The sequence below is a fragment of the Erinaceus europaeus genome, chromosome 14 (assembly GCF_950295315.1).
Source record: "Erinaceus europaeus chromosome 14, mEriEur2.1, whole genome shotgun sequence".
NCBI classification, from domain to species: domain Eukaryota; kingdom Metazoa; phylum Chordata; class Mammalia; order Eulipotyphla; family Erinaceidae; genus Erinaceus; species Erinaceus europaeus.
The window spans coordinates 5,174,888-5,316,156 of record NC_080175.1 but is presented as its reverse complement, the minus strand read 5'-3'; the positions used below and the strand labels follow the sequence as shown (position 1 = coordinate 5,316,156).

Sequence of the window (141,269 nt, the reverse complement as noted above, 5' to 3'; positions counted from 1 at the left end):
GAGGTGAGTGTGGGTGTCAGTGGGTGTGAGGTGAGTGTGGGGCGTCAGTGGGTGTGAGGTGAGTGGGGGGCGTCAGTGGGTGTGAGGTGAGTGTGGGATGTCAGTGGGTGTGAGGTGAGTGTGGGGTGTCAGTGGGTGTGAGGTGAGTGTGGGGTGTCAGTGGGGTGTGAGGTGAGTGTGGGGATGTCAGTGGGCTGTGAGGTGAGTGTGGGGTGTCAGTGGGTGTGAGGTGAGTGTGGGGTGTCAGTGGGTGTGAGGTGAGTGTGGGTGTCAGTGGGTGTGAGGTGAGTGTGGGGCGTCAGTGGGTGTGAGGTGAGTGTGGGATGTCAGTGGGTGTGAGGTGAGTGTGGGGCGTCAGTGGGTGTGAGGTGAGTGTGGGATGTCAGTGGGGTGTGAGGTGAGTGTGGGGCGTCAGTGGGTGTGAGGTGAGTGTGGGATGTCAGTGGGTGTGAGGTGAGTGTGGGGCGTCAGTGGGTGTGAGGTGAGTGGGGGCGTCAGTGGGGTGTGAGGTGAGTGTGGGATGTCAGTGGGCTGTGAGGTGAGTGTGGGGCGTCAGTGGGGTGTGAGGTGAGTGTGGGGTGTCAGTGGGTGTGAGGTGAGTGTGGGGCGTCAGTGGGGTGTGAGGTGAGTGTGGATGTCAGTGGGGTGTGAGGTGAGTGTGGGGCGTCAGTGGGTGTGAGGTGAGTGTGGGGCGTCAGTGGGTGTGAGGTGAGTGTGGGGCGTCAGTGGGGTGTGAGGTGAGTGTGGGGCGTCAGTGGGTGTGAGGTGAGTGTGGGATGTCAGTGGGGTGTGAGGTGAGTGTGGGGCGTCAGTGGGTGTGAGGTGAGTGTTGGGCGTCAGTGGGTGTGAGGTGAGTGGGGGGTGTCAGTGGGTGTGAGGTGAGTGTGGGATGTCAGTGGGTGTGAGGTGAGTGTGGGGCGTCAGTGGGTGTGAGGTGAGTGTGGGATGTCAGTGGGGTGTGAGGTGAGTGTGGGGCGTCAGTGGGTGTGAGGTGAGTGTGGGATGTCAGTGGGGTGTGAGGTGAGTGTGGGGCGTCAGTGGGTGTGAGGTGAGTGGGGGCGTCAGTGGGGTGTGAGGTGAGTGTGGGATGTCAGTGGGCTGTGAGGTGAGTGTGGGGCGTCAGTGGGGTGTGAGGTGAGTGTGGGGTGTCAGTGGGTGTGAGGTGAGTGTGGGATGTCAGTGGGGTGTGAGGTGAATGTGGGGTGTCAGTGGGTGTGAGGTGAGTGTGGGGCGTCAGTGGGGTGTGAGGTGAGTGTGGGTGTCAGTGGGTGTGAGGTGAGTGTGGGATGTCAGTGGGGTGTGAGGTGAGTGTGGGGCGTCAGTGGGTGTGAGGTGAGTGTGGGGCGTCAGTGGGTGTGAGGTGAGTGTGGGGCGTCAGTGGGTGTGAGGTGAGTGTGGGGCGTCAGTGGGTGTGAGGTGAGTGTGGGATGTCAGTGGGGTGTGAGGTGAGTGGGGGGCGTCAGTGGGTGTGAGGTGAGTGTGGGGCGTCAGTGGGTGTGAGGTGAGTGGGGGGTGTCAGTGGGTGTGAGGTGAGTGTGGGATGTCAGTGGGGTGTGAGGTGAGTGGGGGGCGTCAGTGGGTGTGAGGTGAGTGTGGGATGTCAGTGGGGTGTGAGGTGAGTGTGGGGCGTCAGTGGGTGTGAGGTGAGTGTGGGATGTCAGTGGGGTGTGAGGTGAGTGTGGGGCGTCAGTGGGTGTGAGGTGAGTGTGGGATGTCAGTGGGGTGTGAGGTGAGTGTGGGGCGTCAGTGGGTGTGAGGTGAGTGTGGGATGTCAGTGGGTGTGAGGTGAGTGTGGGGCGTCAGTGGGTGTGAGGTGAGTGTGGGATGTCAGTGGGTGTGAGGTGAGTGTGGGATGTCAGTGGATGTGAGGTGAGTGTGGGGCGTCAGTGGGTGTGAGGTGAGTGTGGGGTGTCAGTGGGTGTGAGGTGAGTGTGGGGCGTCAGTGGGTGTGAGGTGAGTGTGGGGCGTCAGTGGGGTGTGAGGTGAGTGTGGGGTGTCAGTGGGTGTGAGGTGAGTGTGGGGCGTCAGTGGGTGTGAGGTGAGTGTGGGGCATCAGTGGGGTGTGAGGTGAGTGTGGGGTGTCAGTGGGTGTGAGGTGAGTGTGGGGTGTCAGTGGGTGTGAGGTGAGTGTGGGGCGTCAGTGGGGTGTGAGGTGAGTGTGGGGTGTCAGTGGGTGTGAGGTGAGTGTGGGGCGTCAGTGGGGTGTGAGGTGAGTGTGGGGCGTCAGTGGGTGTGAGGTGAGTGTGGGGCGTCAGTGGGTGTGAGATGAGTGTGGGGCGTCAGTGGGGTGTGAGGTGAGTGTGGGGTGTCAGTGGGGTGTGAGGTGAGTGTGGGGTGTCAGAGGGGTGTGAGGTGAGTGTGGGGCGTCAGTGGGTGTGAGGTGAGTGTGGGGCGTCAGTGGGTGTGAGGTGAGTGTGGGGTGTCAGTGGGTGTGAGGTGAGTGTGGGGCGTCAGTGGGTGTGAGGTGAGTGGGGGGCGTCAGTGGGTGTGAGGTGAGTGTGGGATGTCAGTGGGGTGTGAGGTGAGTGTGGGGTGTCAGTGGGGTGTGAGGTGAGTGTGGGGTGTCAGTGGGGTGTGAGGTGAGTGTGGGGATGTCAGTGGGCTGTGAGGTGAGTGTGGGGTGTCAGTGGGTGTGAGGTGAGTGTGGGGCGTCAGTGGGTGTGAGGTGAGTGTGGGGCGTCAGTGGGTGTGAGGTGAGTGTGGGGTGTCAGTGGGGTGTGAGGTGAGTGTGGGGTGTCAGTGGGGTGTGAGGTGAGTGTGGGGTGTCCGAGGGGTGTGAGGTGAGTGTGGGGCGTCAGTGGGTGTGAGGTGAGTGTGGGGCGTCAGTGGGTGTGAGGTGAGTGTGGGGTGTCAGTGGGTGTGAGGTGAGTGTGGGGCGTCAGTGGGTGTGAGGTGAGTGGGGGGCGTCAGTGGGTGTGAGGTGAGTGTGGGATGTCAGTGGGTGTGAGGTGAGTGTGGGGTGTCAGTGGGTGTGAGGTGAGTGTGGGGTGTCAGTGGGGTGTGAGGTGAGTGTGGGGATGTCAGTGGGGTGTGAGGTGAGTGTGGGGATGTCAGTGGGGTGTGAGGTGAGTGTGGGGTGTCAGTGGGTGTGAGGTGAGTGTGGGATGTCAGTGGGTGTGAGGTGAGTGTGGGGTGTCAGTGGGTGTGAGGTGAGTGTGGGATGTCAGTGGGGTGTGAGGTGAGTGTGGGGCGTCAGTGGGTGTGAGGTGAGTGTGGGATGTCAGTGGGGTGTGAGGTGAGTGTGGGGCGTCAGTGGGTGTGAGGTGAGTGGGGGCGTCAGTGGGGTGTGAGGTGAGTGTGGGATGTCAGTGGGCTGTGAGGTGAGTGTGGGGCGTCAGTGGGGTGTGAGGTGAGTGTGGGGTGTCAGTGGGTGTGAGGTGAGTGTGGGATGTCAGTGGGGTGTGAGGTGAGTGTGGGGCGTCAGTGGGTGTGAGGTGAGTGTGGGGCGTCAGTGGGGTGTGAGGTGAGTGTGGGTGTCAGTGGGTGTGAGGTGAGTGTGGGATGTCAGTGGGGTGTGAGGTGAGTGTGGGGCGTCAGTGGGTGTGAGGTGAGTGTGGGGCGTCAGTGGGTGTGAGGTGAGTGTGGGGCGTCAGTGGGGTGTGAGGTGAGTGTGGGGCGTCAGTGGGTGTGAGGTGAGTGTGGGATGTCAGTGGGTGTGAGGTGAGTGTGGGGCGTCAGTGGGTGTGAGGTGAGTGTTGGGCGTCAGTGGGTGTGAGGTGAGTGGGGGGTGTCAGTGGGTGTGAGGTGAGTGTGGGATGTCAGTGGGGTGTGAGGTGAGTGTGGGGCGTCAGTGGGTGTGAGGTGAGTGTGGGATGTCAGTGGGGTGTGAGGTGAGTGTGGGGCGTCAGTGGGTGTGAGGTGAGTGTGGGATGTCAGTGGGGTGTGAGGTGAGTGTGGGGCGTCAGTGGGTGTGAGGTGAGTGGGGGCGTCAGTGGGGTGTGAGGTGAGTGTGGGATGTCAGTGGGCTGTGAGGTGAGTGTGGGGCGTCAGTGGGGTGTGAGGTGAGTGTGGGGTGTCAGTGGGTGTGAGGTGAGTGTGGGATGTCAGTGGGGTGTGAGGTGAATGTGGGGTGTCAGTGGGTGTGAGGTGAGTGTGGGGCGTCAGTGGGGTGTGAGGTGAGTGTGGGGTGTCAGTGGGTGTGAGGTGAGTGTGGGGCGTCAGTGGGGTGTGAGGTGAGTGTGGGGTGTCAGTGGGTGTGAGGTGAGTGTGGGATGTCAGTGGGGTGTGAGGTGAGTGTGGGGCGTCAGTGGGTGTGAGGTGAGTGTGGGGCGTCAGTGGGGTGTGAGGTGAGTGTGGGGTGTCAGTGGGTGTGAGGTGAGTGTGGGATGTCAGTGGGGTGTGAGGTGAGTGTGGGGCGTCAGTGGGTGTGAGGTGAGTGTGGGGCGTCAGTGGGTGTGAGGTGAGTGTGGGGCGTCAGTGGGGTGTGAGGTGAGTGTGGGGCGTCAGTGGGTGTGAGGTGAGTGTGGGATGTCAGTGGGGTGTGAGGTGAGTGTGGGGCGTCAGTGGGTGTGAGGTGAGTGTTGGGCGTCAGTGGGTGTGAGGTGAGTGGGGGGTGTCAGTGGGTGTGAGGTGAGTGTGGGATGTCAGTGGGGTGTGAGGTGAGTGTGGGGCGTCAGTGGGTGTGAGGTGAGTGTGGGATGTCAGTGGGGTGTGAGGTGAGTGTGGGGCGTCAGTGGGTGTGAGGTGAGTGTGGGATGTCAGTGGGGTGTGAGGTGAGTGTGGGGCGTCAGTGGGTGTGAGGTGAGTGGGGGCGTCAGTGGGGTGTGAGGTGAGTGTGGGATGTCAGTGGGCTGTGAGGTGAGTGTGGGGCGTCAGTGGGGTGTGAGGTGAGTGTGGGGTGTCAGTGGGTGTGAGGTGAGTGTGGGATGTCAGTGGGGTGTGAGGTGAATGTGGGGTGTCAGTGGGTGTGAGGTGAGTGTGGGGCGTCAGTGGGGTGTGAGGTGAGTGTGGGGTGTCAGTGGGTGTGAGGTGAGTGTGGGATGTCAGTGGGGTGTGAGGTGAGTGTGGGGCGTCAGTGGGTGTGAGGTGAGTGTGGGGCGTCAGTGGGTGTGAGGTGAGTGTGGGGCGTCAGTGGGGTGTGAGGTGAGTGTGGGGCGTCAGTGGGTGTGAGGTGAGTGTGGGATGTCAGTGGGGTGTGAGGTGAGTGGGGGGCGTCAGTGGGTGTGAGGTGAGTGTGGGGCGTCAGTGGGTGTGAGGTGAGTGGGGGGTGTCAGTGGGTGTGAGGTGAGTGTGGGATGTCAGTGGGGTGTGAGGTGAGTGGGGGGCGTCAGTGGGTGTGAGGTGAGTGTGGGATGTCAGTGGGGTGTGAGGTGAGTGTGGGGCGTCACTGGGTGTGAGGTGAGTGTGGGATGTCAGTGGGGTGTGAGGTGAGTGTGGGGCGTCAGTGGGTGTGAGGTGAGTGTGGGATGTCAGTGGGGTGTGAGGTGAGTGTGGGGCGTCAGTGGGTGTGAGGTGAGTGTGGGATGTCAGTGGGTGTGAGGTGAGTGTGGGGCGTCAGTGGGTGTGAGGTGAGTGTGGGATGTCAGTGGGTGTGAGGTGAGTGTGGGATGTCAGTGGATGTGAGGTGAGTGTGGGGCGTCAGTGGGTGTGAGGTGAGTGTGGGGTGTCAGTGGGGTGTGAGGTGAGTGTGGGGCGTCAGTGGGTGTGAGGTGAGTGTGGGGCGTCAGTGGGGTGTGAGGTGAGTGTGGGGTGTCAGTGGGTGTGAGGTGAGTGTGGGGCGTCAGTGGGTGTGAGGTGAGTGTGGGGCATCAGTGGGGTGTGAGGTGAGTGTGGGGTGTCAGTGGGTGTGAGGTGAGTGTGGGGTGTCAGTGGGTGTGAGGTGAGTGTGGGGCGTCAGTGGGGTGTGAGGTGAGTGTGGGGTGTCAGTGGGTGTGAGGTGAGTGTGGGGCGTCAGTGGGGTGTGAGGTGAGTGTGGGGCGTCAGTGGGTGTGAGGTGAGTGTGGGGCGTCAGTGGGTGTGAGATGAGTGTGGGGCGTCAGTGGGGTGTGAGGTGAGTGTGGGGCGTCAGTGGGTGTGAGGTGAGTGTGGGGCGTCAGTGGGTGTGAGGTGAGTGTGGGGTGTCAGTGGGGTGTGAGGTGAGTGTGGGGTGTCAGTGGGGTGTGAGGTGAGTGTGGGGTGTCCGAGGGGTGTGAGGTGAGTGTGGGGCGTCAGTGGGTGTGAGGTGAGTGTGGGGCGTCAGTGGGTGTGAGGTGAGTGTGGGGTGTCAGTGGGTGTGAGGTGAGTGTGGGGCGTCAGTGGGTGTGAGGTGAGTGGGGGGCGTCAGTGGGTGTGAGGTGAGTGTGGGATGTCAGTGGGTGTGAGGTGAGTGTGGGGTGTCAGTGGGTGTGAGGTGAGTGTGGGGTGTCAGTGGGGTGTGAGGTGAGTGTGGGGATGTCAGTGGGGTGTGAGGTGAGTGTGGGGATGTCAGTGGGGTGTGAGGTGAGTGTGGGATGTCAGTGGGTGTGAGGTGAGTGTGGGATGTCAGTGGGCTGATAGGTGAGTGTGGGGCGTCAGTGGGTGTGAGGTGAGTGTGGGGTGTCAGTGGGTGTGAGGTGAGTGTGGGGTGTCAGTGGGTGTGAGGTGAGTGTGGGATGTCAGTGGGGTGTGAGGTGAGTGTGGGGATGTCAGTGGGGTGTGAGGTGAGTGTGGGGCGTCAGTGGGGTGTGAGGTGAGTGTGGGGTGTCAGTGGGTGTGAGGTGAGTGTGGGATGTCAGTGGGGTGTGAGGTGAGTGTGGGGCGTCAGTGGGTGTGAGGTGAGTGTGGGGCGTCAGTGGGTGTGAGGTGAGTGTGGGGCGTCAGTGGGGTGTGAGGTGAGTGTGGGGCGTCAGTGGGTGTGAGGTGAGTGTGGGATGTCAGTGGGGTGTGAGGTGAGTGTGGGGCGTCAGTGGGTGTGAGGTGAGTGTGGGGCGTCAGTGGGTGTGAGGTGAGTGGGGGGTGTCAGTGGGTGTGAGGTGAGTGTGGGATGTCAGTGGGGTGTGAGGTGAGTGGGGGGCGTCAGTGGGTGTGAGGTGAGTGTGGGATGTCAGTGGGGTGTGAGGTGAGTGTGGGGCGTCAGTGGGTGTGAGGTGAGTGTGGGATGTCAGTGGGGTGTGAGGTGAGTGGGGGGCGTCAGTGGGTGTGAGGTGAGTGTGGGATGTCAGTGGGTGTGAGGTGAGTGTGGGGTGTCAGTGGGTGTGAGGTGAGTGGGGCGTCAGTGGGTGTGAGGTGAGTGTGGGGTGTCAGTGGGTGTGAGGTGAGTGTGGGGCGTCAGTGGGTGTGAGGTGAGTGTGGGGTGTCAGTGGGTGTGAGGTGAGTGTGGGGTGTCAGTGGGTGTGAGGTGAGTGTGGGGTGTCAGTGGGTGTGAGGTGAGTGTGGGATGTCAGTGGGGTGTGAGGTGAGTGTGGGGCGTCAGTGGGTGTGAAGTGAGTGTGGGGCGTCAGTGGGTGTGAGGTGAGTGTGGGGCGTCAGTGGGTGTGAGGTGAGTGTGGGGTGTCAGTGGGTGTGAGGTGAGTGTGGGGCGTCAGTGGGTGTGAGGTGAGTGGGGGGCGTCAGTGGGTGTGAGGTGAGTGTGGGATGTCAGTGGGGTGTGAGGTGAGTGTGGGGTGTCAGTGGGTGTGAGGTGAGTGTGGGATGTCAGTGGGGTGTGAGGTGAGTGTGGGGCGTCAGTGGGTGTGAGGTGAGTGTGGGATGTCAGTGGGTGTGAGGTGAGTGTGGGGCGTCAGTGGGTGTGAGGTGAGTGTGGGGCGTCAGTGGGTGTGAGGTGAGTGTGGGGCGTCAGTGGGGTGTGAGGTGAGTGTGGGGTGTCAGTGGGTGTGAGGTGAGTGTGGGGCGTCAGTGGGTGTGAGGTGAGTGTGGGGCGTCAGTGGGGTGTGAGGTGAGTGTGGGGTGTCAGTGGGTGTGAGGTGAGTGTGGGGCGTCAGTGGGTGTGAGGTGAGTGTGGGGCGTCAGTGGGGTGTGAGGTGAGTGTGGGGCGTCAGTGGGTGTGAGGTGAGTGTGGGGCGTCAGTGGGTGTGAGGTGAGTGTGGGGCGTCAGTGGGGTGTGAGGTGAGTGTGGGGCGTCAGTGGGGTGTGAGGTGAGTGTGGGGTGTCAGAGGGGTGTGAGGTGAGTGTGGGGCGTCAGTGGGTGTGAGGTGAGTGTGGGGCGTCAGTGGGTGTGAGGTGAGTGTGGGGCGTCAGTGGGTGTGAGGTGAGTGTGGGGCGTCAGTGGGTGTGAGGTGAGTGGGGGGCGTCAGTGGGTGTGAGGTGAGTGTGGGATGTCAGTGGGGTGTGATGTGAGTGTGGGGTGTCAGTGGGGTGTGAGGTGAGTGTGGGATGTCAGTGGGTGTGAGGTGAGTGTGGGGCGTCAGTGGGTGTGAGGTGAGTGTGGGGCGTCAGTGGGTGTGAGGTGAGTGTGGGGCGTCAGTGGGGTGTGAGGTGAGTGTGGGGTGTCAGTGGGTGTGAGGTGAGTGTGGGGCGTCAGTGGGTGTGAGGTGAGTGTGGGGCGTCAGTGGGGTGTGAGGTGAGTGTGGGGTGTCAGTGGGTGTGAGGTGAGTGTGGGGCGTCAGTGGGTGTGAGGTGAGTGTGGGGCGTCAGTGGGGTGTGAGGTGAGTGTGGGGTGTCAGTGGGTGTGAGGTGAGTGTGGGGCGTCAGTGGGGTGTGAGGTGAGTGTGGGGTGTCAGTGGGTGTGAGGTGAGTGTGGGGCGTCAGTGGGGTGTGAGGTGAGTGTGGGGCGTCAGTGGGTGTGAGGTGAGTGTGGGGCGTCAGTGGGTGTGAGGTGAGTGTGGGGCGTCAGTGTGGTGTGAGGTGAGTGTGGGGTGTCGGTGGGGTGTGAGGTGAGTGTGGGGTGTCAGAGGGGTGTGAGGTGAGTGTGGGGCGTCAGTGGGTGTGAGGTGAGTGTGGGGCGTCAGTGGGTGTGAGGTGAGTGTGGGGTGTCAGTGGGTGTGAGGTGAGTGTGGGGCGTCAGTGGGTGTGAGGTGAGTGGGGGGCGTCAGTGGGTGTGAGGTGAGTGTGGGATGTCAGTGGGGTGTGAGGTGAGTGTCGGGTGTCAGTGGGGTGTGAGGTGAGTGTGGGGTGTCAGTGGGGTGTGAGGTGAGTGTGGGGATGTCAGTGGGCTGTGAGGTGAGTGTGGGGTGTCAGTGGGTGTGAGGTGAGTGTGGGGTGTCAGTGGGTGTGAGGTGAGTTTGGGGTGTCAGTGGGTGTGAGGTGAGTGTGGGATGTCAGTGGGGTGTGAGGTGAGTGTGGGGATGTCAGTGGGGTGTGAGGTGAGTGTGGGGTGTCAGTGGGGTGTGAGGTGAGTGTGGGGCGTCAGTGGGGTGTGAGGTGAGTGTGGGGCATCAGTGGGTGTGAGGTGAGTGTGGGGCATCAGTGGGGTGTGAGGTGAGTGTGGGGTGTCAGTGGGTGTGAGGTGAGTGTGGGGTGTCAGTTGGTGTGAGGTGAGTGTGGGGCGTCAGTGGGGTGTGAGGTGAGTGTGGGGCGTCAGTGGGTGTGAGGTGAGTGTGGGGCGTCAGTGGGGTGTGAGGTGAGTGTGGGGCGTCAGTGGGTGTGAGGTGAGTGTGGGGCGTCAGTGGGTGTGAGGTGAGTGTGGGGTGTCAGTGGGGTGTGAGGTGAGTGTGGGGTGTCAGTGGGGTGTGAGGTGAGTGTGGGGTGTCCGAGGGGTGTGAGGTGAGTGTGGGGCGTCAGTGGGTGTGAGGTGAGTGTGGGGCGTCAGTGGGTGTGAGGTGAGTGTGGGGTGTCAGTGGGTGTGAGGTGAGTGTGGGGCGTCAGTGGGTGTGAGGTGAGTGGGGGGCGTCAGTGGGTGTGAGGTGAGTGTGGGATGTCAGTGGGTGTGAGGTGAGTGTGGGGTGTCAGTGGGTGTGAGGTGAGTGTGGGGTGTCAGTGGGGTGTGAGGTGAGTGTGGGGATGTCAGTGGGGTGTGAGGTGAGTGTGGGGATGTCAGTGGGGTGTGAGGTGAGTGTGGGATGTCAGTGGGTGTGAGGTGAGTGTGGGATGTCAGTGGGCTGATAGGTGAGTGTGGGGCGTCAGTGGGTGTGAGGTGAGTGTGGGGTGTCAGTGGGTGTGAGGTGAGTGTGGGGTGTCAGTGGGTGTGAGGTGAGTGTGGGATGTCAGTGGGGTGTGAGGTGAGTGTGGGGATGTCAGTGGGGTGTGAGGTGAGTGTGGGGCGTCAGTGGGGTGTGAGGTGAGTGTGGGGTGTCAGTGGGTGTGAGGTGAGTGTGGGATGTCAGTGGGGTGTGAGGTGAGTGTGGGGCGTCAGTGGGTGTGAGGTGAGTGTGGGGCGTCAGTGGGTGTGAGGTGAGTGTGGGGCGTCAGTGGGGTGTGAGGTGAGTGTGGGGCGTCAGTGGGTGTGAGGTGAGTGTGGGATGTCAGTGGGGTGTGAGGTGAGTGTGGGGCGTCAGTGGGTGTGAGGTGAGTGTGGGGCGTCAGTGGGTGTGAGGTGAGTGGGGGGTGTCAGTGGGTGTGAGGTGAGTGTGGGATGTCAGTGGGGTGTGAGGTGAGTGGGGGGCGTCAGTGGGTGTGAGGTGAGTGTGGGATGTCAGTGGGGTGTGAGGTGAGTGTGGGGCGTCAGTGGGTGTGAGGTGAGTGTGGGATGTCAGTGGGGTGTGAGGTGAGTGGGGGGCGTCAGTGGGTGTGAGGTGAGTGTGGGATGTCAGTGGGTGTGAGGTGAGTGTGGGGTGTCAGTGGGTGTGAGGTGAGTGGGGCGTCAGTGGGTGTGAGGTGAGTGTGGGGTGTCAGTGGGTGTGAGGTGAGTGTGGGGCGTCAGTGGGTGTGAGGTGAGTGTGGGGTGTCAGTGGGTGTGAGGTGAGTGTGGGGTGTCAGTGGGTGTGAGGTGAGTGTGGGGTGTCAGTGGGTGTGAGGTGAGTGTGGGATGTCAGTGGGGTGTGAGGTGAGTGTGGGGCGTCAGTGGGTGTGAAGTGAGTGTGGGGCGTCAGTGGGTGTGAGGTGAGTGTGGGGCGTCAGTGGGTGTGAGGTGAGTGTGGGGTGTCAGTGGGTGTGAGGTGAGTGTGGGGCGTCAGTGGGTGTGAGGTGAGTGGGGGGCGTCAGTGGGTGTGAGGTGAGTGTGGGATGTCAGTGGGGTGTGAGGTGAGTGTGGGGTGTCAGTGGGTGTGAGGTGAGTGTGGGATGTCAGTGGGGTGTGAGGTGAGTGTGGGGCGTCAGTGGGTGTGAGGTGAGTGTGGGATGTCAGTGGGTGTGAGGTGAGTGTGGGGCGTCAGTGGGTGTGAGGTGAGTGTGGGGCGTCAGTGGGTGTGAGGTGAGTGTGGGGCGTCAGTGGGGTGTGAGGTGAGTGTGGGGTGTCAGTGGGTGTGAGGTGAGTGTGGGGCGTCAGTGGGTGTGAGGTGAGTGTGGGGCGTCAGTGGGGTGTGAGGTGAGTGTGGGGTGTCAGTGGGTGTGAGGTGAGTGTGGGGCGTCAGTGGGTGTGAGGTGAGTGTGGGGCGTCAGTGGGGTGTGAGGTGAGTGTGGGGCGTCAGTGGGTGTGAGGTGAGTGTGGGGCGTCAGTGGGTGTGAGGTGAGTGTGGGGCGTCAGTGGGGTGTGAGGTGAGTGTGGGGCGTCAGTGGGGTGTGAGGTGAGTGTGGGGTGTCAGAGGGGTGTGAGGTGAGTGTGGGGCGTCAGTGGGTGTGAGGTGAGTGTGGGGCGTCAGTGGGTGTGAGGTGAGTGTGGGGCGTCAGTGGGTGTGAGGTGAGTGTGGGGCGTCAGTGGGTGTGAGGTGAGTGGGGGGCGTCAGTGGGTGTGAGGTGAGTGTGGGATGTCAGTGGGGTGTGATGTGAGTGTGGGGTGTCAGTGGGGTGTGAGGTGAGTGTGGGATGTCAGTGGGTGTGAGGTGAGTGTGGGGCGTCAGTGGGTGTGAGGTGAGTGTGGGGCGTCAGTGGGTGTGAGGTGAGTGTGGGGCGTCAGTGGGGTGTGAGGTGAGTGTGGGGTGTCAGTGGGTGTGAGGTGAGTGTGGGGCGTCAGTGGGTGTGAGGTGAGTGTGGGGCGTCAGTGGGGTGTGAGGTGAGTGTGGGGTGTCAGTGGGTGTGAGGTGAGTGTGGGGCGTCAGTGGGTGTGAGGTGAGTGTGGGGCGTCAGTGGGGTGTGAGGTGAGTGTGGGGCGTCAGTGGATGTGAGGTGAGTGTGGGGTGTAAGTGGGGTGTGAGGTGAGTGTGGGGTGTCAGAGGGGTGTGAGGTGAGTGTGGGGCGTCAGTGGGTGTGAGGTGAGTGTGGGGTGTCAGTGGGTGTGAGGTGAGTGTGGGGCGTCAGTGGGTGTGAGGTGAGTGTGGGGTGTCAGTGGGTGTGAGGTGAGTGTGGGATGTCAGTGGGGTGTGAGGTGAGTGTGGGGCGTCAGTGGGTGTGAGGTGAGTGTGGGGTGTCAGTGGGTGTGAGGTGAGTGTGGGGCGTCAGTGGGTGTGAGGTGAGTGTGGGGCGTCAGTGGGTGTAGGTGAGTGTGGGGCGTCAGTGGGTGTGAGGTGAGTGTGGGGCGTCAGTGGGGTGTGAGGTGAGTGTGGGGCGTCAGTGGGTGTGAGGTGAGTGTGGGATGTCAGTGGGTGTGAGGTGAGTGTGGGGTGTCAGTGGGTGTGAGGTGAGTGTGGGGCGTCAGTGGGTGTGAGGTGAGTGTGGGGTGTCAGTGGGTGTGAGGTGAGTGTGGGGCGTCAGTGGGTGTGAGGTGAGTGTGGGGTGTCAGTGGGTGTGAGGTGAGTGTGGGGTGTCAGTGGGTGTGAGGTGAGTGTGGGGTGTCAGTGGGTGTGAGGTGAGTGTGGGATGTCAGTGGGGTGTGAGGTGAGTGTGGGGCGTCAGTGGGTGTGAGGTGAGTGTGGGGCGTCAGTGGGTGTGAGGTGAGTGTGGGGCGTCAGTGGGTGTGAGGTGAGTGTGGGGCGTCAGTGGGTGTGAGGTGAGTGTGGGGCGTCAGTGGGTGTGAGGTGAGTGTGGTGCGTCAGTGGGTGTGAGGTGAGTGTGGGGTGTCAGTGGGTGTGAGGTGAGTGTGGGGTGTCAGTGGGTGTGAGGTGAGTGTGGGGTGTCAGTGGGTGTGAGGTGAGTGTGGGATGTCAGTGGGTGTGAGGTGAGTGTGGGGCGTCAGTGGGTGTGAGGTGAGTGTGGGGCGTCAGTGGGTGTGAGGTGAGTGTGGGGCGTCAGTGGGTGTGAGGTGAGTGTGGGGCGTCAGTGGGTGTGAGGTGAGTGTGGGGCGTCAGTGGGTGTGAGGTGAGTGTGGGGCGTCAGTGGTTGTGAGGTGGGTGTGGGGCGTCAGTGGGTGTGAGGTGAGTGTGGGGTGTCAGTGGGTGTGAGGTGAGTGTGGGGTGTCAGTGGGTGTGAGGTGAGTGTGGGGCGTCAGTGGGTGTGAGGTGAGTGTGGGGTGTCAGTGGGGTGTGAGGTGAGTGTGGGGATGTCAGTGGGGTGTGAGGTGAGTGTGGGGATGTCAGTGGGGTGTGAGGTGAGTGTGGGGTGTCAGTGGGTGTGAGGTGAGTGTGGGATGTCAGTGGGCTGTGAGGTGAGTGTGGGGCGTCAGTGGGTGTGAGGTGAGTGTGGGATGTCAGTGGGGTGTGAGGTGAGTGTGGGGTGTCAGTGGGTGTGAGGTGAGTGTGGGATGTCAGTGGGGTGTGAGGTGAGTGTGGGGCGTCAGTGGGTGTGAGGTGAGTGTGGGATGTCAGTGGGGTGTGAGGTGAGTGTGGGGTGTCAGTGGGTGTGAGGTGAGTGTGGGGTGTCAGTGGGGTGTGAGGTGAGTGTGGGATGTCAGTGGGTGTGGGGTGAGTGTGGGGTGTCAGTGGGTGTGAGGTGAGTGTGGGGTGTCAGTGGGGTGTGAGGTGAGTGTGGGGATGTCAGTGGGGTGTGAGGTGAGTGTGGAGTGTCAGTGGGTGTGAGGTGAGTGTGGGGTGTCAGTGGGTGTGAGGTGAGTGTGGGATGTCAGTGGGGTGTGAGGTGAGTGTGGGGCGTCAGTGGGTGTGAGGTGAGTGTGGGATGTCAGTGGGGTGTGAGGTGAGTGTGGGGCATCAGTGGGTGTGAGGTGAATGTGGGATGTCAGTGGGGTGTGAGGTGAGTGTGGGGTGTCAGTGGGGTATGAGGTGAGTGTGGGATGTCAGTGGGTGTGAGGTGAGTGTGGGATGTCAGTGGGTGTGAGGTGAGTGTGGGGCGTCAGTGGGGTGTGAGGTGAGTGTGGGGCGTCAGTGGGTGTGAGGTGAGTGTGGGATGTCAGTGGGCTGTGAGGTGAGTGGGGGCGTCAGTGGGGTGTGGTGAGTGGAGGTGTCATTGGGGTGTGAGGTGAGTGGGGGCATCAGTGGGGTGAGTTGGAGTGTGGGTGGGCATTATCGGGATGGGTCTGATATTTTTTCTTGGTTTACTCAGTGTGAGTGAACACACCCTGTTTGGTCATCTAGCCTAATGTGACTTTAGGCAGAGTGGCCCAGTCACATGATTTGTCTATGAGAGTTGGGGTCCTCAAAGAACAGGTCCATCCAAACATGGGGACTCTAACCTGGCCACAGCAGACGACTGTCCCTGAGCTCCCTGAGCTCCAGCTGCTCTTCTTTACTCACCTGAGCCGGGGGTGGACACAGAGGAGGCCAAGGGGGCCAGGAGCGAGCAGCTGCCGCCTGAGCCCCGTGCCAGCCTTGTCTACACCATTGATTTGCACTCCAAGCACCTTGGGGATACAGTACCTCATTGGCACAGCATTTCTCCCTCCTCCTACCTGAAGTCCACCCACCCCCGAGGTGCCATGGGAAAGTGTCTCAGTCCCACCTCTCACTGCTCGATTCTAACAGCAAAGACACGGCAGGACCCTTGCTCTGCTCTTGAGGACTTGAGCATTTTCTCTTAGATTCTGGGAGTCTTCCTGGCCTCTGACCTGGTGGGCAGTCCTTTTTTTCTTTTCCAGAGAGCAGCATATTACAGTCATCTTCATTTCAAAAGTTGACATGAGCTGAGGCTTTACCCTACTTACAAGTTAGCAAACTATGTGCTGTTACTTATGCTTATTAGAAGACACAAGACTACTGGGTCAGATAAAAAGATTTTCTTACCCCTAACAAAAGCAATCATCTTAGCTTGACATTGGGTTGTATCAGTTTCCCATGCCTTTTCCAAGACCCACCAGAATGGCAAGGTTTCCATGGTGGATGGCAGATAAAGCACTCCAACAAGTCAGTAAGGAAGCATAACAGCCCAAAAGAAAAATGGCAGAATCAGCATGGATTTCACAGAATAGTAATTACTCATAGACAACTAACCTGAACAAATCAAGATATATGCTAAGGGACCAGGAAAATGCAAATCAAGATAATGGGCTATCACTTCATGTTGCTTGATGAAAATTGGTATGAAATGCTAGAGCAGATGTATATTCACATGGGTTGCTTATAAAATGTTAATAGGAAGATACTTGATAACTGTAATTTTGGGAAAAATACGTTAGCGTACTCTGCTGCTGAAGCATGCTGAATGTATTCAAGCAATGATGTACAGAAAGATGTTTAACAGCAGCAGTAAGAGCATCATTCACATATAAAACAATCATAATACCCACCAACAAAATAATAAAAGACTATATTTACATAATATCCAGTCTCAATGGACTACCTCAAAGTACAACACCATAGATGACTCTTAGCAATAGAATATTTAAAACATCTGTGTCTCATAGATTACAAAAAACATTTTTTAGGGGGGCCGGGCAGTAGCGCACTGGGTTTAAGTGCACACAGTGCCAAGCACACAGACTGCAGAAGGATCCTGGTTCGAGCCCCCGGCTCCCCACCTGCAGGCAGTGAAACAGGTCTGCAGGTGTCTATCTTTCTCTCCCCCTCTCTGTCTTCCCCTCCTCTCTCCATTTCTCTCTGTCCTGTCCAGCAACAATGACAGCAGTAACAACAACAACCATAAACAACAAGGGCAACAAAAGGGAAAAAATAGCCTCCAGGAGCAGTGGATTCATAGTGCAGGCAAAGAGCCCCAGCAATAACCCTGGAGGCAAAAAAAAAAAACAAAACTTATTTTAAATATTTATTTTACTTATTTATTCCCTTTTGTTGCCCTTGTTGTTTTATTGTTGTAGTTATTATTGTTGTTGTCGTTGTTGGATAGGACAGAGAGAAATGGAGAGAGGAGGGGAAGACAGAGGAGGAGAGAAAGATAGACACCTGCAGACCTGCTTCACCGCCTGTGAAGCGACTCCCCTGCAGGTGGGGAGCTGGGGTTCAAACCGGGATCCTTATGCCGGTCCTTGTGCTTTGCGCATGTGCGCTTAACCCGCTGCGCTACAGCCCTACTCCCAAAAAAATTTTTTTTAGGTAGAAACAAAGTAAGTAACCACAGACCCAAAGTTTCTTCAGTGCAGTGAGAACTGGTCTCAAACACATAAGTGAGCTATTTCACTGGCCCAATATAATACACATTTTAAAAATTAAAAAAAAATCCAGGTAGCTTGGGAGGTGGTATAGTAGGTATGTTTTTGGACTCTCAGGCACAAGTTTCCAAATTCTGTCACTGGCACTGTATGTGCTGGAATATTTTCTCCCATTAATAAAATCTCTTTAAAGTGTCAGGATATCAATGCAAATGGGGTGAAATGGGATTCCAAATGATGGTTAACTTGGGTTGAAAAATATCTATAAATTTTACTGTATAACTATTAGTGTAGTCCTTTTCAACAAGATACTGGAAGCTCAAACTAATGCAAAAATATCAAAGGGGAGGCATACAAACTGAAGGAATAATTAAAACTATCCTTGCCTACAGATGGCACGATTGCTTATTAAAAACTCCAAAAGAATCAATCCAAAACATCTCATACAGTCACTGCATGACTCATAACAAGTCACTCACTTCCATGCCTGAGGAACCAAAGGTCCCAGGTTCAGTCCCCAGCATTACCATGAACCAGAGCTGAGCAGTGCTCTGCTAAGGGGGGGTGGGGTGGGAAAAAAACTACAAAACTGGGAAAAAAACACCTGCAAAATTAAAGAAAAAATAGCTTTATATAGAAGGCCTTAGTACTTGTCCACACTGCAGTTCTTCCTAACTTGACATGTATGTCAATTTAGTTCAACTCCAATCAAAATCCCATCAAGTTGTTTGTGAATAGTGACAAATGGATTCCTAAACTTGATGTAGAAAGGCAAAAGCACTAGAAAAGCCAAAAACTGCTGGGAAATTGTACAGATGCAGTTACATCTGCCATGTTGTCCCCTCAGGCTATTGCTAGTTCCCACAAGAGTTGGGACATTCTCGGAGCCTGTAACGCCATGTTGTGCCCTCAGGGCATTGTCTATTCCTCTGGGACATTTGGAGTGCTTTGGTTACTCCTTCCCCTTCCCATTCCCGAGAGTTATTATCCTACCCTGGAGTGCTATGGTTACTCCTCCCCCTTTTCCATTCTCGCTAGAGCTACTCCCATAAAAGCCCTTCTTCCGAACCTCTCTTGCCGGCCCTTCACTTCGGTGTTTAGACGCAGGAAAGGTTGCTGCACGAGGTGGCCATTTTTGCTACCTCCACGTGGTCCAAGCTGCTTCTCTCTCACCCAACTCTGAGGTGCCTGCACAAATAAAGATTTGTGTTCCCTCTTCCCTCAGATCTCCTCTCTCTCTCCTCCATGGTGCAGCTCAATAAAAAAACACTACAGAAAGAGAAGATTTAAATACTGCCTGTACTACACTGAACCAGTGACAAACCGAATGTCATGAGTTGCAGCATATTTACTCAATGCTACCTTCCATTCCAGAGAAAGAATAGGAAGTAATGTGCTCAGTGAAAACAAAGTACATAGAGATTGGAACTCAAAGTACAAAAGATTACATCACTGGCTACATTTTGCCCCAGTAAACACTTGTCTCTATCCTCACTTGTCCTTCACATTTTGAACCCAGGAGGAAGGAGAAAGTCATCTCCTAAAGCAAAAACCAGGAGCTGTATTTCGTTCTTTCCAGGCTCCTGCTCTCCCCAGATTACACTGAAATAAATGCCTGTGATCCTCAGCATGAGGGCACCAGAACTGAGATCCCCAGAGTCCCTTTCCTGCCCTTCCCTCCTTGCATGTGCTGCCTGTTAGAAATAAAAATGTGGGGGAGTTGGGCGGTAGCACAGCGGGTTAAGCGCCCGTGACACAAAGCACAAGGACTGGCATAAGGTTCCCTTTGGAGCCCCCAGCTCCCCACCTGCAGGGGAGTCGCTTCACAGGTGGTAAAGCAGGTCTGCAGGTGTCTTTCTCTCCCCCCTCTCCGTCTTTCCCTCCACTCTCCATTTCCTATCCAACAATGACGACACCAATAACAAAAACAATAATAGCCATAACAATGATTAAGCAACAAGGGCAAAAAAAATAGCCTCCAGGAGCAGTGGATTTGTGGTGCAGGCACTGAGCCCCAGCAATAACCCTGAAGGCAAGAAAAAAAGAAAGAAAAATGTTTGTCTCTGTTGTTTTCAGTGTCTTAATCTCTCTTAGCTCTTATTTCTTAGTTTTCTCTAATGCATCCTCAATCTGGCTAATTATATTTTGTTACTGTTATTCTGCTCTCCCTCCCCTCAGTTTCATTCTTCAGTTCAGCTATTTACGACCTCATCAGTGTTTCCTGGGACATCATCTCTCCAGAGTCCTACCGCACTGTGGATAGGAACAGGCTGGGGGTATGGATTGACGTGTCAACACCCATGTCCAGCAGAGAAGCAACTACAGAAGTAAAGCCTTCCACCTTCTGCACCCCATAAGCAATGTTGGCCCATACTCCCAGTAGGATAAATAGGGAAGCTTTTTTTTAAAAAAATATTTATTCCCTTTTGTTGCCCTTGCTGTTTTATTGTATTTATTATTGTTGTTGCTATTGATGTCGTCGTGTTTGGATAGGACAGAGAAATGGAGAGGAGGGGAAGACAAAGAAAGGGAAAGACAGACCTATAGACCTGCTTCACCACCTGTGAAGCGACTCCCCTGCAGGTGGTGAGCCGGGGGCTTGAACCAGGATCCTTACGCGCCACCTCTGCTTAACCTGCTGCGCTACTGCCCGACTCCCAGGGAAGCTTTTAGTGGAGGGGATGGGACACTGAATTCTGGTGGTGAAAATTGTATGGAATTCTACCTGTCATCTTATAATCCTGTTATCTATTATTAAATCACTAACAGAAAATTAAAAATAAAATTTTACCCACTTGCCCCAAGAATGGACTTCGGACACTTGAGCAAGGCAAGAAGTGAAACAGTTTATTGGATTCTGCAGAACCAGGGGCCATCCCAACCTGGCTCCACCATCTTGGCTCGCATGTGCCAATGACAACAACCAAGCATTTATCCCCTAAGTGCAGGTTTGAAACTGCCCTGCTGTCCATGGGCTGGACACGCAGGCTTATCACGACTGACTTTTAAGAGAAGAGGGCGAAGGCGGCGCATAGCTATGGGGAGGAAAGTTCTTTCAGGGGCCTGCTGCGGCCTATGTGGCCCCAGTAGTTCTGTGAGATTAGCAGATGGGCGTCTTGGATAAGGACTCCAGCTGTTGACAGTGACTGTCAGCGGGTCCCCCCCCCACCCTCCCCCCCGCAGGAGCCCTTCCCTGGAAGACACCTGGGAGGGTGAAACACTAAGATAACACGTGTCCTATTCTTTTTGTTTTATTTTTCTTTTTTATTTAAGAAAGGATGAATTAACAAATCCATAGGGGTAGGAGGGGTACAACTTCACACAATTCCCACCACCCAATCTCTATATCCCACCCCCTCCCCAATAGCTTTCCCATTCTCTATCCCTCTGGGAGCATGGACCCAGGGTCATTGTGGGATGCAGAAGGTGGGAGGTCTGGCTTCTGTAATTGCCTCCCCGCTGAACATGGGCGTTGACTGGTCGGTCCATACTCCCAGTCTGCCTCTCTCTTTCCCTAGTAGGGTGGGTCTCTGGGGAAGCGGAGCTCCAGGACACATTGGTGGGGTCTTCAGTCCAGGGAAGCCTGGCCGGCATCCTGATGGCATCTGGAACCTGGTGACTGAAAAGGTTTTTTTTCCCCTTTTTTTTTTAAAAAATTTCTTTATTGGGGTATTAAATGTTTTACATTCGACAGTAAATACAACAGTTCGCACATGCACAACATGCCCCAGTTTTCCACATGGCAATACAACCCCCACTAGGTCCTCTGCCATCCTTTTTGACACACGTCCTGTTCTGATCATCTCTTGTTTCTCGGAAGATGGGACAAATCTGCTTCCTCCAGCGCCCACCACCGGAGCTCTTCCGAGCGCAGGTATTTACCAGATCCTCCCATCACTCTCCGAAAGGGCAGCGGGGCTGCGGACACGCTGTCAGCCCCCGCCCCGCCTTGCCCGCCCGCACGGCCGCGGGGTCCCCGGCCCCAAACTCGCCGCAGCGACTCGCACAGCGCGCGTGGCCCCGCCCCCTGCCCCCCCCCCCCCGCGGAGGGGACTGCGCGTGCGCGGCGGCGCTTCCGGTCTCCCCGGGCACCATGAAGAGCGACGAGGACGGCGGCGAGGCGCGCGGCGCGGGGGCGCGGGGTCTCTGCGTCCTCTGCGGCCTGCCCGCCGCGGGCAAGTCCACCCTGGCGCGGGCCCTGGGCCAGCGGTTGCGGCGGGAGCGCGGCTGGGCCGTCGGCGTCGTCGCGTACGATGACGTCTTGCCAGACGCCTTCCCGGGGGACGCGGACGGCCGCCCATTGGTCAGTGAGAGGGGCGGGGCCTGTGAGGGGGCGGGGTCTCCAGGGGGCGGGGCCTCGCTGCAGCCGGGTCGGGGAGGTCCTCTCGGGGCTGTCCCCTGCAGCCAGCTGAGCCTAAGAAGCCACACTGGAAAATACGTTATTGTTATCATTTACGTTCTTTAAAAATATTTTATGGAGGGAGTGGCTGAGAAAGGGGTGGTCGGTATATGTGGTCTGTAGACGCAATGGAAGATCCTCAGTATTGCAAACGATGAATTCACCTTCTTTGCCTCATCTTGCATGAAGCTTGTGCATATTATTTCTTCTTATTAAAATATTTTGTTGGTGGCGCAAAGCGCAGGGACCGGCGTAAGGATCCCGGTTCGAGTCCCCGGCTCCCCACCTGCAGGGGAGTCACTTCACGGACGGTGAAGCGGGTCTGCAGGTGTCTGTCTTTCTCTCCCCCTCTCTGTCTTCCCCTCCTCTCTCCATTTCTCTCTGTCCTGTCCAACAACAAAGCAACGTCAACAATGGCAATAATAACCGCAACGAGGCTGCAACAACTAGGGCAACAAAAAGGGGGGGAAATGGCCTCCAGGAGCGGTGGATTCATGGTGCAGGCACCGAGCCCAGCAGTAACTCTGGAGGAAAAAAAAAATTTTGTTGGTCTAGGGGGCCGGGTGGTGGCGCACCTGGTTGAGCGCACATGTTACAATGCAGAAGGGCCGGGGTTCGAGCCCCCAGTCCCCACCTGGCAGGGGGAAAGCTTCGCAAGTGGGAAAGCAGGGCTGCAGGTGTCTCTCTGTCTCTCTCCCTCTCTCTCCCCTCCTCAATTTCCGGCTGTCTATCCAGTAAATACAGAAGATTTTAAAAAGAACTGAAATATTTTATCTAAATGAGAGGAAGACAAGAGAACTTCTGAGCCCCAGTTTATGGTGGTGCAAGGGATTGAACCTGGGAACCTGGGCCTGGGACTATAGAGCCTCAGGCATGAAAGTCCCCTGCATAACCATTATGCTGTCTCCCCAGCCCCCTAGGAATGCATAATAAAGTGGATACAGGACAGCCATCATAGGATAATTCATTGCTATTATCTGTGTGGGAGACACATGATTTAAGCACTTAAGTGTTGTATCTTCTACTCGGTAGAAGTTTTTAAAAGTTTTTTTGTTGTTTGTTTTTTGTTTGCTTGCTTGCTTTAGAGAGAGAGGCAGAGAGTAAGAGAGAACACAGCACCGAAGCATTTCTTCAGTGTGGTGGGGCCCAGGATTCTGCCTGGGTCGTGCACATGGCAAAGCAGCACAAATGAGCTATTTAGCTGGTCTAAGACTTTATTTTTTTCAATTTTTATTTATTTATTTATTTTCCCTTTTGTTGCCCTTGTTGTTTTTTATTGTTGTTGTAATTATTATTGTTGTTGTTATTGATGTCTTCGTTGTTAGACAGGACAGAGAGAAATGGAGAGAGGAGGAGAAGACAGAGAGGGGGAGAGAAAGACAGACACCTGCAGACCTGCTTCACCGCCTGTGAAGCGACTCCCTTGCAGGTGGGGAGCCGGGGACTCGAACCGGGATCCTTATGCCGGTCCTTGAGCTTTGCGCCATCTGCACTTAACCCGCTGCACTACCGCCCAACTCCTGGTAGCCAGATTTTTATTTTGATATAATGATTTTATTGTTGTTGTTTCTCATCATCCGTGGATGTTAGCAGTTTTCATTCTTTCATCCATTCACACATTCAGTCGTTCGATGTGTGTTTCTGAAATATTAGAAACCTGGGAGTTCCGCAGTAGCGCAGCCCGTTAAGCGCACGTGGCGCAAAGCACAAGGACCGGCATAAGGATCCTGGTTCGAGCCCCCGGCTCCCCACCTGCAGGGGAGTCGCCTCACAGGCGGTGAAGCAGGTCTGCAGGTGTCTGTCTTTCTCTCCCCCTCTGTCTTCCCCTCCTCTCTCGATTTCTCTCTGTCCTATCCAACAACGAAGATATCAATGACAACAATAGTAACTACAACAAAAAAAATAATAAAAAACAAAGGCAACTGAAGTATGAGAAACCTGACCCTCTGCTAGAGGCTGTTATTGAAAGGACTATTGATCAAGCAGAGAGACAGAAATATGCAGACAAGTGTCTGAACAGCCTAACCCTGTAGAGACCCAGAATTGACAAGAGGGTGTCATGAAAGGGAAGTGGGGGTCATAGACTGCCTTCTGCATGGGTGAGTCTGATAAGACTTCACAGAGGGAGCCAGGCAATGGTGCACCCAGTTAAGCACACTGGTTACAGTGCACAAGGACAGTTCAAGCCCCTGGTCCCAACCTGCTTGGGAAATGCTTCATGAGTGGTAAAGAAGGGATAAAGGATTGTCTTCTCTCTCTCTCTCTCTCTCCTTGCCCCTATCCCTCTCCCTCTCTCCCTCCCTCCTTCTCTCCCTTTCTCTTTCTCACCTCTCAATTTCTCTCTGTCTCTATCCAATAAATAAAATAAATAAAATGTTTATTACAAAAAAGACTTCTTACAGGACTAATGCTATTAAGAGTTTTCTCAGGGAGAGGAAATGGTATGTAGGAAGATACAGAGGCAGAAGTAAAGCAGGTCATGTTTCGAAAACACCAAATGCTTCATATCATGGACTAAATTCTCAAGGAGGGCCTAGTCACAACAAGGAATGCCCTCACTGTTGGCCAGACCTAATATGGATTGCACTGCTCTGATTTTTTTTTTTTTTGTAGCCATCTCCATGGAAACTGCTTCGACAGGAGCTGTTGAGCTATGTAGAACTCTTCCTGCAAGCAGCTGTTAGTGGCTGTCAGATGTCTGTCCCACCTGAGAGGACTGAAGCTATGTGGGGAGATTTTATAACCTGCTTACGGGATCAAGATCTGATATCTTCTGCAGAGCTGGAGACCCAGACTGGCTACCTCTTAACAAAGGCTGCTGCTTCTCGACCTTTGTTTTTGCTTTTAGATGACAACTTTTATTACCAAAGCATGCGATATGAAGTCTACCAACTCGCTCGGAAATGTAATTAAAAACATTTCTTTTTTTTTTTATTGCCACCAGGGTTATCGCTGGGGCTTGGTGCTTCACTATGAACCCGCCGCTCCTGGCAGACATTTTTCCTTTTATTTTTATTCCATGAGATAGAGAGAAATTGAGAGCGGTGGGGGAGACAGGGAGAGAGAGAGAGAGAGATGTGCAGGCCTGCATTATCACTCATGAAAGTATCCCTCTGCAAGTGGGGAGCAGAAGCTCAAACCCAGGTCCTTGTACAAGGTGACGTTTCCATTCCACCAGCTGTGCCCCTCTGCCCAGTCCCAAAACGCTTTTTGTTTACACACACTGACACATGTATTTGCATATTAAAATGACTACTGTCTTTAATGAGAATTGAACTGCATTAGACGGTTTATAAGGATTTACTTTTCAAAGCTAGATATTGAGTATTGCAAAAAAAAAAAAATCATGGTGGTGCACCTGGTTGAGTGCTTGTGTCACAATGTGCACGGACCCGGGTTCGAGCCCCCAGTCCCCACCTGCAGGGGCAAGTTTTGTAAGTGGTGAAGCAGGGCTTCATGTGTCACTCTGTCTTTCTTCCTCTCTATCACCCCCTTCCCTCTCTCTACCCAATAAATAAAGATAATTAAAAAAAAGATACTTGGGAGTCGGGCGGTAGCGCAGTGGGTTAGCGCACATGGTGTGAAGTGCGAGGACCGGCTTAAGTATCCGGGTTCGAGCCCCTGGTTCCCCACCAGCAAGGGAGTCGCTTCACAATTGGTGAAGCAGGTCTGCAGGTATCTGTCTTTCTCTCCCCCTCTCTCTCTGTCTTCCCCTCCTCTCTCCATTTCTCTCTGTCCTATCCAACAACAATGACGACAGTAACAGCAATAATAACTACAACAATAAAAAAAAAAAACAAGAGCAACAAAAGGGAAAGTAAATAATAAATAAATATTAAAAACTTTTTTTAAATACTTAAAATAATTTCCCCTGCAGCTGCTGTGACTTGTATAAGATGTTTATTACATTTTGGAAAAATTACTAATTGTGCACTTCCAAATCATTTTCAGATTCATTAGGCTTTTGCCAGCTCTTTTTAGATTGTCCTCTGGAGACCTGCTTAGAGAGGAATGAGCAGAGAGCCCAGACACTGCCTCCAGAAACCATCCAGCTGATGGGCAGAAAGATAGAAAGACCCAATCCTGAGAGGAATGCTTGGGAACGCAACAGCCTCGCCGTGATGAGTACTGCACCTTCTGCGGCCAGGTATCTCAGCCAGCGCCACCCTTTCCTGTCTCCTGAGTCAGGCACTGTGCTAACGGCTTTCGTAGGAACCCTGGAGAGAGATGATTTCTCCCTTCGCATAGAAGAGGAAGCCCAGTGAGAAAGTTATATCTGCTGGAGGTTGCAAGACTTGTGACCACTGAGATTTGAAGCGGAGTTTGTTTGCAAACCTGTACTCTCTTTCAGAGTTGCATCTTGACACTGGGTGATCTCACTCACGTGGAGGGTTGAAGAAACAAAGCAGGGAAAGAAGGGGCAAGGTGGTGGTACATGTGGTAGACTAGCGCATATGTTACCACGTACAAGGACCCCATCGAGTCCCACCTGTGGAAGCGGGAAGATTTCTCTCTTTCTCGCTCTCTCTCTCTCACTCTCTATCAAAGACAAAGGGAAATTAATAATCACGAGAAACATTAGAGTCACGCAGGCTCTGAGAGCCCTAGTGATGAAAGTGAGGGGATAAGCAAATAGACTCAGTGTGTGTCTGCTTTGGGGAGGAGGGAACCCAGGGTCATGCAGTGGAGGGAGAGGCCGCTTTGGTAGTGGGTGCGGTGTGCTGACACTTAGGGAAGATGTGAAAATGTACCCCCCTGAGATAACTATGGTGTTGTTGTTTCTTTCCAATTTTTTTTTTTTCTCATCAGAGCACGACTCAGCTCTGGTTTGTGGTGATGCTGGACACTGAACCTGGACTATATCTGGGGCATGAAAGTCCATCTGCACTACTATCATGCTACCTCCCCAGCCAATAACTATGGTCTTGTAAAACATTTCCTCAGTTTAAACAAGTGTGCATATGTGGTGGTGGTGGTGGTGGGTAGGCGGGAATTAGGGAATTCTGTATCCCAGAAGTCAGATCAAGGAATTCAGAATAGGAGACATTTTTTGTGTGCTTGCTAAACTAGCATGACCTGGGGTCAGGCAGTGGCACACCCAGTTGAGTGCATGTGCTAGAGTGTGAAAGGACATGGGTTCAAGTCCCCAGCCCCCATCTGTAGGGAGAAAGCTTTGTGAGTGGTGATGCAATGCTGCAGGTTGGTATCTGTCCCTGTCTCTGTCTCTCTCTCCCTCTCCATGTCTATCTCCCCTTTCTCTCTTGATTTCTCTGTCTCTATCCAATAAACGATGAATAAAACATTTAAAAAAGACCCCTCCAAAGTTAAAAAATAATAAATTAAGTAGAATGACCTAAACAGCTTAGCCAGTAACTTCCTTCTAGAAGCTGAAAGAGTGCAACTACTCCAGAATTTTATCTTCAGCCTTGTTCTAATTATACTGTGGTGTGTGTGTGTGTGTGTGTGTGTGTGTGTGTGTGTGTGAGTGAGAGAGAGAGAGAGAGAGAGAGAGAGAGAGAGAATCTGTTTTGTTGGCTGTGAGGCTGATGCTCTTCTTTGATGATAAATGCCTTGAGAGTTTGCTCAGGCAACACATTTCTTTTTTTTAATCTTTATTTATTGTATAGAGACAGCCAGAAATTGAGAGGGAAGGGGATGATAGAGAGGGAGAGAGACAGACACCTACAGCCCTGCTTAACCAATCTTGAAGCTAACCCCCTGCAGGTGGGAACCAGAGGCAGGAACCTGGGTCCTTGTGCACTGTGACATGTGCGCTCAACCAGGTGTGCCACCACCAGGCCCCCAAGCAACACATTTTCTAACAGAAGCTTCGCTATGGCGAAATGTTCTCTTGTCTGCGCCATGCAGCATGGCAGCTGCTAGCCATGGATGACTGCTGGACACTTGAAATATCGTCAGTGCAACTGACGACCTGAGTTTAAAGTTTGATTCTCATTTAGTCTAAAGTGCAGTTGCCTCCGGTGGCTGTGGCATTAGGGGGGTGGGTGGCTGTATTTGCTCCACTCCCACCCAACTGCTGTCCACAGGGAGCCCGCAGTGTTTAGAAGGTTAATATTTATAACTCATTCTGCAAAATGTTTTGTTCCCATGGTAGAGTTTTCCATGCATTTTAGAGCATGTACTTTAACATACTAAAAAGAAAAAGAAAATTGGATTTAACTGACTACTATTTATAAGACTTGTGAAATAAGCCCCGCTGGGTTCTCTCGTTTTAACTCCTCATAACATTCTGAAATTTTTGAGTAGGCAGTCGATTCTATCGTTTCTGGAATACTTGATTTGTTTTTTTTCCCCCTTTGGAAGTAAATGGCTGGGTGAGGCACTGACAACCCCTGAAAACTGCAGCAAGTGATTATGAGTTCTTGCAGACCAGAGAGCCCCAGCTCTTGCTAGCAGTGAGAACTGTGAGCTGTGCCTACACACTTTGCATACTCTAGAGTTTTGTTTTGGGTCTTAAGAACTTGGTCACGAGGCAGGGTGGTGGCATTCCCAATACATCACACATGTTATAGTGCACAAGGACAGGTTCAGGCCCACAGTCCACACCTACAGGGGGAAGCTTATGAGTGGTGAAGTAGTGCTGTCTCTCCTTCTGTCTCCCCCTTCCTTCTCTATTTCTCTGTGTCTCTAGCATAAATAATTTTTTTTAAACGTATATGCTAAAAAAATTAAAAACGGTGGTCTGAGAGGTGGCACAGTGGATAAAGCACTGGACTCTCAAGCATGAGGTCCTGAGTTTAATTCCTGGCAGCATATGGACCAGAGTGATGTCTGGTTCTTTCTTTCTCCTCCTATCTTTCTCATGAATAAATAAATAAAATTTTTTTTAAAAAGGAGGAGGAGGAGAAGAAAAAGAACCTGGCCATTTGTTCTCATATTGTTTAGTCTGATGGCTCTGACAAATGCGCCTTTTCCAGGTTGCTATGAACTGCTATTATTAGCATAGTACTATCACTAGCACTACTAATTTAGATCCCACAACTCCCAGCTATTGTTAGTCTAGTACTAGCACTGGCGCTACTAACTTAGATCCCACAACTCCCAGCTATTGTTAGTCTAGTACTAGCACTGGCGCTACTAACTTAGGTCCCACAACTCCCAGCTATTGTTAGTCTAGTACTAGCACTGGCGCTACTAACTTAGGTCCCACAACTCCCAGCTATTGTTAGTCTAGTACTAGCACTGGCGCTACTAACTTAGGTCCCACAACTCCCAGCTATTGTTAGTCTAGTACTAGCACTGGCGCTACTAACTTAGGTCCCACAACTCCCAGATATTGTTAGTCTAGTACTAGCACCGGCGCTACTAACTTAGGTCCCACAACTCCCAGCTATTGTTAGTCTAGTACTAGCACCGGCGCTACTAACTTAGGTCCCACAACTCCCAGCTATTGTTAGTCTAGTACTAGCACCGGCGCTACTAACTTAGGTCCCACAACTCCCAGCTATTGTTAGTCTAGTACTAGCACCGGCGCTACTAACTTAGGTCCCACAACTCCCAGCTATTGTTAGTCTAGTACTAGCACCGGCGCTACTAACTTAGGTCCCACAACTCCCAGCTATTGTTAGTCTAGTACTAGCACCGGCGCTACTAACTTAGGTCCCACAACTCCCAGCTATTGTTAGTCTAGTACTAGCACCGGCGCTACTAACTTAGGTCCCACAACTCCCAGCTATTGTTAGTCTAGTACTAGCACCGGCGCTACTAACTTAGGTCCCACAACTCCCAGCTATTGTTAGTCTAGTACTAGCACCGGCGCTACTAACTTAGGTCCCACAACTCCCAGCTATTGTTAGTCTAGTACTAGCACCGGCGCTACTAACTTAGGTCCCACAACTCCCAGCTATTGTTAGTCTAGTACTAGCACCGGCGCTACTAACTTAGGTCCCACAACTCCCAGCTATTGTTAGTCTAGTACTAGCACCAGCGCTACTAACTTAGGTCCCACAACTCCCAGCTATTGTTAGTCTAGTACTAGCACCAGCGCTACTAACTTAGGTCCCACAACTCCCAGCTATTGTTAGTCTAGTACTAGCACCAGCGCTACTAACTTAGGTCCCACAACTCCCAGCTGACAAATACACAGAAGGACAATTAGAGCAAGGTTTGAGACACAACTAGGATTTAGTTCCACTCTTTTCCTTCCTTCCTCCATCCTTCTTTCTTCCTTTTTGCCTGCCTTTCTTCCTTTCTTCCCTTCTTTCTTTTACCAGAGCATTGCTCAGGTCTGGCTGATGGCGGTGTGGGAGATTGAACCTGGGACTTCGGAGCCTCAGGCATGAGAGCCTCTTTGCAGAACCATTATGACATTGACCCACCGCCCCTACTCTTATTCTTTCTAGAAGAAATTTACTGGCCAGCCCATTTTGATTACAGCAACTCCTGGTGCCAGGAGTTATTGAATAGATACTAGATTCTGAACACGTTTGTGTATATTCTCATCCAGTTCCTACAACCCATTGAAAGGTGATAGTTATCCAAGCTTGAATAACCAAGGTTCAAGGAAGTAAATAAGGCATCTGGTTAAGGGCCAGCAGATGCAAGATCTGGACCCTGTCCTGTCTGACTCGCGCCAGAAGCTGGACTCTTCCCTGTGAGAAGACTCATCTTCAGGTTGAGATTAGCTCAGTGACTGACTTCATTAGCTTATGTCTGTACTCTGAGTCACATTCAAAGTCCTTTTCCAACTGTGCATGTTCGAGTCCTGATCACCTCCTCCACCTCCACCTCACTCTCCCCTCTGGCTTGTACTCAGGTGGGAGAACCTCAGCCAGATGTCAGGACCCTGAGATCCAACAGCTCCCAGGGTTGAAATAAAATAACTTTGGGTAAAATCTGTAGTTTCTGCCAACAACACATACCAAGAGATCTAGAATTAGAAAACTTCAACACTCCCCTGGATACTTTTCTTTTTCCTTTTTCCCCCCCTTTGTGATTAATAGTGGCTTACAATATTATTATGATGGGTTTTAGTGTCATACCACACCCATCACCAGAGTTCTGTGCCCACACACTCTCTCCTCCCAGAGAACCACCAGAGTTCTTACAAAGTCTTAGAACAGTTTGCTTTTTCTCTTTTTTAAAAAAATATTTCCTTGTTGTTGCCCTTGATGTTTTTTTACTGTTGTAGTTATATTTTTATTTTTTAATATTTATTTATTTATTCCCTTTTGTTGCCCTTGTTGTTTTATTGTTGTAGTTATTATTGATGTCGTTATTGTTGGATAGGACAGAGAGAAATGGAGAGAGGAGGGGAAGACAGAGGGGGAGAAAAAGATAGACACCTGCAGACCTGCTTCACCGCCTGTGAAGCGACTCCCCTGCAAGTGGGGAGCCGGGGGCTCGAACCGGAATCCTTCCACCGGTCCTTGCGCTTTGCGCCACCTGCGCTTAACCCACTGCGCTCCTGCCAGACTCCGAGTTATTTTTTTATTTATTCCCTTTTGTTGCCCTTGTTTTGTTGTTGTTGTTGTTATTGATGTCATCATTGTTAGATAGGACAGAGAGAAATGGAGAGAGGAGGGGAAGACAGAGAGGGGGAGAGAAAGACAGACACCTGCAGGCCTGCTTCACCACCTGTGAAGCGACTGCCCTGCCGATGGGGAGCTGGGGGCTCGAACCGGGATCTTCATACCGGTCCTTGCGCTTTGCGCCGCCTGTGCTACCGCCCGACTCCCCAGTTTGCTTTTTTGCAAGTTCACATGAATCCAATCTCTAGATTCCACATCTGAGTGAAGCCATCTGGTAGTTGTCTATCATCCCTTTATGTATTTTGCTAAGCATCAGCAACTCTAATCCCATCCATTGTGTCCCAGAGGCCACCATATCGTCTTTTTGATTGCAGAGTATTATTCCATGGAGTATATACCCCATAACTTCTCTTGTGCCCTGGCTGTCTTTCACCATACTGTCTGTTGCATGATCCAGGAAGCTTGTTCTTGCCTCAGGACCCCGCACATGGTGTCCTATCTTCCCTGCCCACGTGTTTGTGCTTGGCTCACCCCCCTGGGCATCTTGACTAATATGAGGATCACGGCAATGTCCTGTCACTCTCTTGCCAGCATCATTGTTCATAGTCTTCAGTTACCCCCTTGCACTGTCCAAAGTTATCTTCTTTTAAAATATTTGTTTTTATGAGAAGTTAAGAATAAGAGAAACCAGGGTACTCCATTCTAGCCTTTTCTTCTTTTCTCTCTCTCTCTCTCTCTTTCTTTCTTTCTTTTTTTCTGGTAGCACAATAGAGAAATTGAGAAGGGAGGGGAAGATAGGGCAAGAGAGAGAAAAAGATAGACATGTGCAAACCTGTTTCACCACTTGAGAAGCACCCCCCCTGCAGGTGAGCGGGGGAGCCGGGATTCAGACCCAGGTCCTTGTTCATGGTATTATTTTGAATTTCTACAGTTGGATGCTGAAAGGAGAAGATAGGCTCTACCTCATGTTTGTGTTGTTGTTTTTCCTCACTACCTTAGGATCTCTAGGACTTTTTTTTTCTCTTGGGAGGTTAATGGTTTATAGTATAGCTGCTGACACCTGGGTAAAATTCTCATCTCTTCATCATAGATGCCAGCAAAACTCTCTCGCCTTCAACGTAGGTCCTTTTCCATCATGTGTCAGGTCCTGAAAAACAAACAACCCTTCCCCTAACCCTCTCCCTACCCTCCTTGTCCAGAGCACTTTCATTCTCTGATACCCCTGCGCACAGGAATAAACACGGACTCTTTAAAACACCCATTTCAGGGAGTTGGGTGCTAGTGCAATGGATTAAGTGCAGGTGGTGCAAAGTGCAACGATTGGCGTAAAGATCCCGGTTCAAGCTCCCGGCTCCCCACCTGCAGGGGAGTTGTTTCACAAGCTGTGAAGCAGGTCTGCAGGTGTCTGTCTTTCTCTCCCCCTCTATCTTGCCCTCCCCTCTCCATTTCTCTCTGTCTTATCCAGCAACGACGACAACAATAAAACAACAAGGGCAACAACAGAAAATAAATAAATAAATAAATAAATAAATAAATAAATAAATAAATAAATAAATAAATAAAACACCCATTTCAGAGGTCCGGGAAGTGGCACAGTGATAAAGCTTTGGACTCTCAAGCACGAGGTCCCGAGTTCGATCCCCACCAGCACATGTGTCAGAGTGATGTCTGGTTCTTTCTTTCTCCTCCTGTCTTTCTCATAAATAAATACAATCTTAAAAAAATAAAAAATAAATAAAACACCCATTTCATGTAATGATTTCCACTTTCACCTTCTCTTTCAGCCAGCAGCTGATTGATTTATTCCTAACGGCTTTGGAAAATCCTGTCAAATGTGTTGAGGACGATGTGGAACAAAAGGTAAGTTTTCCAGTATAGATGTAGTCCCAACTAGAAAGACCTTTCGTGGGAAGCTCTTTTGCGGCTAAATGAAAAATGTTAGCCCAGAGTGGCGAAGCCCCAGCAATGACCAAACAAAGTGAAAGATTCCTGAGCATCTCACCACCGTTCGTTCAGTTTCTGACCGCTGGATGCCATGGGGCCGGCCTGCACTGGCGGGTCAGAGCCGACGGCTCCATCTTCAGGGATGTTAGGGTCTGTTGGCATCGTGTGGGCACAGATGGGAATAGTTGCAGCACAGAAAGTGACAAGCGCTAGAGATTGGTTTGCTTTGCTTTTCTGCAGACAGACTCCTGGACTCTTAGCAGCAGGTCACTGCCAAGACGGAACCCGCTTATCCTCCCTTTGTTTTTTGTGTTGCCCTTGTTGTTTATCATTGTTGTTACTGTTGCAATCGTTGTTCGATAGGACAGAGAGAAATGGAGAGAGGAGGGGAATACAGGGGGAGAGAAAGACAGACACCTGCAGACCTGCTTCACCGCCTTTGAAGAGACTCCCCTGCAGGTGGGGAGCCGGGGGCTCGAACTGGGATCCTGATGCCAGTCCATATGCTTTCTGAGCTTTTGCTTTTAGTCACTTCCAATACACATCTCCTAACTTCAGCCATTTATTTTTCTTATTCGTTAATTTATTGGATAGCGACAGAGAAATTGAGGTTGGGAGATAGCGAGAGAAAAGGAGAGACACCTCTCACACTGCTTCATCGTTTGTAAAGCTCCCCACACCCGCCTGCCGGTGGAGACTTAGAAATATGAAACACGGGTGAGGCAGGCAGAGTCAGGTGTGTAGACAAAGGGACGTTTGAATGGAGCAGCCGGCGAAAGCTTGAGAAGCGCAGCCACAGAAGCGGAGGAGCTGAGGAGCCCGTCCTGGGACAGGCTGCTGGGCCTTACCTAGGGTCTTGGCTCAGGGCTATGTCTGGCGCGGGAAGGCTCAGTGGTCTTCCAGGATTCATGACCTGTTCAGATATTTCTGTCAGATGTGTCTGGCGTAGGCAGGAATAAGATCCGTTTTTCTTGTGTGGTGAGGGGGTCTGCTTGTTCCCAGCACGTCATGCCCCCTTCAGCCTGTTTCAGTGAGATAAGTTCTTTCTGTGAGGGTAGGGGTCCAGGTCTCAGCATAGCCCCTTCAGGGGACCAGATACTTGAAGCCGGGTCTTTGTGCATGGTAACATGCATTCAACCAGGTACACCACCACCTGGGCATGACTTCAGCCATTTTTGAAAAGAAAAGAAAGCCACGTAACTCTTCCAATAGTAATATCTGTATCACACAGGAAATGGACAGAATTATTTGTTCAACTAACATTCTGCATCAGGCTGATCAAACACTCCGGAGAATCGTCTCTGCAACAATGAAGGAAGCAAAAGGTATGTTGGGAGGCTAGTGTCTGTTCAGTTTAGCTGCTGTGACTCTCTGGCTAATCGAGGTCATTTGTTTCCTTCCAGTCCTAAAGCTTACAGGGTGTTCTCAGGTTGCTTATTGAGTTCTAAAGAGTTATTTATTTATTTATTTATTTATTTATGAGAGAGAACACCAGAGTCCCACTCTGGTATATGCAGTGTGGGGGAAGGGAAAAATGGCCACTGGGAGTGGTGGATTCGTAGTGCAGGCAGTGAGGCCCAGCGATAACCATGATGGCAATACAAAATAGATACATACATAAGAAATATATAGTTATTTACTCATTAATGGGGTAGGGGAGAGATCCAGAGTAGTATTCTGGCATATGTGATGGCAGGGATTGAACTCAGGACCTCATGTTTTGAGAGTTACCAGTGTTTTATCCACTGCCCCATCTAGCTCCTCAGCCTCAGGGATGGTTTTCAAAAGGGTAACCAGGAGGGCTTCTAGCAGATGACATTTAAGCAGAGATGGAATTTAAGGGAAAGAGTGAGCCAAGGAGATACCTGGAGAAAAAAAAAAAACAACATTCCAGGTAGTGGGCGCATCAGGTGCTAAGGCCCAGAGGTGAGGTTGTTTGGAGATATTGTAGAACAGAAAAAAGAAAATGCTCTTGAGTCTGAGGTGAATTAAGGAGCATGGTGGGTGTTGCTGGGGCCAGAAGCAAGCTCAGTGCAGCATTTGGGGGTATTGTCAGTCTGAATTGAGAGCCCGTGTGGAGGAGTTACATTATTATAGTCATTCTGCTAGGTTTCAAAACTTGAACTCTGGCACCAAGAAAATAAGCTCAGCAGTTGCACACATCCCTCAAATACACAAGGCCAGAGGTTGAGTGCCTGATAACACTAAATACAGCACAGACTGACAAAAGGCAAAGCAGCGTGCTGAACACTCTTTAACAGCAGCTGATAAGTTAAAAAGTAGGGCAGAGGAGAGAGCATAATAGTTAGGCAAAAAGATTTTCATGCCTGAGACTCCCAGGACCCAGGTTCAACCCCACATGTCACCCTAAACCAAAGCTGAGCAATGCTCTGGTGAAAAAAATAATTTAGTTGAAGACTTTGATGTATTGAAATTTTTTAATTCTTTATTTTCTCCTTTGTTGCTCTTGTTGTTTTTCATTGTTGTAGTTATTATTGTTGTCGCCATTGTTGGATAGAACAGAGAGAAATGGAGAGAGGAGGGGAAGACACAGAGGGGGAGAGACAGACAGACACCTGCAGACCTGCTTCACCGCCTGTGTAACGACTTCCCTGCAGGTGGGGAGCCGGGGCTTGAACTGGGACCCTTATGACGGTCCTTGCGCTTCACGCCACCTGCGCTTAACCCGCTGCGCCACCGCCCGACTCCTGATGTATTGAAATTTTGATGTAAAAAGTCTGCATTTCTTGAATGAGCTCCTCTCTGTGCTTAATACCTTAACAAGGCGGCTGTCTAAAAAAGTGACCGTGAATATTCTAAAGCCATTCAGTTAAAAACAGGCAAACAGTTAAAATGGGCAAGCAAAGTATAACAGAAACAGTCAGTCAGTCGTACTAACCCCATGGCAATAGGGTAGCGAGTGGGGCAGCTATTAAACATCATTTGTATTTTGGAGTTAGTTCTAGATATGATTAAAGTCATTGTTTTGTCTTACTATTTGTGTTCAACAGAGTAAGTCAACGCTGTCTTGTCAACAGTCAATCCCTTTCAAGGGCCAGGAAATGGTTCAGCTGGTAGATAGAGCATCTGACTTGTATGTGGTAGGGCCGCAGTTCGGCCCCTGGTGCCATACGTTGGAGTGCGGCTCTGGTTCCTGTCTCTCTTGTGTGAAGCATGCCCTTCTGTGATAAATACAGATAAAGAATCCCTTTCAGGCTTGCTTCTGCTCACACATTGTCATTAAACTTTTCTGAACCGCTTCAGATTTATTTCATTAGTATCACACTATGGGATCCTGGATTACAATATAGTACACCAAAGCAATTTATATATTTATAAATTTATATTTATAGAATTTGACTGGTTTGTCTAAAGTAACCGAATTGCCTGATGTCTCTGGCTAGCCCAGCGTGATGTAATTACACACAAAACATTTAAGACTCTCTCTTACTTGCAGATAAACAGCTGCTTCCTTACAACTTGAAGCTTCTGGCAGAAGAACTTAACAAGCTCAAAACAGAGTTTTTGGAAGACTTAAGACAAGGAAACCAAAAATACCTGTCCTTTCAACGGACCATTCACATGTCAGATATTATTTCTGTTTTTCAGTTTGAGAAAAGTAACGTTGCCCAGAGGTATTTTTCAAAGAAGCATTCAATTTAATTTATAGTCACATGTCTTGAATATGTAGAAAATTTTACAAACCCGGGGCCAGGAAGGAGGTGGGGCACTTGGTGAAGTGCATGGCACCAAGTGTGAGGACCTGCAGAAGGGTGATTTCATGATCAGTGAAGCAGTGCTGCATGCGGGCATCTCCTTTCCTAATTCTGTCTCTACCAAAAAAAAAAAATTGTTTTGCAACCTCATTAAAGCTCGCTTTCAAGAATGACAGTAGAAATAAATCATCTAGGACTGTGGGTCTAATGTGTGTTTGAGCATGAATGGTTGACCCCCCCAGAAGCTTGTCTATCAGACTCTGCTTGGCACACCAGCCTTGTGGTCGAGCAAGATGTGGCCAGAGTACACGGCCACATCCTGTCAGCCTCTCCTCCTCATCCCACGCCTCCTCCCTCTGGTGGGCTTCGCCTTCCTTAAATTTCTATTTCCCCGTTCCTGCATCACCATCCACACCTTCTCATTGCCTTGCTCTCTTTTCCCTTATAAAGAGACGTTGGTCTCACTGGCCAGCGTGGCTACTTCCCCTGCACAGCTACCCCTTTCTAAACTAGTAACTGCGACAATAAAAGGTCCCGTCCTCTGCCACAGTGCCCTGAGGGGGTTTGTTGTATCATCCGCCACCACGGTACGCTGGGAAGACCTCTCAGCAAACTCTCCTGCCTCTGCTGGCCCGGGATTCCCCACTCCACGTCTGCCTCCTGGTGTCCAACAGGCCAGATGGAGAAGTGGAAGCCAGATTGGCTCATTCCTCCGAGGAACCCGACATAGGACCTTTTAAAGAGAATCAGTCCATTCTCCAAGACCCATTTGTCGTAACAGAAGAGGACTTGTTGAGTCACCTGTTGGCTATGACATGGCTCACTAGGCAACAGAACCAGCTTTCCTCCCGCAATTGTGCCAGAACCCTCCCCGTCTGGCCTGGAAGACATCAGACTGAGTATATCTTGATTGAAGAGACACTACTCGGTAGGAGACAAGAATAGAATCTGTGGAGCTACTTCTGTTTTTTAACTCAAGACTTGACAAATCTTGGAGACCAGACATTCTGCAAATTCAAACCAATGCAGTCATCAGACCCTTTTATTAACATTTTACATACTAGAAAATTAGTGAAAATAAGGAAACTAAGGCTACTTTTCAAATAAGAAAATGTGAGATCATTAGAAAGTGTTATTTTTTTTTTATTCATATATTACAAAAGCAAAGCTTCATTTATAAGTAAGAACTACCAGTGACTTCAGCTTTAGACTGCATTCTGGAATTCCTAGACAATATAATGTGTTTTGCAACCCCACTCACTTTATGTTTTGCATACAAAATATGTTCTTTACATCCAAGTACATATAAACAAAAACAAGTTTTAGAAATTATACCCTCTAAGATTACTTAATGAAAAAGTCCTTAGCAGGGAATTTTTTGTTATAATACACCCATTTGATAAATATTTTTGTAGAACTTAAGAGATTTATCTCTGAACAATTTTTTAAAGTAATATTCCCTTTGTCAAACGATTCTGCAGATGAATGGCAAACACTTATTTCTAAAATGAAATAGCACTGGAAAATATCCAATGGAATTTTTTTTCAAAGTAAAAGTCTGGCCTTTACTTGAATTTCAAGAAGTTGTAGCTACACTTACATTAGTAAAATCTGAAATAAAAAAACTTCCCTGTTAATTTCTTCACAGTTTCTTAAAAAAATATTAGTGGAGATAAATTATCTACCAACTTTAAAAATCTAAACTTATGTTCACTGAACAAAAATAATTTAGTTTCAGAACATTGCCTGTTAACAGCAAAGAACTAGAAATAGTGCATGTTATACTTTCCCCAATAACTCATTTCTATAAAATATTTGACTAAAAAATAAAATGGGAGAAACATATTCAATACTTAATGGAAGATACTAACATCTTTCCAAATACAGATTTTAATTCACAGAATATTTAAATAAAATCCCAAATCTTTTTGAAAAATACAATACAAAGAAGTTTCTAAGGTAGATTTGCTTAAAAAACTTTAGTGCATTTAAAATTAATTGTAACTTTTAAGCACTGACACCTTTGGAATACCAATTGTGCTCTTTAGTTGTAGGAAAGTTAGAATTATACATTCTTGTCGTTACAAAAGAAAATCTTTTCTATGTTTAAATTAAAATGCATCAACACACCTATCTGATTATCAGAACAAAAAAAAATATTTGTCACTGTTTGGCCCAGAATACAGAGTTAACAAACTTTTTTTTTAAAGAGAGCTTTCTCAACGTTTAATTAAAGTTCACTTTGTATCTTGGGGGTATTGCTTTTATTTGAAGAATAAAACAGAAGTGAAGAAAAAAGTCATTGCAAGGCTTACAAATAATAGCAACCTGCTCCTTTGTGACAATAAATGCAGAGTCAAGTTTGACATTTAGAAATGGCTGCACCAGTAGATCTGAGTAGTGGAGGGTCTCAGCCACAGTGAGACAGACCGGTGAAATTATAGACTCACAAACTTTAGCTGTTTGAAGGAATGGTCCTTGACGTTACTCTTTTGAGTTATGGAGCGCATTGGATGTTAAACCGTAAGAGATCATTGTAATAGCCTTCTGGCATTTGGCAAGGACGGCAGAAGACTGGCTAGACACCCGCCATTCTGGGTGGGCACACAGCACTGACCTTTCCTCTTTATTTACTATATATACACATACAGGTACTTTTTGGGTTAGCATTTAATAGGGTATTTTTGAGATTTCTGAACCAAATTAAAAACATTTTTGCAAAGTACACAGAAACCAAGTTAGTAACAATGTATTTTATTATTCAACCAAGCTGTCTTCAGAGTAAGCTAGCTATGACATGGTATAAAAACAATAGCCTTCTATTTAAAGTTACTCTAGATTTATTTACCCAGCCTTACTTCTGTAAACTAGTATGTTAAATGCATTTTAATCTATTACACTTAAAATTTTTTTTTTTCTTTTTACGGTGGAAATTCAATCCCAGTTTTGTTTGTCACTGTACATTAAAAACTGCAAATAAGCATTATAACCTGAATTCACAGAAAATCTTTGAAGTGGCCAATTGTGAAGATTAGTATCCATTTGGGACATAGGGTCTCATCTTTGTAAATATTACTTGACCATCTCATTTCTCCATGTGGTTTTTATTATCCACCTATTGTTGGAAATAGTGACAAGAAATGGACAGAGGGCACGAAAGGGAAATGTGGTAAGTTTTGCTGAGGACTAACTACATCTCTAGGAGTAAGATGGCTGACTTTTGTAACTCTTTGGTAGGCAAAGGAATCGGGGAATAACAAGCGTTCAGTGTGGATATCAGCTTCACCTGGCATTACTAACGTCAAGACTAAAGGACTTAAATGAAAGGTGTAAGCTGGAAGAGAGAAGGCATAGTCACAGATAATCCTCTGGTATTTCTAACATTCTAAGGGTTGTACCTGTCCTTTTAGAAATAAACTGGAAGTATAACAGACGAACCCAATGGGAAACCGACACTTCGGTCTAGAAACTAAGTGAACAGCAACTGTATATACCGATCCTCATCTTCACTTTAAGGAATTAACTGTTTGACATTTCCTCTCGTGGAATAAAAAAGATCCACTGTACCGAAATTACTTCACTGCTGTCAGCAGGGTTGAAATGACTGACTCAACTTGCAACTATGTGAGTTGTTAATAAGTAGTTCAATTAAGAGCAATTAAAAAAAATAATCCCTCTACTAGAAACTGAAGTCGGAACAGATAAAAACGATTCTGTCTTCAAATCTGAACGGAACACGCAGCTATGATGCATGTGCTGCTGCATCAGCGGCTTGAAGTGTTGATGGACCGCCAGTGCGGCGAGCTGAGACCAGCGCTCCAGTTCTCCAATGTCCTGACTGGGAGGGAAAGAATCAGACATCCCTGGGTCTAACTGATCTGATACATCAATGGCCCTGACCAGATTTCTGATCTGGTGATTAAAAATGATAAATGAGAAAACTATTTCTACTGTCAAGTTTATATTCTATAAATATATAGACTTTAAATTAGTAGACACCTTATTAGAGATGAACCCTCCCCACCCCCCTGAAAATAAAAAAACAAAAATCACAAAACACACACATACGGGAAAAAAAAAACCAAAAAAAAAAAAAAACCGAATAAAGCATAACGTGATTGTTTCCAATCAGTGTTGGTTATGCTGTCCTCTTGCAAAGTGACAGGCAAAATCGTACTTGTTCTTGCACTTGCACCCACATATGTTACACTGGAAAGGATTCTCGTAGCCGTGACACCCCATGTGGATCGTGTACAGGATGTTGTCGGCAAAGTACACGTCACAGTGCTGGCAGTGGTGCAGCAGCTGTGGGTCCTGCACTGGCAGCGTCGGGGCCGGAGTGCTGGGCTGGCTGTTGCCTAGGCTCGGAGTGCTCGTGTGGGCGCTTGGCTCGCTGCTCGGACCTGCCACCGGACTGTAGTTCCTCTGGCTGTTAGCCAGCCGAGGCTCAGGGCTCGTGGGAGAGGAGCTCTGAGGAATACTTGCAGACACGGCAGACACGACTGCTTGGGCAGTGGGCTGTTGCATGAGGAAAGGCTTCTCATCGGCGCAGGGAACTACGTCAGGGGAGGCGGGGTTCTGGTTGTCGGGGGGCAGACTGGACAGTTGTCCTGCCAGGGTGGAGAGCTGATTCAAAGGGTTGTCGACCAGGAGCTCTTGGGGGTCCCTCGGCAGGCCCCCCGCGGACGTGGTCTTCGCCATACTCTCATAGGGGTCGGTCTGGATGTTTGGGATCTCGTGGGTGAAGTCGTTAAGGTAGTCTGGTTTCTGAACCACCATGGAGGGTGGACTCAAGTTGATCAGCGCTCTTCTGCTGTAGTTCAGATTGCTGGTTTTCTTCTGTAAAACCCCCCACATTTTTTTGCTGCCCAAGGAAGACCTGGTACCTTTAATCGGTACCATTTTATGCTTGCGCCTTCGGTGATGGGAGAGGTTACTCCGGTCGCTGCAGCGGAAAGAACACAGTTCACATTTGTACGGTTTTTCTCCTGTATGGGAGCGCATATGGGCTTCCAGATGGCGCTCATACGCAGATGCAAATGGACATAAGTGACATCTATGAGGTTTCTCACCTGTTCAGAAAGAAAGGGGGGGGGTTGTAAGCTGTCAGAATAGCTCACTTGCGTGGTTTTCACATTTTGTCTATTGGTTAGATTTAGAACGAGATTAAAAAGCTTTTTTCTGAAAATGATATTTACACAAATTGTAAAATTCGTAGAGAAACCTACAAGTATAAATAAGCTTAAGTGTTTGTTGGCAACCGTTTGAGAAAGATATTCTATTGGCCAATGGAGCTCTTGTAAAACCGTAGTGCTCCAACTGGCATCTGGAGAAGAAATGGCACAGCTATAATATTCGCTATGCAATTGTAATTTTTCTCAAAAGTGTGCCTCAGGAAAAAAATGAAAAAGGACCTTTTATTAAAACATTTGTTAAGCAGGAAGCAACACTGAAAGGGACCTTCGTTCAATGTCTGAGTTGTCCAAGTGCCTCTTCAATTTGCCGGCGCCTCACCTCTGTCTCTTTCACTCATCAGTCACCACATGAGAAGTAATTAGTTGGCGTTCTGAGTTGACATTTGGCATCATTCATTCATCAGTGAAGTACCAAGTGCCGACCACACGCTCCACACTCTGCTAAACTCTGGGGGCAGGAGGAGGAGGAGGCTGCAATGTCCATCCTCAGGCCAGGTCGGGAGGTGTTTGGCAAGGTTTACCAGAAAGGACGACTGTGGTAAAATCTGAGGACCAGAAGTGCAGCCCACAACTCCCCGTTCTGCAACCGAGTCATACCCAGTAGGGATCAAGAAGGAAGCGTGTTATCACTTCATCCTGCTCTCAGCATTAATGAGCCCAACAGAGGAAGCAGATAGATCGTGGAAGACTTTTTGGATCAAGAAGATGGCTAAGAAGGGGAAGGGCCTCACTTCCTGTTTGCACAGTTAGGCCAGTGCCTTGTAAAAACGGTGTCTGACAGTATACGGCAAGTTAGCCTGCTCTCTATGACACCTATCCTGGCCACAAAGAAAGTAGTGTCTTCTCCAATCACATCCCCGTTACCTGTGTGGATTCTAATATGTTCAATAAGTCGAGCTGTTCCTTTGCTGGCATAGTTGCAGTACCGACATTTGAGCTTCCCGTCAAAAGTCCTTTCAAACCCGTCTACTAACATTCCTGAGTTTTCATCCAGTGAAACTTCCACAGATGGGTGATCAAGTCCATTTTGATCACCATCTGTTCCAGCTGTAAGCAGAGACAGCAAAAGAAATTATGCACAGAATTAGTTCAACTCAGCATTCAGTGTCACAGTGGTAGAAAAAAATCCTTCACAAAATGGCAGGTCACTTAGTACAAAAGGTAACTCTCAAGTGGCAGACTTTTTGAACCGACACTAATTTGAGAGAAAGTTATGCTGATGTCATCGTCTTTCATATGGGAATCTCAATTATCTGGGCTAAATCTCATCAGTTCTTAACATGCTTCAAAGAGAAGCATGTGACAGGTGGGAAAACAGCGGGGTAAACAGCAATGGCACAGTTATTAACAGTCATATGTTAGAGTCTGGCAGCATCTACAAATGTTTCAATTGGTGCTCACGCCTGTCTCGCCAAACTCTAGCTCATCTAGTCTGGCGTGATTAATGCTGAGTCCCGGCGCCACTCCACCGTTGACACATATGCTCTAAATTCTGAGCTAATGTTTAGGGTCCCAAAGTTCAAACTATGCAGATAAAGGGAAATTTTGTTGGTGATATATTTTGAATATTAGGACTGCAAAAATTTCAGAGTTAGAAAATGTTTGTTTGGCCCAGATGGTGACACAGTGGGTAAAGCACTGGACTTTCAAGCACAAGGTCTCGAGTTTGAGACCTGGCATTCCATGTGCCAGAGTGACACTCTCATTCTCCTTCTCCAGTCTCCTCACATTACTAAATAAATCCCAAAAAAAGAAAAAAGAAAAAGAAAGGTGTTTGCCCAGCTGTTTTCTTTTTATTTTATTTTATTTTATTTTTTTGCCCAGCTGTTTTCATTCATCTAATCCAAGCGCTTCTTTGCGCACAGAGACTATAAGAGCAAGCGCTATGATCACACAAACCAGGCAGCGTTACAGATTACAACCTGGTCACTTAAACCCCAGTTTACAAATCTGCACACTCACGGGTAGGAAGGACATTTCATCCCTGTGTCTTCCATCCTCACCCACAAAAAGCACTGTTGTTGTGAACAACTAAACCCCCCCCCCCCCATTCTACTTTCTCTTCTAAAAGGAATTAAATTCTGTTGGCTGGTCCGAGTCCAGTATCCCAAAGGCCAACTACACTGGTGGATCAGAGACATTAATGTCCCTCTCTCCTGCTTGGCCTTCCCGAGTGAGTGACTCCCCAAGCTCAGTGTGAATCTCAACGACTAGAGGACATTATATAAATAAGGACTGACTGAGTTCATCAGGAGTGAGGCCTGACATCAGGGACTTCTAGGAAGCACCTGTTCCAGGCCCCCAGGTTAGAAGGCCCTAGACCATGTGGGCTAGGAATAAGATACCTTTTCCTATATGGATAAATACTCGGCTAGTTTTTGGTAAGAGGATTTTTATCTCAACTAATCATCTCTGCCTTTACTGTTGCTTGAAAACAGTTGTGGAAAATAGTAGGCAAATGTGTTGCTATGCTTCAAGAAAGCTTGATGGATACTGAAGTCTGAATTTTCTCATCATAACTGTTTTTTTTTTTTTTTTTTTTGAAAAATTAATTTATACAAAAACCACTCTGAGTGGTCCGGGAGGTAGTGCAATAGATAAAGCACTGGGCTCTCAAGTGTGAGGTCCTGAGTTCAATCCCCAGCAGCATATGCACCAGAGTGCTATCTGGTTCTCTCTCTCCTCCTATCATTCTCATTAATAAATAAATACATATTTAAAAGAAGGAGGGGCGGACAGTAGTACAGTGGATTAAGTGCACGTGGCACGAAGCACAAGGACCGGTGCAAGGATCCCAGTTCAAGCCCTCAGCTCCCCACCTGCGGGGGTCGAGGGGGTCACTTCACAAGCAGTAAAGCAGGTCTGCAGGAGTCTATCCTTCTCTCCCCATCTTCCCCTTCTCTCGATTTCTCTCTGTCCTATCCAACAACAATAATAATAATAACAATAATGATAAGACAGCAAGGGTGACAAAAAGGGAAAAACAGTCTCCAGAAGCAATGGATTCGTAGTGCACCGAGTCCCAGAAAAAAAAAACACAGTAAAAACCACGCTGCACTTGCAGGTGGTACAAACAGCAACCCAAGCGCGGCTCACAGACTTGGGCTTGCTGACTAGCGTTACGGCTAGGTATAGATTTCAGCCTGGGCGTGGTGAGCAAACCAGATGAAGTCTCTCTGCAGCACATTCAAGTGTACTGCCGCTTCCAGAGCCACAGAAATCTCTCCTTTATCAGATCTACTCCATGTTTCCCAACTGGCAGCTCCTCTGTGTAACGTGGCTGGCTCTGGGCCCTCTTTGGGCACCGTATGTCCACTGTTATCTGCAGAACCTTGAGGACCAACAGTATTTCTAGAACCTCTAACACCTAACTTCTAGTAAGATCCTGGGGTTGGAGGGAGGGGCAGGGATTCGTTCTTCCTAAGAAAACTCAAATGTTTAGTGGTCCGGGAGATGGCGCGGTGGATAAAGCACTAGATTCTCAAGCATGAGGTCCCGAGTTCGATCCCTGGCAGCACATGTACCAAAGTGATGTCTGGTTCTTTCTCTCCTCCTATCTCTCTCATGAATAAATAAATAAATAAGTAAATAAATAAATAAATGTATTAAAAAAAGAAAACTCAAATGTTGAAAGCAGCAACAGTCATCTGTATCTTTCTGGGAGGAAAACAAACTGAACCCCACAGACTCTCCTAAGTGACCAGTGACCTCCAGTAGGCGGGAAGCGGTCCACAGCCATTACTATTTCCACCAGCAGGAAGTCAGTTAAGAGTATGAAGATGAGGCTACCTCCCTGAAGAGCCTCTGCTTCTTTGTCCCCACTGACCGATCCAGAAATCATGTTCACGTGGTGTGTCTGCTGCGTCAGGTACTCCTGGAAGTCTTTCACGAAGTCCAAAGGCTCTGGTTTCTTCTCACCCATCTTTGCTTTTTTTTTTTTCTTTTTTTCTTTTTTTTTAACTAAGTGTACAGTTTGTTATACCTAGGAGGAAAAAAAAAATCTGATGTTAACCCCATTTATGCAGCTACGTCCATAACAACAGTGGCAGAAATTATGTGAAAAGCACTAGATGAAGCGATAAAGACCACGGTCCCTGTTCTCAAGTATCTTAAAAGGACTAAGGGGGAAATTTCAGTAAAGTTAGTTTGAATTAAATTTGGTGGTAGAAAGAGAGAGAGAACACACACCCAGAGAACAGCACTGGGCACACGAGCAGAGGTTCTGAGTGCACAGCTCGGTCTCGGGGGGCCCAGCTTCAGCACAGCTGCTACTGCCTAGTCACGTGGCTAAAATGAATGACCTGGGTCTGAATTTTTCTGTAAAAGGGCACACCAAGGGGGTAAGGAGGTGGCCCACCTGGTAGAGGGCCCATGTCACCCTGCACAAGGTCCTGGGTTCAAGACCCGGCACTTTGGCTGAAAGCCACCACTGGACAACAGTATGTAAATGAGCGAGAGGGGGTCCCCGCCCAACAGAGCTTCACACAGAGGACAGATCAGCCTTCGGGCCGACTAGAGAGGCACACAGCGCCGTGCCCACCACCAGCCCTCACCCTGCTCGCTGGGGTGGGGCTGGCGGCCGGCGGGGGAGAGAGGCGAGACGGCAGGAAGGTCTGGGATCCTGATGCCAAGAGGGAAAGTCACACATGAAATTCTGCAAACACAAATCAAGCTTATCTTCACATTGATGTGTGTGGTTCAGCTTTACAAATCAAACAACACAGTTTCTAGTAAGAACAAGATGAGAAAGCCTAGCAGCTGAGTGACAAAGGCATTTTTTTTTTCAGGAAAGATGTTTTTATGCAACTTATATGTGGTCAACGCCTTTGTTCCCTCCTTTTTTAATATGTTATTTATAAAATAAAGAATATCAACAAGACCATAGGATAAGAGGGGTATAATTCCACACAGTTCCCACCACCAGAGCTCCGCATCCCCTCCCCTCCCCCCGAAAGCATAGACCCAGGGTCATTGTGGGGAGCAGAAGGTGGAAGGTCTGGCTTCTGTAATTGCTTCCCCGCTGCACATGGGCGTTGGCAGGTGGATCCATACTCCCAGCCTGTCTCTTTCCCTAGTGGGGCAGCACTCTGGGGAGGTGGGGTTCCCAGGTACACTGGTGAGGCCGTCCCGGGAAGCTGGGTTGGCATCCCCCCTCCTTTTTTTTAACAGGACACTGCTCAGTTCTGGTTTATGGAGGTGCTAGGGACTGAATCCTGAACCGCTGGTGTCTCAAACATTAAAATCTTTTTTGCATAACCATTATGCTGTCTCCCCAGGCCTATATGTGGTCTTTTTTAAGTTTTTTAAAATTTAAAACGTGGACCAAGGAGCTACCAGGTTCCAGATGCCAGCAAGATGCTGACCAGACGACCCCATCAATGTGTCCTGGAGCTCCGCTTCCTCAGAGCCCCACCCTACTAGGGAAAGAGGCAGGCAGGCAGGCTGGGAGTATGGATCGACCTCGACCAGTCAACGCCCATGTTCAGCGGGGAAGCAATTACAGAAGCCAGACTTCCCACCCTCTGCAACCCACAATGACCCTGGATCCATACTCCCAGAGGGATAGAGAATGGGAAGGCTATCAGGGGAGGGGGTGGGATGTGGAGATCGGGTTATGGGAATTGTGCGGAATTGTACCCCTCTTAGTCTATGGTTTTGTTAATGTCTCCTTCCTTAAATAAAAAAAAAAATTACAAAAAAATTTTTTGATGTCTTTTTTTTTTAATATTTATTTTCCCTTTTGTTGCCCTTGTTTTAGTGTTGTTGTTATTGTCATTGTCGGATAGGACAGAGAAATGGAGAGAGGAAGGAAAGACAGAGGGGGGAGAGAAAGACAGACACCTGCGGACCTGCTTCACCGCCTGTGAAGTGACCACCCTGCAGGTGGGGAGCCGGGGGCTCGAACCGGGATCCTTCCGCCAGTCCTTGCATTTTACGCCACGTGCTCTTAACCTACTGTGCTACTGCCCGGTGCCCTATGTGATCTTCTTAAATGCACCTTTTCCCATACAAGGTCTTTGCCTAAACTCCAATTATTTGATGAATAAGAGTGATGAGGAGACTGATAATGTCGGAGCTCAGTCACATCTTGGCACCCAGGCTTAACCCACGCATACATTAACCCGAAGGCCAGAGCTCTAGAATTGTCACCAAATCACACGCCCATCAAACAGCACCGCCAACACTAAACACGAGGGTCCCAAGCTAAGGGTCCACCCTGCACCTTTCCGGGCAGCTCCCCAGGTCTCCCGGGTTCCTTCCCCCTGAATGCTGAAACTGCTGGGTCACAGCTTCTGTTTACACTCAGCTCTAGGTAATTCCAGTTCAGCTTCTCGCCACCCCCAGCTGCTGTTTTCCCCCCAATCTAGACCCTCAGCAGCAATGACCCAAAGTTCTGCGGCCCCACATTCCACTCAGGCCAGCGGCTGAGTATGTTCTGCTGTCTCCGACTCAGCACCCCGGCTGTGTGCTTCCTCTGCTGGGCCCGCGCTCCACACCCATCAGGTCTCAACAGCCAAGTGCCTGCTTGAGTCTTTCACTCGCATTACTGTTGGGCTGTCTCTCTTCTAATTAATCTGTAAAAGTGCTTTATAAAGTTCTGGGGGAGTGGTCTGGGAGATGGTGCAGTGGATAAAGCACTGGATTCTCAACCACGAGGTCCCAAGTTCAATCCCCGGCAGCACATATACCAGAGTGATGTCTGGTTCTTACCGTTTCTCCTCCCATCTTTCTCATGAATAAATAAATTCTAAAAAAAAATTAAAATAAAGTCCCTATATTAGAGGTGTCCACTTGGGTTATGTTCTTCCACTATGTGGCTACCTTGGGGAGGGGGTGCTGCAGATTCTTTTTTAAAATATCCAAATCATTTTACTGGAGGAATGATCTCTAAGACAGTTGTCATAAGTACAGTTTCTTATCACTCAAGACATCTTTCTGTGCCTCACTCCCACCACCAAGTGAAGTCTTTCTCCTAAGCAGTACTGGGGTCTTGCTGACGGTGTGAGACCAATGCTGAGCAGCCTCTTCAGGCCAGTCAGAGAGACAGAGACAGAGAGAGAGAAAATACTCGAATGCAAGCGCTACCACCCCATTCCACCACCCGTGGAGATTCCAGTACTGTCCATAATGTCTGCATGTGGTACCAGGGCTCCAAGCCAGGCTTTCGTATGCATGAAGCCTGTACAGCCCTTCCACTGAATTACACTGCTACACCAGCTTTCCACTCTTTTTTTTTTTTTTTTTAAAGTTTTTACTAGTGACTTGATTTATAAAACTCTAAGATAAAGGGGTACAATTCCACGCCATTCCCACCACCAGTCGTGTCCCCATCCCTCTCTAGCAGAAAGTGCAAGTTCTCCCAAGGTCCCAGATAAACAGCCATACACCTACATCTGTTATCTATGTGTGTGTGTATTTGCTCATTTTTTAAATTTCTTTATTTGGGGGCTAATGTTTCACAATCTACAGTCAATACAATAGTTTGTACATGCATAACATTTCTCATTTTTCCACACAACAGTACAACCCCCAAGAGGTCCTCAGCCATCATGTTCCAGGACCTGAACTCCCTTCACCCCAGTCTTTTATTTTGGTGCAATATACCAATTCTAGTCCAAGTTCTAGTCGGTGTTTTCTCTTCTGACCTTGTTTTTCAACTTCTGCCTGTGAGTGAGATCATCCCATAGTCATCCTTCTGTTTCTGACGTATCTCACTTAACATGATTTCTTCAAGGTCTATCCAAGATTGGCTGAAAATGGTAAAATCACCATTTTTACTCTGAAAATGTTCAATAGTTTTCGTTTATCTATCTCTTCATTTAGCTCCCTTTATTGTCTGCCTGGATGATCTGTCAAGTTAAGAGAGAGGGGTGTTTAACTCCCCTATGACTGTGTTGCTGTTGATAGACTGCTGTAGCTCTTTCAGTAGACGTTTGATGTATTTAGATGGCCTCTCCTCCCTGGGTGCACAGATGTTGATAATCATTAAGTCCTCTTGACCGATTGATCCTCTGTGCACTAAGTAATGTCCATCCCTATTTTTTTAAATCTTATCTATTTTAAGGTCTATCACGTCAGATGTGAGCATAGCTGTTCCTGCCCCTTTTTTGTGGTCCATTGGCTTGTACAGTAGTTTTCCATCCTTTCACTTTGAGTCTGTGTTTGTCTTGTTGAGTTAGGTGGGGTTCCTGCAGGCAACATATGGTTGGGTTGTGTTTTCTGATCCATCTTCCTACTCTGTACCTTTTAGTAGGTGAATTCAGGCCATTGATATTTATTGATATCATAGATTGAAGATATTTTAATGCCATTCTTGTAGCTTTTTTGAGTGTTCTGATATATGGCATGGTGGTCTGACTGTTTATAGTAGACCTTTCAGAACTTCTTTCAGGGCAGGTTTGGTGATAGTTGATTCCTTCAACTGTTGCTTGTCTGAGAAGGTTTTTATGCCTCTATCTAGTCTGAATGACAATCTAGCAGGATACAGTGGTCTTGGTTGAAAATCTTTCTCAATGAGAACTCAACAGATATCCTGCCATTCTCTTCTGGCCTGTAGTGTTTGTGTGGAGAAATCTGCTGCTAATCTTACGGGTTTTCCTCTCTAGGTGACTCTTGTTTTTTTCTTGTAGCCTTCAGGATCCTTTTCATTCTAAATATGTGTCTTGGTGTCTTTAAGGCTAGGCTAATTCTGTCTGGGACCCTATAGGCTTCTTGTCTTTTACGTTGTCTGGACTAGGGAAGTTCTCAGCTATTATGTCCTGAAGAACGCTTTCTTCCTCTCCCTCTCTTCCTCTAGTAAGCCCATAATGTGTATATTATTTCTTCTGAAGTCATCCCATATGCCTGTTGTTGTTTTCAGTATCTCTTAATCTCTTGAGATCTCTTCTTAGTTTTCTCTAATTCGTAAATCTTGCTAATTCTGTTTTCTGCATTATTCTGTTCTCTCTCCCCTCTTGTTTTCTGTAGCTCAGCTATTTGGTTACCCTGTTCTGACACTGTATTAGCTTGTTCAGCTAGTTGTGCTCTTAGCTCAGCTATTTCAGCTTTCAGCCCTCTGATTATGAGCTAGTGCTTTCTTTCAGAGTCCCATTTGTTGTTTCTGCATTTCTGATGATTATTCTTACAAACTCTTTCCTCACTTCTGGATGTTGATCTCATCCTTCTGTTTCTACCTGTGGGGGACTGTTAACTGGACTTTTGTCCTGGCTCATTTCTCCAATGTTTCTCCTTGCTTTAACCATTATTAGAGTGTGGTATGAGGACCCTTTCTGTACTTTTCAGTCCACTGATCACTCTTGCCTGGATTGACTTGTGTTTAAGTAAGGTACTGAAAGAGTTCAGAGTTGTAGAAATCAGCAGTAGTTTCAATGTTATCTCAATCCCTGAGCTGAAGCACAGGATGTTAAAGCCTCTTTTGTTCTTTTTCTTCCCTCTAGGCTATGGTAGCCTGAGGGCTTTTTATCTCTAAGGTTTTTTAACTTAATCACTCACTCCTGACCAAGAGATAAATCAGGTTGGGGGAGAGAGAGTGCAGTGGTTATGCAGAGACTCCCACACCCCAAGGATCCAAAGCTCGCAGCTCAATTCAGCTGCTCCGCCAAGCCAGGAAGCACTGCTGAGCCCTGTGAGTGGATCCACCCCCCAAGCCTGTTTCTCTCTTTCCCTAGTGGGGTAGGGGTCTGGGGAGGGGAGGCTCTGGGACTTATTGGGAAGGTTGTTTGCCCAGGAAAGTAAGGATGGAATCACAGCAGCATCTGTGACTTGGTGGTTGAGGTTACAATGCTTCTGCAGGAGTCTCAGCTGTAGTTTGATGAGGTATTAAATTCAATAGTTGTCAGTCTTGTTGTCTTGGGGAAGTCTGTGTGTCTGCTGTTGCTCCACAGCCACACCTCCCGGAAGTGCCCCCTCACTTTCCTAATGGTGACCTTGATGAAGGTAAGTTCTTCATATAGTCCGTGCAGTCCGCCTTGTCCGTTTTCCCCTTTATTTAGGGCTGTAGCCTCGCTACATTTTGCTTGGCAGTGCTACTTTCTTCTCAAAATATCACTATTGTTGTCTGTGCTGTTGTTATCTCTGGGGGCTTCACCACCAGGGGCTGACTTTTTCAGACAGAGAAAGAGAAAGACAGAGAGAACAAAAGGAACCACAGCACTGAAGCTTCTCTCAAAGTGGCGGGGGCTGGGCCCAGTCTTGGGCAATGCATGGCATTATTCCATCTCTTGTGTACTTGTATCTGGAGCTGAGCTTTGTATTTTAGTACTTTTCTAAATCGGGTGATTGTACTATACTAACTGAAATATGCCAGGTGGGAGAAAGATAAACCCAGTTCTCCTGGTTTGTGGTCTAGAGAAAAAAAAAACAAAAAAGCAGGCACATTAAGTAATAATAAAAACAATAAACACTTTTAAACCACAAAACTAATCAGTGGTTACACAAGGGGGAGAGACAGGTGAAAATCAGAATGAAAGGGAAGGTGACTCTTAAATGCTGTGTACCTGAGACCTACATAATGTTAGAGTGTGATACCTCAACTAAACATAATAATAAAGAATGCAACAGAGTAGGAAGCACAAGGACCCGTGCAAGGATCCTGGCTCAAGACCCTGGTCACTTCACAAGCAGTGAAGCAGGTCTGCAGGTGTCTCTCTTTCTCTCCCACTCTTTCTTCCCCATCTCCCTCAATTTCTCTCTACCCAATAAAATGGGGGGAAAATGGCCACAGGAGCCGTGGATTTGTAGTGCAGGGACTGAGCCCCAGTGATAACCCCAGCGGAAAAAATAAATAAATAATGCAACAAAGCTTTATACCAGGAAAAAACAATCAGGTGACTATAAAGACATGACTATTTCTAGATTTCTTCCTCTACTTCACTGCTCTATTTTTGTCTATCCTCACATGAATAGCACAGTCTTAATAAAAACCTGAATATCTTAGTAATTTAAACCAACCAATTTAAGGCTTCTTTGTGCATGTTTGGATTATGCTGGACCCTTGGTAGCCTCAATTTTTCAATGCAGAACTATAAGATTATGAAGTTAAGGCATAAAAGGCGTATTTGTTTTCTTTTTAAAGCAACTTTTTAAGACTTTACTTAATTTGATAGAACAGAGAAAAATTGAGAAGGAGGGGGAGACAGGGAGAGAAAGACAGAGAAATACCTGTAGCACTGCTTCATCACTTGTGAAGCCTTTCTTCCCCCTACAGGTGAGGACTGGGGGGCTTGAAACCAGGTCCTTATGCATAGTTATACGTGCACATAGCCAGGTGTGCCACCACTTGGCCTCAATAATCACATTTCTAATTAACAAAAGCTTGGCCACAATTTTAAGAAGTAAAACTTTGTATTTGAATGACCTAGAAGTCTACCGGAAAAAAACAACTAGCCCTTGACTGCAGTACTATCGATTCTAGTACATACTGCATAGCAATGCAGCGACAACTTGAGAAACTGAAGAGCCCAGGCTGGTTCTGGGGTTTCCTTGTTCACTGATCTGTCTAGTCTTCTCTCTTTACAACGCAGTCTTTATTGTGACAAGTTTAACCTCAGACAGACCCGCGAGCGAACAAATGCTCGCCTCTCTTACAGCGGCCATTTGCGAAGAGTTCCTTTCCTCCCTTCTGAAAGGATGCAAGCGACGGGGCTGAGAGAATAAAAGTTACGCTGCCTCTTTTCTCTGGTCTCTAACAAGCAGAGGCAACCGAAAGCCTAGGTCTACACGAACAGAATATTGTGGTATGGGCATGAACAGCCTACCTCATCCCCTCCATTTACTGGATTGAGACAGAGAAACTGAGAGTGGGGAGGAGGAAATATAGAACTCGGGTCCTTGTGTATGGTAACATGGCACCAGAAAAGGTGCACCACTGCCTAGCCCCCACACTCGTCTTATTTCTCCGTCTTACAAAATGGGGTAACAATATTACCTTGCAGTGCTGCTACATATCTATAGTTAAGTATACTTAAAGCCTCTTGTTACATGTGAAGCATGTGGTGTTACTGGTTCTAACTTGGATTAAGAAAATTCTTAAAATGTTTTATTTTTATTTTTAATTTTATTTGATAGGACAGAGAGAAATTGAGAGGGAAAAGGGAGATAGAGGAGAGTGGGGGAGAGACAGACACATACACCTGTAGCACAGCTTCACCACTCTCAAAGGTTCCCTCCTGTAGGTGGGGACTGGGGGTTTGAACTTGGGTCCTTGCATTTGGTAACATGTGCAACTCTACTGGGTGTGCCACCACCAAGCCCCAGAGTAAGAAAACTCTTGACTGCCCCAGAGTCACAGTTTAGAGGTCCCTCAACACAATCAAAAATGGGTCTACCTGGGAGCACACGTGTGAAGAGGTACAAGGACCCGTGCTGCAAGGATTCAGGTTCAAGCCCCTGGTTCCCACCTGCAGGGAGGACGCTTTACAAGTGGTGAAGTTGTGCTGCATGAGCCTCTCTCTCTCTTTTTAGCTTGTCTCTACCTCTATTTGATAAAGAGAGAAAGAGGTCTACACAAAAACACCTTCCAAAGAGTTTTAGTTTGTCTCTACCTCTATTTGATAAATAAAGAGAAAGACGTCTACACAGAAACGCCTTCCAAAGAGTTCATCGCAATATAGTTAGCCTAAACCTGGAAACAACCCAGATGGTTAATGTCAGATGAGTGGTTAAGAAAGCTGGGATGGGGGGCTGGGCAGTGGCACAGCGGGTTAAGAGCACATGGCAAGAAGCACAAGGACTGGTGTAAGGATCCCAGTTTGAGCCTCCGGCTCCCCACCTGCAGGGGGGGTCACCTCATAAGAGGTGAAGCAGGTCTGCAGGTGTCTGTCTTTTTCTCCCCCTCTCGGTTTTCCCCTCCTCTCTCCATTTCTCTCTGTCCTATCCAACAGCAAGCACAAGGACCAGCATAAGGATCCCGGTTCGAACCCCGGCTCCCCACTTGCAGGGGAGTCGCTTCACAGGCGGTGAAGCAGGTCTGCAGGTGTCTATCTTTCTCTCCTCCTCTCTGTCTTCCCCTCCTCTCTCCATTTCTCTCTGTCCTATCCAACAACGACAACAACAATAATAATAACTACAACAACAACAAAAAAATAACAGCAAATAACAAGGGCAACAAAATGGGAAAAATGGCCTCCATGAGCAGTGGATTCGTAGTGCAGGCACAGAAACCCAGCGATAACCCTGAAGGCAAAAAAAAAAAAAAAAAAAAAGCTGTGATGATGATGTGTGTTCACACACACACACACACACACACACACACACACACACACACTGGAATACTACTCAGCTGAGGAATTTTCCTTTTCCACGTTTTGAATGGAACTTGAAAAAAGATAAATACACAATGATTTCACTTATAAGTGATATTTAAGAAGTCAACAAGGGAAACAGGGTGAAGCCTGAACTGGGTGGGGTGTCTGGCAGCAAAGCAAATAGCTCTGGGGTGGGGGTAGGGAGGACCGTACACAGTACAGGACGCTGAAGAGAGACTTACTTGACTGGTGGCTGGAGTGGTGTGCAGACAACCATGGTGGGAAGGTGACAAGCTGTACCCATGCATCAGCTATTGTCTGGTAAACCACGATTTTTCCCAACAAATTAGTACAGGAATTTTTTTAAAAGGTAAATCAATAAATTCTCTCTAAAGAATAATTTTAAAATGTAAAATAAAGCTCCTCCCCTTTCCTGTCTAGTTTATCAATGGAAGTCTTATGCTACCATTTTAGAATTTGTTACTCCATTAAAGAAACAAGAAAGGCTCACTTTACTCTTAATAGTAAATGTAATCCAATTTGCAACTTCCCAAACATATTTCCTTTTTTAAAAATAATTTCTTACCAGTGATTTAATATTGATTGATTTACAAAATTATGAGATAATGGGTAGAAATCCTCACTATTGCCACGGTCACAGAAATGCCTTTTTAATTTCTATAACTATCTATCTATCTATATTTATATATATTTGCCCATTTTGTTCTAGGCTCCTGCCTTCTCTTCCTTCCTCTGATTTCCTTTTTGGCCTGCTCTTAGTCCATCTCTGTAAGTCTCTATTCTCTATCTTGTGATTATTACTACTGGTCAGTTTCCAGACAAGCTTGCTTTTGCTGTTTCTTTCTTGCCATGTTTATTTGAACTGACTCTACACAGTCACTGTATTACTGTTTGCTCTGTCACCAGAGTTGCTTTTATAGGTCAGTTGTCTGTCCTTTAAGCTCTGCCTTTAGGTAGGGGGAGAATGTGAGCCAGTCGACTCCCAGGAGAAGGATCACAAACAAGACAAGGACGGCAGCTCCGTAGTCAACATACTATTGAGGGCAGAGGCCTCCACAAGAAAGAAGGAAAAAAAAGGTACAAAGGCATGAAGATTAGGAGGTGGATACAAAACAAAAAGAAGGAAAAGGAGAGGGAGCCGGGCTGTAGTGCAGCGGGTTAAGAGCACATGGCGCAAAGTGCAAGGACCGGCGTAAGGATCCTGGTTCAAGCCCCCGGCTCCCCACCTGCAGGGGAGTCGCTTCACAGGCGGTGAAGCAGGTCTGCAGGTGTCTGTCTTTCTCTCCCCCTCTCTGTCTTCCCCTCCTCTCTCCATTTCTCTCTGTCCTATCAACAATGATGACATCAATAACAATAATAAACACAATAATAAAACAACAAGGACAACAAAAGGAAATAAATTTATATTTAAAAAAAGAAAAAAGTTAAAAAAGAAAAAGGAAAAGAAGAAGATGAATTGAGGGACTTGTTTTAGATCACAAAAGTCGTGAGGCCCTACAGACTGTCGTCCAATGACAAAGGTTATAATGAGGAAAGCAAGTCTGGCATCTATACTGCAATTTATTTATTGGCATTCATGCTGAACTTAACATTACTTCTTCACGATCAGTTCATATAGAAACTCAAGTGGTATGCTTCCACTGGAAAATCTCTGAATACATTTTGGTAGACTTTAGTAGTGAAACAGATCTTACCAACTCCTGATTAGAGAGCCTACCCTGCTATGGTAGAACACATGACACATCGAAAAGAAAAGAAAAAGCATGAGATTGTCAGTAAGCAAGTAGAAGAAAATGATATTTTTATACATTTCAAGTTTTAAGTACACAAATGAACCTAATTGCAGAGGACAGCTGGCATGTTTTGACAGTCTTGGCTATTATCACATTGCCACATTATAAATTTCACTATGTTCCCTGGCATAAATTGTGTGATTTTTCAATCATAATGCATGACAGGCGAAAGAAAGAAAGAAGAAAGAGAACAGGATACCAGTGAGTAAAAGAAAGGTAACACTGTAAACACAAGAGAGGGGACTGGCTAGGGAGATAGCCTAATGATAGATTATACAGAAGACTCCCATGCCTGAAGCTCTGAAGTTACAGATTCAACCCCAAGCCCCACCATAAACCAGAGCTCAGCAGTGCTGGGGGTGTGTGTGTGGGGAAACAGAGAAAATCATTTCTCAAATTCTATTTTTAATTCACTGATATGCTTTATAAGCTCAGAAATTCCATAATGATGTGATCACTGTGCGTCAGCCCATCCTTAAGCACTTTCTGATCCACCAGTCTTAGATGACACATCCCTCTTTCCGACTCTCCACAGAACAAACATATATACCCTTAACAAGGCTGAGTAAAAGATGTTCAGATCTGAATGTGGTTTTCGGTTCAAAACTCAGCTGTCTAAAGTCAGTATTTCCAAACACATTAATTGGGAAGAAAGACAGATTCTGAAGCTACAGACTTCTTGATATGGTAAGCAGAGGTTTTATATCCAAGCTATCTTCCTGGTTTTAAAGAAGCAGTCATCACTGCTAGGACTGAAAGTTCACTAACCTCCACAGATTAGCTGACGATCTTGGTGTGCCTCTAATACATTGCCTATCTTTAAAGACCTCTGCAAACAAAACATAAAAGTTTACTTTAGAAAATCAGCAAGTTGGGAGTCGGGCTGTAGCGCAGCGGGCTAAGCGCAGGTAGCACAAAACACAAAGACCGGCATAAGGATCCCGGTTCGAACCCTGGCTCCCCACCTGCAGGGGAGTCGCTTCACAGGCGGTGAAGCAGGTCTGCAGATATCTTTCTCTCCTCCTCTCTGTCTTCCCCTCCCTCTCTCCATTTCTCTCTGTCCTATCCAACAACAACAACAACAACAACTACAACAATAAAACAACAAGGGCAACAAAGGGGAAAAAAATAAAATATATATATATAAAAAAAGAAAATCAGCAAGTTATTTTACTAAATGTGTCCTTCCCTACTAGTTACAAATTCAAGACCTACTAGCTAGCCAAGAAACTACTTCACAAAATTTCAGTGTGTAAAATTATGCCATCAGAAAAAGAAACATTTAAGAATTCTCCAATTTGGCTAGAGATCCGGGTGTAATCTAAAATCTGATCTTCTCTTTCTATTGATATCTAGCTGTATAAACCAAAGATTAAAGAGTTTCTGGTTCTTAATACTGTTCATTGTGGTGCTTTTTTTTTTTTTTTTTTTTTTAGACCAGGACACTGCCCAGCTCTGGTTTAGGGTGGTGCTTGGGATTGAACCTGGGATCTACAAGCCTCAGCAAGTCCCATATGTTCCCGAGTTGTCTGTTTACTCTGGTAATGGGTGAGGTGGAGGGACACCTGGTTGAGCACACAGTGCCATGCACAGGGACTCAGGTTCAAGCCCCTGGGACCCATTTATTTGCAGGGAGCAATTTTCACAGGTGGTGAACCAGAACTGCAGGTGTCTCTGTCTCCCCTATCTCCTTCTCTCCACTCAATTTCTCTCTGGCCTATAAAATAAACTAAAAATTAAAAAAAAAAAAAAGCTAAGGTGGTTTGGTATGCCATGGGGTGGGGTGTAGGTGCATTTCTGGCAGGAGAGACAGAATAATGGTTATGCAAAAATGCTTTCATGGCCTAGTCTTCAAAGTCCCAGATTAAATCCCCCCTGTACCACCATAAGCCAGAGCTGAGCCACAGTCTGGGGAATAAAAGAAAAAGAAAGAAAGAAACAAAGAGGGAAAGAAAAGAAAGGGGAGGGGAAAGTAAGAATTATCTAAATTATTTTTATGTTAAAAATTTCTCTTACAATGCCCATTCAAGTATCAAAAAAGGTTTTACAAAATAACCAGAAACTACACACTATGAAGGAGAGAATTATTTGAGAAGTTTTATGTCCTGATGAACATGAATGCCTTTTATTATTTTTAAGGGGATAACAGACTATTCTCTGCTCTTCCATCATGGTTTCCGATAAGCGTTTATTTGTATAAAGTCCTTGGATTTTTCTGCAGTCATATTATAAATGGGAAATTGATAGCCACACACACACAGTCTCTTATCCACACACCCCTAACAGAAGCTAACAATTTAAAAATGCATCATAATGACGCAAAGACTTTCTGAGGCTTGTAGGTCCCAGGTTCAATCCCAAGCACCACCCTAAACCAGAGCTGGGCAGTGTCCTGGTCTAAAAAAAAAGCACCACAATGAACATTATTAAGAACCAGAAACTCTTTAATCTACCTTCCTCCGTAGCCTCTTTTTTTTATATACATATAAACTCCAGGAGCATTTTGAGAATGGATTTCAGTTATCTGCCATTTTTTAGAAGGGTTATTAACCATAAGGTAGAAAACATAGCAACTAACTTAGACGATAACTTAATTTAGGGTTTGGGTCGGTCTATCTACACAAAATGACTGCGGTTCCATGGTTAGTTTATTTTTCTAATCCAACAGTTACAGGCACTTAAATAGTTACTCGGCCACAGAATCCTTATCAAGATGGAGACGCTGAACAAATGAGGTTCGCTTTATACAGAGAATAACTCACAGCTTCAAAGAGAATTAGAACATTTTCTGATGACAGAACTATCAAAAAAATGAAAAAAAAAAAAAAGCGAAGGCCAAAAGCAGTATTAGGAATTTCTGAGAAGCAGAAACAAAAGGACACAGCAGAAGAAAGCTAAAAGAGTACACAAGCTAACCTTTTTACCCCAAATCAGTTCCTCCTTTTTCTTGGCACTCCAACATTGATGAAATGTAGAGTGATCGGAGTTTACTCTGGAGATAACAGCAAGCGACTCCAAAGGGCCATGGAGGGGATTTCAACTACAATTAAAAAGCCATACAGAGGTCTGCAAAGCAAAGCACACCACACAATCAAAATCGTTGTGGCAAAAGCTTACTTAGCGCCTAGAGGTTTAATAAGCTAGTGAAATATATGTCAATTTTCCTGCGGGGGTGGGAGGGTGGTGGTGGAAGAGAACATTCGAGCAACAGGCCTATTCCAGCTCGTACTCCAAACATCACCCAAGAACACCACTCGTCAGTGCACTTAGTGTTTCTTTCACTGTGAATTTCTCTGGATTTCATCTGTTCCCGCTACGTTGCGCAAAAGGTCTGATCCCCTGCTCAACAGCCAAAGACACTAACCCTATAAAGAAACATTTGCCAAGAAAATGACACCAGCAAAAAACCCCAACCAACCAAACCCCAAGTCACACTGCACACCCAGCAAGGGTACATCTGATTCCCATCTTTAATTATCTTCTCCATCTAAACCCAAAAACATTTAGTGAGGCCTTTCAAGGGAACACTCTGTGGACCCCCTAGGGGGAAACATAACTAACTAAATAAAACTGCTAAACAGCTCCAATCGTGCTGATGGATTCCCATGAAATATCATTAATCGGCGCCGGGTGGTGGCGCACCTGGTTGAGTGCACGTTACAGTGCGTAAGGACCCAGGTTCCAGCCCCAGGTCCCCACCTGCAGGGGGAAAGCTTCACGAGTGGTGAGGCAGAGCTGCAGGTGTCTCTCTGTCTCTCTCCCTCTCTATCATCCCCTTCCTACTCAATGTCTGTCTGTTTCTATTCAATAAGTAAAGAGAGATAATAAAGAAATAATTTTTTTAAAAAAAGGAATATCATCAATCTCTCTAGCTTACACTAACAGCACCAGTCTCAAAACGAGATGGAATTTCATGATTGTGAGCCGATAATGTTTTAACAGTTTTTTTTTTTTTTCTAAAAAAAAAGTTTTGCTTCTTTCTGGGTTGAATTTCGCTCCATCTGGGCAACTTCAAGCGCCCTGAGGACCCCCACTGGCCGCTGCCCTTTGGGGAAGCGGGGGTGGGGTGGGGGGGGGCACTGGAGGGGGACACGTGGTTGGTGGCCGCAGGGACCCGGCACTAGGGTGCTGCTCGCACAGTGGACAGTTATTGGGGACAGTTACTGGGGACTCGACACCCTGCAAGGAGGCAAGGAGGCGGGGGGCGGGGGGGGGCGCGGCTACGGGCCGCAAAGTCCACAGCCTAAAATAATAATAATGATGATAATAATAATAATATAAATAAAGATCTTGCATGGGGAGGAGAAACTGACCCGGGCAGGAGAACGGGGTGAAGGAAACCAGCGTCTGAGCGGCCTTCTCCCACCCGACAGCCCGGAGACGGCGTCGCGGGCAGGAGGATTCCGAGCTCCTAGGAGACCGGCGCCCCGCAACCCCCGCGCCCCGCACCCCCCGCACCCGGAGGACGCAGCCCCGGGCGGCCCCCGCACGCCCGACCACCTGTCAGAGCCGCGGCGGCGCCCTCCCCGGAACCCGCCCCGACGGCGCCGCCACGTCCCGCGGCCTCCCGCACCGCCTCCCCAGCCCGCGGGCCGGCGGCTCCAGGTCGCGACCCCGCCCGACCCCGCGCCGGGGGCCGAGTCCCGGGTGGGTCCCCCCGCCCCCAGCCCCACTTCCCCGGGCCCGCCGCCGCCCCGGCTCCCGCCTCCCGCCTCCCGCCGGCCGCCTCCCCGCGCCCCTCCACCGGCCTCTCCGCCGTCCCAGGCCGCGGCCCGCGACTCACCACCGCCTGACAGCCGCACCGGGTGACTCCCGCCGCCTGCTTCGACTCCCCTGCCGCCGCCGCCACCGCCGCCGCAGCCGCCGCAGCCGCCATCTCCGTCTCCGTCACCTCCGCCGCCGCCGCCATGTTTGTTGTGTCTACGGCTCCCTTCCCGCCCCGCCGCCCGTGCCCAACTCTCGCGCGAGGAGGACGTAGGCCGAAAGCGGAGTGGAGCTAGTTTGACTCTCCTGGGCCGCCGTAGGGGAGAGGGGGCGGGCCCCGGGGGGGTGTGCGAGGGGTGAGGCCGCTCGTGGGCGGGGCTTGATTTGACCCCGCCCCCCGGAGCTGGCGGGCCGCCCGGAGCAGCCGAGAAGCCACTTTGCAGCGGCGACGGCGAGCGGCCTGTGTCCGCGATGGAGGGCGCTGCGGCCCGGCTCCTGCTCCTGCGCGGCGCCTCGCTGGTGAGTGAGTCCCGGGGGCCCCGGCGGCGGGCCGGCTGCTAACGGGACTCGGTGCTTCCCTCTCCCGCCGTCGTGGCGTCCGGGACCCCCCCCACCCCCACCCCCGGGGCCTCCACCGGCCGGGCCTCACCGCCACCCTCCCTCCCAGCCCCCGGCTTCTCCCTGGGGCCGAGCGGGGATGACAGCCTCGGGTGACACACGCCCCGGGCTCCCAGGGAGAAGGTGCTTGTGCAGAATCAGCTCCTGCGTGGAGTTGGGAAGCCCCGACTGCTGGATGCCCTTTGCAGGTCGTCGGGGACACGGGGGGGTGGGGGTCGCTGTGCAAAAATGCCACCTGCCCAGTGACACCTTTCCCCACGTGTCGCCACCTCCCACCCGACCTCCAGCCCCGAGGTGGGGACACCATCTCCTGCGAGCTTCTTCTGCCCTCTCCTGAGTGTGCAAGGGCCCTTGGGGGGGGGGAGCGTGGTGGCGGCGACACGTCCTGGTGAGGACGAGGACTCCCTGGGCTCATCCTGAGCTGCTTCCCTGGATGGACTCACCACCGCACAGAGGAACCCAGGTCCCTGCTCCCGGGACTAAGCTGCACCCGCCTACGGGTTGCACCTGCCTTTGTCCCACCTGTCGCTCCTGGGTGCTCCCGGGACCTGCACACACTGTTCCATCACTGGCCAGTGCTCCCTGCCGCCGCTGGGCCTGCCCTCATCCCTCCTCGCACCTTCCCAGGACTCCAGGGGCCTTTGGACCCCGTCCGGTCCCCTCCCCTGCTGCTGCTGACTGGTTCCCTTTTCTTTTTTTTTTTAATATTTATTTTATGTATTTATTCCCTTTTGTTGCCCTTGCCTTCTTTTGTTGTTGTTGTTATTGTTGTAGTTATTATTGTTGTCGTTATTGATGTCGTTGTTGTTAGACAGGACAGAGAGAAATGGAGAGAGGAGGGGAAGACAGAGAGTGGGGGAGAAAGACAGACACCTGCAGACCTGCTTCACCGCCTGTGAAGCGACTCCCCTGCAGGTGGGGAGCCAGGAGCTCGAACCGGGATCCTTATGCCGGTTCCTGTGCTTTGCACCACCTGTGCTTAACCACCAACGGACTCCCTACTTTCCATATTTCCCTGTATTGACTTCCCCCATGGAAGGTCTGTCAAGTACTGCTTCCCATGTTTATGCCTGAAGGCAGGACTCCTGGTTTTTATTACAGGTTAATTAGCATTATTAAGGAAATTAGTAAACCTAGTAGCATCTTGACACAAAGGCATTATGTTTTTATGGTTACTGGTTACTTTGCTGTTTGTTTGACAGTTAATTACCTGGTAACTTGGTTGTTTCAATGTTTAACAAAGGGATGACTCTGGTTGTCACCTATTTGGCTCTCTTGTTTTAGAGGCATTTATTGTGTGGCAGGAAGGCCTTTGCCGCTCCAGGGCCGCCTCTTGGGTCATCTCATTTCATCCTGAGTTTTCCAGAGATAGAGGGCGACACCGATAAAGACAGAGAAAAGCTGGAAAGCAACGGAGCTAGTTTTCAAGTTCTGATCTGATTAAACAGAACCTTCAGGCATCTATGGCCAGTCTCTCCTTCAGTATCTGGCTTGGTTGGATGTAGCTTCATTGATCATTTTTTTAAATTTTTTTAAATATTTATTTATTCATTTTCCCTTTTTGTTGCCCTTGTTGTTTTATTGTTGTATTTATTATTGTTGTTATTGATGTCGTTGTTGGATAGGAGAGAGAGAAATGGAGAGAGGAGGGAAGACAGAGAGAGGGAGAGAAAGACACCTGCAGACCTGCTTCACCACTTGTGAAGCGACTCCCCTGCAGGTGGGGAGCCAGGGGCTCGAACCGGGATCCTTACGCCGGTCCTTGTGCTTTGCGTTACCTTCGCTTAACCCGCTGCGCTACCGCCCGACTCCCTTCATGGATTATTCTTGTCTGTCACCATTTTGTAGTGCTCTCTGACATGTGACACAGCTAAGGTGATTGATGGGATATTGACTGAGTATGTGAGTTTTGTATCATTCACCATGGAACCCAAGCTCGGTCCTTTAACCTCTTTGGTTATCAGTTTCCTGATGCTGCGACCAGGAAAGTAACAGTACCTACCCATGGTGTTGTTGTGAAGACTAAATGAGTCTCTGCGTACATATGAAACACTGCAATAGTGCCTGCGGTTGACTCAGCTGCCATTAAAGGCCTTATAGCTACCATTCATGAGACCAGTCAGTGCTCAGTGGCGGACACAGTGAAGACCTCAAACACCCACCTTGGGAAATTTCTCTCTCAGTGGAGGGGGCTAGAATTCCAGCCTCAGATCATTTAGCTGTGACAGTTATAAGGGGGTCCACAGTCTTTCTGTGGGTTTATTCACAGTCTTTAGGAGAGAAGACAAGGATAGTAGGGAATAAACAGGCTCTTGGGAAACCAGGTCTGGATTTTCAGAGGGGAAAAGAGAAGGAGAATGCGCCCGATCCTGGGGGAGGGGAGAGTTACCCTTTGGGCTGTGGGGAGCCCATTGGAGATTTGGAGCCTTGGAGAGTCACAAGCAGAGCTGTGCTTTAGAGTTAGATCACCGTCCGAACAGAAGACACACACGGAGGATGGGTAAGCCACATGGCACAGCTCAGGTTAACTGCCATCCAAAAATCAGTAGAGGGCTCTGAGAGATGTCCGGTGAGCTGGACAGCAGTTCACAGCTACGGCCTTGCTTTAATGTTTGTTAACGGAGGGAGGGAGGGGGAGAGAGAGAGAGAGGAAACACACAGGCATCTCTCTAGCTATCTGACACCCAGGATTGAACTCTAAACCTCATGTTCACCTGTTCAGTGCCTTTAGGCCACGGAACCACTTCCTGAGCCCCTGTTATATGAATTTTCTAAATGGGGCAGTTTAGTCATCGGAAAAGATTGGGAAGTCTGAAAAGATTGGGAAAGTAGTTTAGCAGGAACAGAAGGGAACTGATTCATTCTCTTTTAAACTTTTAAAACTTACAAGTGGAGGTGTGGAGGTGGGAGATAGGAGGAGCCTGGCAAGACGTGGAGGTGGAAGCTAGCAGACAAAGCAAAACTAGAGACATAGGTGGGGCCCGGGGGAGAGTTCAGCTTCGAGAGCACACTTTACCGCGTGCAGGGACCAGGCTTTGAGCCTCCTCCAGCACCACAGGGGAGCACTGTGCACAGCACCAGGGAAAGCTTCATGAACCTTCATGAACGGTGGAGTAATGCTATAAACTCCCCCCCCCACTTCTTCACCCCTAGAATGGAAAGGGGGGGGGAGTCTATTAGGAATGATGAGACTGTGTAGGTGAGAAATCCTGGCACAAAAAGAGAGAGAAGTAGGTCGTGGCCCAAACCATAGATGGCTGTGAGGGGTCGGAGGGAGTGAAGGGGGGGTGGGGACACCTGTTCTGAACCACTGGGGTTCATCACAGAGCTTTCTCGTGGCTGTCGGAGGAAGACAAAACAAAAGAATAATTAACACGGGAGGTCAGAGGAGGCTTTGTGACACAGATGCCATGTTCAGCACTAGAGCAAAAGAAGGAAGCAGATATTTAAGTCCAGTACAAGCTAAGTTGATACCACACAGTGTAGCAGCAATCCAGTGAGGAGGGAAGCAGTGTGTTTTGAAAGGGACGCGATGAGGCAGAGAAACGCAGAACCATTTGATGTGAGATGCTAGAATACAGACTGGGTCAGGAGAAACCCGTGGACTGAATCATTTTGTTTCCACCTGACCCCCAAAGAAGCTCACATCTCTAGACCCCCCTCCCTTGTTCCTGTTGTTTCCATGCTAACCTGGCTTCCCAGGAAAGGGAGGAGAGTCTACAACACTTATGGGCTTGTTGGAGACGTCCTGACATGTTTTTGCACAGACAGACAGGTCATGACTTTGATTCTTAACTCCATCTCGAAGATTTCTTTGGTACTCTAGGGAAGTCAGTGTCTAGTCTGATAGTGTGGGAGTGAACTTGTTGACTCACTGAAGGTCACACAGAAGGCAAACAAGCCTTTTTTTTTTGTAACCCCTCCCTACCCCCGGCACTTTGTGCTTTCTCGTTTTCTTATGCCTCTGTTAAGGCAGCAGCATGTATCCTTCTAGAAGGTGGTGGATTGCTGGCAGTTATTAGAATGGAATGAGGAGGGAGTCGGGCGGTAGTGCAGCGGGTTAAGTGCAGGTGGCGGACCGGCATAACAATCCTGGTTCGAGCCCTGGGCTCCGCACCTGCAGGGGAGTCACTTCACAGGCGGTGAAGCAGGTCTGCAGGTGTCAATCTTTCTCTCCCGCTCTCTGTCTTCCCCTCCTCTCTCCATTTCTCTCTGTCCTATCCAACAATGACAACATCAATAACAGCAATAATAACCTGCAATTCCTCTCCTGGGGATATATCCTAAGGAACCCAACATATCTATCCAGAAAGATCTGTGTACACATATGTTCTTGGCAGCACAATTTGTAATAGCCAAAACCTGGAAGCAACCCAGGTGTCCAACAACAGGTGAGTGGCTGAGCAAGTTGTGGTCTATATACACAATGGAATACTACTCAGCTGTAAAAAAAATGGTGACTTCACCGTTTTCAGCCGATCTTGGATGGACCTTGAAAAAATCATGTTGAGTGAAATAAGTCAGAAACAGAAGGATGAATATGGGATGATCTCACTCTCAGGCAGAAGTTGAAGAACAAGAGCAGAAAAGAAAACAGAAGTAGAACCCGAAATGGAATTGGTGTATCGCACCAAAGTAAAAGACGCTGGGGTTGGTGGGTGGGGAGAATTCAGGTCCATGAAGGATGATAAATGACATAGTGGGGGTTGTATTGTTAAATGGGAAACTGGGGAATGTTATGCATGTACAAACTATTGTATTTACTGTTGAATATAAAACATTAATTCCCCAATAAAGAAATTTAAAAAATAATAATAGCAATAATAACTACAACAATAAAACAACAAGAGCAACAAAAGGAAATAAGTAAGTAAAATTTTTTTTAAAATCAGCTCACAGAATGGAAGGAGAAGCTCCCACTGAATAGTTTGATGGACAACAAGAACAAACTTACGGAGACTTCCGGCAGAGGGTAGAGATTTTGGCGTACAAGTTTCGACTCCAGGCTAAGAATCTAGATCAAAAAGTCTAAAGACAAGATATATAGTCCTTAAATTGGATTACAGTGGATGTGCTGGCTTTAGTCAGAATTCAGGAAAAGATCTGTCTAAAGAAGACTGATCATTCTTGAACTATCAGTCAAGAAGCAGCCCTTACTTAATTTACTGCAAGAACCATGAACACTGAAGGATAAAGTAGCATTAATAAGCAGACCTCCACCCTTCTCTTCATCCTGTACAAACAGCAATCTTGCTGCTAGGCAGAACTCTGCCTCTAGCTCCCCAGTGCCTAAGGCCATAGGAGAAAACTGTGGCTAGTATACCCCCAGTGGTCTACTGATTATATACTTGGGACAAGTCTGTGTCAATTCCAAATTCTACATTAAATATTATCTTGTCGGGAGTCGGGCTGTAGCGCAGCGGGTTAAGCGCAGGTGGCGCTAAGCACAAGGACCCGCATAAGGATCCTGGTTCAAGCCCTGGCTCCCCACCTGCAGGGGTGTCGCTTCACAAGCGGTGAAACAGGTCTTGCAGGTGTCTATCTTTCTCTCCCTCTCTCTGTCTTCCCCCTCCCCTCTCCATTTCTCTCTGTCCTATCCAACAACAATGACAACAAAAATAACTACAACAATAAAACAACAGGGCAACAAAAGGGAATAAATAAATAAAAATAAATATAAAAAAATAATAAACATTATCTTGTCAACTCACACAGCTATTTGTTTACCATTTGGAGGCTAAAATGAGGACTGCCTGCCTGCTTGATGCCACAGAAAGCCAAAGGCTGTTGTAACAGCCATTACACAAAGATAAAACCTATTCTAACAGCCATTCAAACCTGCAGTGAAGGCCAGTCATTACTCAAATCGACATTCCTTCCCTCTGAAGAGAGTTAGCATTGGAAGTGTGTGTTGAGGGGGTGGGGAAGGGGTAGGGAGCCGGAGACCTGGGATGCTGGGAGCTGGATTTGGAGGCCTTCAGAAAGACTGAGTTCAGCATGAGAAGTGCTCAGTTAGCTGATGAGGAAGGCACAGAGAGGTGGTCCACGCAGTGGAGGCAGAATGGTGCTGAGGGCATGGTCTGACCAGATGGCCATAGCTATGGCTCCAACTCAAAGGTAGGGGAGAAGAGAGACAGAGAGAGAGAGAGAGAGATGGAGAAGATTCAGAGGCGACTTTATTTTTCATTATATTTTATTTTTAGACAGAGACAGAGATGGCAAAGAAGCAGAGAGAAAGTAGAAGAGGCACCGAGCCGTCCTCCCACGAGGCGGGGGCCAGCTCGCACCTGGTTTGAGCACACAGGAAGTGGCTGACTCTCCCAGTGAGCTTTTTTGCCAGCCTGCCGTTTTATTTAGAAAAAATCGACTTGCCTTGGTGACTTTTTTTTGCCTCCAGGGTTATCACTGGGGCTCGGTGCCGGCACTATAAATTCACCTCCTGGCGGCCATTTTTTTCCCCATTTTATTGGATAGGACAGAGAAATGGAGAGAGGAGGGGAAGATAGAGAGGGAGAGAGAAAGATAAGACACCTGCGGACCTGCTTCACTGCTTGTGAAGCGGACCTGATGCAGTTGGAGACTGGGGGTTCAAACCCAGGTCCTTGAGCTTAGTACTGTGTGCTCAACTGGGTGCACCACTGCTTGACCCCCGCCTTAGTGACTTTGAAGATCTTATTTTGCCAAAAGAAATGTTGGGTTGAAGGGCCGGGCAGTAGTGCATCGGGTTAAGCGTACATGGCACGAAGCACAAGGATCCGCGTAAAGATCCCGGTTCAAGCCCCCAGCTCCCCACCTGCAGGGGAGTCGCTTCACAGGCGGTGAAGCAGGTCTGCAGGTGTCTGTCTGTCTCTCCCCCTCTCTGTCTTCCCCTCCTCTCTCCATTTCTCTCTGTCCTATGGAACAACAATTGCAACAGTAACAACAACGATAAACAACAAGGGCACACAAAAAACAAAGGGGGGAAAACAGCCTCCAAGAGCGATGGCCCTAGTGCAAGCACTGAGCCCCAGCAGGGAGATGCTAGAGCACTGTCACGGACCTTTCCTGCCTCCAGCGCAGTCCCAAGACGCAGACTCTGTCCCTAGTGGGTCGACTAGAAGGCCAGCACCACTCTCCACAGTCACTTTAAATCAGAAGGCTGGGGACAAAAACAGATGGAACTGGAGGGGATCAACTTAGTGAAGTAGGTAAGGAGGTGGAAGACAGCTACTGGGTGGTTCCCTGCATGTGTGCAATCTGGAGTTTCGGAACAGATTGGGGGCGGGGGCGGAGGGTGGTTAGCAAAGAGGATCACCTGAGAACCCAAGGAGATAAGACTAGGATTACTGGGAGTCGGCCGGTAGCGCAGCGGGTTAAGTGCAGGTGGCGCAAAGTGCAAGGACCGGCGTGAGAATCCCTGTTCGAGCCCCCGGCTCCCCACCTGCAGGGGAGTCGCTTCCCATGCGGTGAAGCAGATCTGCAGGTGTCTGTCTTTCTCTCCCCCTCTCTGTCTTCCCCTCCTCTCTCCATTTCTCTCTGTCCTAGCCAACAACAACGACGTCAACAACAACAATGAAAAGCAACAAGGGCAACAAAAGGGAAAATAACTCTAAAATAAATAAATAAATAAAAGACGGGGATTACTTTGGGAGCCCACCAAGCCACAGGTGAGTGCAGACACATGTGGCTCGTGGGCAGAGAGGAGCCTAAGGAGAGATTCCTGGGGCTCAAGTCAGCACCTACTGGGGAGCAGCCCATGCTGGCGGCACACCACCTCCAGTCTGAGTTTCATCAACAAAAACCTGCTGAAGGGGGAGAGACGCACCTGAAACTCACTAATTTACAGCCTGAGTCTCCATTGCTGCTGCTGCTCAGCTCTGGAACAGCAGCAGGGAAACCCCGTATGGACACCCCCCCACACACACACACACACACTCCCCTGGGGCCAGAGAGCTGACCCGGGATTCAGGAGAGGGTCTGCACTCCCCGTGGCCGGTGGCCTGGAGGTGAGGCTATATATCGTTCTCCTGATAAATCAGGAGACACAGTGAATGATTTCCTCAGAACCCACCAAATACATATAGGATCTATTCAGAAACTCACTGGGCCAAAGAGTGCTTCCCGGCTCAGCTCTGGCTGCCGGTGGATAGGGCATTGGGCCCAGGATGTTGGACCCTCAGGGATCTTTGCATAACCACTGTGCTAATCTCCCACCCTGTTTTATCTCTTGTTCATGAGTGAGTAAACTGAAAAATCTACTTACGTTTAAAAGCCCTTTGCTTACGTAGCCAGAAAGGAAGATAAATAACCATAAGAAGGTTCCGCCACTGTGTTTCACCTCAGGGGTTGGAATTAACAACAGTTAAGGTTTGAAATTGTGAAGTCTTCTTTTTTTAAATATTTATTTATTCCCTCTTATTTCCCTTGTTGTTTTTATTGTTGTAGTTATTATTTTTGTTGTTATTGATGTCGTCGTCATTGGATAGGACAGAGAGAAATGGAGAGAGAAGGGGAAGACAGAGAGGGGGAGAGAAAGATAGACACCTGCAGACCTGCTTCACCGCCTGTGAAGCGACTCCCCTGCAGGTCGGGAGCCTGGGGCTCAAACCGGGATCCTTACGCCGGTCCTTGCACTTTGCACCACGTGTGTTTAACCGCCCGACTCCCCAAATTATGAACTCTTAAGTACCTTATTTAAACACAAGTCAATCCAGGCACATAGGATCAGTGGATTGAAAAGTAGTGAGGGAGGGACCTTGTAACACACCGAACATAATGGTTAAACCAAGAAGAAACATTGGAGAAATGAACCAGAACAAAAGCCCAGTTCCAAAAAGGTAGAAGCCCATCAGGATGAGGACAACATCCAAACACAAACAGATGCAGGGGTTGCAGGACTAAGGAGAGCTTTCGAAAGTAGTATCATCAGAAGTGGGGAAACAACAAATGACACTCTGAAAGAAAACATTTACTCAACAAGGGCAACAAAAGGGAATAACTGAATAAAATATTTTTTTAAAAAAGAAAAGAAAAGAAAACATTTACTGTCTTGAGGTAATTAGCCGAAAGCAGTTGGCGACAACTGCATTTGTCTTCTCTGGCTAGTAAGTTAATCACCGCTTCTCTGCCTGCCTCAGTAGTGCTGACACGGAGCCCCAGAAATAATTCTGTTGGCAAAAAAGAAAAAAAAAAGTAAGAAACATATGAACTTGGAGGGAGAGGAAAGAAACAGAAGTAACCAAACCAGCCCCAAGGCTTTGTGGGAACTCTGGTGGTTGAGGGCAGAGAGGGTTGTGGTACAAGTTTTGGTGTTGGGTGAGGTGTGGAACAACCCCCTAGAATTTTATAATCTGGAAAATCACGATTAAGTGACTAATCATTTATTGTTAAAAGTCTGCCCAAGGCTGCCACAGCCCCACCTGCGTCCCCTGTGCCTGAAAGGAACAGTGGTATGCCTGGTAGCAGCACCAGGTAAAGTAAGACCTTATGTAAAGAGCAGAGCAGTGCCAGCCTTTGGCAAGCTCCCATCTAAGAAAGAGACTTGACCTTAAGCTGCAGGCCACAAGGCAGCACCATGGCCTCCGTGGGCATCAATCAGCCTCAGCGTGACTGGGGACTTTTCCTCTGGATCCCTGTACAGGCCACCAAATGACCTCAAACAGAAGGTTTCCCCCTAGCCAGAGGGCTTATTCCAAAGCAGACGGCAGAAGAGGGGCCAGCCCGGAGAGGCAGTCATGGCAAGACCCATGTGCGATTCCCCGAACCCCAAGGCCAGTGATATCCCCACCACCAGCCCGCAACTCATCTGTGGGGGAGCCCCCTCCGAAGTGCTACCAGAAGGCAAAACAGCGCCCTTTCTCCTGGGAGATGCAAAGCCTGTCAGGTCTTGCAGCCTGCTGTTCCATACAAAGCCGGTTCCTGCGGGCTTGCTTTCCAGCTTCCCTGACTCATTTAAGTAGAGATCTACATATGCATGTTCTCCAAACCTTGTCAGTCACCCACTCAAAAAAAAAAAAAAAAAAACACAACAAATTTGAAACCAGGCAGCTGATGAGGAAGACAGATTCCTGGATCTCTTCTCTTGCTGAGCCATGAGCAGTCTAGCTTTTGAGAGTAGAAAGAGGGACTGCTTTTTCACTCTCCGGAGTGGCGCATGGAAACTGGACTCCAGCCAGACTACACAGTAGAACCTCTTGGGGTAGTGTTTTAGACATACAGAGGTGAGGGAGTCGGGCGGTAGTGCAGTGGGTTAAGCGCAGGGACCGGCATAAGGATCCCGGTTCAAGCCCCTGGCTCCCCACCTGCAGGGGAGTCGCTTCTCAAGCGGTGAAGCAGGTCTGCAGGTGTCTGTCTTTCTCTCCCCCTCTCTGTCTTCCCCTCTTCTCTCCATTTCTCTCTGTCCTAACGATGACATCAATAACAACAATAATAACTACTACAACAATAAAAAGACAAGGGCAACAAAAGGGAAAATAAATAAATTTAAAAATTAAAAAAAAGACCTTTCTTGGTGAAAGTCCCCTCCTCTTAGACCCTTCTTATGTCACACCAGAACCAACATTCCATCGACCCAATGAAACAAACTCCTCCCACTTCATGTTGTGCTGTGCAAAGAACCTTTACCAGCACGCCTCTCAGTTCCCCAGGCACAAATTTAGTGAAAACAAAGTGCCCGTGCTTCCCAGGGACCCCGCTGTGCCCTGCCTCGGCCCTCAACATGGTTTTTCTGTGGCTTGTGCTTCTGTTGTACTGTGTGTCACCTTGCTGGGAGTTAAAAGTTCCGTCCAAATAACTTTTTTACTTTGCTTACTCCTGATCTAAGAAGCTTATCTTTAAATTTGCACCTGTCTCTCAAAGTATTCTGTGATAGCCTTGGAGGGAAAAAAAATCTGTTACATAACTAAGCCAGATTCAGTAAACTAAACAAGACAGACACACAAACATACAGATAATTTTAGACATAAAACTCACCAGTTTTCAATTCCATTTCCTCCTGTTTCCCAGATCTTTGGTAGAACTATGCTCATTCTAAAATAGTAGAGTGACTTCAAAATAACTTCAGTGATCATCTCTCCTCCAATTCTAATGCATGTGTAGGCCAAGCAGTATTGAATGTAGAAAATTACTTTGCATGACTTTTTCAGGTAGAAAATTAAATAGGTGTGTAAGCAGTTCAGACAAACGCCACTTGGTTGACCATCCTGGAGCAAGAAAATAATGTTTATTGTCACTGAAACAAAAAAAAAAACAAAAAAAAAAAAAGGAAAAGAGAAAGAAAAAGCATGCTTGTGCTTCTGGCTCATGGTTTTAAAATTTCATTACAGAACACACAAGAACACACAGCAGCTCTGGATTAAGGTGGTACTGGAGATCGAACTTGGGACCACTGGTGTTTCTTTTTTTGCATGTTATCCCTCAGCCCCAAAGTTTTTAATTCCAACTTATACTTCTTTAACATTACACACACACACACACTCACACACACACACACACACACACACACACACACACACACACACACACATACACATACACACACACACATACACACACATACACACACATACACATACACACACACATACACATACACACACATACACACACATACACACACATACACACACATACACATACACACACATACACACATACACATACACACACATACACATACACACACATACACATACACACACACACATACACACACATACACATACACACACACATACACACACACATACACACACACACATACACACACACACATACACACACACACACACACACACACACACACACACACCTGGGGAAACAGCTTGGGTGGTTCACAATAGGTGTGTGGAGTGAGATCAGGCAGGGTTCTAGAACCTGAGGAGAGCATGTCTGCAGCTTGTCCTCTGGCCTCACACAGTCTGTCCCCATATACATGGGACCACTGGAGTCTCCATTTTCCCGCCTTCTCTGCAGAAAGTAGCAACCTACCCCCACCCCCACAGGACCAAGGTCAAGGTCAATGTTTGCAGCCAGGCAGATATGCTATAGACCTCTCCAAGAGGGGAGAGGCTTGTGTGTGTGGAAAGGGGGTGCTGGGACCATCCCCAAGCACCTCTGCAGGTGACAGAGACCAAGAGACCTGGAAGAATGTGAAGGATTTTGTTAAGAGACCCCCCAACCCCTTCAAAGATAAGTAGGGGGTCTGGGTGGTGCTGTCGTTTTGCAAGTGAGGCAAAAGCCACCACACCAGCCCCAGGATGTGCACCATGACCATTTAAGTGGTGAAACTGGGAGGGAAAGAAACTCAATGTTTATGTGTTTTCAAGAGAGAATCCAATCAGACTGTAACACTAAACTGCTTTCTTTGCTAAAAAAAAAAAACAAAAAACATATAGCATCATTTGGTGTGTTTTTAAAGTGTACATAAATGCCATCATCCCAAACAGATTCTTTTTTTTTTTTAAATAATTTATTTCTTTATTGGGGAATTAATGCTTTACATTCAACAGTAAATACAATAGTTTGTACATGCATAACATTCCCCAGATTCCCATTTAACAATACAACCCCCACTATGTCATTCATCTTTCATGGACCTGTATTCTCCCCACCCACCCACCTACCCCAGAGTCTTTTACTTTGGTGTAATACTCCAATTCCATTTCAGGTTCAACTTGTGTTTTCTTTTCTAATCTTGTTTTTCAACTTCGGCCTGAGAGTGAGATCATCCCATATTCATCCTTCAGTTTCTGACTTATTTCACTCAACATGATTTTTTCAAGGTCCATCCAAGATCGGCTGAAAACGGTGAAGTCACCATTTTTTACAGCTGAGTAGTATTCCATTGTGTATATATACCACAACTTGCTCAGCCACTCATCTGTTGTTGGACACCTGGGTTGCTTCCAGGTTTTGGCTATTACAAATTGTGCTGCCAAGAACATATGTGTACACAGATCTTTTTGGATGGATGTGTTGGGTTCCTTAGGATATATCCCCAGGAGGGGAATTGCAGGGTCATAGGGTAAGTCCATTTCTAGCCTTCTGAGAGTTCTCCAGACTGTTCTCCACAGAGGTTGGACCAATTGACATTCCCACCAGCAGTGCAGGAGGGTTCCTTTGACCCCACACCCTCTCCAGCATTTGCTGCTGTTACCTTTTCTGATGTATGACATTCTCACAGGGGGGAAGTGATATCTCATTGTTGTCTTGATTTGCATTTCTCTGACAATCAGAGACTTGGAGCATTTTTTCATGTGTTTCTCGGCCTTTTGGATCTCTTCTGTGGTGAATATTCTGTCCAAGTCCTCCCCCCATTTTTGGATGGGGTTATTTGTTGTCTTGTTGTTGAGTCTGGCAAGCTCTTTATATATGTTGGTTATTAAACTCTTATCTGATGTATGGCATGTAAAGATCTTCTCACATTCTGTGAGGGGTCTCTTGGTTTGGGTAGTGGTTTCTTTTGCTGTGAAGAAGCTTTTTAATTTGATGTGGTCCCATAGGTTTATACTTGCCTTAGTCTTCCTTGTAATTGGATTCGTTTCATTGAAAATTTCTTTAAAATTTATGCGGAAAAAAGTTCTGCCAATATTTTCCTCTAAGTATCTGATAGTTTCTGGTCTAACATCCAAGTCTTTGATCCACTTGGAATTTACTTTTGTATTTGGTGAAATACAGTGATTCAGTTTCATTCTTCTGCATGTTTCAACCCATTGTTTCCAACACCATTTGTTGAAGAGACTCTGCTTTCCCCATGTAGTAGTCTGGGCCCCTTTGTCAAAGATTAGATGTCCATACGTGTGGGGCCTCATTTCTGGGCTCTCAATTCTATTCCACTGGTCAGTGTGTCTGTTCATGTTCCAGTACCAAACAGATTCTTTGGCATATTACTTTTTATTTTTTTAATTTTTAAAAATTTTTAAATTTTATTTATTTACTTTCCCTTTTGTTTCCCTTGTTGCCTCTCACGCTGTTCAAAAGCTTCTACATCTGATGCATTCTCAGACTGTCTGAAACCATACTTCATTTCTGGACCATGATGAAGAAAGGTTATGATGACTGTAACAGCTAAGATTTAGCAAGAGATTTATGAGAACATTCAGCAGTTGGAAATCCGTAGCTATTTTTTCTGTGTGCTACGGATGAAAGGTGGACTGCATTGTAGTAAAATTTTATAACTTTTCCAGAAATATCTTAAAATGAATAAAACAAAAAATTACAAAGAAAATGAGTCAAATAAAAGTTATCATGTATTTATCTTTTTTTATGACTATATTGTTTTTAGATAGAGCTGTAGAGACAGGGAGGCAGAGGAAGAGGGGAAAGAAATGGAGGGAAGCATCCTTGAACACAGTAGGGCCAGGTTTGAAGCTCTGCCATGCACATGGCAAAACCACTCCTTTGCTGTCCTGAAAGTTAAAACGTCTTTTAGATAGGCTATAGTTATGTGTGTTTCTTAAATATGATCTTCCAGTCTAGACAGTTATTGCAGTTTTGAAGTAGTGAGCTGGGAGGTGCTTTACTTGGCACAGCTCATCATTGACTGCACCAGGCTCTGGGCTCAAACCTTCACACCCCGTCAGAGCTCCATGAGTGGCGGAGAAATTTGTGGTGTGACTCTCTGTCTCTATCTTAAAACTGAATAAGGGATGAGGAAATGGCACGTTAGTATTACAAAATGATTTTCATGCCAGAGAACCCAGAGTACTAGGACCAATCCCTAACACCACCATCAGTCAGAGATGAACAGTGGTCAGGTAAGCAAATACGTATTTTAAAATGGAAAAATTGCCTTATGGTGGCATCAAGGATACACAGAACCCTGGGTTCATAACTCTGGTGTAATAAGAACTGATGTAGTGTTGAGCACCAGTGATATTTCAAGATATGGGCACTAACTCTTATGTGATATAAAAATATCTGTAAGTCCTTTTGATGGCAGAGTCACGAACATTCTTTTTTTTTTTTTTTAAATAAAAAGGAAACACTGACAAAACCATAGGATAAGAGGGGTACAACTCCACACAAGTCCCACCACCAAAACTCCATATCCCATCTCCTCCCCTGACAGCTTTCCTGTTCTTTATCCCTCTGGGAGTCTGGACCCAAGTGCCACATACATCCTCTTCTGTCCTAGCTGTATGACAAGGTCCCAGCTGGAAAAGGACTATTTCAAGGAGGAGCTCCTTCTGGGAAAGGGTGTGGCAGAACAGGAGGAATGTTATTCTCTCTAGGAGTGACTGGAACATTGAGTTGTACCTATACTGAAGCAACTGCAGTAACCACCCTGTGAAAACTGTAAACAATCCTTCTTGTCAGAAATTGCCAGACAATATTTCCCAAACAAACCCAATGGACATTTTATGGCAGCATTACAAAGGGATGAGCTGTTAGCTCCTTGGCCTACCAAGCATCTGGACCCCAACCCTGCAAGAATAAGAAAACTAATAACAGAAAGACAGTTCCCACAGCACAGGGACCCCCATGGATAGCTTACACGTTTAATGAGAGACTCTGGTAGCCACCTAGGTCTAGAGGGTTACAGAGAGTCCCTGACCCTTCACTCCCCTATACAGGAGCATATGAAGAGAAAGGCATTCATTGGGTAAATATTGACGGAGTAAGAACAACGTATTCTCAGCTGGGGTTTATGGAGAGATTGGCTAGTCAAGGTCCACCTTGGTGCATACACACTAAGGAACAAAAACAAACTATAATTAAGCAGTTAAACCAGTATTACAAAAAATGTTGCCCAGAGTGGGTACGCAGTAAGGAGGAAATAGAAAACATAGTACATAGAAGAAGATATTAACCAGAGATATAATAAAGGTTATTGTGCTCTGTTACAATATAATCTGTTTCTCACCTTTTTTAAAACTATTTATTTTATTATTTATTCCCTTTTGTTGCCCTTGTTGTTGTTTTTTTGTTGTCATTATTGTTGTCGTTGGACAGAGAGAAATGGAGAGAGGAGGAGGAAGACAGAGGGAGAGAAAGACAGACACCTGCAGACCTGCTTCACCGCTTGTGAAGCGACTCCCCTGCAGGTGGGGAGCCGGTCCTTGTGCTTTGCGCCACCTGCGCTTAACCCACTGCGCTACAGCCCGACTCCCTGTTTATCACCTTTTTAAAGGAAATGATAGGAAACTTCTAAAAGGTTACTTTCATTTGTACTGTAACTCTTGCTGCAACAGCTTTACTGCAAAGTGTAAAAAGGGCTTGCTTGCTTGAATAAATCAGACGGACATCAGACCTCGAGTCTGTTGCTTTTGATTTCACTCACATCTTCGTGTCCGGTCTTGTTCTTCTCCACCGCTACCCTGACCCACCTCCAGGGGACCCTTACCCGCTGCAGCTGAACTGCAGCACCCAAGGTCATTGTGGGATGCAGAAGGTGGAAGGTCTGGCTTCTGTGATTGCCTCCCCACTGAACATGGGCATTGACTGGTCAATCCACATTCCCAGTCTGCCTCTCTCTTTCCCTAGTGGAGCAGGGCTCTGGGGAAGCGGAGCTCCAGGACACATTGGTGGGGTTGTCTGTCCAGCGAAGTCTGGTCGGCATCATGCTGGCATCTGGCACCTGGTGGCTGAAAAGAGAGTTAACATACAAAGTCAAACAAATTGTTGATCAATCATGAACTTAAAGGCTGGAATAGTGCAGATGAAGAGTTGGAGGGGGTCTCCGTTCTATAGACAGCTAGTAGGCATATTTAAATTATATTCCAAAGGGCCTGTGGCTATACTAGTTTTTTTTTTTTCTTTTTTCCCTGAGCCTGAAATCTGATAGGCAGGTGGATCCAAGTTATTGTCTGGGGAGACGAACATTCTTAAGAGCGTTCTAGCTTGTCACTTAGGTTCATAATGGAAGGAAAGGCCCAGTTTCCAGCAGAGGTTAGTGAAGTGGAGATAGAGCTTTTTCCCTCTCTAAGTTCATGGACGTTACTGCTGTGCCCCCAGGAGTCTGTAGACCCCAGGCTGGATGGCTGGTTCTCCTCAGTGCAACAGGACTCCCGTCAGCTGCCCAGGTCAGCCTCAGGCTCTGCAAGGCATTTGGCAAGACACAAATAACCATTATTCCATTCAGGGAGCTATTGCTGCTCTGGACAAGAAAATGTGATGATGTGGTGTAGTGGGTTATAACCTAGGAAAATCACCTTGATGGTGTGGGCACCAGAGCAACGGAGATGGGGGGATCGCGCTGATGGATGGGGACTGCGGGAAATTGTCTTGTGGCTGAAGTCCAGACAAGGTGGTAGTCCTTTACTGAAGGCCGTCTTGTTGAAGGGATTTTATTTTTCTGACAGTAAGGGCAGGTGCTTTCTGTCAGTGGTCCGGCTAAACACCAGCAAGGAGCCGCTATGGTCTCTGCTGGGCGTCTTCAGCAGCCTCGTCCTCCATGTGTCCCACACTCTAAGGTCCACTTGTCTCTGCCGCCCATCTTGTGAACCCAGAGGGATCTGGGTGTGCTCAATAGCTCCATCCTTCATTCAGGGCAATACTGAGACTAAGAGGGTCCACCGTTGAGTCAACAAAGAAGACGAAAAAGGACACTGGGAGATTCACCGGCTTCTTAGCCCTCTCGGCAGAGGGCTCTCTTAAAGATAAAGTCGGGACATAGAGGAGACAGAGAGACTGAGAGACGAGGCGCAGTTCTGTAGAGGCTTAGATTGTCCTTAGAGACGCCGAGAAGCCCGGGCCGTGCCCTGGGTCTTGAGATGAACCGAGGGGATCCCGTGAGCCATTCTGGAGACAAGTCGCACTCACCTCTCCTCGCTCGCCATTACCTTGCCTCCTTGCCTTCTTCTTCTTCTTCTTCTTCTTCTTCTTCTTCTTCTCCTTCTCCTTCTCCTTCTCCTTCTCCTTCTCCTTCTCCTTCTCCTTCTCCTTCTCCTTCTCCTTCTTCTTCTTCTTCTTCTTCTTCTTCTTTTTTTTTTTTACCCCTCCAGGGTCATCACTGATTCTCCGTGCGGCACTACAAATCCATCACTCCTGGAAGCCCCTGCCCCTCTCCCCCATTTTACTGATCGGTCAGAGAAATTGAGAGACGAGGGTAGATGTTTAGCTCCACTATAAGGGGGTAGAGGCAGGGACCTTTGGTGGTGGGAATGGTGTTATATACATTCCGAAACTAATAAATAAATAAATTAATTAATTAATTAAAAAAATGAAAGTTATCCTCCAAGAAGCTGATGCTGAAACAGTCTTGTTACTGACACACACACTCAGATGTACACATACACACACACACGTGAAAACACACACACATGCACGCACACACGCACACAGACACGCACAAACACACACACAAACACACACACACACAGTATCTGTTGGGCTGTTGGAAAAGTCATGAAGTATTTTTCTGTTTTTCTATGCAAAAAAATAAAATTGTCACATTGACCTCACCAAGATGTCCCAGACCACCCCCCCTCCAGAGCCCTCCTAGGGAAAGAAAGATAGAAATAGGCTGGGGTTATGGATCATCCTGCCAACCCCATATTCAGCAGAGAAGCAATTGCAGAAGCCAGGACTCCCAGTTCCTGCACCCCAAAAGGAATTTTGGTCCATACTGTGATAGGGGAAGAAAGGGGACAATGACCACTGAGTTATGAAACCCAATTCCATTAGGATCCAGAAAGAGAAGAAGAAGAAGTAGTAATAGGTGTATGTTGTTAAAATTCGGCGGCTCCAGCTGGGCGGGCTTGCTTCACGGGCCGGTAACAGAGACGCGGAGACAACGGCTGGGCAGGGAAGCTGTATTTCTTTATTCAGGAACAACGATTCATAAACTAAACCAAACTAATCACCAAACAGAACTCTGCTGTCTCTTTGCGGCGGCGCAAGCACTCTCTCTTACTCCCGAACTCAGCAACTCAGGAACCCTGGAACTCTGGAACTCTGGAACTCTCTCCAACTCTCGAACTCAGGAACCCTCTCGCAAGCACTCTCTCCAACTCTGGAACTCAGGAACCCTCTCTCGGGGTTCCTAGGGGCAGGGCCAAGCGCCTGCGAAACTAACTGGACCGATCCAATTCTCTTGGCGGGGGAGAACTAGAACCCAATGTAAAGCATACAACAATGGTGTAGGTGTGACTTAGAAAGGAAGAGAAGATAGGACCATAGAAAAAAAATGGACAAAAATATAGATAGATAGAGTTATAGAAATAATAGTCAACCCATACCTGTGACCTTGGGAGAACCACTGCAGTTTCCAGTGGAGGAGATGGAGGACACAGAGCTCTGGAAGTAGCAATGGTATGGAATTGTTCCCCTGCTACCTTGTAATTTTGTAAACCAATATTAAATCACTAATACAAATAATAGTAATAAAAATGCGCCCTGACTCTCCGACAACCCAATAACCAGGACTGTTCCCACAGCTCAGAAGAAACGCCTCAGCCTGCCTGTCTTCCTGGAAAACCCCTCATGTCCTGAATTCGACCCAGTCAGAACCTCTGCTTCAGCTGAACAGCAATGGCCTCGGCCCGGCCCCGCTGCACGCACTCACAGATGAGGAGGAGATGATAAAGAACACCGGTGAGTGGAGATTTGTTAACTCGCTGGACCAGCAGATGACACAGTGGATAGGCATCGGACTTTTAAGCCTGAGGTCCCAAGTTCAGTCCCTAACAATGACGCACGTACCGGCATGAAGTCTGATTCTTTCTCTCTCTTTCCTCCTGTCTTTCTCTTTAGTAATTAAACAACAACAAAAATCTTTATTTAAAAAAAAAAAATTGACTTCCATCAGAAAAGGGGAAAAAAAAAGTCAATCATCAGCGACAAAGGGCATTCCAACAGAATAAATGATCTCCTGGCCTTTTTCTTTTTTCCTACAGTTAGAAGATTTGCCAAGGAGAAGATCGCCCCTTTGGTTTCCACAATGGACGAACATTCAAAAATGGAGACATCAGTAATCCAAGGGCTGTTTCAGCACGGGGTATGTACGGTTCTCAGTCCCGGTAGCCGACTCTCGGGAGCACACTGCAGGGTTCTCATATGTGCCTGCAGCCCAGCGGACCGAGCCTCTTTCCTGGTTGAAGTCATCTGTGACTCTGTCTTTCAGATTCAGGGGCTGGTTCCAGATTTTTTTTTCTTTAATGAACTGATCTTTCATTAGAAACTAGAACGACTAAAAGAAAAATGTTAGAAGCAAGACAGAGAGAGAGAGAGAGAGAGCGACTTCTTTAGACCCTCGATAGATACTCAGCTGGGGTGATTTTGTCGCCCGAGAGACACTTGGCAGTGTTCAAGGACATTTTGGATTGTCACCTCCTGAGGAAGGGGCATGTCCTGACGTCTAGTGATCAAGGATGCTGCTTCTGTGTGCAGGACACCCTCCCGACAGAGACTCACACGGTTGATCGGGGCCCAGGTGCCGAAATCTGCTCTAGCAAAACTCTGCTGTGGCAGGGCCTGGCTGTGGTGGTGCGCTTGGTTGAACACACACCTTCCCGTGTCTAAGGACCTGAGTCTAAGTCCTTGGCCCCCACCAAAGGAGTGGTGCCATACAAATGTCTCTCTATATGTATTTATCTCTCTCCCTGACCCCTCTCAAATTCTCTCTGTCCTATCAAATAAAATAGAAATGTTAGGGGTCCGCGAGGTGGCGCTCTTAACCCAGTTAAGAGCACATAGTACTTAAGCACAAGAATCCGGTCAAGGAATCGGATTTGAGCCCCCTGTTACTTCCTGCAGGGGGGTGTGGGAGGGATGAACGTCACAAGCGGTGAGTCTATGTTACATAACTGCTTTGGCCAGTTATCTGCTGACGGGCGTTCAGGCTGCTTCCACTCCTTGGCTGTTGTGGACAATGCAGCTGTGAGCACAGGGGTGCCTGTGTCCCTTCTAATTAGTGTTTGAGTGTCCACTGGATAAATGCCAAAGAGTGGTCTTGCTGGATCATAAAGTAATTCCATTTTTATTTGTTTGAAGAATGTCCATACAGCCTTCCTTAGGGGCTACCCCAGTTTGCATCCCCACCAGCAGTGGAGCAAACTCTTTCTCTACAACCTCTCAAACACCTGTCATTTCCTGGTTTGCTGATGTCAGCCTTTCTCTGGGGTGTGAGATGGGCTCTCAGTGTAGTTTGAATTTGCATTTCTCTAATGATAAGGGAAGTGGAGCATTTCTCCCTGTGTCTATGGGCCACGTGTATCTCTTCTTTAGAAAACTGTAGTCCTTTGGCCCACTTCCATTCTATTCTTCAAAGCATTTCCTCTCTCACTTTTTGCTTTTAGACCCTGAACAAAAGCAAATGTTGTATACGAACTTTAAAGCAAGAATTTATATGTCATAGTTTTGCAAAAGCATGCTCTTGTAGGCATTTTCCCCTATAAAATAACTTTCTTAATCTGTGTTTCCCTGTTCTTCCTTCAGCTGATGGGGATTGAAATTGACACCAAATATGGAGGGACAGGCGCTTCCTTTTTCTCCTCTGTCCTGGTGATAGAGGAACTAGCGAAAGTCGATGCATCTGTGGCCTTGGTATGCGACATCCAGAACACAATAATCAACAACGTGATTAAAAAACACGGAACAGAATTACAAAAGGCTACCTATTTCCCCAAGTTAGCCACAGAACAAGTGAGTTGAAATGATTCTGATCTCTTCCAGAATGCAAGCTTTTCCAAAGAAAATGTAGCTTTGATGGTGGCTTTACAATCCCAGGCCATAATGCAGCACTTGAACCAGTCAAGTCGTGTTCAGTAATGGATGCCACTGGGAGGACACACTGTGCATCGCACAGGCCACTGGGAAAATCAGAAAATAATCTTCAGAAAATGAAGTAGTTCCTGTGTGTGTGTGTGTGTGTCCAGTTGTGTTTTCCAATACCACTGTTCAAGGGTTTTGGTTTTTTTTGTTAAATTTAATTTAAAAAAATTTTTTAATCTTTATTTATTGGATAAGGACAGCCAGAAATCAAGAGGGAAGGGGGTGGTAGAGAGGGAGAGAGACAGAGAGACACCTGCAGCCCTGCTTCACCACTTGCAAAGCTTCCCCCCTGCAGGTTGGGACCCGGGGCTCAAACCCTCGTCTCTGTGTATTATAATACATCCGCTCAACCAGGTGCACCATCATCGGGCCCCTAGTGATTTTATTTTATTTATACTATTTGTTAAATATTTTATTGGTGTGAGAGAGAGAGTTTATAATGGTGCTAGGGGTAGAACCTAGGACCTCAGAGCCTCAGGTATGAGAGTCTTTTGCAGATCCATGATGCTGTCTGCCACTTACATTATGATAATCTTTATCTGACAATCTATTTTTATAATTATGATAATCTGTTATCTGACCCAGTTTAGTCAAGCTTAACTTTGCCACGAGTGCTTAAGTTTTTTTGTTTTTTTTTCTTTTACCGGAGCACTCACCAGCTTTGGCTTTCGGTAGTGTGAGGGATTAAGCCTAGGCCACTGGAGCCTCAGGCAGGAGAGATTCTTAGCATTATGCCCTGTGCTGCACAAGCAGTATGCTGTCTACACCCATCCTGAGTGCTGAAGGCTTTCAGTGCATCTTGGACCACCTGCTCTTAACCCTCTGTGCTGCCGCCCAGCTCCCTTTAAGTCCGTCTTGGGCAGCAGCCGAGGAGGCGGCTCAGCTGTGGAGAGCAGGGACTTGCAGAAGGGGTTTGGTTCCCGGCACTGCCTGTTCAGAGCAAGTGGCATGAGCCCTCTCTGACGAAATAAATCAATCCGTCTTAGACGAATAGTAGCATATATCTTAGCAAATATCACTGTCGGAACACGGTTCCTATTTTGGATAAGGCGCAGACTCAGACATTCGGTCGACAGTGTTTATTTTGCCACCGCTGACTCCTTCCATCCAGATGGTAAGTACCGTCACCAACTGGACTTGTCTCCCTGCCTGTGGTAGGTGGGCAGTTTCTGTCTTTCAGAGGCTGAAGCAGGTAGTGACTCGTTTGCTCTGAAGACCAGAGCGGACAAAAAGGGGGATTACTATGTCCTCAACGGGTCCAAAATGTGGATCAGCAATGCAGAGTACGCGGGGCTCTTCCTGGTCATGGCCAATGTGGACCCTTCCGCCGTGAGTGTCGTCCCTCAGCGCCCCCTCCCCTCATCCCATCTCCACTCTGCAGACCTCTGCCATGATTTTTAAATATTTATTTATTCTCTTTTGTTGCCCATGTTCTATTGCTGTAGTTATTATTGTTGTTGTTATTGATGTCGTCATTGTTGGATAGGACAGAGAGAAATGGAGAGAGGAGGGGAAGACAGAGAGGGGGAGAGAAAGATAGACACCTGCAGACCTGCTTCACCGCCTGTGAAGTGACTCCCCTGCAAGTGGGGAGCCGGGGGCTCGAACCGGGATCCTTATGCCAGTCCCTGCGCTCCATGCCACATGCGCTCAACCTGCTGCACTACCCCCCGACCCCACATCCCTTTTTTCCTTTCTTTTATGTGTGATTAACTGGGTGCGCCACCACCCGGCCCCAGTTCTTTTTAGTTTTTAATTAATCTATTTATTTTTTATGAGAAAGACGAGAGAGAGAGAGAACCAAACATCACTCCGGCACGTGTGCTGCTGGGGATTGAACAGAGACCTCAGGCTTGACAGTCTGATGGTTCATCGACTGCACCACCGCCCAGTCCACCTTTGTGCTAGATTCTCTGTCATCCTCGGTGTGGAAGAAAAAAAAAGTTAGATGCCTTTTCATTCTCTTATTTGCCCCCCGGCCCCCCACACCCGGACACACACTGTGGATGCGTGATTCACTCCACGGAGCTTCACAGAACTGCACCCTGTGCCTCTCTGGTGAAGGAGGGAAGCAGGTCTGCAGCGCACTGGTTCCTGGCAGCTTCAGCTCAGCAGCAGCCAAGCACCCACTGTGTGCGTGTGTGAGCCCTGGCTTGATCCCCGTTGTCACTTGAGAACAACGAAGAAGGGGGCTGGGCGGTGGCGCACCAGGTTAAGCGTACTTCAGTGCAAGGACCCATGCAAGGATCTGGGTTCGAGCCCCGGGCTCCCCAACTGCAGGGGAGACACTTTGCAAACGATGAAGCAGGCGCCTCTCTTCCTCTATCTCCCCCTCTCGGTGTCTCTCTGTCCTGTCTCCTATCCGATAAAATGGAAGAAATGGCAGCCAGGAGCTGCGGATTCCCAGTGCCCGGCAGAGAGCCCCAGAGATAACCCTGGAGGCAACAGCAACAAAAAGACAAAATAAGTACGATGCCAGGGCTGCAGTACTTGCCACACTTTTTTCTTTCACTTATAATAAGAAAGAAAGAAAGAAAGAAAGAAAGAAAGAAAGAAAGAAAGAAAGAAAGGAAGGAAGGAAGAAAGGAAGAAAGTCATTTAAAATTTAGGCCGGGGAGGTGACTCAGCAGCAGAGTGTATGCATGAAGCCCTGAGTTCTGCCTCTGACATAAAACTTTGCAGATGCCATTCAGTTGGAAAATAACACAATACTGTAACTGAATCTTTAAACATTGACATCTTTGATCAAATTTAAAGCATGGAATTCTCATGACCATGTCATAACTTTGCACAACTCCGTGACTTGAGTAAGTAGCCATAGTGGTTTTCAGAAATAGAAAGCAAATGATCAAGTGGGCCAGGTGATGGCACACCTGGCTGAGCACACAAGTTACAGTGCTCAAGGATCCAGGTTCAAGCCCCCAGTCCCTACCTGCAGGGGAAAGCTTCAGGAGTAGTGAAGCAGGGCTGCCAGTGTCTCTCTCCCTCCCTATCACCCCCTTCCTTCTCAATTTCTGGCTTTCTATCTAATAAAGATAATAATAATAAAAAATTTTTAAGTAAATGATCAAGCTTTTGCTTTTTTAATGTACCTGCTGCCTTCCAGCTATTTCTGCATTGTAATGCATGTTCTACGATGCCTAGTTCATTAGTAAGGACAACTCACATCCGTTTTAGTTTCCTGTGTATTTTGAACTCTCTGTAAACAAGAGGTCTGCTCAACACAAGTGGTGATGGGATTCTGAGTCTTTCTTTCTAGGGCTACAAAGGAATCACCTGCTTCATAGTAGACCGTGATACTAACGGCCTTCACATAGGGAAACCAGAAAACAAAATGGGAATCAGAGCCTCTTCCACCTGCCCACTGACATTTAACAACGTCAAGGTAGGTATTCTAGAATTTCCAGGAATATTTTGTTGTGAAATAAACATGACTTGAAATTATGGACATCCAATACAGATGTTAAAAAAATATGAAAGAGGGATTCAGGCGGTAGCGCAGCGGGTTAAGCGCACGTGGTACAAAGCGCAAAGACTGGCTGGCATAAGGATCCCGGTTCGAGCCCCCGACTCCCCACCTGCAGGGGAGTCGCTTCACAGACAGTGAAGCAGGTCTGCAGGTGTCTCTCTTTCTCTCCTCCTCTCTGTCTTCCCCGCCTCTCTCCATTTCTCTCTGTCCTATCCAACAACAACATCAATAACAACAATAATAACTACAACAACAACAAAAAAAAAACAAGGGCAACAAAAGGGAATAAATAAATATAAAACAATTTTAAAAAAGAATTTCTTTTAAAAAATGTGAAAGAGCAGGAGAGATGGTATAATGATTATGCAAAAAGACTATTTGGACTGAGGCTCCCTTGTCCCAGGTGTAATCCCCCACACTACCATAAGCCAGAGCTTAGCATTGCTCTGGGAACTAAACACGCTCATCCAAAAAAGGTCTGAGTACACCTATGTTCATAGCAGCACAACGTGTCACAGCCGAAACCTGGAGGCAACCCAGGTGCCCAACAACAGATGAGTGGCTGAGTAAGTTGTGTTCTGTACACACAATGGAATACTACTCAGCTATTAAAAATGGTGGTTTCACCTTCTTCACCTCATCTTGGGTGGATCTCAAAGAGATCACGTTAAGTGAGATAAGTCAGACAAAGAAAGATGAATATGGGATGATCTCACTCATAGACAGGAGTTGAAAAACAAGGTCAGAAGTGAAAACACAAAGCAGAACTTGGACTGGAGTTGGTGTATTGCAGCAAAGTAAAAGACTCTGGGGTGGGGGGGGGAGGATTAAGATCCTGGAACATGACGGCAGAGGAGAACCTAGTGGGGGTTGAACTGTTATGTGGAAAACTGGGAAATGTTACACATATACAAACTATTGTATTTTACTATCAACTATAAACCACTAGTCACCCAATAAATTTTTTAAAAAGTCAGTACCTAGGTAGAGCAGTGCTGTGGTTCTCTCTCTTTCTCTCTCTCTTCCCCTATACACACAAAATATATGTCTTTAAGATAAAAGAGCCAAGTATTAGGCAAGCAGAGATGTACATGTCATTAAACTCTCGAACAATGTTATCAGGTATTCTTGTGTCCTTATCTCACCTTAGGTACTTAGTATATATACATATATTTTATTTATTTATTTATTTCCTTTTGTTGACCTTGTTGTAAGTGTATATATGTATATATATATTAATATTTATTTATTCCCTTTTGTTGCCCTTGTAGTTATTATTGTTTTTGTTGTTGTTGTCGTCATTGTTGGATAGGACAGAGAGAAATGGAGACAGGAGGGGAAGGCAGAGAGGGGGAGAGAGAGACAGACACCTGCAGACCTGCTTCACTGTCTGAAGTGACCCCCTCCTGCAGGTGGGGAGCCGGGGGCTCGAACCGGGATCCTTACTCTGGTCTTTGTGCTTTGCACCACCTGCGCTTAACCCGCTGGGCTACCGCCTGACTTCCCTAAGTATATTTTTTTGTAAGCAGCGAAGTCAAGCATGAGAAACTTCCTGCCCAGCACGTGACTCTACGCGCAAATGGCAAATGCCAGTGGCATGGGGTCGTGGCTCAGCGACTGAGCACAGAGCTTGCCTGCCAGGGGCCCCTGGGTTCAGTCCCCTGTACTGCTGCCAATGACAGAGCTTAGTGGCACTCTGGTCTCTCTCTCTCTCTCTTTCTCTCTTTCTCTCTCGTTTTCTCTCAAAATAAATACACAAATTAAAAAAACCCAAAAACTCAGATTAAGTGTCAAGAATTAATCCCATCTCCATTCTCTGACCTATAAACTGCAGGACCAGGTGTGCTGGGTAGACTTGTTCCTTGTGTCCTCCTAGGCGTGGGGGTGTCAGCCCGGCACAGGCCACACGGTGGCGATGTTGCACAGTGAGCGCGGGCGAGCTTGCACCTCGGACCTGGCTGGCAAAGTTTCGCTTGTGGTGTCTTGCCTGCCACTTCTATGAGCTCATGACCTTGATCTCCAAGCTTAGGGGTCACTTTCATAGGGGACATCGGAGCCTCACCACTTCCCCCGCCCGCCTTCCTCCTTCTTCCCCTCTTCTCTCCATGATCTGTCCATCCCTCTCCCCATTGCCCTGTGAATAAAATAGAGCTAGTCATCTCTGGGGCCTCACTGCCTCCAGGAGGACCTCTTCCTCCTGAAAGAGATACAGAAGAGGGAAGAAAGAAAGAAAGAAAGAAAGAAAGAAAGAAAGAAAGAAAGAAAGAAAGAAAGAAAGAAAGAAAGAAAGAAAGAAAGAAAGAAAGAGGAAGGGAGAAAGAGAAAAGAGGCAAGATACCTACCAGGTCACCAAAACTTCCTTCGGTGCCATTACATGCCCAGGGGAGGTCAGGCCTGGGTTACCTCCCTCTCTGGTGAGCTATCTCCCCAGCACCATGACTTGTATTTTTAATTGTTTCTTGAGTTTCAGAAATTATGAGTAAAAAGACTCGGTCCAAACTCTGGTGGATATCCTTGGGAGGAGAGGGGGAGAGCAGGGGTGAGGGGTGGCAGGAGGGCACACGACTGTGGTTGTCATCTTATGATCTTGTAAACTATTAGCAAATCACTAATAAAATTATTTTTTAAAAAGAGAGCGATTATGGGGCTCCAGTTTTTATTATTTTTTATATTTATTTTCCCTTTTGTTGCCCTTGTCATTATTGTTGTTGTAGTTATTGTTGTTGTTATTGATGTCGTCGTTGTTGGATAGGATAGAGAGAAATGGAGAGAGGAGGGGAAGACAGTGGAGGAGAGAAAGACAGACACCTGCAGACCTGCTTCACCGCTTGTGAAGAGACTCCCCTGCAGGTGGGGAGCCGGGGCTCGAACCAGGATCCTTATGTCTGTCCTTGCGGTTTGCGCCACGTGCGCTTAACTCGCTGTGCCATCGTCCAACTCTCTGTTGTTTTTTATTGTTGTTGTAGTTGTTATTGTTGTTGTTGATGTCGTTGTTGTTGGATAGGACAGAGAGAAATGGAGAGAGGAGGGGAAGGTGGGGGGCCAGAGAAAGACAGACACCTGCAGACCTGCTTCACCGTCTGTGAAGTGACTCCCCTGCAGGTCGGGAGCTGGGGGCTCAAACCCGGATCCTTATGCCGGTCCTTGCGCTTCGCACCATGTGCTCTTACCCTGCTAACGCCCAACCCCCTCTGTAATTTTATAAACCACTATTAATCACATATTTTTAATTTAATTTTTTATTTATAAAAAGGAAACATTGACCAAACCATAGGATAAGAGGGGTACAACTCCACACAATTCCCACCACCAGAACTCCGTATCCCACCCCCTCCTCTGATAGCTTTCCCATTCTTTATCCCTCTGGGAGCATGGACCCAGGGTCATTGTGGGATGCAGAAGGTGGGAGGTCTGGCTTCTGTAATTGCTTCCCCGCTGAACATGGGTGTTGACAGGTGGATCCATACTCCCAGCTTGTCTCTCTCTTTCCCTAGTGGGGAAGGGTTCTGGGGAAGTGGAGCTCCAGGACACACTGGTGGGGTCATCTGTCCAGGGAAGTCTGGTCGGCATCCTGCTGGCATCTGGAACCTGGTGACTGAAAAGAGAGTTAATCACATATTTTAAAATGACTCAAAAAATGAAACATCTAAAGCCAAAGTGAATTATGTAAAATTAAGAAATATCCACATTATTTTCTTCCAGATTCCAGAAGCCAATATCTTGGGACAAATCGGACATGGCTATAAGTATGCCATTGGGAGCCTTAATGAAGGGAGGATAGGAATCGCTGCCCAGGTGAGTCAAAACTTTGCTCTCCAGGGCTGGGAAACAGTACGGTGGTTTATGCAACAAACTTTCATGCCAGAGACTCGGAGGTCCTGGGTTCAATCTCAGGAACAACCATAAGCCAGAGAGCTCTGGTTAAAAAAGCAAAGCCAAACAAAACCAACTAGCCTTCAACTCTTCCACAGCCAGTGGATTGAAATGTAAAAGGAAAATGTGCCCCCGATCCCATGAGTATTTGTTAAGCTGTGGACACAAGATGGCGCCCTTCTCTTCCAGGAGATGACAGACCGGCTTTGCGGTGTGACTGGGGTGAATGATGTGAACACAGCGATTTAACGATAATGCTGTTTTCCTGTCTTGGAAACACTCAGGCATGGTCAACACCTGGACTGGTAACTTCTAAAGCAGGTTGAAAATTAAATATGGAGTTTTTTTTTTTTTTAAAGTAAACTTTGCTGAGCCTGACATTCATTCTAGAAGAAATTAAGGATGTGTAAATCCCCTATTGTGTGGTAGCAATTATAAAAACAGCAAAAAATATGTTTAAGGTTTTACATGTAAAAAAAAAATAATCCAGCCATCTCGTGTGGTGAGAAACACTTAAGTAGCCACAGTAAAAATATCAATATATTAAAAGGATGAGAGGGGAGATAGCATAGTGGTTATGGAGAAAGACTTTCATACCTGAGGCACCAAAGGCTGTCAAAGGCTCATTCCCCAGCACCGCTAGCCATGCTCTGGTGAAAGATATCTATTTATTTATTTTCCAAAACTTGCCCTGATTACATTGTTTGATTAGGTTACATTGATTTTTGTTTGTTTGGTTGGTTGGTTGGTTTGGCTTCTGTTTTGTTTTGTTTTTTACCAAAGCAGTGCTCAGCTCTGGCTTACAGTGAGGGTGGGCATGGAAACTGCGACCATTTGAAAGTCTTTTGCATAACCATTAGGCTATCTCCCCAGCCCTCAGTTATTTTTCTAGATGGACGAAGTCCATTAAATCTCTGGTTTTATTGTTAACCGTGCCATTTTTGTATACAGTGTTCACCTGTTTTTAATCATTGCATATCCAAAGTTCAAAAAACATAATTAGCTGTTGAAACAGTTTACTGTCCGAGTATAGACATTCCCCCCACTGTTGTTCATTTACAGACAAAATACTCTTTCTTTGGGGGAGCTGGGACCTCATGAACGCACCACTTCACCACTCACCAAGACAGAGACAGACAGAGGGCGGGCGAGACACCACAGCTTGTCAGGTCCCGTGGGACTCCCCCGCGCTGCTTGTTCAAGTCTGGGTCTCGAGTGTAGCAAGGCAGGCACTGTGCCTGGTGCGCTGCCTCTCTGGCCCACAAACAAAATACTCCCACAAGCCTAGCTACTATATAACTGGCTTCTTTCTGCTTTCTGAAACCCTGATGCAGCTTCACCAGATAGGGCATTGGGCCATTGGTGCCCAGTGCCCCCAGCCATGGCAGTGGAGAGAAGTTCCTACAGTAAAAGGCACAGCCTGGGCTACAGCCTGGTCATGCCAAGTTATTGTATAATGCAATTAAAAGTCGGCGTCAGAGGGACCAAGTGGCAGTACGCCTGGTTGACCGCACTCATCACCATGTTCCTGGGCCTGGGTTCAAATGCTCCTTCCCCCCACCCCTGTCCTTGCCTGCTTGGGGGAAGCTTCATGAGCGATGCAGAAGTGCTGCAGGTGTCTCTCTTTTTCTCACTCTCCCTTTTTCTAGTTCTCCTTCCCTCTCACTTTCTCTCTGTCCTATCAAATTAATATATACATATTAAAAATTAACCTTTTAAAAACAAGATTAAGTAGCTGTGGATCCCTTTCAGAGGAAGAGTAGTAATAGCAGTAACCTCAAGGCATCTGTCCTCAAAGCCATGTAGGTGGGGAGCATTTAACTTTCTGGAATTCAGAGATTCATTTGTTTACTTAGCTGTCATCACCAGGACTTCAACACTCTGGGTTGATACTTTCAGACAGATAGAGACAGAGGGACAGAGGGAGAGAGGGAGAGGGAGCTTCCACCAAGTGCCTTCCCAGAAGAGCCGTCTCACCAGCCTTCTTTCTTTTCACAAGAGAAAAGGAGAGGAGAGAGGCGGTGCAGTGCCAGAGAGCCAACTTAGAACCTCACCCTTGCAAGTCCTGTGCTCTGCCACTGAACCACATGTCCTGTCACGCTTCACTGTGTTCGGAAACACTCATCTTGATGGACAGCCCTGCACTGCAGTTGTCTTGTCCAGATGCTGTCCCGTGGGAGCCGGGAGGCAGCGCAGCAGGTTAAGCGAACGTGGCGCAAAGCACAAGGACTGGAGTAAAAATCCCGGTTCGAGCCCCCGGCTCCCCACCTGCAGGGAAGTCGCTTCACAGGCGGTAAAGCAGGTCTGCAGGTGTCTGTCTTTCTCTCCCCCTCTCTGCTTCCCCTCCTCTCTCCATTTCTCTCTGTCCTGTCCAACAACAACAATAACAATGACAACAATAAAACAACAAGGGCCACAAAAGGGAATAAAGAAATATTTTTAAAAATCTAAAAAAGATAGTATCTTGTCACATTGTCTTAAACCAAGCGCAGTGAGCCATGGCTGTGCTATAATTTGCATTTGGGTTTTCTCTCTCTTCTCCCATCCTTTTTTTTTTTTTTAGCATGATATTCCGTCCCCTAGAAAATTCCAAATGAAAAACTATAGGGAAATGTGAATGAAGACTAATGGAGTATTGACGTTTGTGGGCATTTCCCCAAAACGCCTTAACTATTGATTTTCCTTTCCCTTTTATTTCTAAAGCCTACATAGTTTGATACATGAGATCATGATTTACCGGCTATCTAAAGTTGAAATTCAGAAACCATTTCTGAGCTGGAATCATTAATAGACGCGGAGATTGGTCAGCAGTGAGGCCGTCCGGTCATTTGTTGTGCAAGCCTGGGAGTGGATGCTTCCAGGAGCTGCCCTCGCTCAGCTGGTCTCCACCCCCCCCCACCTCCGCAGGGCCTCCTCCAAGTTGTCTAAATGCTGATTCCGAGGCCACACTCAGCACCTCCACGCCCATGCTCTGGAGTCAGCGTTAGACCCTGGCATCTGCACCGCTTCCCCCCAGCTCCCCAGAGGGCTGGAATGTGCGCAGTCAGAGTTGAGAGTCCCCATTCTATTACATCCTGACGCCTTTCTCCAGCCGTAGCTCTTATTAATCCTGATCAGACAGACAGTGGGCTGGAACAAGGCCAAGAGTGACCTTCCACATGTGGCTTCTTCTACAAGGGCCAATGGGAGCTGGCCCACAGTCTTCTGAGAGAGAGTTCTGAGAAAAATCTCTCTCTCATTATATTTTCTTTCGTGAGAAAGAGAGAAGCAGAGGGCCACTCTGGCATGTACGGCGCCCAGGACTCATGAGGCAAAGCTCGACCACTGTGCCACCTTCCTGGCCTACAAGCAACGTGCCTCTGGGTGGCTTCATGCCCGAGCGGAGATCAGTTTCCTAGAAACTGGCCTGGCTGAGTGTGCGCAGGCCCCTGGAGATGCCCCATGCTCGGAGCCCCGCCACTGCCATCTCTTCCCTGGTAAAGGTGCCCTCAACACCCACCTCACAGTCTCACCCTCGGGGACTCTTCCCCTCCGAAGCTCTTCAGTTGGCCTGCACAGGGGATTTGCAACGTGAATAATAAAAAGCATAGACTTATGAGAAAAATTCAAAATTCTCATGTTTGTTTTAACAGATGCTGGGACTGGCCCAAGGCTGTTTTGACTACACCATTCCGTATATCAAAGAAAGGATACAATTTGGCAAGAGGCTGTTTGATTTTCAGGTATATCGTGATTAAGATTTTTTTTTTTTTTTCAGAATACTCATGTCATCTTGTTATCTGTGCATCTTTTCACTATCTGGGACTCTTCCACTTTCCTGTTAATGGAGATCCTCCACAGAGTCATCCCTTCAAGGATTTCATTCATTCATTTTATCTACTTTTTTTTTTTTAAGATTTCTTTATGAGAAAGAGAGAGAGAAGAAATAGAGCATCACTCTGGCACAAGCAGTGCTGGGAACAGAGCTCAGAACCTATGCTTGAGAGGCCTTTACTTTATTCACTGTACCACCTCTTAGGCCACTGTTCTCTCCCTCTCTCTCTCTCTCTCTCTCTCTATATATATATATATATATATATATACCCCTTTTGTTGCCCTTGTTTGTTGTTTTTTATTGTTGTTGTAGTTATTTTATTTTTAAAGCATTTTAAAAATATTTATTCTCTTTTGTTGCCCTTGTTTTATTGTTGTAGTTATTATTGTTGTTATTGATGTTGTCATTGTTGGATAGGACAGAGAGAGATGGAGAAAGGAGGGGAAGACAGAGGGGGAGAGAAAGACAGACACCTGCAGACCTGCTCCACTGCTTGTGAAGCGACTCCCCTGCAGGTGGGGAGCTGGGGCTTGAACTGGGATCCTTACACTGGTCCTTGCGCTTCATGCCCCATGTGCTTAACCTGCTGTGCTACCGCCCAACCCCCCCCCCCATTATTTCTTTTAAAATGTTTACTTATGGGTGGAGGAGATAGCATAATGGTTATGCAAACAGACTTTCATGCCTGAGACTCCCAGGCCCCAGGTTCAGTTCCCCTGCACCACCACAAGGCAGAGCTAAGCAGTGTCCCAGTGAATATGTGTGTGTGTGTGTGTGTGTCTATATATATGTGTGTATATATATAAAACCATCCTCCGGGTCCAGGAATGGAAGCTGGGGCCTTAAGCCTGCAAGTCCTGAGCTCAACCCATGGAACGAGAGAATGCTGACTGCTGGGGCAGCACGGGCACGAGGGCCAGAAACAGATGAGTGTGTGTGTGTGAGTGTGTGTGTGTGTGTGTGTGTGTGTGTGTGTGTGTGTGTGTGTGTGTGTGGAAACTTGATGTCTGAGGGATGCGGCTCTGCAGACCACTTAGTGGGAATGTTCTTTCCTTGTGGAAAACCCACAACTGGATCCCCTGCTAATATGTTAAACATTGCTCTTTCTTTCTTTGCTCTTTTTTTTTAGAAGATATATTTGTTCATTAGAAAGGGGGTGAGCAGAGAACCAAAGTATCACTCAGGCACAAATGATGTCTAGGACTGAGCTTGAGATCTCATGCTTGAGAATCTAGCACCTTTTTCTCCCAGAGCACTGACCAGCTCTGGTTTACAGTGGCACAGGGGATCGAACCTAGGACTTTGGGACTTTAGGCATGAGAGTCTCTCTGCATAACCGTTATGCTATCTAATCTCATCCCAAGAATCCAACACTTTCTCCTCTGAGCTACCTCCCAATCAGCATAAAGTCTTTTTTTTTTAAAGCAAAATGTTAAGTTTTAGGAGAGTAGATGTCACAGTAGAAAAAGATTTCTTCAACAAGGCTCCCAAAAGAAGTAATCACAAAAGACAGATACTAAGATCGGTGGACTCAGTTCCCACCTTTCCATTCTCTCAAAGAGGCCACAAGAGCCAGCCAGATCCTAAGGAAGAAGGGAGAGGGGTCATTGTGCTGCATGGCGCTTGTCTTTATTGCATTTTGCAGACACTGAGGTCGCTTAGGTCCCTGCTGGTGGAGAGCTGATGGCTGGCTGCAGGCTCGGGGCAGTTCGCATTCTAGCAGTTAGGTATTTTGAATGAAGGTGTGCACTTTGTGTTTTTGCCATATGCTGTCACACACCCAACAGACTCCAGTGTAATGTAACCTAACTTTGCTGTGGGCTGGGAAGCCTCAGAAGTGTATGTGACTCTCTTCCTTGTGACACTGACTTCTTGTAGTGGTGTGGAGCCAACCCCACGGGAGTGCCAAGGTATGTCTCCCTCCATCCCGCATATACGTTAGTGGGGGCTGAACGTACCATCAGGGTCCATCACCCACCTGTGCACAACAGTGTTCTGTGTGTATCGCATGTGGCAGAAAGCAGGGAAGAATCGATCGAGAGGGTGTTTGCAAGCAATACTAATTTCTCCAATGTGTCCCTTTTTTTTTGTTTGTTTTATGTTTAAGGCCCTCCCTGGGGTTCTTGACTAACTGTCCAGTTGAGGTTCCCCGGATCGCCAGTCATCACACAGGGTTACTGCTACTGACTGTCTGTCCTCCCTACTCAGCTGTGGAAGTCATGTGAGAGACGGGTTCCGAAGGCCAGTTCAGTGTGATGTCTCCATGCTCAGCACAGCAAATCCCAGGCAGAATGACACAACAGAAACGAGAAGCATGTCAGTTTGTGAGATGCACATCTGTGTCCATCATACCAGCAGACATTCATCACTGTCAGCTCTTAGTCTAGCAATTACTGTGTGTCTGCTTATCCTTTAAAACCCAGTGTCGGTCCTAGGAAGATAGTCTAGCACCAGCAGAACATGGGACTTGCACACACGCGGCTCTCGGTTCAATCCCCAGCACTGCCAACGGCCAGAGCTGAAGAGTGCTCTGGTCAAATACAGACAAGTCAGAGGATAAAATAAGATTTCACGGTGATAGAAGTCAACCTTCTGTTTTGTCCAGCCCTAGAGAGAATGCTTCCTATCCACGTATTGTACAATGAAGTCACCTTAATAATGAACTAGAAGAGGGGGTTGGGCAGTAGAGCACATGGAGCGAAGTGCAAGAACTGGATTGAGGATCCTGGTTGGAGCCCCCGGCTGCCCACTTGCAGGGGAGTCGCTTCACAAGCGGGGAAGCAGGTCTGCAGGTGTCTGTCTTTCTCTCCCCCTCTCTGTCTCCCCTCCAATTTCCATTTCTCTCTGTCCTATCCAACAACAACAACATCAATGGTAACAACAACAATGGCAACAAAATGGGAAAAAACGGCCTCCAGGAGCAGTGGATTCGTAGTTCAGGCGCTGAGCCCCAGCAATAACCCTGGAGGCAAAAAAAAAAATTAACTAAAAGAAAGAAAATTGGTGCTTTGGCATTCCTTTATTACTGTTTAGCGAACATCTTTTATTATCTTGAAGCTACATTCAGAGTCAACATTTTATTAATTAAAGAATAATTAAATATTAATTAAAGAATAAATTCAAGTTTTAGTTTTGCTGGGATTTGATTTAAGCTCAGTTTTGAGTAAAAGGGGTGACCATCATCATACCGTTGATGATTTATTTTTTTTAGATCTTTTAAAAATATTTTTAAATTTATTTTCTTTTATCTGATAGGAATAGAGAGTTTCGATGATTATCTTTGTAATATTTTATTTATTTAGTCAGTTGATAAAGACAGAGAGAAATTGAGAAGGGAGGGGAGATACCGAGGGAGAGAGAGAGACGCCTGCAGCCCTGCCTCACCACTCATGAAGCTTCTCCCCTCAGGAGGGGACTGGGTCTTGAACCCAGGTCCTTGAACTTAATGATGTGTGCACACAACACAATTCAGTGCACCATCACCTGGACCCCTATTTGTTTACTTCTAGTAGAAGTGAGGTAGTGGGGCCGGGTGATGGCACACCTGGTTAAGCACACATGCTACCATGCACAAGAACCTGGGTTCGAGCACCTACTCCCCACCTGCCAGGGGAGCACTTCATAAGTCATAACGCAGGTCTGCAGGTGTCTATTTTTTTTTCTCCCTCTGTCTCTCCTCCCCTCCCAATCTTTCTCTGTCCTATCAAGATAAGAAAAAAAAAAGAAGAAGAAGTCAAGAAGAAGTAGAAGCAAGAAATAAAAAGAAAAATATGGCCACCAGGAGCAGTGGGTTTGAAGTGCTGGCACCAAGCCCCAGTGATAACCCTGGGGCAAGAAAACAAAAGAAAAAAGAAAGACAAGAAAAAGAGAGAGAGAGAGAGAGACCGGAGCACTGCTCAACTCTTGGCATATAGTGGTGCTGGAGACTGATTCTTTTAAAAATCTTGACAATTATAATTGTGAAAACTTTGAAGTTTTTGGTTTATTTGTTTGTTTTTAAAGAAACAACACCGCTATGTCCTATTTCCTTGCCGATGGCAGATTTTACAGTGTTTCCAGACTGAATGTGAATCTCCTTCAGGTCACACTTTGGGTCTCTTACTGTTTCCTGCCCAGGCTTCTACGACCTGGGGCAAAATCATTTTGAGGGGGGGTTCTGACTGTGTAACTCATGGTGAATGTTGCAGGGGCTTCAACACCAAGTGGCTCACATGGCCACACAGCTAGAAGCTGCGAGATTGCTGACATACAACGCCGCCCGGCTTCTGGAAGCTGGAAGACCGTTCATTAAGGAAGCCTCGATGGCCAAATACTATGCCTCAGAGGTAACACCCCCCCCCAAATAACCCAGCAACCCAGCTTTCTTTTCCCATGTATAGGTATCTTGTTTTTTTTTTTTTTTTTTTTTTTTTTTTTTTTTTTTTGCCACCAGGGTTATCACTGGGGCTCGGTGCCTGCACCAGGCACCCACTGCTCCTAGAGGCTCTATTTTCCCTTTTGTTGTTTTATCATTACTGTGGTTCTTATTATTACTATTGATGCCATTGTTGTTGGATAGGACAGAGAGAAATGGAGAGAGGTGGGGTAGACAGAGGGAGAGAAAGACAGACACCTGCAAACCTGCTTCACCACTCGTGAAGCTACCCTCCTGCAGGTGGGGAGCCAGGGGGCTCGAACCGGGATCCTTTTTTTTTTTCTTTTTTTAAAATATTTATTTATTTTCCCTTTTTGTTGCCCTTATTTTTTAATTGTGGTTGTAGTTATTATTGTGGTTCTTGATGTCGTCATTGTTGGACAGGACAGAGAGAAATGGAGAGAGGAGGGGAAGACAGAGAGGGGGAGAGAAAAAGAGACACCTGCAGACCTGCTTCACTGACTGTGAAGCGACTCCCCTGCAGGTGGGGAGCTGGGGGCTCAAACCGGGATCCTCATGCCGGTCCTTGCACTTCACGCCATGTGCGTTTAGCATGGTGCACTACTGCCCAAGCCCCCAATGTATGTTTTGAGAGCTTGTTTGGAGGTTCTAGTAGGGAAGTGCAGCTACTCGTATGCCCTCGACCGTATGCCCTTCCCCGTCTCTATTCGGGGAAGGCCGTCTTCTTCGACCGAGCGCACAGCTTCGGGAGGGACGCACATGGAGGGTGAGGGAGGAAGGGGACACCTGCCTAGCCAGCCAGATCAGCCGAATCAACCCTGGCGATCAATGGGGTGACAGATGTCACAGCCAGATGGCCCTCACATCCGTCCCCCACATATGTTTGATTAACCTTTCGCTCGGGAAGCTAGGTGAGTGTGCTCCAAGAGCACGGACTCTGTAGTTCCCACCACAGAAGAGCAAAGTGGTAAAGTTGTCTGAGTTGAATTCTGCAAAGCCTCAGTGCCTTCATAGGAGCTGAAATGGAAACCAAGACCCCATTTCAGGTAGCAAACCCGTCAGAAGTCTCCAGGGTCGAGACCTCCACTGACTAGTGGCATCGTGCCCGTGGCTTTAGGCTGGGACAAAGTGAACAGCATGGAGAGCCACGGGAAGTAAAAATCTCGGGGAGGGATTGACCAGATGTAATTCTCCCCACTTGTACGTGTGCGTCCTGTGTCTGACGCCTTGCACCTCGACCAGAGGACTTAGTCAAATCACCAGGCCGCTGTTTCCCTGCCTTGGCCACACGTCTGGCTCCCTCCGTGGCCTCTGGGGCCCTTGAGATTAAGTGCATTTTCCCTTAACCACCTTTCCACCTGTCTCAGCTGGAAAGCCGCCTCACTTGGCCTTGTGGTTTCTGCTAAGCAGTCTTGTCCTCAAGGTTTCCTTCTGCCCCCATCATCCTCCTGCTTCTGTGGCTGTTGGTTCAAGTCTGTCTCCAAGTGGCCCCAAGAACCAAAAAGTCACTGGCAGGCCTGTCTGCACCAGTGCGTGCCTAGTCTAGGCTGATAGACCCTGAGATAAAAAAAAAAAAAAAAAAGAATGGAAAACAAAAAATCAGGGCCACGTGCTGGCACACCTGGTTGAGCGCACATGCTACAATGCAAACAGGTTCGAGCCCCTGGTCCCCACCTGCTGGGGTAAAGATTTGTGAATGGTGAAGCAATGCTGCAGGTCTCTCTCTCTCTCTCTCTCTCTTTCTCTCTCTCTCTCTCCTCCTCCTCCTCCCTTCTTGACTTCTGGCTGTCTCTACCCAATAAATAAAGATAATAAAAAAATAAAACTGGGGGTTGGGCAGTAGCTCAGTGGGTTAAGCACACGTGGCACAAAGTGCCATGACCGGCGTAAGGATCCCGGTTCGAGCCCCCGGCTCCCCACCTGCAGGGAGGTCGCTTCACAAGCGGTGAAGCAGGTCTGCAGGTGTCTGTCTTTCTCTCCCCCTCTCTGTCTTCCCCTCCTCTCTCAATTCTCTCTGTCCTATCCAACAACAACATCAATGGCAACAATAACAATAATGATAACAACAAGGGCAACAAAATCAAGAAATAAATAAAAAAAATAAAACCAATAAGCACATGCTGGGAGGGGATGACACCTGTCAGCACGTGCCCTGAGTCTGACAGCACTGTGACTTCCTTAAGCAAACAGAAAATGTGTGGCATGCCAGGGTCTTTTACGTAGCTGCACGAGCTGGCGAGACTCTCGGCAGACAGTCCCATTGTACAGCGCCACTGTGCCTGTCTCCTGGGGCAGTGAGTCCAGGCTGATAAGAACACCCCATGTGAGTGTTCATGGGAAGCCACGTTGTTTCCACGCGTGACATGCCTCCTGCTTCTGTCAGGTTGCAGGACTAACGACCAGTAAGTGCATCGAGTGGATGGGTGGAGTCGGTTACACCAAAGATTACCCTGTGGAGAAGTATTTCCGAGATGCGAAGATTGGTAAATCAGTCCTCTGTATTTTGCTTTGTTTTGCTTTGCTGTGTTTACCTCTGTAAATGCCTAGGCTATTGTATTTGTTTGATGGCACTTACTGTTTATTATTATCGTCATTATTATTTTAACCAGATCTCTGCTCAGTTCTGGCTTATGATGGCACTGGGGGCCTCAGAGTCTCAGGCTTGAAAGTCTTTTTGTTAGCTGTTATGCTATCTCTCCTGCTGTCACTTTTATTTTATATTAGTGGTACCCAGGCAAAGAGGTTTTTGATTTCTTCAGTATTCTATCTATGGCTTCTCCCCCTGTCCTCCCTGCCCCTCACCCCCCACCGCTGCCTCTTGCGGCTGGGTCCCACCCCCACCTCACACACCACCTTTCTTTGGAGAAAAAGGGTTTATATATTTTAAACCATCATTGACTTGTTAAAACATCAAGGCTTTTTGAAATAAGTGCCTTGTCTGCCTTATTAGTGAAACCACCAGAGTCAACTGTCCTAATTTTTTTTTTCTCTGAAAGATATTGTTAATTCCTGGGATGCGTGTAGTTTAATGCCGGTCTTTGAAGTACGGCTCTAATAACAGAAACTAAGCGTCTGTTCTGGCTTGAGCATCAAATGCGCCGCCACCAGACAGCAAGATGGAGGCACAGGCAGCCTGCGAGCTGCCTGCTCTGAGGGCCCAGCTGAGCTCTGAGCCACTGGGATAGAAACAGGAAGAATCAACCCTTCAGTGCTGGTTCTGGAAGTCCTTGAGCCCAGTGGCATTTCTTAGGGGGACCTGCTTTATCGAGCAGTGTCGCATTCAGGGGACATTTAATTTTATTGTTATCTACTTATATGTTTTTTTGAGCGCCAAGACATTGCACATGCATGACTTCACTGCTCCTGGGAGTCCTTTTTTCATTTGGGGGAGAGAGAGAGAGAGAGAGAGAGAGAGAGAGAACGTAGCATCAGAGCTGCACTGCCTTAGCCCCCCAGTGTGGCTCAGACCTGGGCCACACACAGCAAAGCCAGCCCCCTCACCCAGTGAGCTGTCTCTCTGGCCCGGGGGATACTGGGTGATGTCCCTGCTATTAGCTTCCCAGCAACTGCAGCCTCGGTGTCCGTGGAGCTGTGTCGTGTGTAGGCTCTCGGCAGTGGGCTGACTCCTCCTTGTTCCGCCTGCTTCCTGCTGTTTAAGGTACCATCTATGAGGGAACCTCCAACATCCAGCTCAACACCATCGCACGGCACATCAGAGCTGAATACTGACACCCAGCAGGAGTGAGCCTTTGGCACGTGGATATCACTCATGGGAAGTGCACAACGCGTGTGCCCCAGGGGTGAGAAGGGCCCCCACAGCTCTTAGGGGTTTCACGAAGCCCTTAGTCGTGGATCCCGAGGGGCAGCTGCCCTATTTTATCTTTCAGTCTGCTTCGCTTAGGCACGGGGAACCCACTTGTTTAAAATCTGGGAAGAAACACATCCATGTTTTTCCCCAAAGCTCTTTTTTTTTTTATAGCTCTATATGGATTATTGTTCTCACTCTGGAAAATGCAGAGGTTTAACTCTGTCCACATCTGGAAAAACAAAGACATGTAAAGGTCCTTCTTACTGGACTTATTTCTCTTTTATAGTCTCATTGTAGTGTCAGAGGAATGTTCACTATAGTTGAGAATTCAATAGTAAAGGTAAATTCTGTTTCGTTGGCAAACTTTGGCAAAAACTGATTTAAAAAAAAATCTGTTTAGAGGGTGCCGGGCAGTGACGCACCCGATGAAGCTCACACAGTACTAAGCACAAGGACCCGGGTTCAAGCCCCCACTTCCCACCTGCAGCGAGGATGCCCCAGGAGCATCAGCAGGCCCGGAGCTGTCATTTTTCTCTCCCCCTCTATCTACCTCTCCTCTCTCAATTTCTTTCTGTCCTGTCAAATGAGAAAAAAAAATCTGTTTAGGAAAAAAATCTCCAAGTTCTAGTTCCAAAACTGAGAATGAGTCATAGGCTTACATGATCCTGGAGTCAGATAATGGGAGGAAATACTTAGCAAAGGAAGACAGTACTGCTTATTACCATGATTGAATGGTACAGAAGTTGTGTTTTGAGGCTGTTTCAATCAGATCATTTAAAAACAGGTTTTCAGTAAAGTTTTGCTTTAGTAATCAGAATGTATTCAGGATTATAAGTGTCACCATGATGCAGTGCTTTTCAATAGTATAAATCCTTCCTGCTTAAATCGATTACTGTTTCCTCAAACTTAGATGTTAGAATGTATCATGAGAGTAACTCAGAAACTATGTTCTGGTTTAGTGATTCACCAGGAGATGTTTTACTCCCTCATAAAAATTACAAACTCTATTAAGGAAGAGAGGATAGAAAGGACTGTGTAGTTTGAAAAAGTGTATTTAGTAGCCTACAACTAATTGTATAAGTCAAAAGGAAATTTTGGTCTATTTTTTTTTTACAACACAAATCATAGAAAGGTAAAACTCAACAAAATATCTAGTTGGCATTGCAGTTTTTTAATGCTAGAGATTTACCAGTCAGGAACAGACACTTCACACCCCACTCCAGAGGTGTACATATCCCCGGCTCCCTCAGAAAGAAGGCAGACAGTGGCAGGTAAGAGTTTAAATTTTTCAAAAAGGGATTGCTGCCATTGAGTGGGAAGTAACTTAATACTTTGATGAAAGAAGGCGTAATATTGGTTTTAAGAAAACAAAAAAACTTGACATGGTCTAAGTGATTTTTCTTTGCTTATCAAATGGAGTTAATTCTTAGTATGCAAATTAATGGGTTACACATTCTGCACTGTATATGATACATGCAATTGAGAAATAGCTGTTTCCCTAAAACATCATGAAGAAATATGGACAGATGTAGACCTTAGATCAGACAAGATAGAAAGTGTACTTGCCTTTCCAACTGGGAGATGCTGTAAAGCCCCTCCTCCAGTCCCTGGGAACATGGCCACAGAGCAACCTCAGGAGGAAAGTAGGGGAAGGGAGGATGAACTCCCCTACAGTGGAGGACACCTTTAATTTCTTTTTTTTTAATATTTATTCAGTCTCCTTTTTGTTGCTCTTTTTTTTTTTTATTTACTTATTTTCCTTTTTTCTGCCCTTGTTTTTTATTGTTGTGGTTATTATTGTTGTTGTTGATGTCGTTCGTTGTTGGATAGGACAGAGAGAATGGAGAGAGGAGGGGAAGACAGAGAGGGGGAGAGAAAGACAGACACCTGCAGACCTGCTTCACCGCCTGTGAAGCGACTCCCCTGCAGGTGGGGAGCCGGGGGCTCGAACCGGGATCCTTCCGCCGGTCCTTGCGCTTGGCGCCACGTGCGCTTAACCCGCTGCACTACTGCCCGGCCCCCTAAACCTTAATTTTAAAAATTGGCAGTGTTCTGAATGAACAGAGAACAGTTGCAGATTCACTAGGTGTTACTGTCAGTAGATGGCACCTGTCTTCCGTCTTCCTCGATGGCAAGTCATTGTGTCACTTTGCCATCAACCAGAGAAGATGCTTTGGGTTTCTGCTGCCATTCTTCCCCTCAAGTTTTTTTTTTTTTTAAATAAAGACTTTTTTAAAAAAATTATTCATTTATTAATGAGAAAGATAGGAGAGAGACAACGAACTAGACATCACTCTGGTACATGTGCTGCCAGGGATTGAACTCAGGACCTCATGCTTGAGAGTCTAATGCCATATCCATTGCACCACCTCCCAGAGCACTCCCTTCAAGTTTTTAATAACCATGAATCTGGGGGCGTTAAAACTACCTGTCTTGTTTATATCTAAGGGAGGCTCTGAGCTTATCCGCCTCCTAAAACTTATCATTGATAATTACTGTTTGGTTATTGGATGATTTGGTGGCGGTGGGGCTCTGATGGCTGATGGTAGAGGCGTGAACACAAACACCAAGGACCCAGCTGCTTGAGGGTGGAGCTGGACTCCACACCGCCGCCCCAAGGGAGCGTTCTTGGAGGCTTCACTTTATAACATGAACACCCCTCCGCATCATAAAAAAAAAAAAGTCTGAATCACAGCGAGTTAAACCCAGACAGACTTAGAGGACAGAGACAAGAGTCCGACTCCCAGAGCCCTCTCCCATCTAGCTAGCGTTTCTGCTTAAGCCAATTTGAATTTCAGCCTTATTATAGGTCGATATGGTCGCTGATTCATCTGAGATTTTTAAGTGATTGAGAATTAACATGTTAGAAGTATTATGATCAGTCATTGTCATTGTGTATACACGTTCGCCACCTTCCAAACCAAACACCGGCTCTCCTTGGGGATGACCCCTATGTCAAATATGAGGGTGACGGTGTGCGATTGTTTGATTTTGATTTTAGGATATGCTCTGTTTTGCTATAATGCTCTACTTACATCCTCTTTGATGTATTTTTGATAATCTTTAATGAAATGAAAGTTTTGTTAATGATATATATAATAATGTATATATATATCAGACTGTATTCAGTATTATAAAAATCAGTGTTCTAGAAAAAAATGAAAAAAATAATAAAGACCTAGTTGCCTGGTGATTTGTGCTCCTCTGGAAAATAAAATTGTTTGTTACACATACAGATGAAGTAAGAAAATAGCATAATCTCCCTACAAAATAGAGGCAACAGCTCTGTTTGCCAAGCCAGTAGGTTGCCTCACGAAAGCCAATTTTACTTCTCAGAGAAGGCGTCTTATAATATAGAACAGATTTAAATCATTGACACCAAAGAAAAATTTACCAGAGGACCCTTAAAAAAAAAAAAGAGCCTAATAAGTAAGCAGTTGTGCAGTGGAGAAGCATCTTTGCTGAGCACGTCGTCACCCTGAAGATGTTATCCAGCTGACATCTCTGCCCACGCTTTGTAGTGTTTTGCAAAAGAGACCATGGTGTCACACTTTCTGTTCAGTGACACATAACAGTCTATAACCCCACTGGGGATTTCAGCCCAAGGTCCCCCTTTATTTTCTACAGTCATTCAGAAATCTAAAACTTAGTCCTGTCTTTCTTTTGTCATAGAAGCATGTCAGTCAAGCAGTCACTTCATTCAAGGATCTAGTGTTTTATGGACTCCATGCTGCCTTGCAAAGGCCATGGGTTCAATCCCTGAACTATCTTATGCCTGAACTGAGCCCTGCTCTGGTCTCCTACAATAAAGAAACAAACAAATATCTTTAAACATCATCAAATCAATACTAGAAAAAAAAGGCCCTTCACTCTCCTGTAATTTTAAAAACTCTTTATTTTTGGGTGCTGGGCCGTGGTTCACCTGACACACATGTTATCATGCACAAAGACCCACATTTGAGCCCCCACTCCCCACCTGCAAAGATGAATATGGCGGGCAGGGGTAGATAGCATAATGGTTATGCAAAGAGACTCTCAAGCCTGAGGCTCCATAGTCCCAGGTTCAGTCCCCTGCACCACTATAAGCCAGAGCTGAGCAGTGCTCTGGTAAACAATACAAAAAGAAGTAGAGAAGATAAAAATGGCCAGACTGAACACTGGAATGTGTGTCCCTCCCAGGCGTCACCTTTCTGTGATGCGTGCATCCCCATACAGTGAGTGAGGAGAAAGCTCTTGAGGTCAAGCCATGCACAAATTATTTCTTTAGAGCCGTCCGAGTGGCCACAGTAAGTGCTAAGTTCTCAGGAATTTATCTCATGCCAGCCATCATCACATTCCTGACACCTGTTACCTGCACAACCCTGTGCAGCAGATGCTGTGTCAGTCCGTTTTACAGACAGAGACTGAGGCAGAGAAACAGTCAGACAAGATGTTTATTGCAACATGACGGAAATGATTCAAATTTAGGTGGGCTGGGAACTGAAGTCGCTCCCAGACTCATTCCTGTGGGTCTGTGTGCTAGGCTTCTGTTCTGGAGCCTTGCACAAACTAAAGGCGGCTACCAACTAGCCCTTTGTCAGCTAACGATTCTGTAAGGGCACGTGTGCCAGGTACTCTCTTAAGCAGAGAAGCTAGCTGAGAACTTGCTCAGATGTGGTGGGACCGTGTCTGTGTGTTTAGGGAGAACGAGTGAGGCAGCAGGACCCCAGGAACGTGCAGTTAGACGGACGAGAAGGGACCGAGGAAATGCCAGAGCAATGTGCCTCCTGTGGTGTTCTCTGGAAGGGACCTCAAGGTACAAAGAGCAGCAAGAACACGCACGAATGGCAAGAACGCACGCAAATGGATTGAGCAGCCGGCTCCAGGGTGTTTGACTGTTTCTGCGGGTGGTTCACACAACACAGGCCGAAAGAATGGGGCCCCCCTGCTTGATGGGGACACACACACACATTGCCACTCAGCCACCTTCTCAGCTACACGTTTGCTTTTTAAAAAAATGATGGGGAGTCTGGCCGTAGTGCAGTTGGCGCAAAGCGCAAGAACCAGCATAAGGATCCCGGTTGGAGCCCCCGGCTCCCCACCTGCAGGGGAGTCGCTTCCCAGGCGGTGAAGCAGGTCTGCAGGTGTCTGCCTTTCTCTCCCCCTCTCTGTCTTCCCCTCTTCTCTCCATTTCTCTCTGTCCTATCCAGCAACAACGACGTCAATAACAACAACAATAAAACAAATAGAAAGAAATGATGGTAAGCAGAAAGCAAAATAAGGAACATAACCAAAACATAGCAGTACTCACAGCTGTAAATGAGGTAAACTCATCTACTGAAATAAATAAAGATGTCAGATGAGACAAAAGAAAAATGGTACTGTTTTCTTTATTGTGGAGCCAGGTCCTCACGCATCTGCGATTTCACTGCCCCTGGAGCTCGAGCGCAGACACCAGCCCTGTAAGGAAGCCCTCCCCCAACTCAACCCCAGTCAGCCCCAACCCCACAGGTGGAAAGAGAGCCTGCACTCTCCCCGTTCAACGTACATGCACACGCACACACGCGCGCACACACACACACACACACACACACGCTACTAGAGACAGGCAAGACCAATACTGGCTCTCGAGGGAAAAAACTTTTAAAAAGGACTTGAGACTCAGGGCTAGGTAATAGTACACCTGGTGGTACACAAACATTACCATGCACAAAGTCCAGTGTTCAACCCCCCAGTCCTCATCCACAGAGTGGGAGCTCCATGAGTAGTAAAGCAGCGCTGCATGCGTGTGTGTGTGTGTGTGTGTGCGCGTGCGTGCGTGTGTGCGTGCGTGTGTGTGCGCGCGCGTGTGCATGTGTGTGCGTGCGTGTGTGTGTGTTCGTGTGTGCGTGTGTGTGCGCGCACGTGTGTGTGCGTGTGTGTGCGCGTGCGTGTGTGCGTGTGTGTGTGTGTGCGTGGGTGCATGTGTGTGTGTGTGCGCGCGTATGTGTCTTCCCTCTCAATTATTCTGTCTATATAAATAAATAAATAAATGAATAAATATTTACTTCTTTATTTATTTTGCCACCATGGTGGTCAGTGGGGCTCGGTGCCTGCATGACAAATGCATTGCTTCTGGGAGCTATCTTTTTTCCCCCTGTATTTGATAGGAGAGAACTTGAGAAGGGAGGGGGAGACAGAGAAGGAGAGACACCTGTCGTTTCACCACTCGTCAAGCATCCCAGCTGCAGGTGGAGGGGAGGGGCCTCAAATGGGTCGTTGTGCGTGGTACCATGTGCCAGGTGAACCACAGCCCAGCACCCAGAAATAAAGATTTTTTTAAATTACATGAGATTGAAGGTTTTTTTTAAAAAAATTGTTTTGATGATGTTTAGAGATATTTATTTGTTTGTTTATTGTAGGAGACCAGAGCAGGGCTCAGTTCAGGCATAAGATAGTTCAGGGATTGAACCTGTGACCTTTGGAGACTCAGGGGCCTCAGCATGCAAATTCTGTGCTCTAACAGGCTGAATTATTTTTCCCAGCCTTGGAAGGGTTGTTTCTTTCTTTCTTTTGAAAGATGTATTTATATAATTTAATGAGAGAAAAAAAAAGGAGAAAAGATCAGAGCTCTGTTATGGCCATGCCAGGGTACTAAGCCTGCAGCCTCTGACCTTTGAGCACAAAAGCTCAGTGAGCTACTTACTGCTGACAGTTATTTCCTTGATCCAGGAAGCTGCCGGTGGGAGCCAGGGAAGCAGTTCTCTTGGGGAGTGAGCTTTGCCAGCGCACCATCAGGATCAAGCCCCACCACCCCGCTGAGAAAGCTCAGTGCTCTGGGCTCTTTCTGACTCTGTATATAAGTGAGAAAGGGAGGGAGGAGGGAAGGGAGGGACTGGAAGAAGGAAAGGAGAGGATGAGGAAAAGGAAGGGAGAGAGGGAAGGAAGGGAGGGAGGGAGAGAGCCTAATGGTTGTGCAAAGGACTTTTATGCCTGATGTTCTTAAGTCCCAGGTTCAGTTCCTTGTACCACTAGAAGCCAGAGTTGAGCAGTGCTATCTTGTAAAATAAAAGAAAGAAAGTGGGAGTCAGGTGGTAGCGGGTTAAGCGCATGTGGCGCAAAGTGCAAGGATCGGTGTAAGGGAGTCGCTTCCCAGGCGGTGAAGCAGGTCTGCAGGTGTCTTTCTCTCCCCCTCTCTGCCTTCCCCTCCTCTCTCCATTTCTCTCTGTCCTAGCCAACAGTGATGACATCAACAACAACAGTGACTACAACAACAATAAAAACAACAAGGCAACAAAAAGGAAATAAATAATTTTTTTTAAAAAGAAAGGAAGGAAGGAAGGAAGGAAGGAAGGAAGGAAGGAAGGAAGGAAGGAGCTGCCTGAAGTATTTTAAATGAGGAAGGCTATGTTTAGGAACAGACCTGAGGCTGTTCATGGGCCAAAACACCCGAAAAGCTGTTGCCATCACTGAGCCAGGCTCCTTTACTGCCCAAAGGAGTGATGGGTCCCAAAGGACCAGGCTGGGGGGGTGGGGGGATGACCAGAAATGGATTAATTGAGTTAAACTTGACCTCAGCAGTTAATATGCTAAAACCGAAGCTGCCAGCAGGATAGCCTCAGGGACTCCCATCCCCACCCCCTTCCTGCTGGCCTGGCCCTTTTGAAAGGATAAATAATAGTTAAGACCCAACACTTTGTTCTAGGAGGAAGATGGAGGAACCTTGCCCCGGAGGTGGGGAGATCGGAGCACCTTCTACCCTTCTAGATTGTCCCAGACCTAGCCCCCCCCCCCCCGTTTCTCCACCTCCCTCTCTCCCCTCTCCCCCTTCCCTGCACACCCACCCTACCTGGCATCTGTACATAAGTGTTAGCTCTTTGGGAAAAGGCAGGGGTTGATTCTTTTTAAATTTTATTTATTTATTGGATAGAGACAGAGAGAGAGAGATTGAGAGAGAAGGAGGAGATAGAGAGAAAGAGAGACACCTTCCTATGGGCTAAACACTGCACGGGAAACTTCTGCTATCAACAATGATGACATTGTGTCCTTTGGGACCAAATGGATGGAACTAGAGGTGACAGTGCTTAGCGAACTAAGTAAAGAGATGAGAGACAACTACTGGGGGCTCACTCGTGTGGAATCTGGAGAGCTGATACACATAAACTTGCAAAAAGCAAGCAGGCAGCTGTTTCTAAGACTTGTAAGAGCTCTGGTGGTGATCTTTGGGAGGTGGGAGGATGGGGAAACGGAACTTATTTTAAGTATTTTTAATATTTATTCATTTTCCCTTTTGTTGCCCTTGTTTTATTGTTGTAGTTATTATTATTGTCGTCATTGTTGGATAGGACAGAGAGAAATGCAGAGAGGAGGGGAAGGCAGAGGGGGAGAGAAAGACAGACACCTGCAGACCTGCTTCACCACCTTTGAAGCGACTCCCCTGCAGGTGGGGAGCTGGTGGCGGGGGGCGGGGGCTAGAACCTGGACCCTTACACCGGTCCTTGAGCTTTGTGTCGGGTGCACTTAACCCGCTGTGCTACCGCCCGACTCCCAACACAGAACTTTTGTCTGGTGTAGAACTAGACCTTGTCATTTTATGGTTTATAACCCACTATAAATCACAAATAAAATTTAAGCATAATTTGGGAGCTCAGGCGGTAGTGCAGTGGGTGTGGAGCGCAAGGACCAGCGTAAGGATCCAGGTTCGAGCCCTCAGCTGCCCACCTGCAGGGGAGTCGCTTCACGGGCAGTGAAGCTGGTCTGCAGGTGTCTGTCTTTCTCCCTCCCTGTCTTCCCCTCCTCTCTCCATTTCTCTCTGTCCTATCTAACAACGATGACATCAATAACAACAACAATAATAACTACAACAACGATAAAAAAACAAGGGCAACAAAAGGGAAAATAAATAAATAAAAATGTAAGAATTTTTTTTATTTAGTGGATAAAGAGAGAGAAGCGAAAGATAGAGCGGGAGACAGAGCCACAGCTACAATGTCGCTTTACTCAGGAATCTGCCCCTTGCAAGTGGGGAGGAGGGCTTGAACCCAGGTCCTTGAGAATGGTAGCAATGTGCTCAACTGGTCGTACCACTGCTGGGCCTCAGGCAGATGCTGATTTGAGATAATATTCTCTAGGCTCTAACTGTGGATTTGAACAATAAAACTGGGGGCTGGGTGATGGCACACCTGGTTGAGCGCACATGTTACAAAGCACAAGGACCCAGGTTCAAGCCCCCAGTCCCCACCTGTAGGGGGAAGCTTCATGAGTGGTGAAGCAGGGTTGCAGGTGTCTCTGTCTCTCTCCTTCTCCATCACCCCCTTCCTTCTCAGTTTCTGGCTGTGTCTATCCAATAAATAAATAAAAATAATTAAAATAAAAAAGAACAATAAAACATTTCCTCTTTTTTTTTTTTTTTTTTGCAAAAGCTGGTGTGACAGCGACTTTCTGAGACACTGGGCATTGATTGGTCTCTTAGCTTCACAACTGTGGAGTGGAGTGAGAGTTTGGGCTGAAAGTGGTTGGGGTGATTATTAGAAAACACCCTGGATATTGAAGCCGAATCAGTTTACTGCAGCCATAACTAAAGATGGGGTGTGGGAGGTGGTGCGCCGGCTGGTTGAGTATACACAGTGCCCTACACAGGATCTGGGTTCAAGGCCCGGTGCACACCCGCAGGGGGCAAGCTTCACAAGCAATGAAACAGTGCTGCCGGCATCTCTCTCTCTCTCTCTGCCTCCCTCCCCCCTCCCTATTTTCCCCTCCCTCCCCTCCCTCTCTTGCTTCTCCTATCTATTTCTCTCTACCTCTATCCAAGAAAGAAAAAAATACAAAAAAAATGGGACCAGGTGGTGGTACACCTGGTTAAGCACGTTACAGTGTTCAGGGACCCAGTTTCGAGACCCCATCCCCACCTGCAGAGGGAAAGCTTTGCAAATGGTGAAGCAGAGCTGCAGGTGTCTCTTTGTCTCTCTCCCTCTCTATCCCCCTACCCTCTTGATTTCTGGCTGTCTCTATCCAATAAATAAATATTAAAAGAAATTTTTTGCCTCGAGGGTTATCACAGGGGCATAGTGCCAGCACTATGAATCCATCAATCCCAGCAATCATTTTTCCTCTTTCTTTCTTTCTTTCTTTCTTTCTTTCTTTCTTTCTTTCTTTCTTTCTTTCTTCCTTCCTTCCTTCCTTCCTTCCTTCCTTCCTTCCTTCCTTTCTTTCTTTCTATTTATAGACAGAAATTGAGAGGGACAGGGAGATAGAGAAGGAGAGAGAAAGATAGACACCTGCAGACCTGCTTCAGCACTCGTGAAGCATCCCCACTGTAGATGGGGAGCTGGGGCTTGAACCCGAGTCCTTGTGCGGGTCCTTGCACACAGTATGCACACTTAATTGGGTGCACCACCGTCCAGCCACAAACTTTCTGTTGTACAAGCATGAGCTGGTGGTGATTAAAAAGCAGAACACCCAGAGACAAGCAATACTTTATTTATTTATTCCCTTTTGCTGCCCTTGCTTTTTTACTGTTGTAGTTATTGTTGTTGTTATTGATGTCGTCGTTGTTAGATAGGACAGAGTGAAATGGAGAGAGGAGGGGAAGACAGAGGGGGAGAGAAAGACAGACACCTGCAGATCTGCTTCACAGCCTGTGAAGCGACTCCCCTGCAGGTGGGGAGCCGGGGGCTCAAACCAGGATTCTTATGCCGGTCCTTGTGCTTTGCGCCACCTGCGCTTACCCCGCTGCACTACCGCCCGACTCCCAAGCAACACTTTCTTTCACAGCTGCCACCTTGTCCCTGTTCACCTCTGGGATCCTCAGGCGTCTGCTCTGGTAGTAATAGGCAGCATCTTCTCTGCTGTGGGGCCACAGAGGACTCTGCAAAGAACTGCCCCCCCCCAACACACACCGCAAGATGCTTCCAGAAGATAAGCCCTGAGCAGTTCTGGGAAATCTTGCTATCACAGATGTCTTACCATTTCAGACACTGGGGACTTGCCATTAGCCCCATTTGCCATCAAGGGAAATTTGCTGAACTCACAAAGCGAGGACCTTCGCACCCTTACCTTGTTTGGTTGATTGACTGGGTTTTTTTAAAATTAAATTAAATTAATTAATTAATTAACCTTCAGGGTTATCGATGGGGCTTGGTGCTGACACTACAAATCCACCGCTCCGGGTGGCCATTTTTTCTTTCTTTCTTTTTTTTTTTAACTTTTTTTCTTTCTTTTTGTTTAAGATAGGACAGAGAGAAATTGAGAGAGTATGGGGAGATAGAGAGAGGGAGAGAAAGATAGACACATGCAGACATGCTTCACCACTCATGAAGTGGATCCCCTGCAGGTGGGGAGCAGGGACTCAAACCCGGGTCCCTGTGCTTGGTAATATGCGTTCTTAACCAGGTGTGCCTATCCCCCCCTTTTTTTAAATAAAGGGTGAGAGGCAGAGAAAGGTAAAGAAGGAGAGACAGTGAGGAGAGATACCTGCAGTGCTGTTCCAGCAACTGTGAGACTTCCCCACTGGGGGCTCGAACCCTGGTCTTCACTCATGGAAACATGTGTGTTCTTTCATACCCGGGAGATTGGGTTTTGACACCAGACAGCTGGGGTTTCAATATCTGCTCCCCGACACGGGAATTTTGGCGACTCACTGGACCTCTCTGAGGTGGCACTTTCTAACCTCTGGTGGCACCGGTCATAGTGCCGACGGCCTCCACCGGAGCTTGCGGTGAGTGAGGATGTGTGTGATGCTGGGAGAGCAGAAATGCTAGTTTAGTAGGAGGGGTGCCATGCACCTGAGGTAACAGAAGGTGACTTGCGACTAGTCACCAGGGAGCCATGACACCCGAGTGCAGTGACCCACTGAAGTGCCACCCACCTTTACCTACCCGACCAATGACTTAAGAGACTAGGTTAGCCCACATAGATGTGGATGGATGAGTGACAGGTGGGGGTGGGGCTGGGAACTAGGAGCTGGATGGGGGGGTGGGGGGGCTGAGGCCCTCAGACCCTGCTGCCCCCTGAACTTAAACTTCCTCCTCCATCAAAGCCTGTGATTAATCTGGACTATCCTCTTAAGTTTTTTAAAATTTCTTTTTTTCTTTTCTTTATTTTCCCTTTTGTTGCCCTTGTTGTTGTAGTTATTATTGTTGTTGTTATTGATGTCGTTATTGTTAGATGGGACAGAGAGAAATGCAGAGAAGAGGGGAAGACAGGGCGGGAGAAAGACAGACACCTGCAGACCTGCCTCACCGCCTGTGAAGCGACTCCCCTGCAGGTGGGGAGCCTGGGGCCTTGAACTGGGATCCTGACACCGGTCCTTGCGCTTCGCGCACATGTGCTTAACCCACCGCGCTACTGCCCGACTCCCTTAAATTTCTTTTTAATAGATTTATTTTTATTTAGTCGATAGAGACAGAGAGAAACTGAGAAGTGAGGGGGAGATAGGGAAAGAGACAGAGAGGGTCACCTGTTTCACCACTCAGGAAGCTTCCCCCCTGCAGGTGGGGAACAGGGGCTTGAACCTGGGTCCTTGTGCTTTATAATGTGTGCACTTAACCGGGTGCACCACCTCTGGGCCCCATGGGCTATTCTTTATTTGTTTGAAGGGACAGGCGAACAGGAATGGACTATGTGTGTTTGCAGTGAGTGTCCAGTAGTTGTGTTTGCGCTTCCATAATCAGTTTTATTGTATTAGCTGGTTCTCTGCACAGGAGTTTCTATAGGCAGAGCCCACAGTTTTTATCAGTCATGGGCTCTCTCTCTTTCTTTCTCTCTCTCTCCTTCTCCCTTGATTCTAGTGCCAGGCGCTGGAATAGTCAGCTATTCTGTAGGCGTCAGCTCTTTGGCCAGCCCAGACCAGTGGGTCTCCTGGCTCCTCATTCAGTCTCTCGACTCATAAAGTCAAACTAACTGTGAGCCAGCAGGTCGGAAAGGACAGCAGAGAAACTTCCCAAGTCCCACTCGCTCTCAAACCAGAGAACCCCCCTCCACTGTGTGTGTGTGTGTGTGTGTGTGTGTGTGTGTGTGTGTGGAGGGGGGCAATGTCCCCTGACCTGCTCGGGGCAAAGCTGGCCACTGTCACAGCTGGCTGTGCAGCCAGCAGAAAAGAGCCCATTCAAGCACCGCGGCAGCCCCCTCCAAGATGATCTGCATGCCATTTGGGTCAATCAATTTAGAGAGAACGATTCTTGCCACAGAGCTGTGCATGTCCGATCACAAGAAATAAGGGTGCCCCAATTGATTTCTGTGGGCTGGTGTCATTTTTCTCAGTAAGCTTTTCAGGTCAAACATGCCACAGACACACAGATTCACACACATGCACTCACCTACACATTATCTTGCTCTCTGTCTCGCTCTCTCTCTCATATACACACACACAGATACACACACATACACAGGCTTTTCTGCTTTATCTTTCCCACGCTAAATTTCTCACTGTGCTCAGTTAGATCTGAGGACCTGGGTACTCTTCCTCGGTTCAGCGTCAGGTTGAGCCTGATGTAAAGTTTCGAGACCTCCTTTTACAACCTCCTCAAAATGAAAGTCTAAGGAAGCCTAAATGAATAGTTAAAGAAGGTGTGATTTAAAAAAAGAAGCAAATGGCCTTAACTTCTCTCTAAAACTGCCTTGATTTATGTCTTGTTGTGGGCTTCTTCTTCGTCCTCGTCTTCTTTTTGAGGATACAAAACTATTAATTTATGTGTGAGAAGAACAGCGAATTAATCCTAAAGAACCCTGCAGCCTTTAAAGACCTGGATCATATGTCGTGCTCATTTAAAAGCTGCATGGGAAATTAAGGTGGAATAAAGCCCTTTAATTTGAGCAGGCATCTATAGTTGCCTTTCCCTCGGATGTCTGCAGGGTCATTATTCAGAAAGGTTAAGGAGGACTTTATTTTTTTACATTCACTATGTATTTCCCAGTTACAGCTCACCACGGCACACTCCAGCGACTAAAGAGGAGCTGACAAAGGGGGGAGGAGGGGAGCTTTTTATTCACTTTCCACTTAATTTCCTTGCTGCCACGCCAGTCCCAGCTTAATGAATGTAATTGCTACCTTTGATGAAAATACTATTATCAAGATCACACATTACATTGGAAAACAGTCTTTCTTTAAACACAGCTACTGCAGCCTCTAATTATGCATGTAACAAGTGTCTCCCGAACAAAAGAGCATGTTGTCTACAATTGCTAGGAATTGGAGCAAGGCAAATTCGAACAAAGGACAGATTAGATTTGCTCCCCGCTTCACAAAGCCCATCCCTCTGATTAATTTCCTGCAAAAACTAAAACAATTCTCTTAAAAGGCGCTCACCCCTCGCCACCCCCTTTCTCCAGAATGATCCATATGCCATTTGGGTCTTTCTATAGGGTGATAATGGCCCCTGGTTTGAACTTGTGTTAGAAAAGGAGAAAGGGCTTTTATGAACTTCGTCTTTCATATGCAAATGAGCGGCACGAGATCTTGACGGATAATGAGCGACCCCCCCACACACCCAAAAGTGACTTTTCAGTGGTTATCAAAGAGCTCCCTGGTGAAGGCAAGCCTGCAGTGAGCCTGTTCAAGCCAATTATTTTATTAGTTTCAAGAAACGAGGCATCTTTGAGAAAATACTTCCCGTGCAGCATTTATGGAGCTGCCTCCTCTAACACACACACAGTTTCTTGACATAGGCCTAGGGTTTCCAGAGAGAAGCAGGACTCGCCGTAAAGGACCCCTGGTTAGGGCTTAGGAGATGCTGGGTTGGTATCAGGCTTTGCTGCTAGTTCGTAGGGCATCATCTGGCACAACAATTCTTCCATCTTCAGATGTGTGGCAGGGGTTGGACAACCCCGTGACACCTCAATTTGACATTCCTGGAATTATTCAAGTCCAGAAATACCCCCCCCCCTTTTTTTTAACCAGAGCCCTGCTCAGCTCTGGTTTATGGTGGTGCAGGGGATTGAACCTGGGACTTCAGAGCCTCAAGCATGAGAGTCTCTTTGCATAACCATTATGCTATCTACTCCCACCCCCCCCAAAAAAAAATCAGTTTTCAATATAATATTTGTTCTAAATGGTGAGACCTGCATTCAAACAGCCCTGATTCAAATTCTCAGCTCACAATTTAGCACTTGCTGACCTGAGGAGAAAAACAAACAAATAAATCAAAAAAGTCACCTTTTTATGCCTTCATTTCCTCATGTGTAGAATGGAGTCACACTAGCCAGGAGTGAGAATTCAGTCAGATGAAGCGTGTGAGCAGTTTATAGCAGGGAACCAGACAGGGTCTGAGAGAGCCCCTACCAAGCCAGTATTTTCTCTGTGAAGAGAGTCCTTCTTCACAGCATCTTCTTGAAAGAATTACAAGAAACCCTGTGATCAGGTACACATCAAAGTTCCGACTTCTTTATTGTAAAGATATGGGATAGAAAGCATGCAGAAATGAGTTCCCTCTGAGGGCCAGAAGAGAAAATGGCCCTTGTGTGCACGATTCACCTCTACTTAGAACCCCATTACGTCACACCTGGGCCGGCTTCCCATCGGTCCACTGAGGTCACCAGGTGTGGTTACTTTAATAAAAGTCCTCCCCAAAGTGAGCAAACTGCTTCCACTTGTGCTTCCCCAAAACTCTCCCACTACCATTTCCTGGTATTACTTTTAACTTTTCCCCCACTGACATGGGAAAACATGACAACTTGCAAAAAGTATCCATGTTCCAGCTGTGCCTTTCCAGGCCTCCTGTCCATGGATTGTCCCTAACAAGTTTACAATAAAGCCTGACACACAGTAAGCTCTCAATACATTTTTCTTCACTGTTTACATATTTAACACATGGGCTTTCCCAAAGTCTGATTCACCAGGACCTTGAGTCCTGTTGTAACAGGGGCGGAAGAGAGAACAGGACAAAGGACACAGGTCCCTCTAACTCAGCTATTAGGAGTCTAGACTGACATTTGCGTCGGAGAATCACAAGGGAAACAGTTATGTTCCAAGCAAATGAGCATCAGCTAAGTAGGGACAGAAAAGCGAGGAAGGGGAGTCGGGCGGTGGCGCAGCAGGTTAAGCGCAGGTGGCGCAAAGCACAAGGACCAGTGTAAGGATCTCGGTTCGAGCCCCCGGCTCCCCACCTGCAGGGGAGTCGCTTCACAGGCTGTGAAGCAGGTCTGCAGGTGTCTGTCTTTCTCTCCCCCTCTCTGTCTTCCCCTCCTCTCTCCATTTCTCTCTGTTCTATCCAACAACAATGACGTCAACAATAACTACAACAATAAAAAATCAACAAGGACAACAAAAGGGAATAAATAAATATAAAAATTTTTAAATTAAAAAAAAGCGAGGAAAAGGGAGTCGGGCAGTAGCACAGCAGGTTAAGTGCAGATCCTGGTTCCAGCCCCCGGCTCCCCACAGGGACTCTCCTGCAGGGGAGTCATTTCACAGGCAGTGAAGCAGGTCTGCAGGTGTCTCTCTTTCTCTCCCCCTCTCTGTCTTCCCTCCTCTCTTGATTTCTCTCTGTCCTATCCACCAACAATGATGACATCAATAACAACAACAACAATAACTACAACTACAATGAAAAAACAACAAGGGAAAATAAATAAACAAATATAAAACATTTTAAGAAAAGTGAGGAAGATACACGTTTAGAAGTACTAGGGGCAGGGGTGGGGAGGGGCACATCCAGGGACACAACTCTCCCAGTCTTCTAAGTTATATAGTGGTGTCTAGGATGCACTGGGCCATGAGGGGATTCCCTTCAGCCTTTGTCTCCAGATGCTCACATCTGCATCCATCTGCATTCTGTGGGCTTAGCAGGCAGGTGGAGAGAGAGATACAGATGCAAAGCCAGGGGCAGGGGTTGTTGATGTCCTTTCTGCAGGGCAGTCTTTCCCTACACAGCCCTTAACAGAACTGTCTGTAAAAGCACTGCTCCTCCCCCCACCCCCCACCCCCCACCCCAAAGGTCCCTTGTTCACCTGTGCAAAGCCCATACATCCATCGATCCAAAGTTTAAGCTCAAACTGCTAACTGCACCAAAGTCGCAGAATTTCATGGTGCCAGGACAGTGGTGCAGAGGAAACACTCCAATTCTGTGTGGAACTACTGGTAAAGGAGGGCTGGCATTCTTGATAAAGGAAAAAATATGGGCCAGGGTCATAATACGGCAGAAACACACATAAAAGAAAGGAAGAAAGGAAAGGAGGGAGGGAAGGAGGGAAGAGAAGGAAGGAAAAAAAGAGAAAAAAGAAGAGGACTTTTTAAGTGCTGTGGATTAAGATGCATCTTGATTTTACAAAGATAAGATTTAGACAGACCTTGCATGCTAAGAAAATCAACCACAGAGAATTTTACGGGGGGGGGGGGTGAAGGGGTGGGGCAGACATAGGCTGAGATCATTCCCTTCAGGTTTGAGAGTTCGTCATACATAAGCCTAGCAAAGAACTGAGGAGAAAGCATGATTTTAAAGAAATTTAAACTTCACTCAGAAAAGCTGAGAACAACCACGTCTGGGCAGGGTCGAGTATAAGGGTAAAAAACCCAGCCATGCCCCTAACTCAAGTTGAGATAAACTTGTCGGCCTTCCCCTTCTTTCTAAGCCACACCCACACCCATTAGCACTCCATTTCCCCAGGCAGCACCTAATTCCTTCCCCTCAAAGCCTGGGAAACGTGTTCCGTGTTCCGGAGTGGTAGGGCAGTGTCTCTGTACCGCCCCCCACCCCGCACCCCTCACCCCGCGCCAGGTTCTTCCCACCCTTCCTTGACCTCAACAGAATGACCCATGAAGTGCATCACTGTACAACCAGATGCTGTGAAATTTAGGCCCCGGATTAGCATTGGGTTTGGCCTTTGTCCAGCATATAATTAGGCAAAAGGCAGTGGCCTGGTTAGGAGCCTGCTTAGGGAAGGAGTCCTGGAGGAAGGACATTGGCAGCTCCTCTCTGTGCAGCCTGCAGGCAGCCAGCAAGAGGAGCAGAAGCCCAGTGTGCCTGTATCTTGCACCAGCACCTCCCTCTACCTGCCAGCTCAGGCCATTAAATACAGGTGGATGCGGATGAAGTGAGCACCTGGAGACAAAGGTTGAAGCAAATCCCCTCAGGGTCCCACGTGTTCCCAGAAGCCTCTGAAAGTTAGAGACCAGGAGACTTGGGGTCCTCACTGCCTCTCCCCCCAACCCCTCTCATCTCTGTTGAGAACCCTAACAGCAGAGCTTAGAGGAGATTTCTGTGTCCTCTGCCCAGTTCTCTCTTATTAGCCTGCTACAGCCTTAGCTTTAAAAATCAAGTGAATTTATTTTAATAATCTGTCATGCAAGTTTTAAGGGTATTAGGCATGGAAAATCATTTTTACATAACCATTATACTATCTTCCCAATTCATACCTTCTAAGTTATAAGATAAAGTTAAGACAAATTCCAAACCTAGATTTTTGTTACTGTTTTCATTACTTACCAGAAAAAAAGGTTATTATTATTACTATTTTATGATTTATTTATTATTATTATGTTATTATTATTATTAGGTAAGACAGGGAAATTGAGAGAGGATGGGGAGAGAGTGAGAGAAAGATACACCAGCAGCCCTGCTTCACTGCTCGTGAAGCTTCCCCCTGTAGGTGGGGAGTGGGGGCTTGAACCCAGGCGCTTGCACTTGGCACTATGTTCACTTTACCCAGACACGTGACCGTCTGTCCCCCATCTCTTTTTTTTTTTAAGCAAATTTGTTCAAAGTGGAATTTTTTTTGAATTACTGATTTAATAATGGTTCAGAAGATCTTGAGATTGGGGGATAGTTCCACATAGCACCTAGCACTGAAGTTTTGTGCTTCACCCCTACAACCCCACTACCCTCCCTCAGACCCAAGAGGGGCCTCCATCAACACAGAGGCGGCAAGCTTGGGAGGCTACCGGTGGGCAAAGCATAGGATTTGTTAAGAGCAAGGTCCCAGGTTCAAACCCAGACACCGCAGCAAATGGTGCGCTGTTCCCCCCCACCCCTGGCCCTCTCTCAGAAAAAGAAAAGAAAAAGTCTGGGAAGACAGTGCAGCCCACCAGATTTCCATGCACGAGACCCCAGAGATCCTAGGTTCAATCCCCAGCATCATCATGTGCTAGAAAAGAGCAGTAATCCAATCTCCCTCATTAAAATAAGTTTTTTTTTTTAAATAAAAAACTGGGAGGACCAGGCAGTGGTGCACTCAGTTAAGCACACATAGTACTATGCTCAAGGACCCATGCGATGACCCTGGTTCGAGCCCCCATTCCCCACCTGCAAGAGGGGTGCTTCATAAGTGGTGAAGCAGGTCTGCAAATGTCTTTCTTCTTCCCTTTCTGTCTCTTCCTCCTCTCACAATCTCTCTCTGTCCTAGCAAATAAAATAGAAAAATTTAAAAAAAGGAAAAAATGGTTGTCAGGAGTGGTGGATTTATAGTGCCTGTTCTGAGCGCCAGCAGTAACCCTGGAGGCAAAACAAGAAAGAAAAGAAATAAGTGCATGAGATATATGCATATGTATGTATATGAATAAATAAAGCAAAGTGAAGATGCAGAGGGAGAAAAAGAAGAAGAGGAGGAGGAAGAGAAGGAGGAAGAAGGAGGAGGAGGAGGAAGGAGGAGGAGGAGGAGGAGGGGGGGAGGAGGAGGAGGAGGAGGAGGAGGAGGAGGAGGAGGAGGAGTCCACCAAGCAGTTAGCAGAACATTTTTTTTCCCCCAAGAAAAAGCATCAACAGAGGCCTAGGGCCAGCTCCAGAACACCCATGGGTGTGGTGGGTCCCAGGGCAGCTCGGAGCAGGCAGAGGGGACTCCCTCCACTTGCCCCGGCCCTCCCATGTATGTGACTCTGGACCCCTCACTCCGAGGACCCTCCACAGGGGGACAGTGTCAAAGGCAAGTGAGCTCTGAGCCGGCACCCCTGAGTCTGCATGGAGGCTGCGCAAATCACAGGCCATTTCCTGGTCCACTGGGTAGCGGAATTAGCATACCCGGCCGACAGCGGCGGGAGCCTCATCTGTCTTCCCCGCCCTTCATTACCGCGCAAGGTGGAATCCGCACCTGACCTTTGCGTCCATGAAGGGTAATGCCCCCTACTTCTGGGAGAATGCGCTCCTCCAAACTGCAACCCTGGAGGTGGGGGGAAGCATCCTCTGGCCTGGAGGGAACAGGTCTTGATGAGGGGGTGGGGGCTTAGGGTGAAGGGGTGTCCCAAGAGGAGCCCCCAGCTGTGGAGTCAGGAGCCCTGACCTGTATGCGGCCTGTAGGTTGTCGTCTCTGGACAGAGGTCATCCCTGCTCCAGCGCTGCCCTTCCTTGACCTTCACCATCTTCCCTGACTGGGGAGCCAGCTGTTCCCCCAGCCTGGTGCCTGCAGCGTCTGCCTTGACCCCCGTATATTTCAGACCCAAATATTCTGGCTCTGAAAGGCTGCACCCCAAGACCCAGCCTAGGAAGGACCCCCCTGTCCTGTCTAATACTTGCTTCTGGCAAATACATTGAAGGCTGGTGGGCCAAATTCCCAGCAAGAGGGAAGAGACGAACGAGAGAGTCCTGGAGGTCCTCAAACAGGGGGTCTTCCTAGGGCCAGCTGAGCGGCACCTGTGGGCAGCCTGCTTGCTGAGTGGCCCGAAAGGGCTGGTGGGGTCTGCTTGTTGAGGGGTTGCAGTCCATACAGCCTGCATGTCCTACAAGGTGTCATTTACAAATCTGTGTGCAGGGGCCAAGGTATAGCTCACCTGGCTGGGTGTGTGCACTGCCACGAGTTTGAGGTGCTGTGACACACAGAGGAAGTTCTGTGTTGTGATCTCCCTGCCTCTCTCTGTGCCTCTCTTCATGTGAATACACACACACACACACACACACACACACACAGAGGAAGCTCTGTGTTGTGATCTCCCTGCCTCTCTCTGTGCCTCTCTTCATGTGAATACACACACATACACACACACACACACACACACACACACACACACACAGAGGAAGCTCTGTGTTGTGATCTCCCTGCCTCTGTGCCTCTCTTCATGTGAATACACAGACACAGACACACACACACACACACACACAGATGCACACACAGACACAGAGATACACACACAGACAGATACACACACACACACAGATTATCCATCAATGTAATGGGTAGTTACACCAGATACTGGCTACAGAAATGTCCACCCATGACCAGGAAGATTCTAAAATCATGAGGAGAACATGCCAGCTCAGGGGTGTTTAAACCTTGTCTTGCAGTATGAAGTCTGCTGTAGCCCTTATGGATAATGGTATGGGGTGTCCTTAAAAAAGAAAATCAAGGGAGTCTGGCACCTGTGAAGCAGGTCTGCAGGTGTCTGTCTTTCTCTCCCCCTCTCTGTCTTCCCCTCCTCCCTCCATTTCTCTCTGTCCTATCTAACAATGACAACATTAATAACAACAATAATAACTACAACAACAATAAAAAAGACAACAAGGACAACAAAAAGGGAAAATAAAGTAAATAAAATTTTTTTAAAAACTTAAAAAAGAAAATCAAAATGGAGATGCCATACAACCTCGCAACCCCATTCCTAGGTGTTCATCCAAAAGACACGAAAACGCTGATTTCAAAGAATGTCTGCAGCCCTGCGTTCCTAGTGGTGTTGATCACCGTAGTCAAACATGGAATCAACCAAATGCCCACCAACAGATGACTGGAAAAAGATTCTGAGGAACAGATACTCAGTGGACTCCCACTCAACCATTCAAGAAGGGGTGACACCGTCTTTCAGCATATAATGGATGGAAGAGGAGGTGAGTGGGCTAAGTGAAATAAGTAAGGAGGTGAAAGACAGTGATGGGATAGAGTCACTCACAGGCAGATTATAGAGCACGAGAGCAAATCAACTGGCAAATGATAACAATTATTAACTGTCGCCAAACCCACTCCTAGACTCTGTGAAAATTACATAGGTTATTGAAGGGAGAAGGCAGGGGGCTTGAGAGACAGGTCGAGGGGCATCTTTGGTGCCATAGCACTATAACTTTGGTGGTGGGTGTGATGACTTGGATATGGGTAGATAACTGTAAAACTATTTTCCTAAAATTTTATAATGTATAAACCAACAAAAAACACATAAACTGATTTGTTCAGACATACTGTACCACTTTATGGACAGGTTAGTAGTTTGCAGTACAGTTTTGATACATGGGAACAATTTCTCATCTGATAGGTGTCTGCAAACACCCCACACACACATTTCCAACATTATGCACCAGGACCTCAAAGCCTCCTCAGCCCCCTCCACCACCCTCCTTCTCCACAGTCCTTTGCTTTGGTACAATACACCAGAACCAGTCCAAGTTTTACTCTGCATTTACCCTCTCCTTGTTTCTTTTTTTGCCTCCAGGGTTATTGCTGGGGCTCAGTGCCTGCATCATGAATCCACTGCTCCTGGAGGCCATTTTCCCCCTTTTGTTGCCCTTGTTGTAGCCTTGTTGTAGTTATTATTGATGTTGTTCCTTGTTGGATAGGACAGAGAGAAATGGAGAGAGGAGGGGAAGACAGAGAGGGGGAGAGAAAGATAGACACCTGCAGACCTGCTTCACTGCCTGTGAAGTGACTCCCCTGCAGGTGGGGAGCCGGGTGCTTGAACTGGGATCCTTATGCAGGTCCTTGCACTTTGTACCGCAAACTCTTAACCTGCTGTGCTACCTCCTGACCCCTCTCTTCTTATTTCTTAAGTTCTAACTATGCGTGAGATTGTCTGGTATTTGTCCTCATTTTTGGATTATCTCACTTAACACAATTTCTTCAAATTCCACTCAAGATGAAGCAAAGGAGATTCCTGCATCACTTTTAGTATCTGTACAATATTCCATTGTGTATATGTACCACGTCTTTCTTAGCAACTCTTCTTTCATTGGGTTACTCCCAAGTTTGGGCCTTTATGAACTGTGCTTCTATGAACATAGGTGTGCATTGGTCTCTTTGAATAAGAGTCTTTGTTTCCTTTGGTTATCCCAGGAGAGGAATTCCCAGGAGAGGAATTGGCAGGCCATAGGGAAGATCCATTTCTAGTTCTTTAATGAGTCTCCAGGCTGTTTTCCACAAGAGTTGGACTGATTTACATTCCCACCAGCAATATAGGGGCGTTCCTTCTCCCTGACCCAGCTTCTCCAGCAGTGGTGTTTCTGTCTTTTCTGATGTATAACATTCTCATAGGTGTAGAGCAGTACATCATTATTGTTTTCGTTTGACTATCTTTGATCATCAGTGACTTTTGCTTGTTTCTTGGCTTTTTGGATTTCTTCTTTGCTGAAGACTGTGCCAATGTCCTCTTCCCATTTTTTCAATGAGATTGTTGTTTGTTTTGGTTTTGTTGCTGACTTTGATGAATTCTTTACATGTTTTGGTTATTAGCCTTTTGTCTGATGTATAGCATGTAAAGATCTTTTCCCACTCTGTAGGGATTCTCTCTGTCTTGGTGGTGATTCATTTTGCTATATAAAAGCTTTTCCATTTGATATAGCCCCATTGGTTTATTTTTGTTTTTTATTTTCCTTGAAGTTGGATGTGAGGCAACAAAGATGTTATTAAAGCTATCAGCAAAAGGGTTCTGCTAATGTTTTCCTCTAAGTATTTGATAGTTTCTGATCTAACATCCAAATCTGTGATGTATTTGGGGCTCACTTTTACATATGGTAAAATGTGTTGATTCAGTTTCATTCTTCTTCACATTCAGCCTAATTTTCCTAACACCATTTATTGAAGAGACTCTCCTTTCTCCATATAATGGCTTCAGCCCTCTTGTCAAAAATTAGATGTTCATAGATGTGGGTGGTTATTTCTCAGCTTTCAATTCTATTCCACTGGTTGTTGTCTATTTTTGTTCCGTTCCAGGCAGTTTTGATTAGAATAGCCCTGCAATGTGTTTTGAGGTCAGGAAGTGTGATGTCTCCATTCTTGCTCCCCCCACCCCACAAAATTTCCAGTAGTCCTGGGTATTTTCTGTTTCCAGATAAACTCTCTATATCTTTGGTTCTGCTCTCTTAAAGAACTTGGTTGGAACCTTGATAGGGATTGCATTAAACTTGTATATTTCTCTAGGTCAAATCATCATATTGACCATGTTAGTTCTTTGGGTCCATGAACATGGTATGTCTCTCCATTTCTTTGTGTCTTTTTCTAGTTTCTTGAACAGTGACTCGTAGTTTCACTATATTTCCCTTTCAGTTCTCTTGTTAGGTTTATCCCTAGGCATTTGATAGCTTTTTGCTGCTACAGTAAATGGATCTGTGTCTGGATGTTTCTTCTCCTCTTCCTCCTTCATTCCTTTTCCTTCCTCCTAGCTTGGCATTTACATAGAGGAATCCCACTGAAGACTGGGGCTATGGGAACTGGACCCTGTGACTCAAATATCTGGATTTTGGGGTCCTTTGCATAGGGAAAGGCTGCCAAGCTCCTGGGCAGAACTCTACTCACCCTGAAGAGGACACACAAGGTTCCCTGAGTCTTTCCTGCTCCTCACCCAAGACTGGGACAGTCACAGACCTCATCTGCTTTGCTGACCTCATCTATCTTTCCACACACTTATGCAAGCATCTCAAATCCTTTGTGAGCTCTTACCAAATCCTCAGCACTCTCTTGCTGGCTTACTCTTTCCTACTATCCTCCTCTACCTCAGCCTGCATGACTGTTTTCCATTTTTTTTTTGTTTTGTTGTTGTTGCTCTCTTTCTGCCAGCTCTTCCACCCCTCACACAATTCTACCAAATTATCTCTGGTTTCTGTCCTCAGGATGACTTGAGAGTCATGGGGTGGCCGCTGGAGCACCAGCCATCACAGCTCTAGGTTACAGTAAAGTAATAAGATGTGTTTTACCAGTGACACCACCAGCCAGCCCCATGTGAATTAGTATAGTGGAGGAATGTGGGAGGACACACCTGTCTCCCACCACAGTTAGCCTTTTTCACACATGTTTCTTCACTATGACCTGGTTCTTTGATATAACAAGAAATGTTCCTTATCTTGGGTGTGACTGGCATTGTATACAAATCATAAAATGTCCTTTTTTGAGATGCATCTGAAAATATTGACCGGTAAAATGTCATGATATTTATAACCACTTCAAAGTCCTTTGGGGAAAAGAAGAAAACACAGTAAAATGCTAACAGCTACTGAATATGGGTGATGGCTATATGCAGGGGTCCACTACCCTAGTCTTCCTACCTTTCTTTATACTTGAAAAATTTCTAAATGAAAAATGTTTGGTTGTATTGCACCAAATTAAAAGAATCTGGAGGGGGTGGGAGGGAGAGTTCGGGCCCTGGAACATGATGGCAGAGGAGGACTTCGTGGGGGTTGTATTGTTATGTGGAAACGTTCATGCATGTACAAACTATTGTATTTTACTGTTGACTATGAACCATTAATCCCCCAATAAGTGTTTTTTTAATTTGTTTTTTCTAAGGAAAGAGGTTGCCCATACTCTTTGCCCTGTCTTCTTGCTTCCTTTTCATTGACCAGCCCTTGCAGAAAGGGAATCTGGGAATGTAGTCTTCGAGTTGGGTGTATTGATGTCTGGATGGGCTGGGGGTTCCATTAAGGAGGAAGAAGGTGTGAGGAACATCAGGCAGGAACCTGTAGTCTCAGCCCAGGTGGGGACGTCGTAGCTGCATCTGCATAGCACACAACTCTGCCTTGGTTTCCCTTTTGGGAGGAACCCTTTACTCCTCTCCCTCTACCTCCTGATGAAACGTCTACCCTCAGCACCATGTCTGTGTCCCAGGCCTGGATGCTGAGGTGAGCCCTGCTGAACCCCAGCTATGTGCCTTCCACAGTCTGTCTGCCCCAGCACCTCCCCCACCACCCTCTCCCACACACACCCTCTCCTCCCTCTTGGAGAAAGACTTACATTTTCCAGGTCACTGGGCTGGCTGCCACACAGGGGCTATCAGCTGCATGTGGAAGAAGGAAACCATGAACAGAAAGCTACATCCTGAGCTGTTGTCCTGCTTGAGACAGTTGGACAGCTTCTCTGGCTTTCTGCCTCAGTTTCCCCAGCTGTCAGCTAGCCAGGAATGAGCAGTACCCATGAGGTTTGTGGTTTGTAACACACGGCCTTGAGGTTGCATGCTGCACTGGGCGTGCTTGCACACAGTAGGCTCACTATTGGGATGGAGGAGGCACTCAGATCCATTGGATGCTGAGTGGATGGACACTTTGTCTAAATTGGTGCCGTGGAATATTACTCAGCCCCAAAAAGGAATGGGGTGCTGATGTGTACTCCAATGTAAATGTACCTTCACACCACGGTGCTGAAAAAAGCTAGTCACCAAACACCCCAGATTGTTGGGTTCCATTTACACAAAATGCACAGAGTAGGGGTTGGGGTGGTGGCTCAGGGGTAGTGTATAAGCTTGAAATGGGCAAAGCTTTGGGTTCTAGTCCTGAAACTGCATTAACATAATATCAAGGAGCTAGAGCCCAGAAGTAACTTACCCAGTAGAGCCATTTTACCCTGTACAAGGATCCAGGTTCAAGACCCTAGCCACTGCACAAAAACACCTGCACAGGACAAGCTTTATGAGTGGTAAATGCTGTGGTGTCTCTACTTTTCTCTGTTTCTCTCTCCTTTCTCTCTCTCCCGCCCTCTGTGTCTCATCCTCTACCTTAAATAAAAATCTAAAAAATCAAGTCTTCAAGGAGCAGTGGAATCATGCAGACACAGAGCCTCAGTGATAACCCTGATGGCAAAGTGATAGTGAAAACAACAAACTAAAATGTCCAGAATGCACAGGGACAAAAACAGACGGGCAGCTGTCTAGACATGGAGGGACTGACTGGTGGGGAATGGGGAGTGACTGCTGAGAGTGGGATTTCTTTGGAGGTGACCAAAATGCTGCTAGATTGACTGCTGTGATGGCCACCCACATCTGCAGAGATGTCCAAACCCACTGCTTTATGCTCTATGAGTGGGTGAATTATACATCTGAAGAAAGCTGTTAGAATTAGTGCCCCAGACGCCGGGAGACTGTTCACTCTCTGGAGTGAATTCCTTGCTTCACGTAAGAGCAACATGGACAGTTGGGGAAGTCTATGGTTGGTGGCGTGGTGCTATGGCACCTCTCTCTCTCTCTCTCTCTTTCTCCCTCTACTATTAATAGTATAAAACAAAAATTGGGCCAGACGGTGGCTCAGCAGTTTCTTACAGGCAGCAAGGTCCTTAGTTTGCTTCCTGGGATAGAAAAGAGAGAAAGGGGAGTCGGGCTGTAGCGCAGCGGGTTAAGCGCAGGTGGCGCAAAACGCAAGGACCGGCATAAGGATCCCGGTTCGAACCCCGGCTCCCCACCTGCAGGGGAGTCGCTTCACAGGCGGTGAAGCAGGTCTGCAGGTGTCTATCTTTCTCTCCCCCTCTCTGTCTTCCCCTCCTCTCTCCATTTCTCTCTGTCCTATCCAACAACGACAACAACAATAATAACTACAACAATAAAACAACAAGGGCAACAAAAAGGGAATAAATAAATAAAATAAATATTTTAAAAAAAAGAAAAAGAGAGAAAGAGATAGTGAGAGAAAGAGAGAAAGGAAGGGGGGAAGGAAGGGAGGAAGTTACCAGGTGGTGTTGTACTTGGTTGAGTGTGCATGTCACCATGCCCGAGGACCCTGGTTCAAGCCTCTGGCCCCCACTTGCAAGGGGGAAGCTTCACTGACAGTGAAGCAGTGCTGCCCCCCCCCACATCCCCCCTAGACCTCCTTTTCCTTTCAACTTCACTTTGTGGCTATCCAAAATAAATAAATAAACCACATATTTAAAAATATTCAGAAGTAAGTAAAGAAAGAAAAAGGAAAGGGAAAACAATTTCCCTCTGAAAGAACCTTTTGTCGACAGCAAACATAATATGTTGGCCTTGGCTGGGACTCCAAGAAGCCCCCCCGGCCAGGATCTGGGAGGCAGAGGGCAGTGGCAGAGAGTGCAGGCTGCCAACATGTGGCCAGTGAAAGGTTCAAGTTAAGGCGCCGTCACTTACATAAATTGAGCGGCTGCCTCCCCCCGCCCCGGTTCCCAGTGCCAGATCTATGAGCCAGGAGCCAGGAAAAAGGAGTTGAGGTTTAAGCTCTTATCACTAAAGTGAGTTTCCCTCTACATTAGAAAACTCTGCTGCCCCGGTAGCAGGAATATGGACTCTGTTCTTGGGGCATAAATTTGAGTGTGTGGAAAAAAGACTTATGGGTGAATTTAGCAGTATTTTTCGTTGAACTGGCAGTTGCTAACCATTACACCAGTATTTATTTGATTCTTAAAGAGTACAAAACCATGGACCACAAATAAAGAAGATGGAGTAATAGTTTGTGGCTGGGCCACTAGCTTTCAACTTGAAATGAAGTGTCCAGTTTTGAGTTACTGTGTCCGACCACCATTTGTACAGTTTGAAAAGTGGGGGCATTTTTTCAGGCTGTCAGCGCGACTGTAGTTCATTCCCGTGAATGATATCGCTGAAGGAGCAGTTGTTCTGCTGTGAGCGCTTCACTCATGCCCGGAATATATTAAATGTATTAATCTATGCCTCCAGTGTAATTTAGGAAGGTCCTCTATTTGACACATTCCTGTACATCCTTGTTTTATGGCTTGCTCCCGCAGGTAACAATGTCTCAAAAGTCTGGCTCTTGGGATGAAGTTAAAATTGCATGTCACCCAATAGCATATGCAGTTGGGTGGCTTATTTGGCTGTCAGAACGACCGCCCTGCAACAACACACGACGTTAATGGCGACATGGTGTGATTTACCACCAGGGGCCGGAGTGGGGGGGGGGCACCCACAGCCTAGGGGAAGCCGCCTAAGCCCTGCGGTGCGGCCTCAGCTCTCCAGACCACAGCGCCTGCACAGCAGGTGCCCCCTGAGACCAGAGCGAGGGGTGTCTGTGGCTCTCTGCCTTGGTTTTCAACCACTAGGAACAAGTCCTTATCCCTCACAAGACACTGCTCCACCTCTACAGGACTGAGAGGACTCTGCCTGCTCCAGCTGCTAGTGACGGTCCTCTATCAAGGCGCCTAAGACTTCATGGGCTCAAATATTTCATTTTAAAACATTGAAGCAATGCCTCATTTTACCAAATGGGGGGAAGGGTCCAGGGCTTGCACATCTAAGGTCCAGAGTTCGATCCTCGGTACCTCGTATGTTAGAGTAATGCTCTGAACTTTCTCTCATTCGTAAATAATTACAAAAAGATGCATCTCATTTTAAGGTCTATGGGAGCAGTCTTGATTTACAATTCTATTTTTTTTCCTTCTTTTGCCTCCAGGTTGATTGCTGGGGCTCAGTGCCTGCACCACAAATCCACTGCTCCTGGAGGCCATCTCCCTCCTCGCTTGTTGCCCTTGTTCTTGTAGCCTTGTTGTGGTTATTGTTGTTGTTGTTGATGTTGTTCATTGTTGGAAAGGACAGAGAGAAATGGAGAGAGGAGGGGAAGACAGAGTGGGGGAGAGAAAGACAGATACCTGCAGACCTGCTTTACCGCAGCGACTCCCCTACAGGTGGGGAGCTGGGGGCTTGAACCAGGATCCTTATGCCTGTCCTTGCCTTTTGTGCCATGTGTGCTTAACCTGCTGCGCTACTGCCTGACCCCCCAATTGTTTTTCTTCTTAAGAAAAGAAAAGAAAATGGATTTATTTATTTATCTTTATGGGAGGGGTGGTCGGGCTACCAGTCTCCTCTGACATATGCAGTGCTAGGGCTGGAACCCAGGGAACCAGATATGAAAGGTCTGTGCTCTGCTGCTGAGCTATCTCCCCAGGCTGGCACCATATTCTTCTCCCTCAACTCACCAGCAACTTAGGAATGTTTGTTATGAGGAGACCCCAAAGCCCGGCTGTGCCTTGCAGTGAAATTGTGAATTGCCTATGTGAGAAAAGTATTGGACGTCGTTTGGGCTCATGGAAAGTATTTAATGACTTCATGAAAGAGAGAGACAGGGAACCACCGCTCGGGCACCAAAGCCAGGGCCCTGCGCTTGCCAGGAATGTTCCGCTGGCTTAGCCACTTCTCTGGCCAAAGGGAACCACCTGGGAGCCTAGACCAGCAATGACTTTAAGATTTTTTCCCACTTTATCCATATTCATTTCACAGCAGGGTGATTGATGGAGGAGAGCGAGAAGGAGAGAGACCAGAGCCTCACTCTGGCACAGCTTAGCTGGTAATCAATCGAACTCAGGACCTCACATTTGCAAGTCCAAAACTCTGCTTCCCACACACCTCTTGGACCACTCAGCATTTAGATTTTCTGGGGTCTGAGTTGTTTCTGTGTCTGTGGACCAGCACCTCCATGTGCGTGTGTGCGCGTGTGCGTGCATGTGCGTGCATGTGTGCGTGTGTGTGCGCGTGTGTGCGAGTGTGTGAGCGTGTGTGCGCGTGTGCGTGCATGTGTGCGAATGTGCGCGTGTGTGCGCGTGTGTGAGAGTGTGCGCGTGTGTGCGAGTGTGCGCGTGTGTGCACATGTGCACGTGTCACAAATATCTTCTGTGTTTGCATTGGTATCACCACACAGAGAAACTAGGCTGCACTCAGGATGGGTCCTTATTTCTTGCTTTTGTTTTTATCTCTGATTCTCCTATAGGTCTGAAAATCCTATTTCTGCCTAGAATTCTCAGGATTTGAATCGATTTGGGGAGAGAGTCTGCCTCCCTGCTACTTTCAGGACTCCGTCTTGACTCTGCCTCCTATCTCTGAATCTCAGAGACATGACTATCAAACATTTCTGTAGGCCTTAAGTGGAGTGACCAGTAGGTACCTGGGTTGCAAAGTTCCAAACCTCCAGAAGTTTTCTGTCTCCCAAGGCTGGCACAGCCTGGTTCTCTGGGGCCCCCAGCCCCCCTAGCCCTTCACCCCCAAGGCCCACCCCCATGACATCCAGTGACATCAGGCACAGTCACCAGCAGCCCCTCCCCCTCCCAGACATTTGTCTGTGCCTTAGACAAACAGGCCAGGCCGGCTGTGGGCTTTCCCGAGCATTTGGGAGCAGGGGACAGTACTGGACGCAGTAGGCTGAGATGATGGGAAGTGATGAGGTGAGGAAGCTGACCCCCGACCCCATCGACCCAGTGGTCCAGCCAGCAGGGAGGGGCGGCCAGGGCAGAGAGGGTCCCCAGCAGTCAGCCTGCCATTAATTACACTCTCCTCGGGGACAGTGACAAACCCGCAGGACTTGAAGGGAGTTTATTAAGGTCAGTCTATAAATAAGAATTAAAAAAAAATTTTTTTTTAAAGAGAGCTGACACTTAAGCAGACAGATGCGTGAAATGATCGGGCCGAACAAAACATAAATGTGGGGGTAGGGAAGTGGTAGCCTGTTCAGTTTACCCCAGAATGTATGGGCTTTAGAAACCTAGAGTCTGGCTCCGAGTTTGCCATTTAATGTCCCTTGTCTTCAGTGGTAAAAAGAATCTCCGCCATTTCTCTAGGTCAAATCCATAACTGAGAGCTGGTTAAAAAAATAATAAATTAAGCTGGTAAAATGCAAATGTCTCATCTGTCCTCAGGCTCATGTGCAGATGGCTGTCTCAGGGGGCCAGGGTCCAAGCCTTCAGGCAGAGCAAGCTGGTCCCAGCCTGCCTGGCCCTTGTCTCCCAGTCCCCGGGCCCCAAGGACAGTATTTGATCCTTCAGACTGGGTATCTTTGGAGTGTAAACACTAGCCGGCCAACACCCCAAGATTCTCAGCCAAGTGCCGGGTCTTTGATCACACACACACTCATGCATGCACACGCACACGCACACGCACACGCACACGCACACACACAACTTTTTAAAGCTTTACTGATGTTGGAACTGGAGATAAGGTGCCCACATTGCCCCACAAAGCACTCGGGTTCAAGCCCCAGCACCACACGGGAAGGTCCTATGTCAATGGAGGAAACTAGGTACTGTTGTAACTTTTCCTCTCTCTGTTATTTATGCATTTATTTTTAGAATTATTTTAATGTTTTTATTTGTTGTTAATAATACATTACAATATTGTAAGATTACAAAGTATAGTTCGACACCAGAGTTCTGTGTTCTCACCCTCCCACCTCCCACCTCCCAAAGATAACCACCAAGGTTCTCACAAGTCTTACAGCGTTCTTGCTTCTATTTTATTTGGATGATTTTTTGTCAAGTTCATGTGTATTAGATCTCTAGATTCCACGTATGAGTGAAACCATCCAGTAGTTGTCTTTCACCTCATAACTTATTTCAGTAATATCATCACCTCCCGTTCCATCCATTTTGACCCAAAAGACACAATATCATCTTTTTTGGCTGCAGAGTAGTATTCCGTGTAATATATATCCCATAACTTCTTTTTAAAAATATTTTATTGATTTATTATTGAACAGAGACAGAGAGAAATTGAGAGGGGAAGGGGAGATAGAGAGGGAGAGAGACAGACACCTGCTACCCTGCTTCACCACTCATGAAGCATCCCCCCCCTGCAGGTGGAGACCAGGGGCTTGAACCTGGGTCCTTGTGCACTGTCATGTGAGTGCTTAGCCAGGTGCACCACCGCCTGGCCCCTATCCTATAACTTCTTTAGCCAGTTGTCTGATGACGGGCATCTAGGCTATTTCCACTCTTCGGCTATTGTGAATGATGCAGCTATGAACATAGGGGTGTATATAGCCCTTTGAATTAGTGTTTTTATGTTCTTCGGATAAATGTCTAAGATAAGTGGTCTTGCTAGGTCATAAGGTCCTTCCATTTGTATTTGGTTAAGGACTCTCCACACAGTCTTCCAAAGGGGCTGTCCCAGTTGGCATTCCCACCAGCAGTGGAACAGATAGCCTTACGGGTTTTCAAAAGATGACTCTGCTTTTCTCTTGCTGCTCCTAGGATCCTTTCTTTATCCTTAGTTTTTATCATTTTTATTATTATGCATCTTGGCGTACATGTATTTGAGTTCATTTTACGTGAAAAACATTGTGTTCCCTGCATATGTTTATTTTCCTTTTTGTTTCGTTTGGAAATGTTTTCAGCTTTTATCTTATCTAATATGTGTTCTCTTCTCCTTATTCTCCTTCTAGGACATCTGCCCTACTGGGCGCGCTACTACCTAGCCTCTGGCACGTGTATTTGACCTTCAGCTTCCCTCAGTTATTTTTATGAGCTGAGGTGCTGTGGGCTTTAGCTCAGTTACTGTGGTCCTTGTCTTTCTTATTATCTCGCAGTTTCTCTCTTCCTATGGGGGTATTCCATCACTATTTTTTTTTCAGTTTGATGAACACCAGAAGTACCAGTGCTTTAGAACCTTCTTGTTTAAGGGCTTACATATCTCTGGTATATTTTAGGGCTTTTTATTGTTATTATTATTTTTATTTATAAAAAGGAAACATTAACAAAACCATAGGATAAGAGGGGTACAGGTCCACACAATTCCCACTGCCAGAGCTCCGTATCCTATCCCCTTCCCTGATAGCTTGCCTATTTTTTATCCCTCTGGGAGTATGGGCCCAGGGTCATTGTGGGATGCAGAAGGTGGAGGGTCTGGTGCAGGTCATTTGTTTCATTGTCCCATTATGTTTGCTTGGTTTGGGTGATCTTTATTGGGGATCCTGACTTGAAAGGGACTCACCAGGAGCAAGATGTCTGTAGGGTGAGCTCTCCTCTGTTACAGATGAGCTGCCTAAGTAAAGCCACTGTGACTATTTGGGAAGGGGCCTGGAAGTTTGGTGCACGTAGGCTGTTTTTCTGTTTCCTGTTCTCTTGGAAGACAGCTTCTTCACATATCCTTTGCATTATACCTAGTTTTTAATGCATATTTATTGATGGGTCTGTGGTAGTTCTGATATGATATCTGGGGACTCTTAGCATAGCTACTTGCTAAATGACCATCTTGCCAGAAGGATTTTCCTTTTTAATACTTCTTAATCACTGGTGATTTCAAATTGGTTTACAAAATTAAAAAGTTTCAAAGGTCTAGTTTCATACTGTGTGTGTGAGTATAACTCTCTGTGTTCACCACAAAAATTCCCATGTCCCATTCTCCCTGATAACCGGTCTCATTTTCACAAGACCCACAAGTCAGTTCGGCTGCTTTTGTTTTCATTTCCCTGCCAGTTCATTTGCTATTGTTATCTGTCTTCACAAATGGGCAAACTGCCCGGGAGTTGTTTTTCACTACTGACATTTTCTTCTTGTAGACCACCTCTAGTTTCACCCATTTCATCCCAGATGGTACAATACCATCTTTTTTAATTTGCAGATTAGTAGTCCACTCAATATATATCCCATAATTTCTAGATCCAATCTGTAAGTGGGCATTTATTGATTCCAAATTTTGAGTGTTATGAATAGTGAGCTATGACCATAGCAGTGCATATATCCTTCCAAATTAATTTTCTTTTTTAAGGATTTCTTTCTTTTATTATTTATCTGTTTGTTTATTTTTATTGTCACCAGAGTTATTGCCAGAGATCAGTGCTGGCACTGTAAATCCACTGCTCTCAGCAGTCATTTTTCTTTTCTGTTTCATTTGATAGGACAGAAAGAAATTGAGAGGGGAAAGATAGACACCTGCAGACCTGCTTGACTACTTGTGAAGCACTCCCCCTACACACACAGGTGCAGAGCAAGGGCTTGAACCCAGGACCTTGTATATAGTGATATCTGTGTTTAACTGGGTGTACCACTGCCCAGCCTCCCAAATTAATTTAAAAAACATTTTTTATATTTACTTATTTTCCTTTTTGTTGCCCTTATTGTCTTTTTATTGTTGTTGTTGTTATTGAAGTCATTGTTGTTGGATAGGACAGGGAGAAATGGAGAGAGGAGGGGAAGACAGAGAGGAGGAGAGAAAGGCAGACACCTGCAGACCTGCTTCGCTGCCTGTGAAGTGTCTCCCCTGCTGGTGGGGAGCCGGGGGCTCGAACCGGGATCCTTATGCCGGTCCTTGTGCTTTGCGCCACCTGCGCTTAACCTGCTACGCTACCACCCGACTTTCCAAAATTAATTTTTATACCCTTTGGATATTTGCCTGCTGGAACTCATGTGACATTTTAATTAGTTCTCATAGGAAGGAAATCTTTCCTTAATCACCCACTGAAAATCTTTAATTGTTAAAATTCTTCTCTTGCTGCCTAAAGTTTCATTATTTTTAAACAATCTAATTTTACGGGCCTTGCTTCCTTAATGTGGCCTAATTATAAGGGGTATTTTGGCAAAGCAGCAGCAGAACTGCTTGGCTCAGAAAGTTTCCCTCCCTTGGATGGTGGCTGTCGTGAAGGTTTTCAGGGATTCCTACATCATTACACAGCATAATTATGTGCGTTTTTACTTGGGGCTGTGAAAATGCCTTGTTACAAATAATTAAATTAAGCACAACCAGAACTGCACCAAGAAAATACAAGCCTCCCATCAAAGCAACAGAACCTGCAGCTTCAGAGCCCAGGGCTACCTTCATTAGGCCCCACAGTCCTGTCTCTTTACTCTTCCATAAGAAGCAGCAGGGCGGGAGTCAGGCTGTAGCGCAGCGGGTTAAACGCAGGGGGCGCAAAGCACAAGGACCGGCATAAGGATCCCGGTTCGAACCCCAGCTCCCCACCTGCAGGGGAGTCGCTTCACAGGCGGTGAAGCAGGTCTGCAGGTGTCTGTCTTTCTCTCCCCCTCTCTGTCTTCCCTCCCTCTCTCTATTTCTCTCTGTCCTATCCAACAACGACAACAACAATAATAACTACAACAATAAAACAACAAGGGCAACAAAAAGGGAATAAATAAATAAAAATTAAAAAAAAAAAGAAGCAGCAGGGCGGGGGCGGGAGCGGCCAGGTGGTGGCGCACCTGGCTGAGAGCACACATTACTATATGCAAGGACTGGGGTTCGAGCCCCTGGCCTCCACCTGCAGGAGGGAAACTTCACAAGCAGAAAAACAATACTGCAGGTGTCTTTCTCCCTATCTATCTCCCATTCCTCTCTCCATCTTTTCCTGTTCTACTGAGTAAAAAGAAGAGAGAGGAGAGGAGAGGAGAGGAGGGGAGGGGAGGGGAGGGGAGGGGAGGGGAGGGGAGAGGAGAGGAGAGGAGAGAAGAGGAGAGAAGAGAAGAGGAGAGGGGGGAGGGAGGGGAGGAGAAGGGAGGAGAGAAAAGAAAAGGAAAGGAGAGGGGAGGGGAGGGAAGGGGAGAGGAGAGGAGAGAAGAGGAGAGGAGAGGAGAGGAGAGAGGAGGAGGGGATGAGGAGGGAGGAGAGGAAGGGAAGTGAGGGGAGGGGAGGGGAGGGGAGAGGAGAGGAGAAGAGAGAAGAGGAAAGGAGAGAAGAGAAGAGGAGAGGAGAGGAGAGATGGGGGAGGGAGGGGAGGAGAAGGGAGGAGAGAAAGGAAAAGGAAAGGAGAGGGGAGGGGAGGGGAGGGGAAGGGGAGAGGAGTAAAGGGGAAGGGCAAGGGGAAAACTGCCAGGAGTTGTGGATTCATAGTGCAGGCACCTAGCCCATCGATAACTGTGGTGGCAAAGAAAAAAATGAAGCAGCAGGGGGAGGGCCCAGGTAGTGGCACACCTTGCAAAGTGTACATGTTAGAATGTGCAAGTCCCCGGGTTCAAGCCCCTAGTCCCCATCTGTGGGGTGGGTGACTTCAGGAGCGGTGAAGCAGTACTTCTGGTGTCTCTTTGTCTCTCTCCCTCTCCCTCTCTCCCTTCCCTCTCAATTTATCTGTCTCTATCAGGTTATTTAATTAATTAAAACTTTAAAAAGCCACAGCAGGGAAATTCACCCATTTGACTTACCTTGTGGGTTTCTTGGAGTCAAGAAACCCACCTTTGAACCCTGACCTTGCATTTATTTATTTATTTATTTATATTTTTTGCCACCAGGGTTACTGCTGGGGCTCAGTGCCTGTACCATGAATCAAACTGCTTCTGGAGGCCATTTTCCCCCCTTTTGTTGCCCTTGTTGTGGATATTATGATTATTGTTGATGTCGTTCATTGTTGGATAGGACAGAGAGAAATGGAGAGAGGAGGGAAAGACAGAGAGGGGGAGAGAAAGACAGACATCTGCAGACCTGCTTCACCGCCTGTGAAGCGACTCCCCAGCAGGTGGGGAGCCGGGGGCTCGAACCGGGATCCTTCTGCCGGTCCTTGTGCTTTGTGCCACGTGCGCTTAACCCGCTGTGCTACCCCCCCCCACCCCCTCTGACCTTGCTTTTGAACCTGCCCCATGACTCTGAGTGAGTGGGTCATTCTGCTTCTGAGTTTTAGCGATGTGAATCTCTCAGCATTTGTAAGGATCGGAAAGATAATATGAGTCAGCCCACCTTTGGAACTGGAAGGGCCAAGGAGGAGTTGTAGGAACAGAAGTCCTGGCTGGGTAAGAGCAGAACTGACAGCAAGTCTTGCACCCTGTCCTCTGTCTGAACACCCCCCCCCCCGTTCCCCCTACTACCTCAGGAACCCCACTAGCCTCTGAGCCTCCAGGCCAAAAGGTCCTGATATTTCTTTTTTTTCACATTTGGTCTTCATTCTGCTCACTTAGAAGTGGATATGGAGGCCAGGCAGTGGCCCACATGGTTGAGTGGACATGTTATTACACACAAGGGCACGGGTTTGGGCTTCCGTTCCCCACCTGCAGGGGGGAAGCTTCGTGAGCCATGTAGCAAGTCTGCAGTTGTCTTTCTCCCCTACCCCTCTGAATTTTTCTCTGTTCCATCAAATGCAAGGACAAAAAGGGGGGTGGGGAATGGCCTCTGGAAGTCGTGGATTTGTAATGCCAGCACAAGGCCCCAGCAATAATCTTCGTGGCAATAAATAAAATAAAGTAAAATAAAGGATCTGGTAGAAAAGTCCAGTGCCTGGGGCAGGAGTAAACCTCTCTGAAAGCAGAATATAGGCACCAGCTGGGTCATGTCTGGAAACCAAGCATGAATGCTGTGGGTAAAACCACTGATAAAATGACCTGACAAAGAGCCTTCCAGACACAGATCGCGAATGAATTGATGGGCCTAAAACACGTCACAGTTAGAGAAAGAGAGAGGTGGGTGGGACATCTTCCATCTCCACCTCTGTGAAGTCTGATCGTGTCCCCTGTGGGAGCAAACAGGTGGGAGGACATTTACCTGGCTGGGAGGAATCGCAGCACCGAGTGGGAACATGTTCTCAGGGAGCGGCGGGCTCCTCAGTCCGTGGGAAGTCCGATGCCGTCACAGACCCATTTCCGGTTTCAAAACTGTTCATGTGCCTGTTGTCCGGGCCTTGTTCCTGGAGAGTGGGCACTGCAGACACACAGGGTCACCTATGTCATCGGCAGGAGCCCACAGACTGCCTGAAGTGCCTTTTGAACCCTGGCTCCCTGCCCATCATTTGTGGGCTCTATTTCTGCACCATCACTTTTTAAATTTAATATCTGATTTGTGATTTAATAGTAATTTACAAGATTATAAGATAATAGGGCTATAATGTCTGCCACTCCCACCACCACCTACCCCCTCCAACAATAACCACCCAACTCTCCCAAGACTATAGTTATGGGTTGATTGTATATACATTTTTTCTCTTTTCAAGTTCATGTGTTTCAATTCTCTATATCCCACTTATGAGTGAAATCACCCCCTAGTTTTCCTTCCTTTTTTCTCTTCTTGTCTTTCCTGTGGACACTGGTGGCATGTGGCCATGTATTAACGTTCCACCATATTTGGTAAAGAGAGATAGGTACATTGGTCAGGGGCTTTGGTGTGGTAACAGTCATCATGAAGAGGCGAGAAACTGCTCCCCAAAAACATACCACCTGGGCTGTGGAGACAGCATCATAGTTCTGTGAAAAGCTTTCATGCTTGAGGCTCTGGGGTCCCAGACTGAATCCCCAGCACCACCATCAGCCAGAGTTGAGCCGGGCTCTGAAATTATTTTATCTATCTATCTATCTATCTATCTATCATCTACATTCTACATATGTCTCCCATTAAAAAGATAAATATTAAATTTTAAAGTAAAATATTAAAAATACAGTCTGCATAGTGTGAAGCCACAGGAACTTG

The 141,269-nt window shown here is 47.7% G+C and overlaps 3 protein-coding genes across 7 annotated transcripts; 2 read left to right on the top strand and 1 right to left on the bottom strand.

The window, feature by feature from the left end:
* The first annotated feature begins 19,649 nt into the window (after positions 1–19,649).
* On the top strand, positions 19,650–36,334 carry PSTK (phosphoseryl-tRNA kinase). Its single transcript, XM_060171116.1, has 6 exons — positions 19,650–20,540; positions 23,250–23,541; positions 24,588–24,783; positions 31,912–31,987; positions 33,303–33,396; positions 35,529–36,334. Exons 1-6 carry the CDS (start codon positions 20,058–20,060, stop codon positions 35,732–35,734), a joined length of 1,347 nt encoding a protein of 448 aa, XP_060027099.1. The 5' UTR covers positions 19,650–20,057; the 3' UTR covers positions 35,735–36,334.
* A 572-nt stretch (positions 36,335–36,906) lies between these two features.
* IKZF5 (IKAROS family zinc finger 5) lies at positions 36,907–61,017 on the bottom strand. Of its 5 annotated transcripts, none has more exons than XM_060171119.1 (5): positions 60,824–61,017; positions 58,957–59,106; positions 44,772–44,964; positions 41,847–42,029; positions 36,907–40,859 (listed from the first exon to the last, which is right to left on the bottom strand). In XM_060171119.1, exons 3-5 carry the CDS (start codon positions 44,902–44,904, stop codon positions 39,916–39,918), a joined length of 1,260 nt encoding a protein of 419 aa, XP_060027102.1. In that variant the 5' UTR covers positions 44,905–44,964; positions 58,957–59,106; positions 60,824–61,017; the 3' UTR covers positions 36,907–39,915. The 5 variants fall into 5 exon arrangements, with proteins under 5 accessions (XP_060027102.1, XP_060027103.1, XP_060027101.1 ...); XM_060171120.1 differs by lacking the exon at positions 58,957–59,106 and adding an exon at positions 45,171–45,299; XM_060171118.1 differs by lacking the exons at positions 58,957–59,106; positions 60,824–61,017 and adding exons at positions 45,171–45,339; positions 45,387–45,435.
* Positions 61,018–61,133: 116 nt separating this feature from the next.
* Positions 61,134–105,587, top strand: ACADSB (acyl-CoA dehydrogenase short/branched chain). Its single transcript, XM_016186662.2, has 11 exons — positions 61,134–61,263; positions 80,721–80,877; positions 81,180–81,280; positions 82,720–82,926; positions 84,214–84,384; positions 86,315–86,440; positions 90,227–90,319; positions 94,030–94,119; positions 98,399–98,536; positions 100,970–101,069; positions 102,245–105,587. The coding sequence occupies exons 1-11, from the start codon at positions 61,216–61,218 to the stop codon at positions 102,313–102,315; spliced, it is 1,302 nt and encodes a 433-aa protein (XP_016042148.1). The 5' UTR covers positions 61,134–61,215; the 3' UTR covers positions 102,316–105,587.
* Positions 105,588–141,269: the final 35,682 nt, after the last annotated feature.

Bases quoted from the DNA above. Each gene is read 5' to 3' on its own strand.
- PSTK (XM_060171116.1), top strand. From the start codon at position 20,058: ATGGGACAAATCTGCTTCCTCCAGCGCCCACCACCGGAGCTCTTCCGA. The intron at 31,988-33,302 runs GTAAGTTTTCCA...TGTATCACACAG, and splicing joins AGGACGATGTGGAACAAAAG to GAAATGGACAGAATTATTTG. The intron at 33,397-35,528 runs GTATGTTGGGAG...TCTTACTTGCAG, and splicing joins AACAATGAAGGAAGCAAAAG to ATAAACAGCTGCTTCCTTAC.
- IKZF5 (XM_060171119.1), bottom strand. From the start codon at position 44,904: ATGGGTGAGAAGAAACCAGAGCCTTTGGACTTCGTGAAAGACTTCCAG. The intron at 42,030-44,771 runs GTAGCCTCATCT...CTCTGCTTACAG, and splicing joins AGCAGAGGCTCTTCAGGGAG to CTGGAACAGATGGTGATCAA. The intron at 40,860-41,846 runs GTAACGGGGATG...CTTTCTGAACAG, and splicing joins ACATATTAGAATCCACACAG to GTGAGAAACCTCATAGATGT.
- ACADSB (XM_016186662.2), top strand. From the start codon at position 61,216: ATGGAGGGCGCTGCGGCCCGGCTCCTGCTCCTGCGCGGCGCCTCGCTG. The intron at 80,878-81,179 runs GTGAGTGGAGAT...TTTTTCCTACAG, and splicing joins GGAGATGATAAAGAACACCG to TTAGAAGATTTGCCAAGGAG. The intron at 98,537-100,969 runs GTAACACCCCCC...TGCTTCTGTCAG, and splicing joins CCAAATACTATGCCTCAGAG to GTTGCAGGACTAACGACCAG.